The 144,179-nt window shown below is 34.8% G+C and overlaps 6 protein-coding genes and 1 non-coding gene across 7 annotated transcripts; 5 read left to right on the top strand and 2 right to left on the bottom strand.

Moving 5' to 3' along the window:
• Positions 1–773: 773 nt before the first annotated feature.
• Positions 774–3,025, top strand: LOC137404627 (caprin homolog). The gene is made up of 3 exons (XM_068090854.1): positions 774–878; positions 1,379–1,464; positions 2,357–3,025. Exons 1-3 carry the CDS (start codon positions 795–797, stop codon positions 2,814–2,816), a joined length of 630 nt encoding a protein of 209 aa, XP_067946955.1. The 5' UTR covers positions 774–794; the 3' UTR covers positions 2,817–3,025.
• Positions 3,026–8,201: 5,176 nt separating this feature from the next.
• Positions 8,202–17,559, bottom strand: LOC137404415 (ubiquinone biosynthesis protein COQ9-A, mitochondrial-like). Its single transcript, XM_068090616.1, has 5 exons — positions 17,324–17,559; positions 12,246–12,453; positions 11,460–11,643; positions 10,255–10,384; positions 8,202–8,504 (listed from the first exon to the last, which is right to left on the bottom strand). Exons 1-5 carry the CDS (start codon positions 17,505–17,507, stop codon positions 8,434–8,436), a joined length of 777 nt encoding a protein of 258 aa, XP_067946717.1. The 5' UTR covers positions 17,508–17,559; the 3' UTR covers positions 8,202–8,433.
• A 271-nt stretch (positions 17,560–17,830) lies between these two features.
• LOC137404554 (V-type proton ATPase subunit B) lies at positions 17,831–32,599 on the top strand. Its single transcript, XM_068090781.1, has 10 exons — positions 17,831–17,981; positions 18,950–19,005; positions 19,826–19,924; positions 25,571–25,742; positions 26,266–26,405; positions 27,190–27,392; positions 27,976–28,250; positions 28,832–29,019; positions 30,360–30,489; positions 32,117–32,599. Exons 1-10 carry the CDS (start codon positions 17,900–17,902, stop codon positions 32,260–32,262), a joined length of 1,491 nt encoding a protein of 496 aa, XP_067946882.1. The 5' UTR covers positions 17,831–17,899; the 3' UTR covers positions 32,263–32,599.
• A 1,877-nt stretch (positions 32,600–34,476) lies between these two features.
• LOC137404008 (uncharacterized) lies at positions 34,477–85,869 on the top strand. Its single transcript, XM_068090166.1, has 11 exons — positions 34,477–34,621; positions 37,269–37,397; positions 47,440–47,626; positions 50,714–50,904; positions 64,793–64,950; positions 67,423–67,639; positions 70,376–70,474; positions 71,290–71,377; positions 76,515–76,669; positions 77,197–77,382; positions 84,535–85,869. The coding sequence occupies exons 2-11, from the start codon at positions 37,325–37,327 to the stop codon at positions 85,464–85,466; spliced, it is 2,286 nt and encodes a 761-aa protein (XP_067946267.1). The 5' UTR covers positions 34,477–34,621; positions 37,269–37,324; the 3' UTR covers positions 85,467–85,869.
• A 3,122-nt stretch (positions 85,870–88,991) lies between these two features.
• Positions 88,992–112,947, top strand: LOC137405523 (uncharacterized). The gene is made up of 12 exons (XM_068091825.1): positions 88,992–89,397; positions 91,867–91,957; positions 94,065–94,972; positions 95,647–95,823; positions 97,751–97,935; positions 98,449–98,603; positions 101,082–101,234; positions 102,516–102,603; positions 104,805–104,856; positions 105,073–105,173; positions 109,294–109,506; positions 112,340–112,947. The coding sequence occupies exons 2-12, from the start codon at positions 91,869–91,871 to the stop codon at positions 112,544–112,546; spliced, it is 2,328 nt and encodes a 775-aa protein (XP_067947926.1). The 5' UTR covers positions 88,992–89,397; positions 91,867–91,868; the 3' UTR covers positions 112,547–112,947.
• On the top strand, positions 112,721–112,792 carry Trnat-ugu (transfer RNA threonine (anticodon UGU)). The gene has a single exon. It is a non-coding gene; the product is annotated as a tRNA-Thr (tRNA).
• An 11,306-nt stretch (positions 112,948–124,253) lies between the features above and the next one.
• On the bottom strand, positions 124,254–124,580 carry LOC137405225 (uncharacterized). The gene has a single exon (XM_068091453.1). The coding sequence runs from the start codon at positions 124,578–124,580 to the stop codon at positions 124,254–124,256; it is 327 nt and encodes a 108-aa protein (XP_067947554.1).
• Positions 124,581–144,179: the final 19,599 nt, after the last annotated feature.

Raw genomic sequence — 144,179 nt, 5'->3', positions numbered from 1 at the left:
AGAGAGATTCCAATCTATGGTGTTTTCGCGATGGCTGCGATTAACTGTTCGTTTTTGAGCTTTTAAGAGCCTGTAATCACATTTCTACATATTTGGCACCTACAACACAGCAAGAGTAAGAGGCAGTGATGAACCTTTTGATACCAAATCACTGTAATGTAAATTTCGTTGAAAGCCAACCTTTAAAGTAAATTGAAGGTTTGTTCAAAAATACCAGATAATAAATATACAATAGTAACAAAACGGTTCATTTTAACTCCGGATTTGCTGGATAATCAGCGACAACCTTTTTACAAATTTATCGAGTTCAGTGAGCGTCATATTCAGTATAAAAATTACTAGACTTCAAGGTTGACAACCAACACTAAAAGCTTGTGGATTCTGTCGGTGTACTACGCAATCGTACAAGATGGAACTATGTTTTGCAGTAAACACTCGCTCATGCTTTACAACAACAATGCTGTTATGATGAGAAGTTATATAAATATGTGAGTTTTCTATGCTGTTGACATGAGCAAACAAATCCCAATAGTTACAGCAAATATGCCAATCTCCCATATGCACTAACAGTTAGATGTCTCTATTAGTTAGCATTTAGATGGAATATTTATAATAAAGTGATTTGCTAATCAGTTGATAACTCTTGAAAGTGTACATGTATATGTGAACAGCTAGCCATGCCCGTCATGAAATAGAAAACACACAAAAAACATTGTTGGCAGCCATTGGTCAAAGTTATGTAAATTTAACCTATTCACTGTTACGCAGAGTGACAACAGTCCACAACTGGCACCATGAAGCTTTCCACTCTGTTCATGCTTGTTGTACTTGTGGTGCTCGCTCTCTACGCCTGCAGCTCTGAGGCTCAGAGACGAAACGTGAGTAGTTTCATGTTATTATCATGTATACAGTAAGCACAAGGTAACTTACAGCGGAAAAAATTTTTGTTGATTAAATACTTCTATATGACTTAAAACATTAGGTGCTTTTGTTGTGTGCAGTGGGAAGACAACTTCTTTTTGGATGAGATATACCGATTATATACTGTATACTTATTCCAATCTGAATAGACGCAAAGGAAAAAGATTATTGATGAATAGCGTACAAGTCTGTTTACTACTATAAATAGAAATGTCATTACACTAATATCTGTGAGTGTCTAGTGGTGAATCAATATTTGGTGATCAATTAAATGGCGCATAGCAAGTCCCTAGAAATAGAACTTACAATGCAGACCATCTCCTTGCTCACAACCATAAACACTTTCTATTAATTGATTCCTAGTTCTTATTCATAGTTTTACCGCAATAAAAATGTTTCTAAAATGTTTCCCCATGCAAGAGTAATCATAATACATAGTTGCTTTATGTTTCTGCAGGGTGGCAATCAGAGTGAAATAGGAAGACGCATGAGGAGGAGGAACAATGGCCGTCGAAACCGAGATGGATCTGGAAGAAGACGAAGGTAGGTGATTAATCATTTGATATTTAGATAGCAAACGGTAGGATGATTGCTTTGAAAATAAATTACCCTTCACAAATCTGTGTAACTTATGACACCCAAAAACATCAACTAACCATATCTTGAACATAATGGCAGCTAGTATCTATTGACTCTATATAGCGAGAATGAACGAACAGTTTTTTAGACCTTATAATTAAGTAAAATATATTTTAATACACAGAGACAACTACTAACAAGTTATTTTAATGAAGAGAGACAACTGCTAACAAGTTATTTTAATAGACAGAGACAACTGCTAACAAGTTATTTTGATAGACAGAGACAACTGCTAGCAAGTTATTTTAATAAACAGAGAAAACTGCTAACAAGTTATTTTAATAGACAGAGACAGCTACTAACAAGTTCTTTTAATAGACAGAGACAACTGCTAACAAGTTATTTTAATAGACAGAGACAACTACTAACAAGTTCTTTTAATAGACAGAGACAACTGCTAACAAGTTATTTTGATAGACAGAGACAACTGCTAACAAGTTATTTTAATAGACAGAGACAACTACTAACAAGTTCTTTTAATAGACAGAGACAACTGCTAACAAGTTATTTTAATGAACAGAGACAGCTGCTAACAAGTTATTTTAATAGACAGAGACAACTGCTAACAAGTTATTTTAATAGACAGAGACAGTTACTAACAAGTTATTTTAATAAACAGACAACTGCTAGCAAGTTATTTTAATAAACAAAGACAGCTACTAACAAGTTAATTTAATTACGAGCAACATCTACTAACAAATAGTTATAAGAATAATAGTGATACATACCAACTGAGTCACTGTGTTGAGTTATAGGTGTACTCATGTGACTGTATCACAAGCTTGCTTGATTGTAGGAATAATAATAGACGCAGAAACAACAGAAGGCGAATAAACAACCCAAACAGCGGTACAGGTGCTTTTGGTGGGCAAAACTCTGCAGATGAGATCTTTGGCCAAGGAAGTGGAAGCAATGTCTTTGGCCAAGGAAGTGGAAGCGATGTCTTTGGCCAACGAAGTGGAAGCGATGTCTTTGGGCAAGGAAGTGGAGGAGATGTCTTTGGCCAAGGAAGTAGCAGAAATGCCAATGGTAATCTTGGGCTAGGATTCTTAAATGAATTGGGCATAACCTTGTCGCCAGAAATTATAGAGAAGATCGAAGAGGCACGGCAGCAACAAGAAGAGGAGAAAAGAGCTGAAGAAAGGGCTGCCAAGAGAGCTGAAGCGGAAGGCAATGAGCCAGAAGAATTGAGTGAGCCTACCACAGAACCTGCTCCACTGACACCAGAAGAGGAAGAAACCTTACGGAATCTATAATTTATGCTATAGCAGCGATTGGCCAGCTTGTCAAATGGTGCTCCAATTGTAATGGGACAAATCCAACCTATTACCATTAATGACACTCTTATATCTAAATGTTTCTAGGCCCGTGTGTGAGGCTTGTATTAAAGTCACATTATAGAATTTTACCTAGTTATTATATATCCCATTTACAAATTATATATTATACATATTTATATTTATTCTCAAACATAAACAAATTGCAAAGGATTACCATTTGTTTCACATCCTATTGGCGCTCATTAGTGACCCTTATGTGACCTCCAGTGTTCTGCTTCCAACAGATATGACCAACTAGCCAACACGTGAAACGTTGTAGAATGAATACAGTGATGAATTGAAGACTAGCTATAAACTTTGAACAATAGCATAATAACAATGACTGAGTGATAAAGGCGGATCAACAAGGTCTTATCAATAAGGGCTGATCAATAAGGGCTGATCAATAAGAGTTGATCAATAAGGACTGATCAATAAGGACTAATCAATAAGAGCTGATCAATAAAGGCTGATTGATGTAGGCTGATTATTAAGAGTGATAATATCCCAAGAACTTATGAAATGTACAGCAAATTTAAAACTAGTTTATTTAAATATCTTAGAAACGTCAAAAAAGGGCCCAACATCTAACATAAAATAATTCAAACTTACAGAGAAGTGAGAGAACTTAGCCATGACAATGAATGTGATTATCTCCTACGGCCAAGTATGACTAGTGATAAGCTAAAAAGAAAAGCGCAATTTGAATAAATGCTCAGCATAAAAAGACTCCCAACGAGTGTGGATAACACAAAGCAGAATATGAGTCAGTGGAACAGAAATGGGCTTTTTCAAACATACGGAGAAAGACAAGGAAATCCAAGAATATTTTTGTAAAAATCACACATATGTGGTTAAATACGGCTTTAAATCATTTGCGAATTAAAATGGTTAAAGATGTGGTTGCGTCAAAGGTCGATTTGATGAAATTAAGACCAATAAAAGGCTAAAACAACAGCTACAATGTGATGTCATTTTTGTCTTTGTAGACTAACCCTGTCCAGAGATATTGGCGTTTGAATGAGACCATCTTATAAAAAGCTCAGATTCCAGCGGGTGCTTCATTCGTGACGAAACGGATGGTGCAAGAATGGTTTTATTAATCCTTTACCCGAATCGGTGGGTTAATTGATTTCAACGAACTTGATGTTGTTTTGCGTTCATTATTTCGCTCAACTCATAAAACCATTTGTTTTTTACTTGAATTAACTAATTGAATGGACCAGTAAAATTTTCTACAAATTGATACTAATAATGACTAGATAACGTAGACTATACATGACTTTTTGGGATGCAGTTGGTTTCGCCATATATTCGAACATATTATTTTCAAAGATGGCGGTGTGCCTATTTTATTTAGTAGCTAGTTTAAGGTGTGAGCGTAGCAACTGAGAACTTAGCTGATGCAAAGGCTGTGATGAAATAAGCTAACTTGACGACCTAATTACCGTAGACCGATAGAATTAGGTACTCAAATGTTTACACAGCATTTAGAGGAAGTTAAAATGACAAGTTTTCAACTTCTCTTATTTGAAGCGTTTGAAACATTCATAATAATGTATCTGTAGCTGGATTTAAAGTTTTATTCTAGCCAACATGAGCAAATACAAAATAGAATATATGCCAATAGAGCCACGTAGGACTAGACTTTTATCGCAGTAGCCGATGTGAATACGAGAGATAAAAACTGGTTGTATCACGCATTACATCATTTTGGGCCAGTCTGGGCATGTCTTTTTGGCCTGAGCGTTTTTACTGCGATAAGTTTTTTTCGATTTCAATCTTCAAATATCTTGACAATGAGATCGCCGAACACAACAAGCAACATATCAACTGACAAACAAAAAATGCTTTTTTAAAAATTAATTCAAATTTGATGCAACCACATCTTTAAGTGATAAAATAAAAACTAGTTCGTAGTTGTGCATACAATGTCTGTAGTGAGACAACTCCACTCAGCCATGATCCAGTGAGGAAACCTTGATAAGATGTGAAAGCGTCGTGTTCAACAGAGGTATTATGTATTATTGCTCTTAATATGAATGTAAAGGGTGCAGTCTGAATCGTCAGCACATCGGTACTTGTTAACTATGACAACTCAGAATAATGTTGAAAACCTAACAACTAGCAGCATATTAACAGGTATAGTAGACAGTTCTTTAAAATACCAAATAAGGTAGGCGGTATCTTAGTTTCTTCTAGGCGAGACCATTTCAGTGAGGTTATAAATGTGACTATGTATTACTTTGTATTGGCTTTAGTAATCATCAACAAAGTGATGTTTTCTGTTAAAAGAAAAAATGAAAAGACTTTAAAAGTTGGTAATCTAATAGTATATAAATAGATTACAGTAGTTTATCAACTTTTTTATATATATTCCTGCTATGTTCTAGGAATTTAACACATGTATGCAAAATACATATTTATATTGAGAATAGTTTTGGAAACGTCCTATAAAATGATGTACACATTAGATGTTTTAAAATATGAAGCATCCACAAGAATGATTTTTCATAAATTTTCCTAATTTCTCTTATAGATAAACATGACGCATGATATTAGTGTAACAGTTCTGATAGCATATAAACACAAAGGACTATTACTATTATAACATAAGAAAACAGTCACTTATTATTAGTTGTGACTATGTTAAGAATAAACAGAATTTTTCCTTTTTGAATAACTTGTGCATCTGAAGAGGTTTCCTTGAAGAGCTATTCCTAATTATAAAACCATAAATGCGTCAATAGATTACATACACCCGCTCTAGACTGCTCCTAAATATGGTCTGTGATTCAGTGACGAGTAACCTTATTGAAAGAGTCACAAATGCTGTATCTACTGCGAATACATTCAACACTACTCTGAGTCCTTCTAACAGAAGTTTCACCAACAAACAGAACATAACTGGTAGTGTCCATTATGCCCATCAACATATTTCCTCAATCATTGGTAAGTTGTTGTTAAGAGCTTTCTTATGCATTTAAAATGTTTAGATATCTTCATAGTTTCCGTTGTAATCATTTATCCAAACCTTGGAACGCAGCGGCTAAACAAGGTGCTATCTTCATTTTGAACAGATGATTTTGAAACATGGGCTCAATTTTTGACATGTATATAATCTATGCATATTAGCATGGGAGTTTAAAAGATAGAAATTGTAGCATGCCGCGAAAAACCATATGGCGGCTATCATTGTGTTTCCATGAAGCGGATTTGGAGTTGCACGCATGTTGTGGTTACACGTGATAAGTGTTTTAATGCACATTCGCATGTTGTGGTTACATGTGATAAGTGTTTTAATGCACATTCGCATGTTGTGGTTACATGTGATAAGTGTTTTAATGCACATTCGCATGTTGTGGTTACATGTGATAAGTGTTTTAATGCACATTCGCATGTTGTGGTTACATGTGATAAGTGTTTTAATGCACATTCGCATGTTGCGTATTAACGCCATAGGTTAAACATGTTAACGTCATAGGTTAAGCATGTTAACGTCATAGGTTAACAATTAGCGATGCAGTCATGTCTCGCTTAGCAGAATTTGGAAGATTGTGCATTCGAAACACTTAAACCGAAATAAAAACGACTTGAAAGTGAAAATGTTTAAAATGAAAGAAGGGAACTTTTTGCGCATCTCAGGTGCCGTTTCCATCATTCGCGAACATAAAACACTTAATAAAGTTTTGCGAGTAACAAAACTTACTTGACTCGTGGATTCTTGTCATTTCCATCTTGCGAATTGACACAAACCTAAACATCATGCACGCCATGGAAACATAGCGTACATGAAATTTTTGAAAAATAATTACAATCAAACATGGATAACTCGAACTTCACGGGACCGAGCGAAAGTGTTCAAGTTATCAGAGCGTTCAAGTTATCAGAGCGCTGTCACAAGTCCATGTATTTATTTATTTATTAGTAGATACATGCACATATACAAACTATAATAGAAATCAAAAGCACAAATGGCTTGTTTCAAATTAAATGCTTCTAATGTAAAGTTTAAAGCTTTCTTATCAAAAAGTATAGGAGAGTTTTCTATCACTTGAGATCGTTTTGTTGTTTGAGGTGATGTTATTGCCAGGACGTTTTTCAAATTAAAATTGGCAAAACTTGATCGTTGTTGAAATGCTCAGAAGAAAAGACATCTTTTTTTTTTGAGCGTTTTAACCGAGATCAATTTTGCGGATTTTTTTTTAAGTTTATGCGAAGGTCACCTCACTTTTCCATGCTTCCGAAAGGCGATCGCTAAGCGGATGTTTGGTAAAAATCAAAATTCACCAAACCTTTAGAAAAGTCGTTGACAAAAATATTTTGCCGACAGTGGTAATAACGACGCCTATGATTTAAGAAAAGTTGAGGTTTACCTCTATGACTTGGAATAAAGTGATTTTTTAAAGCGATAACAACTGTCTCAGTAGCTGTTGGGCAAAAAACTGTTCGAGTTAACAGAGTTGAGGTCGAGTTATCTATAGCAATTTATCATTACGTGGGAACGGACCAAAGAAACCGTTTGAGTTAACCATGTATTCGAGCTATCCGTGGGCGAGTTATCCATGTTTGACTATATATTGTGATTTGCTTCAATCAAGCGTACATTATTCCATCTTGTCTACCTCAAAACACTTGACATAGCCTTTACATTCTATAGGCATTCTGGGATACAAGAACATAGGCATATTCATACTTTCCCTCACAGGGTTCATGATGATGTCAGTAGCAGCGGTATACATCTACCGCAAACATCAACAGAGCAGGTTGGTTTCTGAGTATGTATGGTGCACGTGCAAATATGTGAAATGCTAAGTATTCCCTCTAATCACTAGTAATATCTAGTTAGACTTGCTTGTAAAGAATGTAAGACGTTTTCCAAAATCAAAACTGATGCCATCAACGGATAGTATTTGGCTGTGGTGACATTCGCAAAACACACATAGCCAATAGAGAGGCTTAAAAGCTCAAATACTATTACCAGTGGTTAACTTAGTAAAAAATCAATGATAAAAACCTCCAGACTCGCGCCTTCATCCATTTAACTAGAACAAGCCTCACTATTGTACCAACTGCTGCATCAGTAACCCAAATAAAAACTTTTTGCAATGAGAATGACTACATAGCTAATTTTTAAATGACAATTCTTCATTGTTTTTGTAATAACATAGTTTGTCCTTGATTGTAGACGAAGAGATATAACGTATACAATGAGTTCATTACAGAGAGAAGACGAATTCCTATTTTCTAATCCACTTTATGGACATTCGGGAAGAGGTGACAGATATGACAGACTACTCGATAGATAGAGACAAGAGAGCATTTATGCTGTTTCCTGTTTATTTTGCCAAATAATATACATAGAAGAGAGGGGAAAAAATAGACATATTTCACCATTCAGTGAATTGACTACCCCTAATTTTTAGGGGATGTCATAGGTTTGCCAAATGAATTATTTTAATATTTAATAATTAAAAATGCACGTTCAAGCTTGTCAAGAGTGCCACCTGTTGTAAGGCTGTCAATGTAGGGAGACACCTCCTTGCATGAGATGTCACCTCGGAAAAATCCCTGCCATGTTTTTCATCACAGTCCATAAACTCCTATATCCTCCCTGCATGAAACCTTAAATATAAATAATATAATATATTATTATATTATAATACTAGAAATTCCCCTGTCATACAGCCTATGACCAATGTGATAATGGGAAAAGAAAGGGTACTGCCGATTGAGAAATGCAATATTAGCAGTCAAATGGCACTGCAGTGCGGAAGGAGAACTGCAATGGTAGCTGCAATGGTAGCTGTAATGTACTGGGTGTTATTATGTACAACAAACAGCAATAATGAAAGGAAAAGATTATTTGTTTACATCTCTCCCCTGCAATAGGAGAAATGCAATATTAGAAGTAAAATGGCAAGCTGCTGTGTAATATACACAGGCTGGGGGGGCTGTATATCATTGGTCATAGCAACCAATACCAAAAAGTTGTGATATTTATCTAGATTTCTGTATCTATATCTAAAAAATTATGCTGAATTTAAAAATCTAAACAGATTTTAGCTGGTTGTCATAGAAATAAATGTATATCTATAAGAAAATGTAGGCCTATTACTTAATTTTGCAGATATTAAAAACTGCTTGACAGTACCGCGATATTGGGCACAGCTGCAGTATCATCAACAAATCTTTAGAAAAATAATAACAGTAACATATTGCACACCATCGGTCAATGTATACTTCGATCTTGTAAATTCGAATGATTATTCTTATAACTAAATCTCATAATAATCTTACAAAATCGGATGATTATTCTTACAATTAAATATTGTAATAATCTTATAAGAATCGTTAGAAAAACATCATCGTCATTTCCTTTACTTTCACTGCTTTGGACATCAGTTGGAATACCAAAGTACTCATTAAAAGTGTCCAAAATGTCAGAGTCCGGTAGAATCGACAAAAAAGAAACGATCACTTTTCAGTACTTCTACGTTAATTACAGAAACCTTCGGCAATTGGACAATGTTATAGACTAGTGAAATGTGCACGTTTTTCTCGTGAAATGCGCGCTACTTAATGGTTCTACTCTCTGTCGCATGGCCTTATCGGCGTTTCGTTGGCAGGTCTTTTGATTAAAAAAGGCTTGTCAAGTTTTTATTGCGATTTTAGGCCGAATTAATCTGTCTATTTATGTATAATCCGATCAGATGGGTAAGTTTTAGGATATTGCGTCAACTTTTCAAAGACATGGTAACATATTTAAATATGTTTATATGTGTTTTGTATCATTATTACACTTAAACAACTCTAAACATGAATGGTTAAATTTTTTGATGGGATTTCGGTACAAGGGTTTGGTAATGGCCGTTGACGGATAATTTTTCGGGAGTTGTGTGCGCATATGCATTTATTATGAAGCTCCCAAACAATCGCTTCGCTCGTGTTTGGTCGTGGGATAATATAAATAATATAATATTATAAAAATATATATATAAATATATATAATATAAATATTACATAAATATATATTATATAAATATACATAATATAAACAGACCTAAACAGAAAAGATCTTTCGACCCTCGAATCACCAAAATAAAACTTTCTGATATACCGACAATAAACAACTTTTAGAGCTCATCCTGCTGAGATATTTACATAGGAAATGAATATATATGAAAATAGATATATAAAGATACACGCAAAAACTAGTAAGTACATGTAGATATCAACAGATAGCCTAGAGAATCCAACACGTCCGCAAACCGGAAAACTAGTTTTCAATGTTTTTCAATAATTTTCAAAAGCAGCAGTAGCACTGCTCAATGGGCAGTGCTACTGCTGCGATGTTTACATAATAGAAACTTACCTGATGCTATGTCGCCAACCGCAGATATCGTACCACCCACCATACCCACATCTTCAAACCTTCTATCAAGGAACTTCCATGTCTCCTCAAAGTCATGTGATTTGTCTTGGAGCATGAACAGCTCTGTAGTCTGCAAATAAGAAGTATGCAACTATACATGCCCTCTGATAGTACAGGGGGAGATAATAGAGCCTGTGCTATTAATACTGATTATGGTATAGCATACGATACTACAGTTGGACCTCACAGAATGCGTTTATATCATTACCAGACCAAGCTCGTTATGTGATTTACTTGTGTTATGAAGCAATATTTTTCTTTAAAACTAATATGAAAATATGAAATCCATTCCATCCCAAAATACCTGTTTTAAATTTATTTTTATGTATTTTTAGGCACTATACTGTACAGGTCCTGTAATGCAGTACAGGCAACTTTAAGTAATTTATAAATCAGCAACATTATTAAATATTCGCTCCACAAGGCATTTTCCCATCATCCTCGAATTCTATTACTAGAACGAGCAGCTTAATGGAGACACAGGGTCTCAAATTTCAGAGAGTCAGAGACAAAAACAACTGGCTGTTCAGAATGCTCTGACAGGAACAGATAAAATGGATTTCTTGCTAAACATGCAAGTGGTTGTCTTATTGAAAACTAGTGCACAATGCACGATGGAATGACTATTACAGACACGCAGTAAGTAGCGTAATACATCTTCTGTACCTAGTTGAGCTCTGCCAGGAAGTTTATGCTTCATATGAAAATAACTTCATATTTAACAATCCACAATGTTAATCCTTATAACAGATATTGTCAAGTGATCATCTGACATTCATTTATTGTGTTAAAAGGTTATAAAGCATGTCATACCAAAATAATCGAACACAAATCTTTCAAAAAACATTAAGTGATAAAACAACAGATTCATAGGGAGTTGGCCCAGACAAAACCACCCAATAAAAAAGACAGATTTTAACACCGGCTTTCAGACTATCATGCGGCATTTAAACACCGGTCATAATATTCTAGGAAACTCTGCTAATCAAAATACTGCACAAAGAGGAAGCAATCATTTAAACAGGCTCTCACTGGATTGAACTTGACGGCGTACTGTTGCTGGCTTATTAAGACTACAAATAATTGCATATATCGCAAGCTTTTATAACTAGCAGAAAGGAAAGGAGAGTAGTTCAATAAAATACCTTGTAAATAAAAGCGAGTGAGGCTCTTTTACTATACCAGTTCATGTCATGAGATCTGTCACCGGCCTCATACCAAATGTCATCCATCAGCGTGCTGAGGAGATGAAGAGAATCAGCAGCGATGGCTGGAGAAGACAAGAGGGCCATTGCTTGAGGCCAGCTGTCTCTGTACTCACTAGTCATCCTTGAGGGTTAACAAACAAATAATGAAACACGAATCGAAAGTGCAAATCAGAATTGCAAGTCAGAATCATAGACCGATGAATCAGAATTCTTAGATAACACAATTGAGACCTAGCTAATAGAGAATCAACCAATGTATTTGTATTCCAACACAAAACTCATCTCTTACAGAAGACTTAGAAAGAAGATCCACTGAGAGCAAAATGTAGCCTTAGAATAGAGCTTTTTATGACTAACCTTCCAGCACTAACCCAAAGCATCCACAGCTGAGAAAATAATCAAATCGACTTCATCATAGAAATCATTGAGAGTAGACTACTGATAAAACAATAAAATGTAAAATACTACTGTTCACATGTTATGTAAGACTCGCCCTTACAGAGCTAATAGAAAAAAAAACAATCGTAACAGTTTCATTAAAAAACTTAAAAAGGAATTCAAATCTAAAGAAACCTGTTAAACCTAGCAACCGGTACCTATACAAATATTTTTGCATTTAATCTTGACTTGACCCAGGTCTTACACAGGTGCAGAATGTGCCACCACAAGTCCAAAAGACAAGCAAATATATTTTCATAGAGACATAACAAAACAAAAACAAACCTAATTCTAGCCTCGATTGCATCTCGCACCAGTTTTCCAGAAGATATGTGGACAGGTTCATCACCTGCATTGCTTGCCTCAGCCCGCTTTGTTTCCATAGAGTCAATAACTGCTTTATTAGATTTGTCATAGAAATGCAAAGCTAAATCTGCACCCCCTCGTGGAAAGAGACCGTGAGCGGAACTAGAATATCCATAGTCAATGGCTCCTGGAAAATAAAACAAAATGTATAAAAAGTTAAAGCTACCAACAGCTAGTTTTAGTAGCATTAAAAGAAATTGACAACAAAGATGAGTAAATGGCAACTGGTTAAAAGTGCGTAACACTATACAAACACAAGTGACAGAACGAAATTATGCTAAGTGGTGCAAGCGCATGAAGACTTGGAGGAACACGCAGGTTAAAATAAGGGAGATGATACCAATTTACTTCAATTTTAGAAAGTGAGTCGATCGTTTTAAATGCAATCAACTCAGCAAATAGAAGATGTTTAATGCCTATTATGCATATGTTTTTGTAGTCAGTGTTATTTTTACAGCACATTTGATTCCAAACTTCTTTTGCATTTAAACAATACAAAGTTTATCGCCACAGATATAATACTTGTAAAGCTAATTATTACGTCCAACAGGTGTAAATAATGTGATATCATAGAAGTGAGTTTCTAAATCTTATATAAGATTGCATTAAAGTTTAAAGAATTGCGCGAGTTTCATTGAATAATAACTAGTCAAACAGCTAAATTATCTTGGAGTAAATCTATATTCAGCTTACTGTGAAAACCAACATGTCAAAATAGGGCAATAAACACCAATGATAGGGAAAGTTTGAAAATTTACTGAAAATGGTTGGTAGAGAAATCCAGTTATCGAAAACAACTTAATTATTTTGATTATAAAGCTCAAGTAGAGCAAAAAGGAGAGCAGTTCACCAAATGTACAAAAGGATTTAACGAAAGAGTAAATGCTCAAATTAAAACATATCAACAAGAAAACTGCTCCAGCTTTTTTACAATTGAACAAACAATTTTTTTGCGAAACCTTGCCAATTGATATGTAATTTTCATTCAAAAATTATTTGGCTCTGGATTTCAATCTTTTTTTAAATGGAATCTTTTATCAGTAATTTTGACTAACCAAACATTTATTTTTCAGATATTGAACTTTCTATCCCAATCTTCCAGTTTGTGCACCAATGGCTTAAGATTTAATTTACACATAGAATAAATACCGTAAAGTTTCTATTTAAACGCCACCTTTATTTGAACGCCCCCTCTATTTGACCGTCACTATAAGAGAAAGGTTGAAAAATGGAGCGCCAACCTTTAATTGAACACCGCTTCTATTTGACTGCCACTTTGAAATTCTTTGACCTTTACGAACCCATAATATCAAGTGATCAGTAGAAGTGTCCACAAAATGGTAATAATAAGGAATCAGTTACACCAATAATAGTTAATTCTTTCGTTGTTGCTGCTCATATCGAAGTCCATTTTCTAACAACAAACCTTTAGTTTTTTCGCTAAAACTTTGAAAGTAACACCATAGAAATAATTAATAACTGTATAATGCTAATAGTAGTTCTTTGTTGAACGCGGTCTTGATAGTTCGATGTATGTAAAAACAGTTAAAGCACATTAATTACATAAGCACTGTTTCAGCTTATTCAGGTTCTTCAATATCTTGGCTTTCAAATGAGCCATTGTTTGACATGGTGAAACAGACATCGGTTGGTGTTTATAGGATTTCCCCAGAGCTTTACCGCAAAAATGTTCAATGGTATAGGCTCGAAATTTGTGACATCACAATTTTTAAATTCGGTGTTGTGTGCTCTTACCGCTTATTTTATCGCTTACCGCTTATATTTATCAACTACGATAATGACGTTAAATGCAAGCGAAGGTAGGACAACTCCAGAGATCCAATGAATATGACAAAGGAATCAGTGTCATTAGCTTTCCATGTACAGATTGTTTCTATGATAAATAACTCAGATTCCAAGCACCATACTACGTTTTCCCGATGATATTATGCACGAGCCCTCTCTTTTTATTGTGATGTTGAGGGGCACAACTGAGATTAATTAATTTCAAGCATTGCGTGATCTCGCGAAAGTGCACTTGACATATAGTCCTAGGGCCACGCAACCGCAGGTCACAATTTAATGGATGTGATTTCATTACCTTTATCAACGACAATATATTTATTGAAGCATAATTAATTAATCCAGAACATGTGTTTGCATTGGTCGGCGTTAGCACAACGCCCGATCACCAGGCATTGTTGATTATCTAGAATCCTAGTTTATTAGCGCTCTCTGGGTTTAACAACACCGACTGTCACAGAGAAGTGCAGCCTCAATGGCAGCGAAAGGGATCGACGACCTAAGGCTAAATAATAATTGTGACATCACATTGTGGGAACCGTAACCAAGTGATTTTTATTGCAGGACATACTTTTGACACCCTGTTTTTCATAGTTCTATTATTCTTTGTGTATTGAATATAGGCTCATTCGAAAGCCAAGACTCTGATGTATTGAAATATATGATAAAAAAATTATATAATTTATGTGCTTTAAGCAATTTTGATGGAATCTGTACTGCTATTTTGAGGCTAAAGCTTCTGCTTAGCGCCGATGTGCAAGCTTATCCATGGCTAAAATTTTGTCTTTATTTGTGCAAAAAGTGTATTTTAAATGGCAATGACTAAGTTTTGCCCGGCTAAAAAATTGTTTGGACGCTAATATCGACGAGTTCAGCAGTGCAGGAGAAAAGTTGAGGTCAAAAGACAATGTGGAAGGTACAGTAGACGCTCAATAACGTATACCTCCTATAATGTAAATTCCAAATAACAAAAACAATTCATGTGAACCTTTTGCTTCCTACTACGTAAAAAATCTCATCTAGCGTAAAGTGTCAAGTTGGGCGAGTTTTCGAATTCGATTTGACTGTTAATTTAAAAAAACGATGTGCGTGTAATGTTATATTTATTATATATACAACTTTCACAACAACCTAATTTGTCGTGATAGATTGTCTGATGTGTTGACGAAACAGAGGGTAGGATAGCTGCGTAAATATATATTGCAAATACAAATTTTCATTAACAAAAAGGCGATAGATTGGCGCAGGTGTTACATCGTCGGTCCACCAATCCACGAATGTCACGAGTTCGAGTATCGCCGAAATTTATTTTTTATCATAACCTTTACCCTGGATACAGATAGACAACGAGCAAATAGTACCACCTCTTGTGAATTATTTTGGTTTGCTTTTTTGTAGACGCATAAAATATTTGTTATTAGTTTTACTTTGCAGAGTGCTGTTTAGAGAAAATAAGCAAATTGTTGTGAAAGAATGTCAAAGGTGTGTGCTCTCCATCAACTTACCATATTGTAAAATTACTTCAATTATCATGGTCGATAAAACCAGTAATATTGATCATAAAAAGGAAAAATGTTTTCGATGAACTGATAATGCTGCAGTTACAGTACAGCCCCTAAATTAAAAAGTGAAGTCAAGTTTTTCCTTATTTTATGCCGAAAGAGGTAAGTTTGGAAAAACCTTGGAAAGGATTAGGTAGTTTAAATGTACATGTATTTTACTGTTTTTATAATGTAAAATCCTTATAACATATCATTCCTGAAACGAATTATTTACATTGTAGGAGCGCCTACTGTATTGAATAGCAAGAAGATGTTTATTTTATCAAAAGTAACAATCAGAACACAGCTATCTGAGCAAACGATGCAAATACTTTTGTTTTAGAAACATTAATTTGTGTTTCAGCATGTAATATATGTATGGTTCGTTTATGTCACTTGTTCATGAATATCTATTTGTAGCATTTGATAGATTATCATTACATAACTTATAAATTTGCAGATTTATAGCATATTATTTCATAGCATCATTACGACAATCTGATCATACAATGAATCGACACTCGTAACACCTCTTCTATTACACATAAAAAGCTAGTTTTGGTTGCGAACTAAAGCAAAAATATCAATGAGAGCAATGAGCGTTTATGCAACCTTGTTAAATATAGTTATAAAATCAAAATGTCTTTAAATTTGGAGAAAAATAAAAAACTGAAAGCTCTAACAAATTGCAAAGCAATGCACAGGCTGTAATATCAGTGCAAATTCATTACAAGCAATAAATTTGCATTGATATTACAGCCTGTGCCCTGTAAGCAACAAATATCTCTACCAACTAGGAGAGATATTTCTTGGTTCTCAATGCATACTTATTTAAAGATATTTGACAAGTTCGAGGTAAGTTAGCAGATTTATTGCATCCAAAAGGGTTAATGTTGCCCTGTCCAAAGGAGTGTGCAAAATATAGGCAACATTCGCTTCGCCCGTAAAAGGGTTAAATTTAGCTTCGCAAAACTCTGACGAACTTTTTGAAAAATACAACGCCACCCTTTATTTAAATGCCATCTCTAATAAAGCGCCACTATAAAGAAAGGGTTTGAAATAGAGCGACATAGTATTGAAAATAGAGGTTTTACTGTATGTGATAAAAGGTTGCAGCTTATTAGGCTTCGATCCTTGCTTATTCAACTGGAGGAAAGTCTAAAAAGCTCCGATAAAACTAGACAGTATGTGAGCTACCACTTAAGAGTTTTTGTTACATTTTCAGAATGAATCTATTTGCCATTCTGTTCAAACTACATCCAAAACCAATGCATCAGTCATGGTGTTCAACCGTGAAAGGAAGCGATAAAATTCGATTAAAAATTTTCAATTGATTTCAAGTTGCAACGCTGAGCCATCACTTGTCATTCTTTTGTTACTAATTCGACCCATGATGCTTGCAGACAAATTTTTCAAAAACTATTATCGTAAATCGCTTTTCAAATTTTATATGAATCAATTGTTCCAAAACATAATTATATGATAAATTTACAGGTATTGCATCGTTAAAATTGATAATACATAATAGTCAATCAAATTAGTGGATCAAATAGCAAACAAATTTCAGATTTTTGCCGAAGAAATCGCCTACTGTATATTTACTGTATTACAGTATGTAACTTATTCTTACGTCTACTTCTTTGAAACTTATACCTTGAATGATACACTCATGAGTCCAACCAAGCGCGGGCACATGGCTGATAGAGTGGTCTAAAATATCACGTTTGATTGTGTCTAAATCGGGACTGTGGGCTGAACTGCTACAATTTCGACACAAAAATGCGCTTTGAAAAAGACGCAAACTTCCTACTCGCCAAAACTTTTTGAGAACTGTCATTTTAGACACTAGAATACAAATTGAACAATTTTTCTGCAAAGTTTACGCAACATTACCGGAAACTACAAATTACCCTCACAACTGCATCGAGACAATACAATTGTTATTTATGACACTTATCATAATTTGTTACCTACACATTTTTTATAACAATAAATAATTACATAAATAATTAAATAACAAAACTGCTTCATCATAATTGTTTCAAAAATGCATATACCTACGCAACTAACTTACAGACCATTTTTTCACAAAATTACAACGGATATAATAATCACATGACTATATGCTGTTTCCGTTGTTCGTCAAGCGACGGTTTCCGTTCAGTCACATGACATTGCTACTTTGCCGACTAGTAGCATTTCAGGCAGTGACCGTTGGAAGCGCTAGTTATGGAGTCATATAATCCTCAAGCCGCAGGAAAAGTTCACCATGCCGCAGTTAGTCGCGATTATATTTCACAACCAAGATTAAGTACGTAAATATAACGTCTTAAAATGGTTAAAGTAGCAGTAATGTATCGTATGCGGACAAAAAAACTATCGTTGCACTACTCGCGCGAGTACATTTTTATAGCACACTCGGTTTTTTGTATATTTTGCAAGTTTTTTATATTGAGACATTTTTACAGGTTTTACTAAGACGTAGTTGAATTATGGTTGTAATTACCTGAGGCCTTGCTTTGTCTCTGTAAGGTCTTCGATGTTTCAAAACAGCTGAATCTGGGTTCACTATCTCTTATGGCGGGATTGGGTTGCGCTCTTTTCACTTCTTCTCCACAAACTGTCAGACTATGCAAATTGGATTTTAATAGTCAACTATATTTTACAATAATCCAATAGCATCAAATACAAGCTCTCTGATATTTGAAATTAAGCTATAGTATTCAAAATTAAGTGATGGATATAGCATGCTAAAGACTCTATTTCTAAGTTTTACTACACTTCTCCAAATTCTACTAACTTCAAGTCTTGTGTGGTGTGGAGTGTGAATCAATTTTTCTACAAACTGACTAACATAGGCAGATTGCATGTTTCATAGAAATAATAAGAGGGTGAATTTTGAGTTATGCTTTCGAAAGTTGCTTCTTCTGTAATACAATTGCAGTGATATTATACAATATCTATAGCTATTTCAACCAATTACATGCCAACTACACATCACTTGAATACAGTTGAACTTAATGTTATGATCATGTCAACATGCAACATAAAGCTGAAGCAAGTATTTGACTTTAAGCACCTAAACTAGTTTTTAACGTACGTGTGTAATGTTTCTTGAAGCACAGCAATTTTGTAAATCAATATACATGTGCTCAGTTCCCATGCTTATAAAGCGATCGATTATTATTAAAGGATTATTTCGTATGTTGAAGTTGACCTGTACTATCAAATATGACGTACATGTATTTGCATCCTGCATGTTGCTTGTTACTTATTTAGATTATAAGACTGTCTCTGGTGTGAATGGTCCTCTAGTCATATTGGATGATGTAAAGGTAAGTTTTATTAATGTTAAGTTTAATGAATGTACTATACCAAAGAATGTATTTTCTAAAATTTATGTACAAACATATGTAGTTGCTACTCTTTTCTTATTGCTCTGCCATTCTCTAGTTTCCTAATCAATTTTTTCATACATGCCATTGTGTAGTTTGGTAAATTCACTTTTGTTACTATGTTATGTTACTATGTAGAAAATATATAATGCAAACTGAGCTACACACTTTTTAATTTAGAATAAAATTATCGTATAATCATTAATGCGCTTGTGGAGAATAATTAACATTTTATGGTTCGTAAAACAAATTATGGTGCAAAATCTGTTTAAACAATTTTCAAATAAATAAAATATAGGTAGCTTGGTTTTATTTCTAAATAAATTATTCCAAATCAGGAATTTGATTGTCGCTATTGCTCAGAATTTTACTGTAATGTTTACCATGATAAAACAACTGTATCATTCTACAACTTTATCGTAATATACAGTGTTTGTGTTTACAGATATGCATCAAGTACATGAAATTAAATGATAGATAGCGTCTATGCCAGAATAATCGTACTATTGCTAGTCTACTGGTAGTTTTCTCTCTTGGCTTTAAGATCATGTAATTTGCGCACTTTCGATTCTCTGTGATATCACAGAATTTATAGCAAAGTGAATGACTCCCTTCCAGCTGTGGCGGAAAATAGGCTAGTCCTAGTTTAGATGCAATCCAGGTTGGTATCCTGTTATAAACAGTGTTGACAAGTTTCTAGCATGCGCAGCGCTTCACATCCTCACTTGCTATGTGTGTTTTCATTTTACTCCTATCGCAGTTTCCAAAGTATGCCGAGATTGTCACACTGACACTAGCCGATGGCAGCAAAAGAAGCGGTCAAGTTCTAGAAGTGAGTGGCAGCAAGGCTGTCGTACAGGTGAGTTGCAATGAGTCGAGGGGAGACGATACATAACTATTTTTGAAGTGTATTATAGGCCTATAAATTGGACGTAAGTAACCCCAAATAGTTGATTTACAGAAATCATTGGGTTCTGCTTAACATATGGAATACCAGAGCTTGTTGGGGTTTTTATTTATTATAAGCGTGCCTTAAACTCTGATCATACTTTGTGAATTAGTGGAGTGACATGGGTACATTGAGCTAGATAGTATTGTCACTGTGAAACAACCTAAAATTTTCGCCATGAGAAAGATAAACATGCTGCCTTGCACTTGCAAATATTCATGCTATTGCCTTTGATTGGTTAATTTGGTTGCTGTCAACTGGGTCTTTAGTTTTGTCTGTCTCTACCGTGACTCGTTTAATACATGATAACTTGTTTCAATTATCTCTGATCAGTCTTATGTTCACTAATATTGAAATAGCTTGAGAGATCAATCTACTATATTTTACTTTGTTTGATGCACTAGTCTAGGCTTCTTACCTCACACACTCAATCCTCAGCGTATGAAGTTAACCCATTCTGGTATTTGCTTTGTATGTTGAATCCATTAGATGTTTGAGCAAATATTTTGTAAAATAAAATGTAGTTTATTTCGTTCACTTCAGAGGTAAAAAATCAACTAATATATAAAACCGAAGAATACTTCAAATAATTGTGTATAGGATTAAATCAAATACCCTGCAGTAGACGCTCCTATATCGTATACATCCTATAACGTTGGTTTCATTTAACGTAAAGAAGTTGTGTACAATTTTTGTTTCGTACAACATGAAAGATTTCCTGTAAAGTGTACAGTTGGCTCAAATTCGATTTTAATAACGCCCAATTCGTTGTTCATCTTGAAAACATTGCTTTCTCTCTTGTCTCACTTGATAGAGAAAACAATGTATAGGGTTACTTCTGTATATGTACTAGTATTCTTGCAGTCTAGTTTGCCATGAGAAATCATGAGAAATAAATCGCGTGTGTCAAAAAAAGCACAGATAATAAGTACATGTAGCTGCGTATTTATTTGGTGAGTTCGAGTGTCGGTTTACCAATATGACTGTCACGAGTAAGAGTATCGTCCAAAGCTATTTCTTATCATAACCTTGAACCTTGTTTAAAGATGTACGGATAGCCACTGCTCTTATTATATAAAGTAGTTATATTTTTGTTTCGCTTTATTTTAGACACATAAAATATTTTTTGTATTCATTTTGCAAAATGCACTTTTTTTGTTTAGAATTTTAGAAATAAAAATTCCTAAAAGGTGTGCCTACTCCGAAGGTGTGCCTACTCCTTAACCCATTGTAAAATTACCGCAATCATTGACCATGAACCGAGTGAAAATACTAAGAAAAAGGAGAAAGGTTGTCGATCGGTTGATATGTTGCTTGTTGTGTTAGGCGATCTCATTGTCAAGATATTTGAAGATTAAAATCGAAAAAATTCGATCGCGGTAAAAACGCTCAGGCCAAAAAAACATGCCCAGACTTGCCCGAAATGATGTAACGCGACATACAACTTGTCTCTATCTGTCGTATTCACATCAGCTAATGCGATAAAAGTCTAGTCCTACGCGGCTCTATTGGCATGTATTTTATTTTGTATTTGCTTGTGTTGGCTAGAATAAAATTTTAAATCCAGCTACAGATACATTATTACCAATGTCTCAAACGCCTCAAACAAGGAAAATTAAAAACTTGTCATATTAGCATTTTTCTAAATGCTGTTTAAACATCTTAGTACCGACTACCAATTCTACCAGTCTACGGTAATTATGTTTGAGCAAATTATGTAGAATAAGGTCTTTGTATCGGCACAGTCTCGTCGCTACCCACACTAATGATATACAGCCACCAAAAAGTCCCGCCCACATGATGCCCGTCGTCTATCCTGGGGGGCTGTATATGATTCCCCACACCGCGAAACTAATTTTTTACTAAGTAAAATAAGCAAGCGGCGTCTTTGAAAAGAATATGTTGCGAAACCAACTACATCCCTAAAAGTCATGTACATTGTATAATCGACTGTCAACGTTATCGAGTCATTATTGGTATCAATGTGTAGAAAAAAATTCACTGGTCACATTTGATTAGTTGATTCAAGTACTAAACAAATGTTCGAACTATGCCAAAGTGCCTGTCCATGCAGCTCGGATTGCACTTCATAAATCCATCTCTCAGACAAGATTTCAGCACAGGTGTCAACGGGGCTATGATGTATTCAATGTTCTGCAAATCATGTTTTGCATTATCGTCAATAATATTATTTTATTATATAATTTTTGCAAGAAAAAATATTTTCATCTCGGCATAAAGCTTTTATCAAAAATATCCATCCAAGTCATGGCCACTCACATAGTTTCAGCTCATACAATAAGACAAATTCATCTACTGCAGCAAACTCAAACAAAACATCATGGTTTATGCAGCATACATTCAAGTCTCTCTTTCCCATTTATGGCAGTTTCCACACTGACAAAGCTGCTTCGGCTGGTCGGACCACATAAACATCCTGTAATCAATAAAACAAATGCAATAAATATATGTCATTAATAGATATGTCATTCTAACGCGTATCTTCTGAAAGCTTCCAAATTGGGAATAAGATAGATTGCGAGTGTAATTTTGAAAATGAATAAATGTTTAACAAAAACATAAGTATGCCAAGCCAACGATTCGAAGCTTTTGTTCTGGAAGTTGATGATGTGCATTGATCAATCGATTTTCTTCACTTTCTACATAAAAGTGAACATCTAAAGTCAAACCGTAAATCTAATTTGCTAGCTAAAACTGCCAAAGAAAATTGGATGCAAATATAGCTAGGTGAAACGATAAAAAATTATAAAACGATGATTGGTGATAGCAGAAAGTTATAATTCTTTTAATTAGTACGTATTAATGAGTACTAAAAATATTACCTTTAGTATATTCATCAATCTAAGCCATTGTATCACTAAATGCTATGGATTAAAAAGAAGCCGTCAAGAGCTCACCGTGCATACGTATCTCACACGCGCACACATGAAATTACATTATAACCTCAAACAGGAAAATATAATCTGAATGTAAACTCAACAGTATATCTATAAGAGACTCAAAGTAAAAGATAAATTTACCTCCATTCTCCTATCTTCCTCCGGAGCACTTTAACCACCTGATGCTCAGAAAACTCGGAGTCACCTTCGCAGTAACTTTATAGTAATTTTTACAATTCTGTTGTTCGTCAATAAAACATGTCGATCGAATAATTCATTAAAGTAACGATGTTAATTATTTTAGTAAATATCGATGTCCATGCAATTTAGTAATAGAGTAAAATCCCTAAATTTGAGATCACAGACAACGCGTTTTACGAGTGATAACATTTATTACGACCTATATAAAAATTTCGTGCTGATGATTGGCTAAGGAAGCGATCTTACATGTATATTTATCGCTCGTGGACTCTTTTCAGATGTATCACTAGTTACGTCACGAATGAGGCACCCGCTCGAATTTGGACTTTTTAAAAGATGGCCTCATTCAAACGCATATATCTCTGGACAGGGTTTGTCTACAAAGACAAAAATGACATCAAATTGTAGCTGGTGTTTTAGCCTTTTATTGGTCTTAATTTCATTAAATCGGCCTTTTTTACGCAACCACATCTTTAAACCATAACTGTCACGAACAACTTTTATCGTACTTACTAGGTAAATCAGACACGCTGATTCCGATTTTGTACTCAAAATAAAGATTAGTCCACTAACCTTCAAAGTCATTTAGGCTTTTTAAAGCGTTTCAATATCCGTTTCGAAAACAACACAATCGGCATTACAAGCTCTGCCCATAAATATGTGACGAAACCTAGCTTTTTCAGAAACGGAAGTTAGGAATGTTTAGTCCGATTTAGAATAATAGAGATCGTTGTCTTAAAACCCATTATTATCTAAATCCAGCCTGTAAAATAAGTTAAGTTTTTTATAAAAGGGATATAAACTATTTAAAATTGCTTGCAGCTTGTTGCATGACATTTAAATGGGCTGGACGCCGAGAAAAATGAACTCAAAAAGCGCGGTTTTATCACAAGCTAGCGTTGTTATCGCGCTTTTTAAATATGCAATGCTAAATAGCTTATCTACCTTTCAGAAAAGACTGATATTATTTTTAAGGCTGAATTTAGATATTAATGGATTTTAAAACACCCATATCTCTATTATTCTAAATCGGTCTAAACATCCCTACGTAACTTCTGTTCCTAAAAAGCTAGGTTACGTCACGTATTTATGGGCGGAGCTTGTTATGCCGATCGTGTTGTTTCCGAGACCGATATTAAAACGCTATAAAAATCCTTCATTACTCGGAAAGTTAGTGGCCTAATCTTTATTTTGATTACAAAATCGGAATCGGCTTGTCTGATTTACCTAGTAAATACGATAAAAGTTGTTCATGGCAGTTATGGTTTAAACGTGAATATCTTAACCAATGTAATGACCATTTGTCATTGATTAACCATAATAGTTAATCAAATCCAGTGCTGTGTGATTTTTTCATTGTTACATAATACATGTGAACATATACACATAAATGTATACAATGTATACACATAAATTTACATGTATTATACAATTATAAGTTACATACATGTAATGCGTATATATGCATATATTTCCTTATTACATATAAACATATACATATATGTAATATATTTACACCGCATATACACATAATTTATACACATATTTATGTACAGTATTACTTGTCTTATACAATTATATGGTACATAGATGAAATACATATACCCTACAGGATAAAATTATTCGCGAAGTTAAATTTCGCGAGAATTGTCTTTTCATGCATTTCCGCGGGCTAAATTATTCACGGATGAACACATTCGCGAATAAATTAATCCGTGAAAGCAAATAGCATTGGAGTAAAACCTTCACGTGCGCATACCACGTGCTTCACGTGCGCATACCACGTGTTTAGGTTTCTATTTAGCTAAGAAATTTATGTCCAACATGCTAAGCGATAAATCTTTGACTGAATCCAGAGGTTTTCATGAATATTTATCGACTTGGAGGCCTTTGGTAAACTAACAACTTGCAGTAAGCTATGAGTTTTTTCAACATAAAGAACTGCAGGAGAGATTTTTGCGATGTTGACGCTGTGCCAAATTTCGAATAACTTGTAACAGCCTTGAATAATTTTGTAAAGAAGTGTGATGCATTGGCAATGGGCTAAACTCAAAGCCTCGGCGATTACTTTAAAAGAGTTTGCAACTCAGCTACGTTTACCAACTCTGCCTAGCGACTAGTTTTTAATTTAAGATAGTAGTTATTCTCTCTTGGGTTAAAAATAAAGCCAAGTATTCGCGGATTTTAATAATCTGCAGAATTGACAGCACGCGAATTCGCAAATTATTAAATCCATTGAATAATTTCATCCTGTAGAGTATATCCTTATTATTTTATGTGTGTTTTGATATTTCTATCAGTTTGTGTCACTCTTATGTACAGAATCATAATTAATCTTGGAATTTACTTCGCATGTTGAGAAATGTTTGCTCAAACTTTATACTGTATCTTCTAAATATTTTTGTTCTAAATTGTGTGAAAACAAAGAAACTTGTACTTTATTCTGTTGTGACAGGTGTTTGAAGGCACCAGTGGTATAGATGCAAAGTACACACAATGTGAGTTTACTGGGGACATTCTGCGTACCCCGGTCAGTGAGGACATGCTGGGACGAGTTTTTAATGGTTCAGGCAAACCTATAGATAAAGGACCAAACGTACTAGCTGAAGATTTCCTTGACATTGAAGGTATGTAGTAGCCGAGAAGTTGTCTTTCCACTCAAATTGAGAATCCTTTAATTTATCCACAATATTATTTCCTCTAAAGCTGCATTATGACACTTTTAAGCAGATGTAAATTTTTAAGTGTGGTATATATAGTCACTTTCTGTTTCTAAGTGTGATATATATAGTCACTTTCTGTTTCTAAGTGTGATATATATAGTCACTTTCTGTTTCTAAGTGTGATATATATAGTCACTTTCTGTTTCTAAGTGTGATATATATAGTCACTTTCTGTTTCTAAGTGTGATATGTATAGTCACTTTTTGTTTTTATGAGGCACTGTCTTAACTCTGCAGTTTGCTGTATGTTGAAATTGTTAACTAATTTTACGTTTTTGAACAAGCAAGAAGAGGAAGATAAGTTGTAATGATAATATTAAGCATTCCTCTGTTTAGCGCAGGTACAAATGAATGGGGATGTCTTTGATTTCATATCCTGCAGTGCATGCATATCTTTGTGTGTATGGACATATCATCAACCCTTGTAGGTCAACCAATCAATCCCTGGTCTCGTATCTACCCTAAAGAGATGATCCAGACTGGAATCTCAGCTATTGATGTCATGAACTCTATTGCCAGAGGCCAAAAGATCCCAATCTTCTCCGCCAATGGTCTTCCCCATAACGACGTAAGATCCTTAAAATGCTTTGCCTTAATATGGTTCTTAGTCTATGCCGTCGCTCTGTAATGGGCGTGTCCATCACACCCGCCGTCTTTTGCTATATGCTTGCGCCTTGCTTAATGGGACAACTATGGTTTTTGTGCTTCGTAATAGTTTTGTCATCACGTTTAAAAGACCGCATCCATTTTGCCACTTTCAAAAGTGCAAAGGCTAAAGGACACCAGAGTGAGAACAGATGCTTATAATCATATCAATCTTGCAATGAACACGATCAAATATAAGCTTTATCTTTTGTTTACAACGTTCATTCACCTGTATTGTTATCATAATCTTTGTAATATATATGTATTTAATACTTTTTTATTATTTGCGGTTTATATTTTGATACCATTTTATATCCTGTGGCGTTATATGAGAGAAACTGAATTTTTCTTATTTTTAAGTTGAACAACTGTCGGGGTGTTTTCGAATTCATTTAAAAGTATACTCGCTGACGGTCAGCTAATCAACTGTGGCAAAGTGCTATAGGATATTCTCAAGCACTCCTCACAGATGTGAATACGCTGTTCTTCAGCTTTTGTGACTTTCAGCATCAATACTGACAGATTCGCCAGCGAATTGACTCAGTATTTTCCAAGTTAGCTTTCCAACTTTTGCATCCTCGCTCCTACACTTTACTACTTTGTTTGTACAGACAAGAAACTGATGGAAATTATCGCTGTCGATATTAGGGTGTGTCATATTATTACCACCTGTAATAGCCGGCACATGGCTTGTTTTCTGGTTGCAGATTGCTGCTCAGATTTGTCGACAGGCCGGTCTAGTACAACTGCCCTCTAAGTCAGTTATGGACTCGCATGAGGACAATTTTGCCATAGTCTTTGCCGCTATGGGAGTGAACATGGAGACTGCGCGATTCTTCAAGCAGGATTTTGAAGAGAATGGCTCCATGGAGAATGTCTGCCTTTTCCTCAACTTAGCCAATGATCCAACGTACGTAGCCTAATTGCGTTTCTGTATTTGTGTGCTAGTCTTCTAGTCCCCCTTTGCAAAGCTTGAGGTTTTAAAGTATTATATGTATCCTTTTCTATGCTTTAAATGAATAGCTCTAATAATGCTAATTGTCATATTCTGACCAGAAGATAGTTACATGGTTATAGGTTTACTGTAGGTTTGCTCTCATTGCATCGATGCCCTGTTCATTTCACTTGTCTGCTAACATTGATTCATTGGTTTGGATTGGGTTCATTGATTTCACTCATCCCCTCATTAGCTTTGAAGCAGCATCAAAATTGAGTAAAATTGACAAACTAAATTGATATGAAGTTATTTTTAGGAGTTGTTTCACCTCTTCTGTAATTTATAAAACTACAGATAATAATTTTCTGTATTCGCAGTTTCCTTTTATCTAAGCTGAAATATGTCAGGTTATTTTCCAACTGCGTGTGTTTTGCTACCATTTTACTTCACCACTTTTTGTTACATGGCATTTAGTATCATTGTTCGAGCACTGTTCACCATTTTATTTCTGATTTCCTAGTCATTAACTTTAAGTCTACCTATTCTTATTCTCCAGGATAGAGCGTATCATCACCCCTAGAATTGCCCTTACAACTGCTGAGTACTTAGCCTACCAATGCGAAAAGCACGTACTTGTCATCTTGACTGACATGAGCTCTTACGCTGACGCTCTGCGTGAGGTGTCGGCTGCGAGAGAAGAAGTGCCCGGAAGAAGAGGTTTCCCTGGTTACATGTACACGGATTTGGCTACAATCTATGAGAGAGCTGGGAGAGTCGAGGGAAGAAACGGCTCTATCACACAAATTCCTATTCTCACTATGCCTAACGATGGTGAGTGCGGGTTACTATCGATATAGGTGTGCTTTGTGAGGATGTTGATTTGAACAGCAAGTTTGCTCCCGAATTAGACTTGTGTACCACCAGTGCTCCCGATTTTCCTGGTGGGCACAATGCAGTGAAGTTAATGTTGTTGATGTTAACATAACACTGATACTTTCTCCTGGCTCATCTGCATGAGAAAAGTGTATTTCTGAGCGTGTATATTTTCTAAAAAGAAGTCAAGATTCAGACATCTCACCTTTACCACGCCATTGTTGGCACGCATGTAGGTGTCATCCTTGGCACTGCTCTGCTGGTATCACCTTATAATCACCTGTTGATGACTAGTTGAGATAGCTTATTGTTGACCATCAAAACAATATCTTGGTTATCTATAAACTTGAAAATAGTTGATGTGAAAATATTTATAGTTTGTATAAACATACACATCTCCTCCATTGAGAGCGAGAATGTTGATATATGTTGAGTGCCAGACTATCTATTTGTCTATATTTGTATGTCTATGAACAAGATGACTATAAACACTAGTTGCTAAAGAGAGAAGTTTCACCTCCTCTTTGCTTTCTTGTTAGATATTACCCATCCTATACCTGATCTGACTGGTTATATCACTGAGGGACAGATATATGTAGACAGACAGCTACACAATAGGCAGATTTATCCACCAATCAATGTTCTTCCCTCACTCTCTCGTCTCATGAAATCCGCTATTGGAGCTGGCATGACAAGAGAAGATCATTCTGACGTCTCTAATCAGCTGGTAAGCAGGCTAATGCTGCATTTGTGTGTGTGCGCGTGTGCTTGTATGTGCATGTCTATATGTGCGCAGGTTACAAACTCACATTGGAGTTACTGAAAAACTTTATAAAAATCAATTACGTATGTGATTCTTTTTTGAATACAAATAATAGAGAAGGGACTAGAAAATTGTGCTGCATCTGGAAATGTTTACAAATATGCGCAACCTCAACGCATGCTTCAGGAAAAGGCAAATGTGGAACAAGACAAGATTCTTGGAAATTGAAATGCAAAGAGTAAACAACTCCTCATTTGTTCGTCATTCATAACAATGATTAGTCAATGTGTTCATTTGGTAAATGATTTTTTCATTTAACTACGCAATTGTTATCAGATGATTGGGAGTCGGTTGTTAGTTGTTACTTCTTCATGATTGACTGACTTATAAACTAACCTCTTGTATGTAACAATAGTACAGATGATCATTCACAGATTATTAATTACCACGCAACTGGTAGGAGTATTATGTGAACATTCTAGAGCTCAACTAAATACTTCTCATCTTTGAAGCTGTCTGACTTGACTATTTTTGTTAATTTTATTGTCTTAGAGAGTGTATGCTAGAAATCGCATTATCAAGTACAAATCTAACAATATCTTTTTGTTATAGTACGCCTGCTATGCTATCGGTAGCAATATATTGTGTGTTGTAGTACGCCTGCTATGCTATCGGTAGTAATATATTGTGTGTTATAGTACGTCTGCTATGCTATCAGTAGCAATATATTGTGTGTTATAGTATGCCTGCTATGCTATCGTTAGTAATATATTGTGTGTTATAGTACGCCCGCTATGCTATCGTTAGTAATATATTGTGTGTTGTAGTACGCCTGCTATGCTATCGGTAGTAATATATTGTGTGTTATAGTATGTCTGCTATGCTATCGGTAGCAATATATTGTGTGTTATAGTACGCCTGCAATGCTATCAGTAGTAATATATTGTGTGTTATAGTACGCCTGCTATGCTATCGGTAGCAATATATTGTGTGTTATAGTACGCCTGCAATGCTATCAGTAGTAATATATTGTGTGTTATAATACGCCTCCTATGCTATCGTTAGTAATAAATATATTGTGTGTTATAGTATGCCTCCTATGCTATCGGTAGCAATATATTGTGTGATATAGTACGCTTGCTATGCTATCGGTAGCAATATATTGTGTGTTATAGTACGCCTCCTATGCTATCGGTAGCAATATATTGTGTGTTATAGTACGCCTCCTATGCTATCGGTAGCAATATATTGTGTGTTGTAGTACGCCTCCTATGCTATCGTTAGTAATATATTGTGTGTTATAGTACGCCTGCTATGCTATCGGTAAGGACGTGCAAGCCATGAAGGCTGTGGTCGGAGAGGAGGCTCTCACCTCAGACGATCTGCAGTATTTGGAGTTCTTAGGAAAGTTTGAGAAGAACTTCATCACACAAGGTGAGTCCTTTCTGTAAACAACTTGTTTCTTATCAGCCATCTGTCAGTAGTATTCCGCAAGTTATGGTATTTTGACAAGTTTGTCTTTCGACAGTACAAACTACTAGTACATGCATTACTGAATACCTGTGGCTATTCCTGATAATGGAGTCAGACCAGCATGCGACATATTCAACAACATTGTACTGTAATCACTAAATTTACTGTTTTTGGTTAATTATTAGCTATAGAAGTTAAAATGCAGACAATCTCATAAAATGATTGTCTGCATTTCAGATTGGTTCTTACAAATTCGTAGAGTTGTTCAAATTATGAAGCTAGAAGCTGTCACCGTAAGCACTTAGTTGAGAGGCCACCATTTTGATTGAGTAATCGTTTCCAAATTTAGCATAACGTCTTCACTATAATAAGAGCTGTGCCTCTCCGAAACCACTCTTAGGATATAGAAAAAAAGATTTCCTCACATAACAATCAAACTTGGATATTTTATATTGCAGCTAGGCACATCACCAACTGCACCCCGGGATCACTTTGCCAAATCAAATAAATATTTTACATTAATTGCGTGCATAGTTGTTACATCTGACAATTTCTCATGCCGCATACATACGGACTGTCAGCATACTAGTAATTGTTCAGTGCCATTTGTTGATAAATTACGTATAAAAGAGATATTGAAAATAATGAGCTAAAGTGTCTGTAAATATTATTACAGATAACATGACTAGAAATGTTCGACCTCACTGCTTTTCTCTATGTAACCTTGGTTGTTTTTAATCGCCTAGTGTATAACTCTGTTTGTGAGATTTGCTCAGCACTACATCCCTTTTCTAGCGTAGTAAATTTTTTCAGGTAGGGTTGTATTCTAAGTTGTCAAAAATAAATTGATTTTCTCCATTTGATCCCAAAGACTCTTGAAACATTAGACCTTGATACTATTTGATGATGATAATCATTGAAATTATTTTTAAATTACTATTCTACTAATAGTGGTCTAGACAAAATACTTCATTGTCACTTCATGCAATTGTCATTCTATAAGCTTTTCATGTTGTGGTTCTTGCAATGGCAGAGCTCTCAACTCACACATTGCTAATAGACATGTTGATGTTGGATGCGGAGAGTATTAATATTGCATAAATATTATATATTAATATTATATTAGTAATGATATTACACTTGGAATGAGGTGATACCTATTCCGATTATGCATATGACGAATCTTGCTCATCTGTGGTCCCCCACCCGCATCACACCTTTTTACTTAGTTCCTTTGCCATAGTTACCATAGAAACAACTTTTCAGCAAGCTCTTTTAACAAACATTGTAATGCAAAGGAGAGTACAACTTTTGTGAAGTGTGTCAAATATCACCTAGATTATTCCATCATAAATATTATAAATATAAATACATAAATAACGGTAAATAATAAAGAGAGTATGAGGAGAGTGCAACCATTTTTCTAGAATTCAACTTGCTGTTCCCACGGAGTTGTCCACTTCTGCAAGTGTTGCAACTCGTCTGTAGTTTCGTGCATGTCCTAGGTTCAGCTATTTAAACCGGATTTTCAGTCGGCGGACACAGAATTTAAATAAATGTCTTTATTTGTGACACATTCTCTCTGCAGGAGCCTATGAGAACAGAACAATATTCGACTCCTTGGACATTGGCTGGCAGTTGCTGCGTATATTCCCCAAGGAGATGCTGAAGCGTATTCCAAAGGAGACTCTCAACAAGTACTACCCAAGAGGCCAAGGAAGGGAGCCAAGATAAATGTGTTAATAATCGTTTTCGGCCTCTAGTTTTTGTCTTACTGAATCAAGGTATCTTTAAACGTTGTATTGTAGGGTGCAAGGCAGCCTTTCCGCTTACTCATTCCTTTCGATTGGTTTGTTTGGAAGGAACACCAAATCAGGCATGCTGTTTTGTTCTTTTTCTAATCATGATGGAAACATTTTATAATTCTGGTGGCAAATACATTGTATTGTCAGTTGATGGTTAGATTTTGAATTGTTTGTATTCAGCTGTCTAGAGAGGTGCAATAAAACTTATTTATATACAATATTATTATAATATATAACTATCAAATATATAAACTTGTTGCAATTTAGATAGCATTTACTCTTGGTAACTCTGAACAGTTTAAGTTTAGTATTTGCAATAGTTTGTAGATAAATTTCTTCACATCTAGTGGCGCTTACATATTATAGGTTTTGTATTTTATTGATCGCTGTTTGCCAATGCTATCTTCATGAAAAGCAAAAAGTTTTTAAAGTAATACTTCAATATTGATATGGTTAATATGTAGTGTCTTTCGATGATCGTTCAAACTCGACGATTTGTGAAATATCTAATCAGATCAAATTAAACAGTCTGTGAATTCAATTTTATATTGGTCAGGTCAAATTGTTCAAATTTTTTGGCTGTATGTGATTGCATGGCAATGTTCACTACACCATGTTGGCTTTAAACTTCTACCTATATTAGTTTCATTATAACTTGTAAATTCCATACTACTTGCACTAATAGAAAGTTCAAGGACTCTGGAATCGCTAGCAGCAGTGCAACAAAATTTACATTACAGTTATTTGGTATCAAAAGATTCACCATGTCTTACTCTGTTGTGCTGTAGGTGTCAAATACGTGGAAATGGAATTACCAGCTCTTAAAAGCTCAAAAACGAAAAGCCGCCGTAGATTGGAATCTGTTTATTTATCTGACGTAGTCATTCCAGTTTGGTTATCGTCTTATCACGTATGTTCTCACGTGAATTGAAAGGCCAATAAAAAGCTTAATGTAAAACTTATCGTAGCACTAGTTTATTACAAACACTTCGGGTTTTACCGAAGACCCCGTATCAAATATAGATGCTCGCTACTTTACAGTTTTCTTTCGGCATTATTCAATCATCAAGTCGTAATCTGATCACGTGACCCAATACTTCGCAAATCATTTTTGCAGCTTTTTTCGATTATCACAGGTAACCAACAGGCTCGTCATGATTATCAGACAATGATATATACTCCTTCGAACTAAGGTTAAAAAGTTTAACGATTTTTCACGGTAAGTTATAAGATATCAGTGCTAAAAGTGACAGCATTACAATGACGATAAAACCGACGCGTAAAAACAATAGACATGGTTTTATTGAATGCGTGAAGTATATTTGTGAAAATATTTCGACGAATGAGGTTGCATGAAAGTGTAAACAGAAACCATCCTGTAACAACTACGTCCCATTTGAGCCGTTTTGGAAAGCGAATCCAAACTACGGCGGTCTCGTGTGGCTGCGATTAACTGTTCGTTTTTGAGCTTTTAAGAGCTTGTAATCACATTTCCATATATTTTGCACCTACAACACAACAGAGTAAGACATGGTGAATCTTATGATACCAAATAACTGTAATGTAAATTTTGTTGCAAGTCAACCTTTAAGATTTTGATTCCCATCTAGAAAAAAATGGAGGTTTAGCTGCCGTTGTAGATTAAAGTTATCCTTGATCTTTCAGGAACACAATTTTTGCAATTAGTGGGGACTATGCAATTGTCTTTTAAATATACTTTACTTGACAAATTGAGATTATTCCGACTGCCTGAGTTACAATAGTTTACCAGTTGGGTAGCTTTGTCTAGGCTCTATGATTATATGAAGCTATGCGATACTATGACTGTTTTAAGCATTGAAACCAAAGTTCTCTTATTTTACTAGTACATGTATACAGTACTATACACACTTGATATACATACTGGTACGTGTATGTACATACATTAAACGCATATTGTTAAAGAGTTGTCTGTTCTTGGCTGTTTTGATCGCGTTACAGGTTGCATTTCGATTGGGCAAATTGCTAACTTCTCGTTCGCCTAATTGGTCACCTCACAGCGTCAGCCTAAGTTGTAACCACTGTATACAGCGACGCTACACTAAAATACCCTAACGTCTTTATTGGGTCTCTTATGTCATAGCACTAGCCAGCCATGCGACTGCTTACGCTCATTTAAACAACGCAATCGCACGCTGCAAACGAAGTAAATTGTACTAGACCTATTATAATACATCTACCGAGAGGATACGTTGAATAGCTTGTGCTGGAACTAGAATGACAGCCCAAGCCTTTATCAATACGTCTTGGTAAGATATTATTTAGCGTTATTTTAATGACTTGCACGTACTTAGCACTTAACATTCCTTGTCATTGTACATTCGAATCTAATTTAGCTGATGCAATATGACTGGATTGAGTGGAGTGTTTCAAAAGTTTATATTTCTGTTATCTGATAACACAATATAAATAATACTGATTGCCAAAGTTTTAATATTTGACCTTACAAGACTTGTTTTTTAAGATTGTTGTTCTCTAAACTTCTTTATTGCCTTGTAGAAATATCTTGAAATGGATTTTTTTGTCAGCCCGGCGTAACTAGTTTCTGAGTCGCTTTGATTTCAACGTCAGTCAATAAAACTCTTGTACTCGTTGGATGACGTTTACTATTATTTGCTCAGTAGTAAATGGTTTCAGTTTCCTTAAGTATGTTATTGATCATTGTCAAGGAACGCTTGGTCATTGAACAAACATCCGATCATCAGATGTTTTTTCAATCACCAAGCGTTACTTCATTATATACAAGATATGACTGCTTGTATGGAGTTTTCACTCAACTATCCTACTGTCAGCATGTATGTTGTCACATATGTAGGCCTATACATGTAACCAGCTAGCTCACATTTTCTGTTGAGAGCAACTTAGTTTTTTTTGCTTCACAAACATCGGTAACAATTTAGTCAAGTCATGAACCAATTCGTTCATTGGTCAAGTGCTTAACTATTTTCAATCCAGATGAACAAATCATTTATCCTACGACCAAACACAAGCGAAGCGATTGTTTGGGAGCGTTATGATAAATGCATATGTGCACACAACTCACGAAAATTATTCATCAACACCGTCGCAAACCCTTTGTACCGAAATCTCATCAACAGATTTAGCCATTTTTCAATGGAGTCGTTTAAGTATAATAACGATACAAAACACATATAAACTATTTAAATATGTTGCCAAGTCTTTAAAATTTGTAGACAATATCCTAAACCTTACCCATCTGATCGGATAATACATAACTAGACAGATTAATTTGACCTAAAATCGCTATTAAAACCTGACAAGCTTTTTTAACCAAAATTAAGACCGGCCAACGAAACGCCGATAAAGCTGTGCGACCAAGAGTAGAACCATTAAGTCGTGCGTATTTCACGAGAAAAACGTGCACATTTCACCAGTCTATAGCATTGTCCAATTGCCGAAGGTTTCTAATATCTTTCCATTTTTAATATCTTGCAAAAATATTTAATTATAAAAATATTGATTCGATTTTATAAAATTATTATATGATTTAATTATAAGAATAATCATTTGAATTTGTTTATCCGAAGGTTTCTGTAATAAACGTAGACCGTTTGAGGCGTAGACTGATTTACAGGTACGAAATTGTGGCACACAGTTTATCAGCCTATGTTTTTTTGTCCAATTTTCGAAGGTTTCATTAAATTATTTAGAACGTTAGCCAAAATTCTTTACATCTTATGTACAACCTAGGGCCAAACTACAATGCCCCTTTATATGACGAGAACATTTTTTTATTTTGCTCCAGTTGGCAGAAAACTTCCAGACACGGGAATGCTGATGCTCGCTTTCTGTTACAGATCGCTATCAAAACCATTCTACATTCAACACAACCAACTTTCAAACTGTGTATATTACACAGCAGCTTGCCATTTGACTTCTAATATTGCATTTTTCCAATTTCAGGGGAGAGATATAAACATATAATCTCTTCCTTTCATTATTGCTGTTTGTTGTACATAATACCCCCAGTACATTTTAGCTACGATTGCAGTTATCCTATTGCACTGCAGTGTCATTTGACTGCTAATATTGCATTTCTCAACCAGCAGTACCCTTTCTTTTTTCCAATATCACTTTGGTCGGGGCTGTATGACTGGGGAATTTCTAGTTACTATTATTAATTTGCGCTGACAATAAATAAAAAACCTTGTAAGCAACCTATACTTGCATTCATTTTCAGTAGTTGAATTCCGCAATGTGAAATATTTTGCACGAGGTCACAAATTGAGTATTGAAATTCTAGCATCTGGGGGTCCAATAAGTTATGATAGCGTTGCAGGCAATGGTCCAATTATTAGTCAAATGTACAACCTTATGTTTTTACAACTTTCAGTGTACCGGTTGCTTGGCTTTGTTGTCTTGGAAACTTTTCTCCTTAGTTCAGAATGCCATTGTTAACAAATACCATTGATGGACACGGTCATTGACTTCCATCCCTATCTGTCATCATTACATAACCATTTATAAATGCTCTCAGAAGATAATGCTGGTATTATAGCTGCCGTAAATGCGTGGCTTATCACAAAGAAGCTTGCGGGACTATTTCAATGGAAAATCTTTAGCAAGTCTGTTGCAAAGATGTGTAAACAGAGAGCTTCAATGAGGTGTTATACAAAAGATGTGGGTGGCTGGCGGCTAGTAACTGGGGTCTACTACTATCTTTGTGTCCCTTGAGCTGCTGTAGGAACTAATTATTTCAAGGGTATTACAACTGATATTCAATTACGTTTTGCCAAGATCTAGTATGTTCTAGCAGTCATAAGAAGGTATAATCTGTTGTCATGCGTCAGCTGTAGATGGCAGATTACAGTGACAGTCGACCAGGCAACAGCCACCTACTTGTTGTTACGGCGAAGTTATGTATTTTTATTGCAGACTGCCAGATAACTCGAGTGTAGTCGGCTGTCTCTTTTGAGTCCCGCTCTTTAGCGATGCTGCATTGTACAGGAAGTGGAGTGGCTGTGTTGCTGTCATCAATCAGTGTCCTTTTCAACTTTGCCTCTGGTAGGTTGGAGTACAGTATGAACATGTAGCAGGCAGGTTAATAAGTATACTCATAAGCTACTTGTAGTAGAAGATGCTGTGAAAGCCTCGACTTGTATCATGGTATTTCCTGTCTCGCCAGACATTCATCCGCTGTCTAAACAAAACAATAAGGAACGCAGACGAAAGACTTGCTAGAGGCAACTAGCAAGTGTTGCAGTGTCTAACGATAGGCTATGTATCTGTAGAGATCTGATTAGGCGGTCTTCGATGTTACGTATGTTTGTGGAAGGAAATCGTTGAGATTGGTCAAATGTCAAAACAGCAAGCGAAATTGAGCATCGTAAGAGCGCATCGTCTGTTGTCAATTGAGACTTTTCTTGTTTGACCAGTTGCTTACTGCTCTACCTCTTTGGACACTCCACCTTTTGGCTCTTGTTTCAAGATGCCTGTACACTGGCTTCTAATCTGACAAAATCTTGATGAGTTAAAAAACTTTTTTGTGACAAAAAATGTTTTGCAAATTCGACCTTCAGCTGCCGTTTGAACTTCTACAACTTGGAAAGGATTGATCAGTTGTGACACCCAAATTGCGGATCGATTCAGTTCAGCTCCATTCCATTTTCTCACGGTGAACAAACCAGCGTGCGCTAATAACCAATATTTGCGCTCATCATCTTAATCAGCTGTGTAGGTTTGTTGATGCTCTCATTTGTGAAACAAATGAACAGTAACAAAAATCAACTAAAAGCTTATAGCAAATTACGGCTAGCGTAGACGCTGCTTCACGCAATTCAAATTTCAATGTTCTTTGATCGTAGAAATGATCAATGAAATGTTGACGCTAATTCGAAATAGAAATTGTCTCATGCCTCATGCCTCATTACTTATTGTTGATAAAGGCTGTCATGTCTAATGCTAGACTGATCAATCGCAGACCATTTATGCAAATGGACAAGGAATTGTCCGCTGTTTGCATTCTATTTTAGGACATCTGCAGCTGAATAACATCTAAGCTATATCATATATATATATATATATATATTTTGGTATATATATAATATACACATATATAATATATATATTATATAATATTAATATTATTAATATATTATTATTAATATTATTAATAATATATATATATATTATATTGTTGTATGTAATGACTCTAAATATCAATGTGATTGCTACATTTATGAATTAGTTAAGGCATAATTTTATGTTTTTCAATTTTACGACATTACATACTGATGTGAACAAGCCATTACAGACTGATGTAAGCAAGCCATTACAGACTGATGTGAACACGCCACTACATACTGGCATGAACACAGCATTACATACTGATGTGAACACAGCATCACATACTGACAGGAACACCCATTATATACTGATGTGAACACACCATTAGGCCTACATACTGGCATGAACACGGCATTACATACTTATGTGAACACAACAGGTTACATACTGGCATGAACACAACTAGGTTACACACTGACGTGAACATGGCATTATATGCTGCCGTGAACACAGCTAGGTTACATATGTATTGACAATAAAGGGAAAAGTTAACCAGAGAGCTTAGGCTAGTAGTAAATACTATCATATTTACAGATGGTGTTTGAAGTTATGCTGATGATAAAACAGCCTTGGTTTGACAGATCATCTGTAATGATGTTTAGGTTTTAGACAAGTGAAAAGCTTTGAACTCGTGATTTGAAAATATCAAAAATAGTAAAAGATTTTTTGTACTTGAAAGTGGTAATTACTGCTATATAAATCAATATGGTAGCTATTATTGAAAATGTAGCATCATCACCCTGCTGAGCATTCCATTGGAGAAGAATAATTTCCTGGGTCACTCATAGCGTGGGTCAACCATCTGACGCTGCTATCTAAAAATTTGTGTATCACAACAGGCCTGACTAAGCTGACTAGCACTATGTTTCCATGATGCGCAGTGCTTCGGAGTTGCGCTATCTCCGAATCATGGAAACAGCGTCTTCGCACTGAAATCACTGCGCACTGATCAGTGCGAAGCCAGTGCAAATTCGCAGCAAGGAAACAGCGACTGCGCAGTGGCTGCGCATAGCTCTCATGCCGTGGAGATGGATTTTTCGATGGCCATAAACTAGTACAAAGGTTGTCCTGCTAATCTTGTTTTTTCACTATTCTTCCGATCATCTTCCACATAAATTTAATTATGGTCTGCATTCACGAGGATGATGAGGTGATTACTTTCCTGGACTTTGTTATCGATGCCAACACTTCGAAAAATAGGTGGCAAGTCCTAAATTAACGTTTAAATAATATATTACTTAAAAAATATTTATTAAAAATATATTACTATGTAAAGAGTGTGTTAAGGTTTGTAAAACCTTGTGAATGTGTATTGTAAATAAAAGTATGACGACAGAATCATAAAAAAAGACTGTTTATGACGTTCGGTATCCGTGATCGATTCTATTTCTCCATCAGGCGATTCAATTTATACAATTTCTCTTCTCTGGCTAATTTGCGGTATTTGCTGAAAACCACTGCGCAGCATGGAAACGTACAATCCCTTCGACTTCGGAGGGGCTGCTTCGCAGTACTGCGCACCATGGAAACATAGTGTAGGAGTGTCTTCTCAATGGGAAATAGATGAGAGCTTTTTCTCTTTAATTTATGACATTTTGTTGTTGTGCCATCTTTTGTTCCTTATCTAAATTGGAAGAGCCAGTCTTTTACTCATCAACCTCGTTATGAAAGAAAACAGGCTGACACTTACGATCACAGTGTTTCCATGGCGATCACTGCGTTTCCATGATGCAGTTATTTTGCAGGTTTGTTCATCCTCAAAATACAAACTGCAAAAATGCGCGAGTCAAGTGAGTTTTTTTGCTCACAATTTTTTTACCGAATGTTTCAAGCTGGTGAAAAATGTAAACGATGCTTTGAGATGATGCGCAAGTAAACGCTGCACATACTATTGCTTTTTAAACATTTCCATACTTGAGTCATTATTTCGATTTGAGCAGTTCCGGATGCACCGCTATGACCTCTCGCATAGAATTTCTTATCTTCCTTATCAAAGCGCCTGCATTACTTCGGAACATGCGTGAATATCCATTGAAACACTTATAACACTAACTCAATATGTGCATCTCCAAATCCGCACAATCCACATAATGAAAATAGTGATAAAGCATTGCTTATTGTACGGATAGCTTTGCCATTCAAATAATTTTTTCTAATTCAACTCTTCTACCATAAAAAGCTTTTATAATGGCTCACCTTAGTATCCATACAAAAACATTGATCGCAGAGTTAACGAATCCACCCAGAATTTCGCCACAATAAATCTAGGATATGGCGTTTATCATTTTGCCAAAAAATTGTATCAAATAGTTTCTTTTACTCAGAAATCGCAGAATAATATCGCGGTTAAAAAATGTTTTATTTTCGGTTTAGGATGCATGAAAAGAAAAACTGTAAATAGTGACAAAAAAGTATTTCAGGTGGTGAAATTCTTCAACTTTGGGTCTCAGACATTTCTGACGACTATATTTTTTATATCAGAGAGTGGGGTCTACGTTTTGGTCAAACTATGGAAACGATAGCATTTTTCTTTAGCGGCGTTTTCTTTTTTTCCAGTTCTGTGAAACTGAAAATAGTAAACATGGATTTAGTCTTTTAACTCTCTTAGGGATACTGTAGCTTATGCAGCATTACTAAGTGTACAAGTAATAAAAGATTTTTGGCATTAATTAATTCTATCAGAACCAATAAAAATTTGCTTAGGGAAAGCATTAACCCTTTGAACCCTGGCCGTTTTTGTCAATACGTGTCAGTAACCCTAGGCAATTTGTCCAACGACCCCAAGTTTTTAAACTTTTATTAAGTACAGTCAAACATGGATAACTCGCCCACGGATAGCTCGAACACATGGTTAATTCGAACGGTTTCTTTGGTCCGTTCCCACGTAATGATAAATTGCTATAGATAACTCGAACTCAACACTGTTAACTCGAACTGTTTTTTGCCCAACGGCTACCGAAGCGGTTGTTATCGCTTTAGAAAATCACTTTATTCCAAGCCGTAGAGGCAAACCTCAACTTTTCGTAATTCATAAGCGTCGTTATTACCACCATCGGCAAAATATTTTTGTCAACGACTTTTCTAAAGGTTTGGTGAAATTTGATTTATACCAAACATCCGCTTAGCGATCGCCCTTCGGAAGCAAGGTAAAGCGAGGTAATCTTTGCATAAACTTCAAGAAAAATCGGCAAAATTGATCGTGGGTAAAATGCTCAAAAGAAAACTATGTCTTTTCTTTTGAGCATTTCAACAACGATCAAGTTTTGTCAATGTCAATTTAAAAAACGTCCTGGCAATAACATCATCTCAAACAACAAACCAATCTCAAGTGATAGAAAAATCTATACTTTTTGATAAAAACGTTTTAAACTTTACATCAGAAGCATTTAATTTGGAACAAGTCATTTGTGCTTTTGATTTATATTATAGTTTGTATATGTACATGTATCTACTAATAAATAAGTAAATACATGGACTTGTGACAGTGCTAAGATAACTTGAACGCTCTGATAATTCGAACACTTTCGCTCGGTCCCGTGAAGTTCGAGTTATCCATGTTTGACTGTATATCTAAATGTGCTCATAATACAATGATATTTGGTAAAGCACTAGTAAAAAAGTCGGAAAACCCACAGCAAATGTAATCAAACAGAAAAAACAGTACTTCACCGTTATTCGGACTAAAACTATAGAAGTTCGTATGGTTTTAAAACTCTTGAAAGCATTTACAGTAGTATCATATTCATTGAGCACATGTTCATCACCATTTCATGACTCAAAATATACTGGAAAATTATAGTTAGTACAATAAAATTCTTTATTTTTATCACAATCATTTATGACCTACCAACGAATGAGTCATCGATTTTTTCCGTGATATCGTTCTAATAAAGTTTGTTATTATAACGAAGGAAATAGATAATGATATTTGAAAACTGCTACAAATGAAAGTGAAATTTCTGGTCTAGCATCCTGTGCAAGAATTACTTTGATTTGTTTACGCTGTTACTTAGAAACAGCTTTTGTAAACAAAGCCATGTGAATGCAGAAATTCCGGCCATTAGAATTCAAAGGGTTAAAGGTATGGCCACACATAACGATTTTTTTGTTGATTCTGAACGAAATCACGAAATGAACAAAACACAGAATTATTCAGCCGAAATTCACGGAATTGTCAGAGCTGTGCATGCACACCAAAATCGTCGACGAAACGCTTTTAATAGCTAAATAAATTATTAGGGAGCACAAATCTATCAGCTTTTGCAATTTATGTAGTAAGAAGCACATAACGCGATGTGACACACAAGAAAAATACGAACGCGATATGCCATAGTAAAAATGATGCAACTGACTTGACTGCGCTAAAGATGGCAGCTCTTTCTACAACAGAACTTTTGCTGCTAAAAAAATTTGTTAAAAATTATTTGAAAAGAAACAATTTGTAACCACTAACCATAGTGCCCGAGCGATGAAGAATCAACAATGGCGCAATCTAGGTAGTTGCATCGTATGTACTGTGTCAAATTGCGCGGGTACTTTTATTGTGTATCGTAATACATTTCTTGGACTATGTAAATTGCAAAAGCTGCTAAAGTAGTGCTCGCTAATAATTAGTTGAGCCAATTAAAAGCGTTTCGTCGTCGATTTCAGTGTGCATGCGCAGCTTTGACAATTCTGTGAATTTCGGCCGAATAATTCTGCGTTTTTCGTTTATTTCGTGATTTTCATCAGAATCAACGAAAAAATTGTTACGTGTGGCCGTACTTTAAAAGTAGCCATGTTTAGTTTGACTTTTTCGCTGCCAGGGCAGGTACCTCTTGGTTGGCCCACCTGAGAGTTCCATATAAGAACAGCATATAAACTATTTTCCTTATTGTGGCATGTACAGCACTGTTCATCAGCCTGATATTGATCACAGATGTTGCTGTTCAGATTTAACAGGAAATGCTGAAATGTTAGTTGTCGATTGTCATACGTGACAAACAAAGCTTCCCGACTATAGAACTCTGAGATGTAACGCTGTTGAAAGACGCTTGCTTTTCTATATGATTACTTATGGTATATTTCAAATGCTCGCGTCTCAAACATGTCGTCATTGTATTCTTGTTAGTCAATTAAATTAAATACTAGCAATTGACCTTGTAATCATCTAATATTGCGGTGTCTCCTGGTCTTGCATACTGTCAAATCTCCAGTCAGAGATCACTTACACACACCAACTTTTGACATATAACATAGAATTTGAGGAGATATTTGCCTCTGTGTCCAAAGAAATGTTTAACACATGATCAGCATAATTTTTCATAACATATGGTATTGTATGCAAAATTAAGTTAAAATGTGATGTGAAAATAATGAAATTATAAAACCTAAGTTAGACAATATTTAATGTTAATTTAGAGTAAGTTATACCATGTATTTCTATCACTCTCTACCATAAAACTCTCTATCATAAAAGGTAAGATAACACATAGAAACCTCTTTTTGATGAATTTTTACTTTAATTTTTACATATAAGCCTAGGTTGGTTTTTCATTTGTTTTCTCACACAATTTTATATTATACACCTGTTTTAATTGTATATACAATTAAAAATTTATCAATCCTTTCAGGCTTTAGAACAAATTAAACAAAATTCAATGCATTCATATAAAAATCTGCTTCAAAATACGACCGTTTTGAAATCGGAAACAGATATCAGAATAGATCGACTTTGTATGTCAAAGTTTGACTACACTTTAATAGTGAAATAATTACGACATGAGGCAAGGTCATGAGATTTGAGTACCATAGTTACGTGTATCCACTCAGGGGATGGGAATTCTTAGGGCGAGTAGGTGAGCCAGATTATCACTGGTCACTGAGACTGCTATAGAAAAACATTTACTAGAGTGCATCTTTAGTGAGCCAGTGTCTGGCGTGCGCCTAAGCGGAAAAGTGTCTCTTCAGTTTAATAAACACTTTTGCTGATGACCTCTCACTGTTTGTCTTCATAATCACATTCAAACGACTAAACTTTTAGTGGTAAAAAAGTCACTACTCCATTACGATCACAATCATTTCAAGGCATATCGACTCTCAACCCTAATATTCACAATCGGAATAGCCCAGCGTCGTTCACAAGGCTTGCTTAATGTTCATTAATGGCACTAGCCTTTCAAGATTCTCCTAAAGGGAAGCTACCAAGGATTTACTATTTATAACACCTGATCAAGCGTTGTAGCAGTGATGATTGTAAGAGACTGGAGCCAAGAAATCAAACACACTGCAGCGAACATCAAGGAATTCAAAGAGGGAGAGGAGGCACTATTGTTTTAATTATAGATAGTGTAAATACTCAAAAGTCATAACTCTGTTTACTCGGCTGTTCACGGAATCACAGCTGCTCGCAATCAAATTAGATCCTTTTACAAACAAGGCATTATTGTTAGGCGACTTTTTTCTTTATCAAAGCATTAGAAGACCTCAATCGATTGCATTAACTAGGCTAATTTGTTAGACTGAGTGCGAGGCAGTTGACGGATACTGGGTAGTTGTAGGCGTGACTGCAGGCTGCACTCTAGACATTATGCAGCGTCGAATATCAAGATGTCATTGCAGTTCGTTGTCATCCTCACTCAATATTTTGGCATTTAATTCTTTTCCTTTAAGGCTACACAGTTGTTGTATAGGAACAATTTTTGTTCCTATAAAAGTCACCTTGTATGACAACACAAAGCGATCGATCTTTTTTAGGATTTTCTTCGACTTCAGAAGTCCCATATTGACCAATGATGAAATTAAGCGCTTTTTTTAATAAACTTTTTTGATTTTTATAATTTGCGGTTTAATGAATTATCACATGGTGAACTTATGATTTCAATTAACTTCTTAAAACGCTAGAGACTAACAGAGTTAATCAATGATGTTTGAGCAATAGAAAATCACTCCAATCGCACATCAGTAAGGTAGAATTAGTACCTGTATCATTATCATCATAGGCTGAACATATCAGTCCCTGTTGTTGAGAACAAAACATCAGCTTGTGTAAAAAATCCATAAAAACTCAACCCATTTGTTCACTTACTGGTAAAAATTTTAGTGTCAAGCCAGTGGTAACTAAAAAAATGATAGAATTGTGTCAGACAGTTATGGTGTTGAGTGCATTTTGTAATCATATTGTGTGCTACCACTATTATCATAACTCAATAGCAAAAAATCTCAACGACGTTGCTGCGTCACTTGCTGCCCACCGTTGAAAAAAAGCTCTATTTTGCAAAAAAGATTTTTATTGTCAGTCATGAGTAGCGGTATAACTGGCTTTTATAGTTATTTAATGGTGTGTCTCGAAGTGATTAATTTCTTTATTATATATTGGTGGGCCTTCTGTTCCATTGGCGCTCGATATAGGTTAGATAGAGAAATATCTCAGCCTCTCCTTCCCTTCTTCTTCCATGGTGGACAGCTCCAATGTTGTTTACTTGACATGGTTTCATCACTCAAGTATGCGAAGTGACCTTTAATCAAATCCCTTGAAGGCAAATATTCTGGGTAGGGCCATGCTTCTTTTTATCAAACAACCTCCCGTTACAACGTTACTAAATGTGTGACATTCATTAGGTTATTAGCTTGGACTCTTATAATAAACCTAGTATGTGAGGCAGCCAGTGGCTCAACAGCTTAACGGTATGCTGTATTTTGAGTGGCTACTCCGGCTTATGTCCGGCTCATGGCTCTTTCTTTATCTGGATCCTGATTTCAGCGGACATCTTTTTGATCGACTAGATGTGTTCACATAACTTTTATCTGCTTTGTCTGATAGAAAGAATGGAGATAGAGTATTCATGTGCACTTATTACTAACTGGCAGTTTTCCATTAATTCGTTGTCATCAGAGGAACTGATTTTTAATAACCTTTGGTTCCCATCGGCAGGCATCTTGCAGCAGGTGGTATTTGGTGTCACAGTTTTATTACTTCTCACGTCATCAACTTAACGGCCTTCGTCTGTCCCTCTTATCGCTTTTGAAGTACCTCAATTGTTATATGATCATATATCAAGTGAGAGACTTCACAAGCAGTGGGAACTCAACTCCCAACTCCTGTCTTCTTACACCATTGTCTTGTTGTATAAGTATAGTACATGCTTGCCAAGTGGTACGAACCCTCTGAAGTAAGAACTCTGTTGTTTATAGCAGTACTAGTACCTTTGTTTATAACTACTAACTCAACAAGAGTAATATGCGGCGGTGAAGCAGTGTAAAAGAAAGGAACAATTCATTGTCAAAGAATAGATTAAAAAAATAGCGTTTAAAAGTCGCTTTTATAAATGGCCTTCAGAAATGGTCTTCAGAAATGGTCTTTAAAAATGGCCTTTAAATTGCCCTTGGAAGATGGACTTTAAAAATGGCTAGAAAAATTGAGAAAAAGCAGCAGATACAGCAGAAAAACACAATAATATACATAACTAAATGCAATGCGGAGTGTGTCAGAGTGTCTATTGTATGGACAACTCCTGTCATTTGTGTGGGGCAACCTCTGCATGATTTTACTGCATTAGTGAATCACCATAGATCTGGTGCTTGCGGCTCTCACAGGCGCTCTTTATAGCAACAGTAATAGTTGGGATCGATACCCTCAAGCTTTGGTAACTATGAGTGGAAAATAGCAATGTCGAAGTACCTACTGTTAAGGTAAAGTAAGTAAGTTAAGTTAATAATAGTTATAACAATAGTTGAGTTATAATAAATAATAAGTTGATAATAAAAGTTAAGTCAATTTTTTTAAGAGTCAAAGGTGTAAGTTTGGGAAGATTTTAAAACCAATTACTCAATTTTCATGTATTTTACTGTTTGTATTTGTAAAATCCTTATAATGTAAACGTTCCTGGAACGGATTATTTATGTTGTAGTAGCGTCTACTATAGTCTAACCGAGGACCGAGTAGGTCTGGTAAGCTATCTGCTGTAAGAAAGCATCTCGAACAGTTGTGATGCTGTTTTAGGAAATTGGCTGGCAAGAAACGAGGATAATACCAAATATGCATATGGCTGTCTGAATGCAGGTGTTGTAAGCATAGCCTGTAGTCCTTATGAAATTATCACCATAGTAGACGTGGCTTATGGTGGTGAGCCGGAGGAAGAAGGGTGTCCCACCAAGTTTACCCAACAGAACGATTGCCAGCAGTCGAGGTAGGGATAAGGAAGTGTTATAAGGTGTGTGAGTCCAACACTTGGTCACTGAGAGATTCTCCAGTCAAACCTCTACTTACGACTTTAGTTCTTTCCTAGATATGATGTGCATACAAATAAGTCATATGTTGGAAATAAATTTTCATAAGAATATATTGTATTCTCATGTATAAGAATTCATTTAATTCATTTCATCTCCTTCGATAGCTCTTTCATAAACATTGCTGGTAATTACTTGCACCATTTTAACAAGTGTAACACATCCAGTATGTAGAACATGACACGTAAAAACTAAAATATAAATCATTAAAAATTATTGTTACGTTGCCATGGATACACAAAAGTAAGTGTAGGTTCAGAGGATACGGGATGTAATAGAGGTTGGCTCAGTAACTTGCTATAACACAGATTAGGTAAAGTTCAAATTAACTTGGCTTTTATTCTTATAATCTTTCATATATATTTTTGTGTTTTATTTTTAATTTTATTAGTTTTTCACATTTATTTGTGAAACTGCATTGTTTTGAACGTCAATTGTTGGAAGCTAGATTTCAAGTGTTAAAGGTTGACTTTCAAGTGTTAAAGGTTGACTTGCAGCACAATTCACATTACAGTTATTTGGTATCAAAAGATTCACTATGTCTTACTCTGTTGTGTTGTAAGTGCAAAATATATGGGAATGTGATTACAAGTTCTTAAAAGATCAAAAACGAACAGTTAATCGCAGCCACACGAGACCGCTGTAGTTTGGATTCTCTTTCCAAAACGGCTCAAATGGGACGTAGTTGTTACAAGATGGTTTCTGTTTACACTTTCATGCAACCTCATTCGTCGAAATATTTTCACAAATATTCAATAAAACCATGTCTATTGTTCTTACGCATCTATTTTATCGTCATTGTATTGCTGTCACTTTTAGCACTGATATCTTATAACTTACCGTAAAAATTCGTTATATTTTTTAACCTTAGCTCGAAGGAGTACATATCATTGTCTGATAATCATGACGAGCCTGTTGGTCACTTGTGATAATCGAAAATTGCTGCAGAAATTATTTGCGAAGTATTCGGTCGCATGATCAGATTACGACTTGACGATTAGATCCAGTCGAAACAAAACTGTGTAGTAGCGAGCATCTATATTTGATACGAGGTCTTCGGTAAAACCCGAAGTGTTTGTCATAAACTAGTGCTACGATAAGTTTTATATTGAGCATTTTATTGGCCTTTCAATTCACGTGGGAACATCACGTGACAAGACAATAACCAACTGTAATGACTACGTCAGAGAAATAAAGAGATTCCAATCTACGGCGGCTTTTCGTTTTCGACCTTTTAAGAGCTTGTAATCACATTACCACATATTTGCACCTACAACACAGCAGAGTAAGACATGGTGAATCTTTTGATAGCAAATAACTGTAACTTGAATTTTGTTGCAAGTCAACCTTTAAGTAAAATCCTTGCTGTAGTTGTATTTTGAAAAGTTTGTATGTTGAGGTGATTGGAAGTAGAGGTTTTACCAGACCAGGTCATGCAATGGCGCATCCTACAAGATCAAAGTTTTAGACTATCTCACGCCAGTCAGATTCTCCTACATAAAATAATCTAATCAGATTCTTTTCTCACACAACATTTTTGCCAAAGCAATCCTAGACAGCCAAAAGTCAGAAATCCATCAGTTTAATGCGATGAATATGGGGAAATGAACATGTTGATTTGCAAAACAAGATTAACTGTATTCAGTGTTTAGTCTAACTGCCTGGAGCCTATGCCATCGGTGCTCTGTAAAAGGATACGCCAATACATCAAGAAGAACCTTTTTCCTCTTTTTCATATCATGTTACAAAATTTTATCATTCATCCATTTATGGTGTTACTTTCCCCTTTAAACAAATATTCTGAAGCACAAAGAATGTTGACACGACATGTACTGTCATTGCGTTCACTGCACCTGCCTACGTAAGCTGCTAGTTTCTCGTTCCCTTAGCAAGTAACTCTAAATACAGGGAACACTATGTTCATAAATTACATAAATTGCAAGTTACCATAGACACTGTGTTCAAAACTAACAAGTCACTATAGACTAGTGCTGGGCACGGGTAATAAAACTCGTTGAACTCGCGGGTTTATCTTCTCTTGAGTTTCTTGTAATAGAAATTTTGAATATTTCGATCTTGCAGGTTCGGGTTTTGACTTGCGAGTTCGGGTTTTGGTACACGAATCCGTTGAGTAGAGTGGACAAAAACTCGGTCTATTACGGTCTGCGCTCTAAGCGCTTTTTAACAACCCGCCTGTTAATGCTGTGAGCACAAATACCGGTCAATAGCAAATAGTAAAAAATAATTATTAAATAAACTGAATAGAATTATAATTGCTTTAGAATTTTTAGACATGAAACCCGTATCAACAAACCCGATACCCGAAAAACCCATTGGTCAAAAAGTACTGGTGCCCGGCACTACTATAGACACTATATTCATACCTGATTTTTTATTCATTTGTTATTATTGCATTTTGTCCCACATTTACTGCTAGCTTCCTCTTTCCCACTCTCGATGATCTAAATTAGACCAATCTTTTGAAAGACCAATATTTTTTCAATGGAAAATTCGGTTATTTTTTAGTTAGACTTAGGACTGACTCTTTTTTGATGACCCTCAATGACACCTTATTCTCTTTTAGTTGGTCCTATGACACCTCAATCTAAATAACCAAAATAACAGCTGTAGCTTTCGTGCCACAGCCATGCGTAGGTCACACGTGTAAATTGAAAAATTATAAAAATGTATGATTTTATTTTTCTTTAGTTCTAAGATATATATATTGCCATATTTTCTTTCAACGCTATGACTACGTTTTGAAAACATTTGGATCAAAATTTGAGTGCCGAACTTCTTCCATTAACAGTATTTTGCCATCAAAGTTGATCTCTGAAATTGTAGTACCACTATTGCATCAACCCAATTACTATGGATCAATTTTAACCAAATCCCTGTATGAATCAAGATTTTGCCAATCAAATTTGAATCATAGATGAGCATCTCTCTCATTCACTTGCTTGGTGCAACAACTGCTGCCTTCGTAGTGCAAGCCTCACGGAATCTGCTAAAAAGGATTGCAATGGCAAGCCCAAGTGTGAAGTTCCTATCCTTTCTCTCAACTCGGAGCAGTTACGAATTGATGAAGTGATTCCTCTCCAGGATAGCTGTGACGTCGATTCCAAATACTATGTAACTGTCAGTGTCAACTACATGGTAGTGAAATACAAGTGTCAAGGTACTAGTACTTCCTATTGTAATTATGCCTACACGCGCCTCTAATAACTGTTTGTATCGCGCGGATAATGCGGATTCAGAGTTGTCTGCACGTTGAGTTACCGGCTGATAAGTGCGGTAATCCACAATAAGCATTCACATATTGCGGATTAACGCGGGCACTTTGTTTAAAAGGGTAAGGTAGTCTATGCCAAAGGTCATAGCGGTGCCCTCCTGTCTCGCTCAAATCAAATTAGACACGACTGAAGTATAGAAAATGGTTAAAATTGAACAGCTCGCATGAAACATTCGACAAAACATGGCGAGTAACAAAACTCGCTTGGCTTGCGGGATTTTGTCGTTTCCATCTTGCGGATGGTGCAAGTCTGCGAATTAACAGAATTTACAGCACCAGGGAAACATAGTGAATTAACAGCACCAGAAAAACATAGTGAATTAACAGCATCAGGGAAACGTAGTGAACAGCACCGGGGAAACGTAGTGAACAGCGCCAGGGAAACGTAGTGAACAGCACCAGGGAAACATAGTAAATTAACAGCACTGGGGAAACGTAGTGAATTAACAGCACCGGGGAAACGTAGTGAATTAACAGCACCGGGGAAACGTAGTGAATTAACAGCACCGGGGAAACGTAGTGAATTAACAGCACCGGGGAAACGTAGTGAATTAACAGCACCGGGGAAACGTAGTGAATTAACAGCACCGGGGAAACGTAGTGAATTAACAGCACCGGGGAAACGTAGTGAATTAACAGCACCGGGGAAACGTAGTGAATTAACAGCACCAGGTAAACGTAGTGAATTAACAGCACCAGGGAAACGTAGTGAATTAACAGCACCAGGGAAACGTAGTGAATCAGAACATCGATTAATTTTCCAGCTGATTGGCTAAGGAAAGGGCTCTAAACACCTGAGGCCGCCTAAAACCGTGGTCACAGATGGCCGAACCGACTTAGGTTTGGTTCGGAGGTTGTTTTACTTTGGCTCGGCTAAGCCACATGTCACACGGCATCCGAAGTCACTTCGCTTCCTAGATAACATACGCATGGAGGCAGGACACTGTTTCATTGGTAGTTTTTATGTATTTGAGCTAAATATTTCTATGGTAAACAAAAAACTTTGAGGAACAATTAACCCTTTGGCAGGGGAAACGACCAGAATGTCGTTTACCGGTTGCGTGGGGAAACGACATTTATGTCTATTTCGCTAGACGTTTATAAAGCTGTCGTCTAGTAACGTTAAACAAAGGATATGAACACTAGTAAGCTTTAAATATCATCAAAAAGATATCAGTCGATGATTTAGAATATGAAATGATTATCTGAGAGGCGTTGCTTTGTGCTAAAAGCTAAACAAATCGCGATTCCTTGGAAAAGATTAAAAGTTGGAAAAACCAGTCAACATCTGCTCGATTTCAAAACGGTAAAATAAAAGATTATTTTATCCTGCGATCGTTGGGGATTTTTTGGTCTGATCAGAATAAAAATAATTCAAATGATGGGAGTGATGTAAACTTTTTAGACTTTTAATATGCTTGGAATATGCAGAGAAAACGATCGTTATGGTGGCTCGCACGGCTACGTTATAGCGTTTGACTCTACCGAAAAAGATGCTTCCAAGCATTTCATACAGAGACAATTGCACATGGTTGTAATTTTTTTTGAGTAGTAGATATGTGAATGAATGTATATGTACAAAAATTTTTGTTCATAGAATTAAATTTAAGATTTGAGCTATGCATGTTCATAAAATATCGATTTTATTGAATTTTCGAAAATAAATTACACGAGTCTCGGTTGTTTTTTGGGGGGGGGGCTTATACCTGGTCAAAGGGTTAATTAATATAATTACGCAGCAGATTTATCAGAAGATCGTTCAGCTGCTCAAGATAAATCACTCGAGACACAGATTTTGCCAACCCTTCCCATCAACATAATTATATTTTTTATTAACATATGAATGTTTTTCTATGCTGAGTACATAACAAATGAAAACAGTCTTTACCATAGTGCTGCAGTTTTACATAAATAAATCAGTCAACGATACTTCATCAGGATTAGTATTACACATTACTTATATTCTACACGAAAGAAAACCACAACCATTATCTTACATTTATGCAAAACTTAAGTGCAGTGTCTTACATTTATGCAACACAATCACAAGTCCGAGTGAGCCTTGTCGTAAATTGCTTCATGCTGTTTATTTAACAAAATAAAAAGATCGTTCCATGTCTTTTATAACTTTGCTCGCACGTAAGGAGAAATGTGATGCGTGCTCGCTAGAATTTTAACCAGCCAATAAGAACAAGGGTTTGGCCACAAAATTTCGAGCAGGACCGAAATGGTTTGTTTCGGCCCGAAATGTCTTTGGCCAAACAGTTTACAACTGATAGCGACGTCGTTTTGCGTTGTTTAGTTCGTTTCGGCTCTCGTGTGACCACCCCTTTTTTCAATAGCCTGGAATCGGCTGCAACCTTCAGCTCTGAGCTAGTACTAGGGTCAGGCCTGACTATGTTTTGAGGCACATTTCTGAATGAACTTGGTTTGTATTATTTGCCATGCTGTTTTAAGGTGCATATGCTGTTGGTTTTCTATTCTAGCATAGTTACAGGTTGATGACAAATAATCCATGGTACTAGCAGTAGTTTTCTGTTTAAATGTGATAAATCGTTCAAATTTTACGCAATTTGGAACGGCCAATTTTGCAATCATATGCTCAATAAAAGGCAAACACAATCAGATTTTTCTAGAATTGTGGCGGATACGCAATTGAAATCGAGACCCCTCATGTATACCCCAATCATGTAGCCCCTATGCGTAGAGAGTAGCGTAGCGAATAACGTAGTGAATAACGTGCAAAGAATGAAGACAGTCTCACCGCTAAACAGTAATCTCTTACTACTTCATGGTTCTCCTTTCGCGGGGTAAAAAATATTCATTAAAAAAACTAAAGAAAAATTAAAAACCTCGAATAGGTAAATACTTTGCATGTTTACAAAGATGTGACTTCCTTCTTACAATGAACTCAGTTAATCTCAAGCATGACCAGATCAAGTCCATACTAAAGCATAAGTGTATTCTCTGGCTCAAAATACTGGGACTCAAATTGAAATATAAACTGAAAGCCAATCAAAATAACTTCAATATATTTTCAACTTCAAATTATTGCTTCACACTTCACAAATTAGTTTTTATTTTACTGATTTTCAGTTTTCGCTGGGAAGGGGGCAGCTTATTTAGATGAAAGTTGTCAATTTCAAGTATCGTCTTAACACTGCACTCACATCATGTTATGGTTCCATATCGTACCATATGTGTATCATACCCACATCATATTCATAACGTACACATGTAACATACTTTATCGCACTCATAGCGTACACTATGCTCATACCATATTCATACTGTGCTCATACTTTTACTCCTATCGTACCCCTATCGTACTCATATCATACTCATACTGTAATCATACCTTGCTCAAACCTTTTGACCATTGATAATGTTGGAAAATTTATTAAATAATCTGTCATCTCATTTAACAAACTACTATATATTGTGAGTTGCCTGGTCAATGTACAACAGAATACATGTGCTTAGTTGTAGCCTCCTTCCCTTTTTCCCATCCTACCCATCAAATCCATAAGTTAGTGCGTGTAATCCAATAATTAGTGCGTGTAATCAGGCAATTAGTGCATCCAATCAAGTAATTAGCGCTCCAGTGATGCAGTTGCAACCAGAGTAGTACATATTAGCTCAATTACTCTAAAAGTTAATTCAAAGCTAGTGGCAGTCTGGGACACTGTTGTGGCTGGGTTTAAGGATGTTACAGTGAGCAATTATATGGCGGGTAATGAGGTTGTCAGCTGTGTTGTTTTTCATTTGTCCACTGTGATCAGAAACCTTCGCGAAGTTTTAGCAGCAGGTGTACTTGCTTTTGCAAAGTGTCTTGAGTATCAGTTTTTGTTTGGTAACGCAGCCAATTTTCTGGAGATTTCACATCATCATTCTCACTGCTACAACAAAGTTTCCTGTGAGAAAAACTGCTTCTGCCCTGTTTTCTCAAAATTTATCAATTCTGTAAATGATCACATAAGTATGCAGTCTTCTTCACATAATTTGACTTTACTTAACTTCAATAATATTAAACAGTGCTTCATACCTTCTACTCATGAAGACTGGTAATAGTAGTAAAAAGTTAATGCTTTTCATGAAATTAAAATAATAGTAATAAAAACAAGGAACAAACATCTTCTGTTCGATTCTTTAGAAAATCTCAGAAACCATTTAAAGATGAACTTCCACAAAATTTAATTTTATTATTATTAAGTATCGGCATTTTTTTATCATTTGCAATTATTTTTGATGTTTGGAGTGCACCAAACTTACACCAAATTTTTAGTAGATTTTATTAGAAAGTATCTGTACTTTTTATTTGAGATCGTTTTTGACGTTTGAGGTGATCTGACTGCCAGGATGTTTCAATATTGAAATCAACAAAACTTTATCGCGGTTAAAACGCTCAGATCAAGCGAAAATGTGATTATGACATCTATAGCTGCAACGAGACTGACAGAGTAGAAACAAATAACGCTGCAACTTCAACGCTATAGCTGATATCAACAATCGCAGCAAGTGGCGTCATTTCGGCACATTTTTCTTCAGGATGTTTTAACCCCGATCAAGTTTTTCGTCAATTTTAATATTGAAACATCCTGGCCGTCAGATCACCTCAAACGTCAAAAACGATCTCAAATGATAAAAAGTACAGATACTTTCTAATAAAATCTACTAAAAATTTGGTGTAAGTTCATTTTTAAAACTATTGTGAGGAAGTTAATTTCAAGTCGAAATTTGGCTTCTATCCTAAATCCTTGTGACGTAAAGATTTTGTGTTTCAAGCTAAAATCATCAAACGTTAGAGCAAATATTCCTATAAAAATATTGCATATTTTATTAATTTCATTTCAGAACACCAAACCTAACAGCCAATACTTTAGGTAGTTACTAATAGCTTTATGACATTTGAATTAAATAAAACTATATAAATTTCAGTTGTATATTTGGAGCCCTAAAAATCAAGATTGATGGCGCTTTAAATTTGAAACGTCAAACAAATTCTAGAATAAAAATTCATGTTAATATCAGACAGTCTGTCGTAGTAAATAACATGAACATTTCAGCAGAAATAGTCTAAATGGAAGAATTATGTTATATATATAATAGCATCACCAGATAACACTAGGTAGCCCTTGTCTGCGTGAGTTACTTTCAACAAAAACAACCTTTACTCTGATTAATTGATGGTTTGTTTCATCATCTTTGATGGCAGCAGGTCAAGAGGCAGGTCAATCAAGGCTACAGCTCATTTCATGATAATTACTCGACAAACAAAAAATATTGGTTCACAGTGCTTTGATAACATCAAAAACCAATCATGAGGCGAGCTTATGTTTTTCTACCTTTGTGCCGACATACTCTCACACATACCACATGTGGTGAGCTCTGAGTCAGTAGGCAGTCTTTTCTCCCATCGTTGACTTTCATCGGAAACATATTTCCGTGCTGATAACAGCTTCCTTGGCATCTTTCTTGATAGCGTGTAACTCCACCATAGAAGGGAATTTGTAAATTGTTTTTAACCGTTAGTGTCGTGCTGAGAGTCAACCTGCTAACTTGAAGCATAACCAGAGCCGTGGGATTAATATGTAATTTGTGGCGTGTATATTTATATATGAATCTCCAAGTTAGTCGTCATCTGGCTGTCTCATACTAGGGTGAATATGTTTTCAGCCATACAACATCAACAATAATTTCTCTTCGCACCAAATTAAATTTTGCCGATTGTTGCACTGATTACAATGAAATAACAAAAGTGTCGATATGCTGTTTTGCCACTCGCTATCTCATTTCAACAGATTCCGTTATGGTAAAAAACGGATTCGCAAACAGATAAATGATAAAGTTTTAGGTAAAAGTTTAAAGTTTACTAAAATACATACTAAACTTCCTTCAAGTATGTGTTTAGTAAGCTAAATTCATTTAAGTTAAATTCAGCGTTTATGTTACACATCTGTCTCGAAGGTAAGAACTCTGCACATGACGCATTGTAATATTACATTTTCTTACAGATCATAATCACAAAATGGACTAAAGTCATAATTGTATACCAAATAATATTTCATTGTAATCATAGCGGAACAGAATATATTTAGCCATTACTTGCTAATTATTTCACATTTACATTTAGTCACGTTTACAGTTTTATTTTTCTTCCTAATTTATTTCAACAAAACACTTCTTTTATGATATGAAATTTAAAAGTTACAGCTGTTTGAAAAAGTTGGAAACCTTTTCGGTTGTTTTATTTTTCCTCTTAATTCATTTGAACTGCGCAGAAACACTTTTTTCATAATATAAAGTTTAAAAGTTAGAATGGTAAATGTTGCATATGTTAAATAAAAATAAATGTTCTGTCCAAAGACTTTTTATTACTCGGGCAACGCCGGGCATTCACCTAGTTAGTATATATATACGTATATATTAGCTATTCAACTTCATATGTTCAGAGGCATTAGATAATACATGCACAGCTTTTCAGCCTTGACAATCCTTCGACAATCCTTGGACAATCCTTCGACAATCCTTCGACAATCCTTCGGCAATCCTTCGACAATCCTTCGGTGCCATTTAATGCGCTTCATCAAATGCAGCAAGAATAACTGTTAGAGTGTGTCCAGGGATATTTTTCAAATTTTTTGAAAACTAGTCAATTTTGTCTAGCCTATTTCATGACTGAAAATTTTTGTTGTCAACAGAGTTGTGCGATAATCATCATTTGTTGGAATTTACAAGAATAGATAGACATTCACATGAGATGACTCCTTAAGCTTATGTGTATAAGGCAAATGAATAAAATGACATCACCTTAGATGAAAGGCAGTTGGTTTTGAAAGAATTAACTTTTACATTACGAATGGGACATATTTTTGTTCCAACAACCTTGACATTATTGTTTCAAAAGTTATCAACTTAATTTTACGAAATCTCATCACGACCGTTGTATAATCAACATACTCTGTTGAATCTTTGGAGCAGACAGCTAACAACAAGTTCTGAACAGTATTTATGTCACTCACAATAAAAGATTGATGCGAAATGCTGCTGAATTGAGTATTAACAATTGGAGTGCATTTTCTGTCTAACTACTGTAACACATTTACTACTTGGACGCCATGGGGCTTTAGTTCTCAGTCCTTCCCTTGCAGTGGCGCTTTATTAGAGGTGGCACTCAAATCCGTGGCGTTGTATTTTTCAAATAACTTGTCAGAATTTTGAAAAAATAAATTTAACCCTTTTATGGGCGAAGCGAATGTTGCCTGTATTTTGTACCCTTCTTCCGGTAGAGTGACATTAACCCTTTTGGATACAATAAATCTGCTAACTTACCTCCAACTTGTCAAAGATCTCTAAATAAATATACATTAGAAGCCGAGAAATATCTCTACCAGTGGATATATATTGCTTTTAATTAACCTGCCATGATATTATAGCCTGCACTGCAATTTGTTGAAGCTTTCAATTTTTTATTTCTTTCTAAATTTGAAGGCATATTTTTATTTTATATCTATATTTAATAATTTGCATAAAAGTTCATTGCACTCATTGATATGTTTGCTACAGTTTTCAGTCAAAACTAGCCTTTAGTGTGCAATAGAAGGGGAGTTACGAGTGTCAATCCATTGTAAGCTGAGTTTAGATCTACTGATCACTTGACATGGGTTCGTAAAGATCAAAGACTGTCAAAGAGGCAGTCAAATAGAGGTGGCGTTCAATTAAAGGTGTAGTTCAAACAGACTTCAAATAAGTTTTAACTGTTAGGAGATTGCAAGAATTTTTCTACATTTTGATCTTGTTCATTCCCTTAATCAGGTACAATTTATAAAAGCTTATTTTGTGTTTGACCTATATCAGGTACAGTCTATAAACTAACGGACCTGTGGTTTTACAAAAGTATTCTATCCTGTGTTTGACCTGTATCAGGTACAATTCGAAAAGCTCATCCTCTGTTTGACCTATATCAGGTAAAATTCGTGAAATATCATCTTGTATTTGACCTATATCAGGTAGTCTATGAACTAATGGGCCAGCAGTTTTACAAAAGTGTTCTTGGCCCTGGTGTTAGGTTACACTTACATCGTCTGCAAGACTTCCAACAGACAGCATGAGATATCCTGGGAAATGTTTGTATTACATTGCCTCTTTGAATGCCAAATGTTTTAGGTATAAGCAATTAGTAGTCTAATTAAATGCCAGGCCCACTCCATCTCAACATGGGGCAGCGCCGCAGTCCATCAGCCCGTCCCACACTGCATTACTGTATAGTGACAGCTATGAAACTGTGCATTATCTATAGATAATCTGATATACAGCTGTACACACCTGTCTGGAGTGAACATAACTGGCTAATATGTGTAATGACTCGCTAAGCAGGCATTTTCAAAGTTTTTTAGGAGTTGTCTGTTCTCTGCAAGCTTATCGGTTCCCTGCCAATTATAACTGTACTGATATCGCTCTTCTGGCATGCTCTTATATCATTACTGTACATTCAATGTACACTAGTTTCTTTCACATGTGGCACTTGCCAGTAGATGTCATCTTCTTCGTCTATTCACCTGTCACTACTAATCAGTCTCTGTATTTAAGTGTTTCATGTTATATAACGGCTCTTCTCCATTTGTCAGATTTGATTTGTGAGAGTAGAGCTCTTGTTAATAAAGCTCCCTGTTGAAATAGCTTGATAATTGTCTCCTAATATGCATTTATAATTTAACATGTCTACTTAGAGTCTTATACGCTTTGATGCTCATCTGGATAAAAACTCTATGTTGCACCACTGGTTAGTATTGCTGTATTACCTGGTAGTTTGTTGATTTGACTCTCATAACATGTAGTAGCATTCTAATCTCAACCCCCCTGTACAGTTTTAAGAAAAACAGTAGTTTTGCTGTGGCTGGTGTGCATGATGGTAAGCCAAAATCGAATTGATTAGGGTCTCTCCACAGCGGATAAGCTAAACATATGCCTTATTATGCATCGGCAAAAGTCATAGACTGAGATCTTTATAAAGATTGTATTGTTTTAGACTACGATTGTCGAACGCTTGTCTCATAACAAATGCGTTTGGTGTATGCTAAAAGTTTTTTATTGAATTTATTCATGGATCGTCGATAAAGTAGCTGCTGCTTGACACATCGCTGAAACTGCGTGTAGAAGACAACTCTAATTTTACAGATTTGCATAAAAGCAAACAAAAGCTTATCACATTCTCCATTCCACTTTAGACTATGCATAAAGACTCCATAGGCACCTTAAAGGTCAACATCTGGCGAATAATTGCGTTGGTCCTGAGGAGATTTATATTATGTGTATTATATATTATTTAGCAAAAGTATTACAAGACACGTGTATGTCTGTCTCACTCAGCAACTATAATCTCATAACCTACTGCTTCTCATTGTCTCTTTAACCCTTTAGCGACGATCGGCTAACGGCTTGGAAAGTACCAGCGGACGGGGGCAATTACTAGGGCGATTTGACCCTTCGACATGACTGCATAAAAACTGCAGTAACTTACATCACAACTGCGGTAGTGGCATAAATCAACCTGCATGAGAAAGCTGAGAAATTATTCTACAAGCTCATTGTTTTTGCATGCAATTAGCTTGCAAATGCTTTCCAGCAAACGTGTCCATTTGTTGAAGAGATGATTTTTTTATTTTCATGTGCCAACTTCTATTGCATTTTCCAAATTGATACGAATAATCGACAATGTTGTACAAATACTACTTGCAAGGATTGATAGGTTCACAACAGTTTGCAGAAAAAATTGGTCGTCTAAGGGCTTTGAAAGTTAAGTTATGAGCTCCGATACATTACGGGAGCGCACCTCGAAATTATCAGTGCGCGACCTATAAGACAAGCAAAAATTGAAGACCTGACATGGCCGCCTAAAAATCGCAATAACTTGCATACAAATTGACATGGAGCTATAAATTAATATGCATTGGACAGCTTAGAAATTTCTCAACAGGCAGCCAATAATTTCCTGGAAATAGTCTGTGATTATTTTTGACAAATTATTAATTTGTCCAAGTTTTCACTTCTTTTTCCATAAAATATCGATAACAAATACATTTTTAAAAGCAATAACTCTGTGAAAATGATTTATAATAAGCATCTGCACAGTGTCATATGTTTGCAAGAGTTTGCAAAAAAAAAATTTGTTCAAGTGCATTAAAAGTAGAATTAGGAGCTTCGGTGCATTGCGGATAAAGGCCTTCAAAATGCTCATGACGCCATGTCGATAACCGTGCAACAGTCGCCCGACAAGGCAGCTCAAACCTTGCTATAACTCTCGTGCAATTTGGCATAAAGCTGCAAATGAATATGCATCTGAAAGCTGAGATATTTTTCTATACAGACTGAGATTGTTTCCTCCAGACAGCTTGTGAAAACTTAGCATTTTGAGATCTATATGTTTGCAGTTATGATTTTTTGCATTCAATTTATTAATATGTATTTCTTGAAGCTATATATGTATCAATTTTGCATATCAACTCATTGCACAGACTCATATGCGCTGCAGCAAAGATTAACTGTTTGTGTACAAGAAGAATGGAATGGTGGGCCTGTATTCACACATTTGGTGAAGCAGCAACAGACAAGAAGCAACATTTATTATGAACAGACACTGCAAATCATGGAGAAAGCAATCTGCTACATTGCAGAACATGTGAACTGAACTCTCTTGATTAGTTGGCTGCCCTGAAAAGGGCAATGGACAACAAATACAACATATCAAAGCAATGCAGAACAAATACAACATATCAATGCAATGCAGAACAAATACAATAGACTAGATGACATTTCAGCAAATGTATGTACAAAAGCTAAAAATACAAAGCAATGAAACAGTTGCCAAAACTAAATAAATTACAATTTGTAAAGAAATTTATCTAGCATGGTAAGGAATAAAACATGACTCGCACAAAGATACTCCACATGCTAGGCATCTAAATTTAGTTTCGCTTCGTTTACGGGTGCCGTCATCATTTTGCCTTGAGCAGCACTTACAAACTCTATATTTTGGTTTTCTATTTTTTCCTGGACTATTTGGCACTAGTCGATGAGGGGAAGAAGTTGAAGCGCAGGAACTAGTGTATTTGCGGCAAGACCCAGTGTATTCAAATATCTGTTCAATTAATTTATTTCGAAACTCTAGGTCAGTTATTTTACAGCCGCTATGTACTCTATAAACTATGACTGCATTATACACACAAATATCCAATAAGTGAAAAAATAATTTTTTGTACCATTTCATGGTTTTACGCGCAGCGTTATAATAATGCAAGTTTTGATCTGATTTGTCAACTCCCCCCATGTATTTGTTGTAATCCAAAATAGCAGCTGGTTTGCAAATTTTACCCCCTTTATAATTTACTTTGCCTGTATCTACGACTTCCAAGTTTTTATGCATAGTTGAAATTACACAAATACATTTTTTATCTCTCCAACAGCCAACCATACTATCACCATTAGAAAAACTCGTTGTTTCACCTTTTTTAATAGCTTTTCCATTACATAATTTTAAATCTTTAGGAACACCTTTTCTGTTTGGACGCAGAGTTCCGCAAACATGAGTGTTATTTTTTATAAGTTCAGCAGCTAACTCTGGCGAATTATAATAATTGTCCATATATAAGCAACGACCTGTATTCAGCAAACCATTCATTAATTTCATTACTATATTATGGGTGACTCCTCTGCCGGTACCTTCAGCTTGCTCTCGCTCATCACCTATGTACACAGACAGCTTGTGCACGTAGCCAGAGACAGCATCGCAGAGAGCAAATATCTTAATTCCAAATCTGGATCTTTTAGATGGAATATACTGTTTGAAGCTAAGCCGTCCTTTCCAAGCCAGCAAGCTTTCATCTAAAGATATAAATTTACCTGGCAGTAAAACAGAAGATAACCGCTCACATATCATGGATAACACATTGCCTAGCTTGAACAATTTATTGCCAGCAGGGTTTTCCGAGTTGTCAGTGAAATGTAAACAGTTTAAAATCGTTAAAAACCTGTCTCTTGAAATTATTTTCCCAAATATTGACGTAGATAAATGGGCACGGGTAGACCAGTAAGATTTTAGAGTAGGCTTTTTAACAATACCCATGAGCACAACTAAACCAAAAACTCGCCAAATATCTTTTTCATCGACAGGCTCCCAGGCATCGCGATGTTTTTGAAGGCCATATCTATTTGTTTCGTTAACTATTACATTCATGATGGCCGATGTGATAAAAAGTTTTAAATAATCAAGAATACTTATCTGACCAGGAATTCGACTTTTTACTCCTGCCAAGCTTTCATCAAAATGCAAATCTTTGGGTTTTAAGTCGGCTCCTCTTTGAAAGCCGTAAATACTCCCTGTTTCATCGCCGGCCGTTTCACTCTCATTTTCGCTATCAGATTCACTCTGTTGATCTTCTATTTCACATGCATCGTTTTCCCCACTTTCTTCTGACCTGATATCCTCTTCCTCACTTTCGAACCAGTTGATGTCTTCATCTAAACGTACTTTTTTGGCTGAGCTGGAACAATCGCGTCCGTCCATGTTGACTAGCTTTCCAAAAAGGAAGAGCATTTTTTTGCAACGGGTTCTTCTTGCACATGCGTATTAGGGATTATTTTTCAGTCTCAAAACATTACTACAAAACCTACTGAAATTGATGAAATAATTAATTTTATTTTTAAACGCTTTTTTCTTAAAAAATAAAATATTTTAAAAAAGGTCTATCGTAGACTGATTTCTAACGGGCTTTCACGTGATTCGGCCTCTGAGACATTGCCCGGTTGACGGGCTTTCACGTGATTCGTCCCCAAAGAGTTAATAAAAGGTTGCTCTTGTATGTGTATTTGCTTGTTAGTCAGTTTATAGTATTTATGAGCTTGTCTTTAGCTAGTGTAATTTTAGAGTTGTCTACTCGTATTGGCTCTTTGCATAGAGGAGACTAAAGGTAGGGCCACACGAGACAAAATTCTCACGAAATCAGCGAAATTTGGACGAAACGATTCGGACGAATTGACATTTGGACGAATTCGTCCATCGTTGGTTGCGCACAATGAACGAATCCTGAATTGGACAAAACGTCAGAAATTCCTACGAATCGTTGTTTGATTGGTCGGTTGAAAAGGTTAGTTGAATGTTGAAGGTCGTTTTCTTCTACGTCTGAAGCAAATGATTGAAACGGAATCGGCTTCAATTTATCACCGCGTTCTGATTGGCTAGTTGAAAGTTAGTTTCGTACGAATCCGTGGTGGGGAAACTCCGTGTGGCAGGTCAGAAATTTCGTACGAATGGAATTTCCCAGATTAGTTGAAATTACACGATACGTGTGGCTCTACCTTAACTCGGAGATCTTCAAAGTGGTTTTCATCTCCTTTTCTCTTGCATGCTTTTGCTTATAATTTTTAGACTAATATCACAAGGTCAATTAAACATTCAACCCTTTTTACGTTATGTTCATCATTGTCGAGTTATCCTTTCAATACTGAAGGACTTTAAATGTGTAATGTATTTTCTAACTTATTTTCCTTGCATGGACGGATACTGATTGATATTCTGTATAGTAGCATATGGTGAATGTATACCATTGTGTTATTTTGGTTGGTGAAATACATGCTACTAATGACATGAGCAAACAACTTCCCAGTCTTTTATTCACTAGACAGATTAGCCCTACTCCAACCATTGGCCTAGCCTGTATCTGCCCAGCCAACCGTAACAATTTGTATTATTGTTCTTATTGGCATCACGTATTGGTAGACTTCTTGTTCTGCACCAACATCGATGAGACACCAGTGGCAGGCTTGACTGTGAGGACAAAAGACTTCCCAGTGACATCCATAGCCAATCCTACATGCAATTGTCATTTTCAAGCTGAAGGTGACACTACATACCTGCAGATGCTCGCCATGTGTAACGTATGTTCGGCTGCCTTAATCAGCACTTAGCTATTCTGATTGGATATAGTGCAAAGGTGCAAAAAGAAGTAGTTGTCAGTAGTGGCTGTCAGATAAGGCTGGCAGCAATAATACCTTTTTTATTAAAACTTGGAGACCAGAGATCATAGGCTCTCTTTCATGAGGATTGCTCAAGAGGCTGCTCAGCAAATACCGTTAGTCTTTAAACGTTTTTAAAAATCTTTAACCATTGCTTCCAGGATGCTTCAATCTGCACTTACTACATCCACCATCGTATGTTTCAGTTTATGAACTTTCTTTACTACGACTACCAATTCGCTATCTCGACTCCGCAATACTATTAGATTACCAACTCTAGTTCAACTCATTCAATAGTTCTTGAATTCTGCTTTTTCATTTTTCTTTTGACATGTAACAAAAAGCATCATTTTTGTCGATGGTTTACTAAAGCCAATAAAATGATACATATTCATGGTGAAGCAGCATCTAAATAAGGTGATGATCGGAAGAGGTTTTAATTAAAGCTCAGTCAGCTGGTAGATCAGAAGTTCACAAAAAAGTTCGCGGAATTTCAACTTGAATATGTTCAATCTTCACAAAGTTTTAGTTTTAGCCCTTTAATAAATAAATTTAAATGTATACCTACTAGGCAGTTGAAAAGTCAGTCAACGATTGCAACTATGCGTTCCACAACTATGCATTGTGGAAATTATATTCTTATGTATGTTCTTATGTATTCTTAATATATCTTATATTCTTATGCTGCTTAGTTAACGATTGCTCTGTTATCAGAGTTGGGAGTTTCTCTTCAGCAATAAAAGAATACTGTATATCTTGTCCTTCTCAATGATCTAATGTTATTATTCTGTCTCCTGTCTACAAGCTCTAAAATGACTGAATTGTAATACCCATGAAGGCATTCAAGGACAAGTTGTTAATACTGAATATTTCTTAGAATCTGATCAGAGATTATCCGCTAGTGTTCTTGTAACTTACAGCTAGTATATCAGTTGGATGGAGTAGTTCTTTAGTTAGAACGCATATTTCACTATAAAAATGGTCTTTCAAAATTTCTTTGTGATTATAAAGCTTTAATCTCTATTCTAGACAGAGGTCTAGTTCAGAGACAGGAAGTAGTGTTCAGCATGACTGTGTTGTCTTAGTTGATGTCTAGATATAATTATATTCATCTGTTGCTGGTCATGGTAATTTGTTTCATAAAGGCAGCAAAAGTTGCACAGGAGGGTAGTAACATGATGCCATGTAGTATTTGGGTAGTTTTTTTAATGAAAATGATTAAATCTAAAATATGGTCAGCTCAGCTGAACAATCAATTATTAACAAGTTATTGTTAGGCTATAAGTAATCGTCCGCTCTTTCTTAAACTAATTTCTGTCTTCATAGTACGTTAAAACTCCTAAAATGGTTTGATTAACTGTTTCGTTAATCAGAAGCGGTCTTTAGTAACTTTCTCTGATGTAATCTGAGAAAGTCATTCATCACTTGGAAATATTGACCTATGTAAAGTCCTGTCTAGCATGAGGTCCAGTGTTACTACTAGCACCAGGTCTAGTATTACCACTGGCACCAGGTCCAGTGTTACCAATAGCACTTGGTCCAGTGTTACCACTAGCACCAGGTCCAGTGTTACCAATAGCACTTGGTCCAGTGTTACCACTAGCACCAGGTCCAGTGTTACCACTAGCACCAGGTCAGTGTTACCACTAGCACCAGGTCCAGTGTTACCACTAGCACCAGGTCCAGTGTTACCACTAGCACCAGGTCCAGTGTTATCACTAGCATCAGGTACAGTGTTACCACCGGCACCAGATCCAGTGTTACCACTAGCACCAGGTCCAGTGTTACCACTAGCACCAGGTCCAGTGTTACCACTAGCACAAGGTCCAGTGTTACCAATAGCACTTGGTCCAGTGTTACCACTAGCACCAAGTCCAGTGTTACCACTAGCACCAGGTCCAGTGTTACCACTAGCACAAGGTCCAGTGTTACCACTAGCACCAGGATCAGTGTTACCACTAGCACCAGGTCCAGTGTTACCACTAGCACATCTGAGCTGCTCAGTTCCTTTTGTTGCAAGATGATTAAACATATAGTATGAAGTCTTGCCAGTACTCTAGAACCTGTAGTGTTGCTGAAAATGCTAACAGTACAAAGTCCTGAAAACTGTAGTACCATATCTAGCTCTGCCATTGAGGAGCCACACAGCAATGGTTGTGTGTTTGTATAAGGTACACATGTTATTAACGACAGCCTGTTTGGTTTGCAGTAAGAACTGCTATCGATATGATTAGAGACATAGCCCTAGACTCGTTCTCTTGTAAGAATGCTGTGTATTTAAATGCAGGAAATCATTTTGAGCTGCATTTAAACAATTGAATTGTATCTAAATACCCTATCTTACTAAGATGTCTTGTATGTTAGATCTATTTAAAATATGTTTAATATTCTTAGGGTACAGTCACATTTGTCATCGATGAGATGATAGATAACCCAGATCCAGAACCACAGACTGACTATGTTACGGTGAAGAACAGATATTTTTGTCACAACCAGTTAGAGGGAAGGGTTCTTAGAATGGGCACAGACAATACAGTCGCCATGACTGTCAGCGTCGATACTGACAATAGCTCTGAGTTCAGCTCTTTTTCTTTGAATCTCCGAGTGCTAGGTTCGTATATAGTGTGTCAGCACTTGTATATTAAATTAATAGAGGTGTGATGGCAGCATTATCTATATCATTATGACAGTACCAACTAGACAGACAAGCAACAGTGGAAAAAACATAAAAATTGTGCATCAAAAATACTTATAAAAGTCACTCACTCCCCGTTCATATACTGTATATTATACTTTCATAGACTCGTAACTAGTTATGATGTCACACGGTAACTATTTATTGTCTTAGACCTTCTTAATTTAGTTTTGTGAATGCTGAAAAGATAATTATGTTGAAGCAAATAACAATATAAGTTTTACCATGATAATTAGACATAAGAAACAACTTGGAGATTTTTTAACCTTGTTTTGTAACATTATTAGTTGCTCAATTTGAAACCTTAAAGGTTGACTTGCAACAAAATTCACATTACAGTTATTTGGTATCAAAAGACTCACCATGTCTTACTCTGCTGTGATGTAGGTGCCAAATATGTGGAAATGTGATTACATGCTCTTAAAAGCTAAAAAACGAACAGTTAATCGCAGCCATCACAAAACCACCGTAGATTAGAATCTCTTTCTAAAACGGCTCAAATGGGACGTAGTTGTGAGAGATGGCTTCTGTTTACACTTTCACGCAACCTCATTCGTCGAAATATTTTCACAAATATACTTCACGCATTAAATAAAACCATGTCTATTGTTCTTACGTGTCTATTTCATTGTCACTGTGATGCTGGCACTTTCAGCACTGGTATCTTATAACCTACTGTGAAAATTCATTTAATTTTTTAACCTTAGCTCGAAGGAGTACATATCATTGTCTGATAATCATGAGGAGCTCGTTGGTCACCTGTGATAATCGAAAAATGCTGCATAAATTATTTGCGACGTATGTGGTCACATGATCAGATTACGACTAGACAATTAGACTAAACCGAAACAAAACCATTAAGTAGCGAGCATCTATATTTGATACGGGGTCTTCGGTAAAACCCGAAGTGTTTTGTCATAAATAAACCAGTGCTACAAGAGGTTTTATATTGAGCCTTTTATTTCCCTTTCAATTCACGTGAGAACATCACGTGACGAAACAATAACCAAATGTAATGACTACGTAAGAGAAATAAACTTATTCCAATCTATGGCGGCTTTTCATTTTTGAGCTTTTAAGAGCTTGTAATCACATTGCCACATATTTTGTACCTACAACACAGCAGAGTAAGACATGGTGAATCTTTTGATACCAAATAACTGTAATGTGAATTTTGCTTCAAGTCAACCTTTAATACTGTGCTAAGGTAAATGCAAAGAGCAGTACAGAATGTTTTACAATGAAGATTGTCACCTAAAACTAATCATCAAAATAATTCTGACAAACATTCCTCCAAGATACCTGTGAAAGTGCCTAAAAGGTTCGGAATAACTCTAAATCTCCTGTTGTATCTTCACTAATTCTGTCATAAAACATATGATCTAGTTCATGGTTAGTTTATTTTATGATAACTAGCCTGGTTTACTAAGCTGCAGGTAATGTAGGTTACCAGTTGAACTCGTTGATCACTATTAGTACTTGAATTTTTTAGTTCTGTTTGTGGCAGCTGTTAGCAGATTTCGTGGGTTAACTATAACAACTATAACTAGATGGTGTGTTTCAAAGTATTTTTTCATGATATTTCTCTATGGAAGCCAGAGTTAAAATGCAATCTTTAATGTGATAAAAAGCATTGAATTAAAATTATTTTTGAGTGTTAAAGCTTGTGAAAACGAAATGTGAAAACTTGTCTGTGAAAACGAAATGCGAAAAATTTAAATTATATTTGTGATACATGCTGGTGTTCTCAGAGCGATCACTTTAATAAGTTGGTTGCTTGCAGGTGACAAATTAAAACTAGGTATATGCATTATTTAGCTTAATATATAGGAAGGTGGGACTTCATTGAGTCACTGTCCGTCACTGCGTCATTTAGCTTAATATATAGCAAGGTTACTGTGGGACCTTATTGAGTCACTGTCCATCACTGCGTCATTTAGCTTAATATATAGGATGGTTACTGTCGACCTTATTGAGTCACTGTCCATCACTGCGTCATTTAGCTTAATATATAGGAAGGTTACTGTGAGACCTTATTGAGTCACTGTCCGTCACTCAAACTGATTTTTGAAAGGTTGTTACATTACTGGATCGATAAAAATATATCTATGATTGACATCACATGCGTTATTATTATCATCACAATTATTGATGAGTATTGAGTCAATAGAAACCGATTTATAAACCGTATCATGGTTGTGATACGGTTTTATAAATCGTTAAACTAAAATGAACAAAACAATACATATTTTCAGACTTTATTCATCAATGCTATTGACCTTATGACTTTGTCATATGCTCTTTAGTTAGTACTTTGAGAGTCATCAACTCATGCAATGAGATGGAGTTGGTTGAAGAAAGCCAGTCATATGAAGTGCCATTGACCAATGTAGAAACATCGACAATTTTATATTTTTATCTAAGGCATTGGCAGTAGGAAAGGTGACGTTCGAACTCTACGGAGAAATACCCAGAATGCCATTTAATATAATTGCTAAATTTTTAAACTCATGCTTTAAGTTTGCTTAACTGAAATTTATTAAAAATTAATGTTTTCTAATTATAATGGCTGTAGATAAAAGAATTGTCTAAATATCTTTCATAAACATTGGAAGCTAAAAATTATTTTCCATCCTTGACCTTTTATTGCAGTAAAGAGATACAACAACAACCAAGTCTCATTCAGGACCAAGAATAATGGCAGGACTTTAGTTTCATGCAATAAAGGTGCTCTTTGGCTCCCTAAGACAGGTGAGGCAGGCGCTATATGCTATGTTAGTCGCGAATGTTTGCTTTATTGAGTTGTGTCGATTAAGTTGGAATTTAGCTTCAGTAACCTTTTAGAGTATTTGGGAGCTCTCGCAGAGTCGCCCAATATACGAGCACCATCTGTGTGTTGTAGCACACGCTTTGACACACTCTAGACCCGTAGACAATCCATAAGAGGGTTTGTTCAGCAAAATTGACCGTTAATAGTCTCAAGGTGAACTAACAGCACACCACGTGAATAAATTGTTTCTAGCATACAACATAAAGGTATCAGTTTTTATAATGTGATTTTTTAAATTTTTACATTGAGCAAAGCGGTTTAGACAGTAGAGAAAGTTTTAAAAGAAGTGCTGAAACAATATAATTATATTAAAATTGTTTAGTTTTCATCTCAATTTTCCATGACTCCAAATTGGTTAGTTGTCAATGACATTGCAACCAGTTTTAGAGCTTTCCTATTTCCTACCTAAAACTCTCCTCTCACGAAGCCCATAGAGTTAAACTTCTAGAATTTTGTGTTTCAACTTTGGTCTACAAATATCATAATTAGTTGTAAACTCGAGAAGATGATAATGTTGAAGCGCTTTCAGTCATCCTTCAAGGTTCAGTTTCCAGCATGTTACATCCTCCCTGAAAGTAAACTGTGACTTTGTAACTGGAGTTCATACCTGCGGTATAGCTCTTTGCTCAATGTGACTAAACACTTCAGACACTCAAAAGTTTTCCATTTGATATCCTGGTCATCACTCAGTTCTTCCACATGAAGCAGTTTTACCTGTCATTTTGTTTGTTTGCAGTGAGGATCTTACTGGCTACACTGATTCCTCTCGGGGTGATACTACTGATCACCCTCATTGTTGTCTGTCGCTATGTGAAAAGGCGAAGGTGTGTTTCCTCTACATATCTCTATTGCTCACCGGCTTTGAAATGCGCTTGACTATAGCTGTGCCTACAAATTAATTTAAAACAGTCTGGATTTATGATATATTTCCCCATGTTGATGCAGCCATACAACTGTAAAGGTATTTAAATGTAAATATGAAATCATTAGCGAGTATAATAAAGCGGGCTAAATATAGCCCGTTTTGCTTCGATTCAAATAAAAAATTATTTGGTAAACAATTATATGAAATAAGTTCGTTTCAGTGTATTCAGTGTTTGAAAATATTGTATAGAGGGTATAGAAACCCATAGTAATTATCTAATGCAATCACCTCTTGGTAAAAATCGTCATTAGAAAATAGTAGCAAGACAATATGTTAACCTTAGTAACTATAGTTACCAACAAAAACTTTAGCGCATTAGTGGTTATAATCTAAGAGGAAATGTAACGTTACAATGTACTACATGCAGTATGTACTACGTGCAGAATTCTTACCTTTGAGACAGACGTGTAATATAAACACTGAATCTAACTTAAATGAATTTAGCGTACTAAACACATACTTTAAGGAAGTTTTAGTAAGTCTTTTAGTAAACTTCAATTTTTTGACTAGAATTTTATTACTTATCTGTTTGCAAATTCATTTTTACCATAATGGATAATGCTGAACTGGTGAGCAACGAATATCCCTTAATCTATATATATATTTCTCAGAGTTTGTCATCTTTTTCTGTCGTCTGTCCTTCGGTATGTCCAGTTATAGCTATTAAAATTTTGGAATTAAAATTTTACATCTTATTTGTGATCTGGATTTGAACTCACTAGGTTTGCAAACGCAGTTTAGAAATCCAGCGCTTTACCACAAGACCACAAAAGCTCTCACATTTTATCGCTCCTACTACATAGCGTATACATCCTTTTTCATTTTCACACCCAAAATGCAGGTTAATTGAAACTCTATGAACTCTTTTAGATCTATGAAACGCAATGCTTTTTCGTCCTCGCTGTACTAGGGCTAATTTATTTTGGCTAAGCGGTATCAACAATAGATTCTCGTGAAATTAAAATTTTGCGATTGTTGTACTGATTACAACGAAATAATCATTTTTATTGGGTTTTCTCAGTTTGTATTAATTGGATTATTGTAAAATCATCTGTTTCGTAATCTACATACCTACCTGCTATTTATTATATATCAACATTTATTTGCTCTCCTAATTTATTTCAGCTGCTCTGAAGACTGTTTTCCAGGCCCATTACGTTTCCTTAATTCTGATTAAGAAATACCTATAAATTAAGCGCATTAATTTATAGGTATTTCCACACTAAATGACGTGTTAAGTGAAACTCTATGAATTCTGTTAACTCTATGAAACACAATGCTTTTTCGTCTTCACCGTACTAAGGCTAATTGGTTTTCCGCACAACGATATCAAGAGTAGTCTTTCTCGAAATTAAAACTTGTCGATTGTATCTCAGTTCAGTGTCGTCCGTTATAATAAAAACCGGTTTGCAAACATATAAGTAATAAAATTTTAGTTTAAAGTTTACTAAAATTCATACGAAAACTTCTTTCAAGTATGTTTTAGCAAGCTAAATTCATAGAAGCTAGATTCAGCGTTCATGTTACACGTTTGTCTTGAAGGTAAAAACTCTGCATGTAGTACATTGTAATATTACATTTTCTTGCAGATCATACCCACAAAATGCACTAAAGTTATTGTAGGTAACTATAGTTACTAAGGTTAACATATTGTTTAATTACTATTTTTTAATGATGATGATTTTTACCAGGCAGTGATTGCATTAGATAATTGCTATGGGTTTCTATACCACTCTATATGTCTATACGATATTTACACCTTATGATGCCAACACTGAAATGAACCAAAATCATATAATCGTATACTAAGTGATTTTTCATTGTATTCGTAGGAAAACAGACTAGATTTAGCCATTACTTGCTAATGATTTCATATTTACATTTAAACACCTTTACAGTTTTATTTTTCCTCCTAATTTATGTCAACAAAACACTTCTTTTATGATGTGCAATTGAAAAGTTGTAGTTTTTGAAAAAGGTTGAAAACCTTTACAATTGTTTTCTTTTTTCTCTCGATTCATTTGAACTGCACAAAAACACTTTCGTCTTGATATGAAGTTTAAAAGTTAGAACGGTAAATGTTGTATATGTTAAATAAAATATTTTTTCTGTTCAAAGACTTTATTATCACCTAGGCAAAGCTGGGTAGTACAGCTAGTAACGTATATAATCGGTATAACATTGGCCAAATTTTAATGTTCAAAGAAACTTTTGTTGATATTGTATCTCCTGTTGCTTTATTTGGTCCTGTTCATATGAGACACTAGCTGTGCTACCCGGCATTGCCCGGGTATTAAAAGTCAGCTTATAAACAATGAGAGGCAATAAGAGTTGCTTGCCACTTGCTATTTGCCTGACACATTGCCAATGAACAAATTGAGTAAGCTTACTAATAAGAGCTACGCTATGAATTTATGTCATGACCGGAAGCGCTAGCCTATTTGCTTCCATATACTGACTTATATTGACTAGCGAATCAATCAAGATCTGTGGCTCAGTAAGGCAGTCAACCGGCGAACGGGCGGTACTGCGATCAAATCTTATGTTTTACCAAATCGCAATTGCAAGGTTTTAATAGCTATGGCTGGACACACATGTACACAAACTTTAAGAAATGTATAGATAATCATCTTACAATTGTCCCACGACCAAACACGAGCGAAGCGAGTGTTTGGGAGCTTTATGATAATTGCATATGTGCACACAACTCACGAAAATTAGTCATCAACGGCCGTCCCAAAGCCTTGTACCGAAATCCCATTCAAAAATTTAACCATTTTTGTGTGGAGTCGTTTAAGTATAATAATGATACAAAACACATATAAACCTATTTAAATATGTTACCAAGTCTTTGAAAAGTGTAGACAATATCTTAAAACTTACCCATCTGATCGGATTATACATAAATAGAAAGGTTAATTTGGCCTAAAATCCCCATTAAAACCTGACAAGCCTTTTTTAATCAAAATTAAGACTGACCAACAAAACGTCCATAAAGCCGTGCAACAGATGGTAGAACCATAAAGCTGTGCGCATTTCACGAGAAAAACGTGCACATTTCACCAGTCTATGGCATTGTCTGATTGCCGAAGGTTTCTGTAATAAACGTAGAAGTACTGAAAAGTAATCGTTTCTTTTTTGCCGATTTTAAAGATAGCTCTGACATTTTGGACACCTATAATTAGTACTTTGGTATTCCAACTGATGTCCAAAGCAGTAAAGGCGAAGGAAATGACGATGATATTTTTTTAACGATTCTTATAAGATTATTATAAGAGTAATTATTCGATGTTATAAGATTATTATAAGATTTAGTTATAAGAATAATCATTCGAATTTACAAGATCGAAGTATATAATGACCGATGGTGTGCAATATGTTACTGTTATTATTTTTCTAAAGATTTTGTTGATGATACTGCGACTGGGCCCAATATCGCAGTACTACTAAGACGTTTTTAATATCTGCAAAATTAAGTAATAGGCCTACATTTTCTTATAGATATACAGCTATTGCTATGACAACCAGCTAAAATCTGTTTAGATTTTTAAATTCAGCATAATTTTTTGGATATAAATACAGAAATCTAGATAAATATCACAACTTCTTGATATTGGTTGCTATGATGTTTTGAAATGCAAACAAAACTGCATTGGTTTTCGTTTCTCAAACTTTAAAACCAGTTTTCTCAGAACTATGTTTTCACACTAATGGTAAACATGCATTCAGTTTATTGACCATAAAATCTGCTGTAATTAAGCTGGAATTAAATTTTTTTGCAAAATAACAGAAGTTTCTCTTTCTGCTAGTGTAAATAACTCTAAATCTCACACACCCAACTTAACCATGGTTTCTGTGACATCCATTTCTTTCTTTTGCTCCAGTTTGCAAAAAAACTTCTAGACACACGTGAATGCTAATGCTTGCTTTTTGTTACAGATACTGTCAAAACCATTCTACATTCAACACAACCAACTTTCAAACTGTATATTACACAGCAGCTTGCCATTTTACTTCTAATATTGCATTTCTCCTATTGCAGGGGAGAGATAGAAACATATAATCATTTCCTTTCATTATTGCTGTTTGTTGTACATAATAACACCCAGTACATTACAGCTACCATTGCAGTTCTCCTATTGCATTGGAGTGCCATTTGACTGCTAATATTGCATTTCTTAACCAGCAGTACCCTTTCTTTTTTCCATTATCACTTTGGTCATAGGCTGTGGGACAGGGGAATTTCCAGTAGTAGTATCCTGTTCATCATAGCTGTCGGTTCTGATAACAGCATTCGCGGAGACCTCTGCTAAGGTTTTGAAATATTTAACAAAAGAGTGACTTACATACATGTACGTACTTGAGTGTGTTAAGCACATATCAGTGACTCATTCAAGTACGTACGTGTATGTACTTGAATGTGTTAAGGACATATCAGTGACTCATTAAAGTACGTAAATGTATGTACTTGAATGTGTTGAGTACATATCAGTCACTCATTCACGTACGTATATGTATGTACTTGAATGTGTTAAGTACATATCAGTGACCCATTCAAGTACATACATGTATGTGCTTGAATGTGTTAAGTACATATCAGTGACTCATGCAAGTACGTACATGTATCATGTTCCTGAATGTGTTGAGTACATATCAGTGACTCATTCAAGTATGTACATATATATACTTGAATGTGTTGAGTACATATCAGTGACTCATTCAAGTATGTACATGTATGTACTTGAATGCATCACTTTTGGATCCATTTATATTAGCTAATGTAATTTAAAACTTCAGATGATTAGCGGAGTTGTCTTCTCGTACAACATTGACAGCAACCTTCTTTATTATAAATAGCTTTCATATTATATTTAGCTCGTGTTCAAGAATTTGTATGGTTAGCTAATCGTAAAAATTTTAGAATATATCAGGAATATTTTTAGCCCTTTTGTGTGTCTTTTAGTATTCAAGCAACTCACTGAAATATTTATTATTATTTATTAATTCTAAAACTCATTATATGTCTGTTTGGATAGAAAAAGGGCTAAGGATTGGCGAAGGAAGAACGTTTCTCTGAGGGGAATAGGCTATGAACCCAACTATCCTGACGCGCCACTTCATAGTGAATCTGTATCACCTACCAACAGCAATGCATCTTCCCTGCCTTCATACACTAGGAGGAAGCCAGATGGTACACTTGTCCAGTATTATGTTATAGTGTCTCTTTCAGGGTGCTGCCAACGTTCTGCAAGGTGTTACTTAGCTTAAATTAATGTTGACTATACTGTGGTAGAAGTCCATGAGTTAAGTTAATAAGAGATGCAGGATTTAGATAAGACATATTTTGACTATTTAAACTCATCCAAGATGGATTTTGGTTTATTGGTTGGAATTAGCTACCTCCCTTGTGACTGTCAAATAGAAGATGTAGTTACGAGTTGTATGTCAACCAACTTTAACTTTATGGTTCAAAACTATAATCAGTATTAAGGCACTCTATTACCTGGCAGAACAAGGAGACTTCACACATAAACTTATAAAGAAGAGGGCAACTCTTGATTTCTTGTTCAGATGTGATTCAATGACTACTTTATACATGCATTTTTGAAAGCTTTATTTGTAGTTTGGAAGCAGTGATTGTGCAGCTTATCACATCAATAGGCTTAGAGAACCTGCTGAGGGTGCCAATTCAGATAACCTGCAGGATTTGTTATGCAGGTAAATTAGATTCAGAGAGTGATGATGAGCTAGGCCGAGTTGCTGCTAAACTGCACCGTAGAAACACGGAGAGACGCGCTGACGAGCTGAAGAAGAGAGAAGAATATTATAATAACAACAACACTCCTTCTGACTCATTTTCTCGGTTTCCTCAGCGGATGCCTGTTTCTAAATCACAAACCTATGGTAAGTGTAGCCTCTGGCCAGCTTATGTTAATAACAGAATTGTAGACCAGGATTATGGCGTATGTTAGAATCTGAGGCTTTTGATTCATTTAGTTAGCTTTTCTTTCTGATGTAAAGCAAGCTCTCAGAGAGAGAGAGAGAACAATGAATATAAATATCTATGCATACTGGCAGCGAAGTTATATTTACTTACTAGTAGGTGTTCGCTGTGTACATCATAGACGTAGGTAGAGTGCTGACACTGTGAGCTAAATATTGCTAAGTAGTTGATACTTTTTACAAACAAACAATTTGCCTAAAATAATAACATCAACATTTTGTTTAAATTTTGGTTTTTGCTACATAATTTTGTGGCAAACACTCTTATTTAATACTGTCCCTTTGTTTTATGCGCATTTGTTATTTATCTTGAGAATCGAATTTTTCTAAGACAGCCACTGCACGCACCTTCTATAATGTAGTTTGATGGTATGTAATACATTCTGATGCTTGTAGAAAATTATAGTTAGTGAGTAAGGTTTGCCTGAAAAAATGCAAACTAATTGCTAATTTGTATTAGGTTGGTCTAAAGGTGGCCTTGAAGAAGTTTAAGCCTTTTTTAACATTAGGAGTCGTTGCTTTTGATGTTACTTTGAGCATTGCTGTTAGAATGTCTTGGGAAGCAACCCAACACATAGCTCAGGTCTTTTGCCTGGTCACATGTTAGCTACATGTTACCGCTGCCTTAGTTCCTAAATATTGTTATTCCAATAACTCTTTGAGGCACCTTTTAGATGATATTGATATATGTTCAATGGATCATAGTCTTCATGAAAACATGATTCATCATTCAAGGAGGTGAGGCGACTTCACGAAAAAGCTTGCTCCTTGCAAATCTCACTAACATATTGACTACACGCTATACTTCCCTGATTGATAATTTTAAACTATGGAAATGTATAATCCATATATGGATATAATTATACTCCAGGTTCCAAATGCTACCTCCACTATTTTTTCAACCAGTTTCTAACATATCAGATGAGAATGGGTATGACTAAACCCACCCTTCCTCTCCTTTGACCTGGCCACTGTTCAAACTCCATATCCTTCTCAGCTTTCCGTTGTCACATGGCCCTTCCTTTTTAAGGTGACGACACGCTCAACAATGTCTCCCATGCATTTCCTGTTGTGGCTTCATTGGATTTTTCATTTTACCAGGTGACAGAAGTAGCTATTTCACTATCAACAACAAATAGATGACAGCTTACATTATTTTGGTCTATAATGAGAGTTGTCTTATCATATCATCAGTTTTTATTCATAGCATTATGAGCCACAATACATAATAACATTCTTCAACATATTTTGCCTTTGCTCTCTTTTATAACACTATTCTTGGTATTTCTCTAAAAAGATTGAAGTGATATACAGTAGACGCTCCTACATCGTAAATAATCTGTTCTGGGAATGTTTACATTGTAGCAATTTACGTTATGCGAATAGCAAAATATATGTAAATTGCCTAATCTGTCCTAAGATCTTCCCAAACTCTTTCCTCCAAAAGAAAAAACTAGATTTAACTTTTTTTAATTTAAAGACTGAGTAAATGTAGTATTAATGGTTTGTATCGACAAGTTTTTCACTTTTTCTTTTTAATTTCACTCGGATTATGGTTCATCTTTACGAATTATGGTTTGTGGTAATTTTACAAGAAGCTAAATGGCATCATTTCTTTTAATTTTTTCTAGACAGCAAGATCTATTCCGCAAAGGAAAAATATTGCATAATATTCCATTTATCTAAAATAAAAACAAAAATAATCATTACTATACATATTAAAGGCGGTGTTAGAGATTAGGATAATGATAGTTTCTTAGTTTTGGTCTATTCTGTGAAGAAAAATTGTTGCAAAATATTCCATTTATGTAAAATAAATTAAAACAAAAATATATCTTTACTATACACATTAATAGCGGTGTCTGTCTGACCGTCTGCCATAGTCCGAGGCTAGGATAAGAGATAGCTTTTGACAAGACTAAAACCTTAACTAATTATGGTTAGTGGTAATTTTACAACAAGCTAATTGACATCATCTTTTAAATTTTTATTCTATACAGCAAGATCTATTCCGCAAAGGAAAAATATAGCAAAATATTTATATGGCTAAAATAGAGTAAAACCAAAATATATCTTTACTACATGTAATAAGAGTGGTGTCTGTCTGACGTCCGTCTGGGCCGAGATTAGGATAATGATAGCTTTCAACGAGATTGAAACTCATGACATTCAATTTGATATATCAACACTCCTACGCCTGCACCAATAGACTGCCTTTAAAGTATCTATGAATTATTGCGTGGCTACTTAATCTCTGCGCTCTGTCATCACTCCTGACGATCTGTAAGGGCGAACTAGTTTGCCTGGATACTAGTATATATAATAGAGAGCCTAATACGCCGTTTTCTCTCACAAGTGCAACAAGAGAGAAAACGATATTTTTAAGGTAACTATAAGATTTTCGTTAATGAAATCGAATTTGAGAATTTGCATCAACTTGACACTTCACTTTATATGAAATTCTTTTTAGTTGTACGGAGCAAAAACCGTACATAAATTCAGTGGAATTTGGGTTGTAGGAGATATACGCTATAGGAGCACCTACTGTATAGCAAATAAAGTGATCTTATAGCATTATGATTGTAAAATGGATTGTGAGGATGATGAATAATTTTCCTGCCCTGTATGCGTTACTATGACAATACTCTTATAGTTAACTCTGAAGTCATCTATGGCTGTCTGGGGAATCTCAACATACAGTGTTTATTAATTCCATTATCTGCTTCTTACGTTGACATTATCACCTGTTGGAAATAAATTTCCTTAAAAATTTGTCTAGTCTGTTTCACTGCTCAAAAACCTATAATAAGTTGTCAATAAAAACTGTACATTAACAAACAAATTTATATATAAAGCTATGGGAAAGAAAAAACTAACTTTATAAAGAGATATTCAATGGAAGGTTTTTATTAATCTTAGATGAAAGTTTAAGCTTGGAGGTGTGTAGGTTCGGATGTGGGTGAGTACGTAATAGAGGTATGCCGCATAATTTACTCTAACTGTAATTAGGTGAAGCCTTTTTACTTTCGCCTTCAAAACTGCAATGTTTCAAAAAGCTTTGAGCTCGTATATTGAAATGAATTTCAAGTGTAAAACCTGATGTTTGGCCAACGTTTAGGTAGTACGTTGGGAAGTTTGTAGGTTGAGGTGGTCGTTTAATCGCGTGTAGGCGGTTTAACTGTATATGATTTAAAATACAATTAACTTAAAATACAATATAACAGAAACTGGTGAGCTGTCTCTTTAGTTGAGACCTTCATCAGTCTGAGGAGAAGAGATGTGAGCCAATACTAAATACACAAACAAGCAACCTTATAATGATAGCTCTGTGAAGTAAACTTGAGGTGTAAAATACAGGCTCAAGTTTTTGTTTTAGACATATATACATAAAAATTTCGAGCATAAAGTTTTTAATAAAGGTTTTTTAACAGTTTTCTTTTTTAAACCATTTTATTTTAAGCCTCTTAATGCAGTTTCAATATGACTTAGTTTTCATTTTAAATTGACTAATGTTTTTCAGTTGGAATTTTACCTCAAAACATAATTGCTGACAGTCAGTGACTCAATCAAGCTGCAAATATCAAGCCAAGTTTAAAGGTTGACTTGCAACAAAATTCACATTACAATTATTGGGTATCAAAGTATTCACCATGTCTTACTCTGCTGTGTTGTAGGTGCAAAATATGTGGAAATGTGATTACAAGTCTTGAAAGCTCAAAAACGAACAGTTAATCGCAGCCATCACGAAAATGCCGTAGATTGGAATATCTTTATTTCGAGGATGTACTAAATCATTGTGGTTATTTTTTGATCACGTGAAATTAAAGGCCAATAAAAGGCTCAATATAGCGTCTTGTAGCACTAGTTTTTGACGAACACTTCGGGTTTTACCAGAAAGCCCGTATCAAATGTAGATGCTCGCTACGTTACAGTTTTGTTTTGGCTTGGTCTAATCATCTAGTCGTAATCTGATCATGTGACCCATACTTCCTGCCAAATAGCACGAACAGTTTCTGCAGCGTTTTTCGGCTATCACAGGTGACACACAGGCTCGTCATGTTTATCAAAGGATGGTATGCACTCCTTCGAGCTAAGGTTAAAAGCTTAAACAAAATTTCACGGTAGGTTTTGAGATATCAGTGCTCAAAGTGACAGCATTACAATGATGATGAGATAGATGCGTAAGGGCAATAGACATGGTTTTGTTGAATGCGTGAAGTATATGTGTGAAAATATTTCGACGAATGAGGTTGCATGAAAGTGTAAACAGAAGCCATCGTGTCCCGCTACGTCCCATTTGAGCCGTTTTGGAAATGGATTCCTATCTATGACGTTTTCGTGATGGCCTCGATTAACTGTTCATTTTTGAGCTTTTAAAAGCTTGTAATCGCATTTCCACATATTTTGCACCTACAACACAGCAGAGTAAAACATGGTGAATCTTTTGATACCAAATAACTGTAATGTCAACCTTTAAAGGTCACTGCACCAAAGAAAACATGCACAAATGATTGGCTTATTTCCTCGTCAAACAAAGGATGTGCAATACGCAAGGCAAAGTATTTATGATTTCCTCGAAATAACAGGATGTCACCTGGTCATGCACGTAATAAGTTTATTCACCCATATACAGGGTCCAAATATTTTCAATATGTTTACTTTTTTTCAGTCAACAAGGCTTTTGTCCCATTAATTGTTACTCTGAATTGTTGAATTAAGTTATCCAGCCTTCGGTGTTGTCTTCAAACCTCAATCACAATGAATGTTTCTAGAACTCCATTTAAACTATATTGTTGGCTTTGTCTTTAAAAACTTAGGTACTTGAATAAGCAGATAAGGTGTTTTACAACTATTTAGCCTTAGTGCTGATCAGTAGTTCAGTGAGCAATATAGTGGCGAAAGTCGTCACAGTGACTCACTTTTCAGTATTAATAATGTCATTCGCAGGAAGAATTTATATTTATTTACTGTAGATGGCGTGTTCTGCCTTTATGACAGAAATGTAGATGGTGTGTTCTGCCTTTGTGACAGAAGTGTAGATGGTGGGTTCTGCCTTTGTGACAGAAGTGTAGATGGTGGGTTCTGCCTTTGTGACGGAAGTGTAGGTGGTGGGTTCTGCCTTTGTGACGGAAGTGTAGGTGGTGACTGCTGCTTTATGGCAAAAGTGTAGATGTTGGGCTCTGCCTTTATGATAGAAGTGTAGATGGTGGGAGCTGCCTTTGTGGTAGAAGTGTAGATGGTGGATGCTGCTTTTATGATAGATGTGTAGATGTTGGAGTCCGCCTTTTTGACAGAAGTGTAAATGGTGGGTGCCTCTTTGTGGCAAGTGTAGGTGGTGGGTGCTGATTTATGGTAGATGGTGGATTCTGACATTATGATGGATTCTGACTTTATGATGGATGTGTAGATGGTGAGTGCCTCCTTTGTGATAGAATAGACATCTGGTGAACGTTATTATTCAATACAACCGATTGTGACACCACATACTTGTTTGTTTGTTTATTTCAAGACTAGATTTTGGAGCAAAAAATTTATTATATGTATAAATTATAGAAAAAGCATTCATCTCGTGAAACTCATGAAACCTGGTGATAATTATGCAATCCGATCATTTTTATTACATCCGTCTGAGAAACTGCATCTCATCCAATTTGAGTGCATCCTACAGATTATCTTTTGAGTCGTGATAAGATTTTGATTTTACTGGTATATAATTCATGTTTGTTTACTATTAACAACAAGTTGTAAGTCAGTTTGAAAAATTTGTTCAATGATCAAAAGATGTCCACTTTATTTTGCACCCCACTGTATTTGTGACATTTGTTTTAATGGTGATTAGTAATGAATGATATGAAATACACACTTGTATGGGTTATTCTCTGTCTTTAAAAATGTTTACATAATCAGCTGAAATTGGTAAACTAAATTCATAACTAGAATTAGGAACAATCGAGATGTTAAAATTTATTTTAAATTTCTAAAAATACCCAAAAAGTTCGAATAAGTCTAGTTTTTCTCTTTCCATCATATGACAAATATCACAGCAAGTTTCCTATCCGTTTAGTATTCATATGTCACAGCAAATGTCAGTTTCCTATTTGTTCAGTATTCATATGTCACAGCAAGTGTCAGTTTCCTATCCGTTTAGTATTCATATGTCACAGCAAGTGTCAGTTTCCTATTCGTTCAGTTTTCATATGTCACAGCAAGTGTCAGTTTCCTATCTGTTCAGCATTTATATGTGACAGCAAGTGTCAGTTTCCTATTCGTTCAGTATTCATATGTGACCGCAAGTGTCAGTTTCCTATTCGTTTAGTATTCATATGTGACAGCAAGTGCCAGTTTCCTATTCGTTTAGTATTCATATGTCACAGCAAGTGTCAGTTTCCTATTCGTTCAGTATTCATATGTCACAGCAAGTGTCAGTTTCCTATTCGTTCAGTATTCATATGTGACAGCAAGTGTCAGTTTCCTATTTGTTTAGTATTCATATGTCACAGCAAGTGTCAGTTTCCTATCCGTTCAGTGTTCATATGTCACAGCAAGTGTCAGTTTCCTATTCGTTCAGTTTTTATATGTCACAACAAGTGTCAGTTTCCTATCCGTTTAGTATTCATATGTCACAGCAAGTGTCAGTTTCCTATTTGTTCAGTTTTCATGTCACAGCAACTGTCAGTTTCCTATTCGTTCAGTATTCATATGTCACAGCAAGTGTCAGTTTCCTATTCGTTCAGTATTCATATGTGACAGCAAGTGTCAGTTTCCTATTCGTTTAGTATTCATATGTCACAGCAAGTGTCAATTTCCTATTCGTTCAGTATTCATATGTAACAGCAAGTGTCAGTTTCCTATTCGTTCAGTATTCATATGTGACAGCAAGTGTCAGTTTCCTATTCGTTCAGTATTCATATGTCATGTCATTCAGTGCGAAGCAGGCTTTACATCACTTATTTGTCCTCTATGTGAAGTTTTAATCTACATGTATCTACAGATGCTTTATATGGCCTGGATGAGCTCAGCCAAGCTTGACAGCATTCTCATTTGTCTCTTTAGATCTAGATCACTACCCAACCAGGAACAAAGAAGAGGTTTGCCAAAGAGGCGATCAAAGATGCATGAGCATTCCAAATTTACAGCCAGCAGGGGACGACGACGCTAGTAGTGATAGTTCACGGCCTTATCGGATAAACAGATCCAGGTCAGTTTCCCAGCCTCGGCAGCGACCTCGCGTCAATAGAACACCTGACTCCCCTATCTTTGCCAGTGGCAATCGCAGGCACAATCCTAGAAATTTAGGAGATCTTGATCCTGACTTGACGTTTGATGACCCTCGATATACTAACGGGTCACGAGCCTGTACTCCTGTAAGAAGTCTACAGAGACCATTATACGCGGAGCAACTCTCACACAGCTTTGCGAGCCTTGATACCCCCGCACGAGGACAGCGTGCCAGGTCTCGGCCCCTTCATGGGACTAAGTCTGCTTCTCAGTCGCGCACAAGCCTCAGGTCCATGAAGAGGAAAGCCCCACTTCCGCCAGGATATTCTCCTGCCTCCCAAAGGAATAATTCGTCAAGCGCGAACAATCAGCGAGCTGCCCCAGGCACCCCTCAGCAAAATCGTGCCAGTCCATTCAAAAAGCAATACCAAAGATATAATCAATCAAATCCTCCCAATGGTTCGGTCAATTACACCCAAAACAATCGAAAAAATAATGCGAGCTCTGGAAAATCCAAGTTTGTTAATCCTTACCCAGTACGATACCCTCCACGGAAAACTAAGCCTAAGAGTCACCACTCACCAGACGATAGCAACGATGGTCCTAGCAGTGCCCTAGTCATGGGAGCTGAGTTGCCCAAGCCGGAGAGCAGGCGTTACTCGGATGGAGGAAGCCAGGATGAGTCAGAGCACGGGATAGATGAAACTCCTGTCGAACTCTTTGGCATGGATGACAACGATGAGATGTATGATGATGGTGGCTGGTAGATTGAACGTCATAGTTGTATATAATCAGTGTAAATAATTACACACAAGTTTCTTGTTGTGTGCAATAGATAATATTTAATATTGTAGAAGTAGAGATCAAAATGTTTTTATGTAGGCTAGCAACCTCATCGATAATGGCAAAACATGATTGTCTGATGTGTTGGTAATACCAGCGATTGATAAATTCGTGTATTCTGTTTCTACATGACCGCATGTACACTCTCATCTGAATATATCTTGAGGGTTTATATTAGTCTGTGTTTAAATCTGCCATATACCCAGTTACTTTTTAGTAAGATTTTGTATTCCTGCAGATGTAAAACAATTTTATTGTAAAACAAAGTAAGTGGATAAAGATGAATTCATGCTGTACCCATATATTTTGTAATATACATATTGTATTAATTCATAATCTTGCAATTATTTTTATGCCAAACAGTACAGGTTTCCATCGGCTTACGGCAGGTGCGACTCACGTCTGAAACTACCACTAGAATTTATAATATTTTTATAGTATTTAACAATTAGTAGAGTAGTGAGTAGTTAAGTCATGCCTGGCAGTGCAGTACAATCATGTTGCATTAAGTATAATAGTTTGGTACAGTGCCAGCATCCACCAATTCTCACAGTAGCGGTGTTAGTTTGTTCACTCATCCTGATAAGTGTTTTTTTAAATGGAATATCTTTTGAACCCCATCAAGATGTCTAAAAATGTTTAAAAAATAAAACACAAAAATGATAGTTTATTCAGCAGATGCAAGGACCATATGCTAAATGATGGTAAGCATAGAGTATGTTTCTTAAAGAAAATCTCATAAAATTAGAAGGAAAAGATTAAAAGATAGACATATGTTATAAGATTTGATTCAGTGTCATAAACAACATGCACTATATTTAATAGGCTACAGTACAAAATGAAGCGCAAAGAGTGGTGGTATATAACTATATATACAACTAAGTGTTGGTTTGTTAGTCTGTCATGTCTAGCTATAGTGATAAAATACACACTGAAGAAGTTAGGAACACTTGAAAATGAAACTGAAATTCAATTCAGAGACACCAGTTTTGCAAACAGCCGCGCTAACCACCACACCACCACCTTACCATACTATGGAGTAATTGTGGACATACATATTACACCTGCTAATCTTCAATGTTGGTTCACACCATCTCGGCGTTGATTCTACAATACTTTAATGATCGCAGGTGATAGCAAAATGTTCACACTATCCCAAACCTACTCGCAGTTGCAACAGCAAACACTGGCGTAGTATGCTCATTTTTCTTTTTAAAATTCGCAAAGAAACCTCTTTGTTTTCGCATGGCTGAAATCAAATACTAGTCCCGCAGCAACGATTATAAACGGAAATAAACCACGTTATCCCCGACTGCAAATCACATCGCCAAAATGGTTCACATTATAAAGGCGGTTATCGATGCTCGGCGATATATCGGGAAAGTTTGACAGCTGCAAACTTTCCCGACGTGTCCGCGTTGCTTCGTCGATGCCATCGGTTTACATAATTGGTTAACATAATCGACTGACATACGGTGATATAGTGTGAACCAGCCTTTAATAGCGCGCTGGACTATCAATGTACTAGAAGAAAAATACATGCCGAGACATCCCCAAAATACCATACATAAATGTATATATAGCATAAACTAGATTAAACTTACAGCACACACATGAATAACCAAACACCTTTATTTAAAAGTTAAATTAATAAATGTTGATTGAAAATAAATTTCCTGTACAAAAACTTTTTTATTACCAGTGCAACCCTGGGCATTTAGTAGTCTACTATAATGAAAACCATGGGTTGAGGTCGTCCAAATAGAGTTCAAGTGCATGATTTGAACTTCCAGCATTCGGCTTGGTAGTTCGACACAGGGACATTTCCACTAGTCAGCTACATCAGACAATGCTGAATAATTGTGTACATACTTATTCTCTTTGCTTTAGCGGCACATCTGATGATCAGGTAAAGTACAGTATATGAGACTGCCCGAGTCTAGTGTTTCTCAGTCTGCTTTTTCACTCATTTCTCACTCTTGCAATGTAGGTCACAAAGGCAGTATGTAATCTGTCCTCAAACTCTCATTTTAATACCCATATTTGGCGGTCATGTGACCAAATATGCATTATACTGCCTCATTTGAGACACTCCAAGCCGACAGCACAAGTTGTAAACTAGTAATCAGTAAACTTTAGCAGCCAGTGGTTGTCTGAGGAAGGAAATGGTAATTTTACTTTTTCATTATTCAATTTTTATTATATGCATATGTATCGTTGTGCTATTGTTCGCATTTTAAATGGCTTGTCATAATTCATTACCTGCTGAATATGCAAAGTTTATCTTGCATATCAATTTATTATCACTTATATTTTATTTCATAGCTGTTTTTACTACAGGTTTCACCGTGTTCCACTACTCTATTCCACTAATAAATACATATTCAAATAAAGATGCATCAGAACATAGTCAAAACCAACTCAAAACATTTCATTAGACAACCCGCATGTTCATGCGTCTAGAGGAGTAAAAACTCTATACTGAGTATTAGTCGTTTACAATGAATGCACTTTATAAACTACTAGCTGTGCTACCCGGTGTTGCCCGGGTATTAAAAATCAGCTTTTAAACAATGAGAGGTAATGAGAGTTGCCTGCCTTGTGCTATTAGCCTGGCACATTGCCAATGGATAGTTTGAGTAAGCTTACTGATAAGAGCCATCACTTCTCATGTCGTTATGCCATCACAGTACGCCGTGACGGAAAGCGGTAGCGTATTTGCTCCCATATAGCGACATATATCACCTAATGAACACGTCAGGCTCGGGTAACTGAATTGGTAAGGCGTCAAACTGGCGAACCGAAGGGTTCGCAATCAAATCTTCTGCCATACAGATTCCTTATTCAAAAATTTTGATAGCTATAGCTAGATAATCACACATACACTCTACCAACTTTAATAAATATATATATATATATAGGTTATCTGAAACTGAAAACTTACTTGAGGTAAGTATATATTGCAAATGGTTCATCAAGATAATCTTTCCTATAATAAGAACCATGGTTGTCTGTCTAAAGACACATTTAGAGGGCAAGGAAAAAATTGCATAAAATAGGATTTGAACTCATAACTTTCAGAATGGAACTCTGATGCTGTAACTTCTGCGCCCATCAACTGCTTGAACGCACTTCAGAACAATCGTCATTTTCTGTGCTTTATCAGCACACTGATTTCTCACAACTCACTGAACTGCCAGAGTACTAAAGTCCTACTAAGATATAAATTTTGCGAGACTAGATATTTGTCTGAGGGAAAAAATTCAAATATATCGACAATCCACCTCTTTTGAGTCTTTCTTAACACAAATCTGTTTTTCCCATTGTAGAGGTGGTGGTTATTCCGTAAAAAATTGTTTACATGTTTTTATGTCAGGTACATACATGTATATATGCAAATTTATTGCCATGTTGCACTCTGGCAAGTAATTGTTGTTATGGATTTCAGCTGAAAAAGCAAACACATTCATCAATGTCAGCTTAAGAGGAAATGCTATGAGGAAATGGCAAGAATTTAGGCTATTCATTTATGAGGATGCGCTAAAGGGCACTTTGCAATGTTACTGAGGAATTGAGGCTATGTCTTTGCCTCCAGCTTTGTAGTTAACAATGAAATAGCATATCATAAGACTCATTCACTTCCTTCTCATGTGATGGTCTGATGACATGAACATGATATATAAGTACTTTGCCTGGCAAATATCCATTTAAAAATCCTATTAGCGAGTAGCAGAGCAGGCTGGAGATCAAGGGACCAAACACTCCCTACACACTTCAAACAGATATTTGACATCGAGTCGTGTTAACCACAGATCCAAAAGTTCTCTGCTATTAGACGTTATTGCAGTCTATTAGGTAAGTTATGTTTTACGTTACGTCGTCAAGGTAAGTCATAGAAGGGAAATAAAAACACCTATTCATTCAATCTGCATGCTCAAATCGAACTGCAGTAAACTAAAAGACATTGTTAATATTCATGTAATAGTAAAATTATAATAATATAAATACTGTAGAGAAAATTATAGCTGGGTTTAGTCAGATCAGTTCCTTAGTTCGTAGGGTGTTTTGAGGACAATTTAATTTTCTAGTAACAGTAAGCCTAGCAATGCTCAGGTTTCTTCCTTTTCATTCAGATAGCCTGAGAGGCTTGTTATTATTCTCCTTAATTGCACACGAAGCATCTCTTCTTTGCTGTTCCTGACAGCCTCAGTCATGTGAAATTCCAGCATGAAATTTTTGCAAGAATTTGAACTAATTTGCTCAATTACGCTTAGAGTAAAATTACTTTGATGCAACTAATTTTGATGCCAATTATTCTGTTAGTTCACATGAAATAAAAAACATTACTAGATTTACATGAGAACTTTTTTGATAAATATTATCATACTAGTGGGCTGGCAATGCAGAGTTTCTTTCAGTTTTAATCAGATAGACTGGAGGGTGGGGTTTAAGAGGCTGGTTTTTAGGAGCCAGATGGAATTTTAAGGCCAAATATTTTTACCAACCCGGAGGAAGGCATAAAGCCTATGCATATGAAGTTTGGACAAAATTAGGTGAAAACAGTGGAAATGCAGGTTACTGCAGACTAACAGACAGACACACAGACAGACACACAGGCAGACACACGGACAGATACCCACACAGACACACGGACACACACAGACACACGGACAGACACACACACGGACACACACACACAGACATGCACAATGACAAAGTGAGATTTATTAATCTAGATTTTGGTATTGCCAGATTGATTGGCTCTAATGATATCACAGAGTTATATTGTTATATCTTGTTAAAAAAGTGATGTTTTCTGTGCAATAGTGTCCATGAGCAATTTATTTATCTGTACTGCCAACAATAATTATTAACAGTTCAAAATTATTTTGCTCAAGAAATCACCAGGTTAAAAGAACTCAAGCTGTATAAACTCATTTATTGAAAAACCTCTGAGGAAATCAATATTTGTACAAACTTTTTTGAAATGTTGATAAATCTGTCGTTAAAAGATATCAAGTAGCCCAAAAAATGGTGATAAACAACTGTCTCTGCCAATTTCTGCAGGTCAAAATAATTTGAACATGTGTGTCAAAGACACATCTTCACCTCCGCCCCAATTACTTTGTGTGAGTGTGAAATTCGTAAATTTTGCAGTGTGAATGTTTTTTAATTATTAATAAAAGTTTCTGTCTGAAAGCTTCTTTTGTAAAACCGTTTCCTGGTGTTATGGAAATGTATCTGAGTTCATTAACTAGTCATGGAGGTGTCATCATAAGAGAATCCTTAATCTACATAAAAGTAGTATGGGAGGGCAGTGAATAATTATTTAGTTCGGAAAAATTTGGAAACTAGGCTATATAATTCTAAATCTCACACTTTGTTTGGAGCTTCACATATCATGTGATATTTGTGAAACCTTCAAGGGCAACACTAATAAATATGTGTACGATGATTTATCTGGTTTTGTCTTGATTCACCGAGTTATCCAGAAAATAATAGTTTTTTTAAACACTATCAAACTCAACCCTATGACTATATCCAAATAATGATATCTGGATAACACCACTCCTACGGAAATATTTAAAATTTTCACCTTGCACAGATTATGGGTCAGGCGCCATCCATGTCTGCTAGCTATTTCTATGTTTGTTATATCTTTTGATAAGCACAATCTGAATGATTGTGACTGTCCAGTAAGAATTCAGCAGACCTGAGTGAGCATAATTCCGCTGACCTGAGGCAGTATTTTAATTACAGGAATGCCACAATCACTTGTGGTGCCATAACAACGAACAGCAGTGAAAGGTTTACTGTAAACATCACTACATACAAACTACTTTTAGCTGAACTTTAGCCAAAACAATTGAGGGGGAAATGACCTATCACCTCTATATTACTTTCAAAACTTCCAAACTAGTCAGTTAGACACTGCCATCAAGCACTTGCCAAGCACTTGTCAAGCGCAGTCAAGCACTTGTGTCTGATGTGCTTGAGCTTTTGATTAACATTAGCTGTTTCTTATTCATTTTTCTGTTATGCTGACATCAGGGTTCAAAAATAAAATTGCTTGATGGGATTTGATGGCACCTGCTCAGAGGTATCAGATGAGGCTGCCATCTGCTTGCCAATTCACTTGCTGCTCCAACTTTTACTCAGCAATATAATTATGTTATTTTAGTTGGACAACTGCAAACTACTCACTTTCGTAACGATAACTATATTATGTCACACGATGCTAGCAACTTCTTCATATATTCCATTGTTCCTTCTGTACGGACAGAGGTTATGATTGTCTTGTACACTCTGTTTGTTGTACTTTAGATATGCCCAAGATGCTTGCTGCTGACTTGTCTCTTTGCGCATTCCTGATAATTTGTCTAGCGTCTGGAGTGGGCCGATGTGCTGGCAGTGGGTGGGTACAAATTCTTATACTATCCACCAATGAACACGTGTCGTCAATTCATGTATATGTAACTGCTTGAGTTGTTGGTATTTTTCAAAATATACAAGTAACAAATTTAAAATTCAGTACAAATGCTTTAAGTTATGTACTGTATATACAGTCATACCTCAAAATACAAGTGCCCCAACATATGAGAAAATCGAGATACGAGCCAAATTTTGAGCAAGATTTTGCCTTGAAATACGAGGCCACTAAATGACCAAATATGCGAGAGGCTTCTTTCGAGAACACCATCACTCGGTTTTCCTTGTCAGATCAGTTGGAAAAATTTTTTAAAAAGGTCGGCTAAAAGTTATAGCGAACACGAGGCAAAAAGGCCAAGCCGGAAACAGATATAGAGAAATTAAGACGAATACAAAATTAAAGTCAAGTTTAATAAAAGATTAAAACTTAGCTTTAAGTGTATGTTTAGTAAGCTAAGTTCATTTATGTTAAATTCAAAGTTTATGTTATATTACGTAACGTCACAAAAGTCTAGTGTACCTAATGTATTGCTGTCAAGTCTCTTTCACACCAATGTTAGCCACTACATCTGTCTCAAAAGCAAGAACTCCATTATAGTACTGTTATAAGTAATAGTCCTGTGCATAGTAATGTTATAATTATTTTATAGCAAATCATAAGCACTAAATAGGTATTTGTTACTTTGTGACTGTAGGTACGGAATTACAACAACTGAAAACACGTTTTTTCATCGAAATATACTAGATTTAGGTGGTTTTTTCATGGTCTGGAAACAGATAAATTTGTATTAATATATTTTATTTCGGAATTATTGCTTTGAGATACGAAAAACTTGACATACGAGTTCAGTCCCAGAAGGCATTAAGCTCGTATGTCGAGGTGTGACTGTATATAATTTTATCAGGCAGTCTATAATGAGTTTTTTAGAAAAAATGTTTTACCCAAAGTGCCATCAAAAAAGGAAAAAAAGCTAAAAAGGTGTTGCCATGTGGTGCAATAAACACAAAAACAAAAATGAATACAATGAATGCTTGAAAATACTAAGTTTGGGCACACATCTGGCCTCTTTTGAAAAAGATCAAAATAATCTTTTGGAGGGTACAAAATACAATCATCATATCCGAGATATCTGGTACTTGAGAATTGAAACATATCAGTGATGTATGAAGGAGTTAAACCATTCAGTATTTAGAATCTAACAACTTTTTGTGAAACAGGTTACCATATCTGGCAGCGGAAGTTACAGTAAGTATATGCCGTAATCTAGTTAGTGTGTGTATATTTGAGCCCTAAATTACTTTTCAGCATTTAAGAACCTTCATCGGTGCATACTAAGTTCACACACAAGTCGATCTGTATTTTTACAGCATTTCAATAGAGTTGAGTCATTATACCTATCATCTTAACATACAAGATTTTCAAACTATAATGAAAACTCGAGCAAGCATTTGAATTCAAACTCAAAGCATTTTCCAGCATACAATTTTTGAAGTTTATTGAAACTTTGTAGATTCCTAATATACATGTGAAAAGACTTATAAAAATAAGGCATGAAAAACATGAAAGTGGAAAAATTTATAAACAAAATATACATAAAACAAAATTTTTTTTAAAATTTTGCTTAGAATTCATTTAGTCAGAATCAAAGTAAATTACACCTTTTGTTTTCATCATTACTTCTACGCCTAAACCTCCTCATCTCCAAGCTTACACCATTTAGTTTTACATCACTATGGTAACTCAGCAATAAATACTTCTTGTTAAGTCTTATTACTTATTACATATAATTTATTAATTTAGTATTTTACATATAAAGATTTTTCACATAATATTTTAGCATAATATTTTTATGCTGTATAATTACCTGAAGTATTTTTTGGTTTTCAAGTTATGAAAGGAACTAAGCAGATTACATCACAATATTACGGGAATATTTGCTTTCAGCATAAATGGATTTCTATCTATAAAACAAATTTAGGGACAGATTACCTTAGTATGTAGATGTTTGACTGTAGTCAGTAAATTTGCCGGTGTAGTGCTAGTCACCAATGCTTGTTTCTAGAGATTAAACATTTGTTTCTTTTTTTATCAGGAACGTGACAGAAGAAAGCTCTGAGGCTAACAAGCTCTGTCCAGAATGTCCCGTTTTTGTTTCTTTTGGAAACCTCACAGTTGTGCCAGAACACACTTCAAGACCAATAAACTCGATAGCTGAAGACATGTATAATCCGGGTACATTCTTTTATGCCTCTGGATTTGCAGTCACGAAAGTCTCTGCAGACGGTTCGTCTTCTGTTATCTTAGGGAGTCAAAATCGGAGTGAGATGGGCTATGTCTCGGGCAATTCTGACACTGCTAGATTTACACTGATAAGCCAGATAAAACAATACAATGAGACGATTCTGCTTTTGGCTGACTATATCAATAACTGTGTACGAGAATACAACTCTGAAACTGACCTCGTTAGACAAATGGTTGGTAACTGCCTTGGAAGTAATTCTGGCCTTTACTCATTATCACCGGGAGATGTCAAACCAGCAGATACACATTATATGGTTGGAGCCTTCGATATTGAGTTTCTCCGAAAGAATAAAAGTCTTCTCACGTTAGACTTCGGGTACCAACAGATCTGTAGGTATGACTACACTACCGACACTGTTCAGCTACTTCATCCTAGCCTTAAACAGCAAATTCCTCGCCCGTATGATTTACTTGTCAACTCTGATGAAACTATGATGTATGTCATTCACTCTTACGCTATATCGTCTGTCGATTTACAAACATTCGAAGTTCGGCTGCTTGTCGGTACCGTGGCAGACGTTGATAGCGCGACAGACGTTCCATTCTCCGCTGGACCTTTTAGCACAGCGACGATTGGTCTTTTGGACAGTTTAAAATGGCTCGTACCTGATCAGCTGCTCGTCTCTGTCATATCTAGATCGACTCAAGCGTTAGTCTTCCTTGACCTCAAAGGAGAACAGGTTTATTCAGCTTGTGTAGGTAAGTGCAATACTCAGTCTATGCTGTGAGTTTCTGGTTTCTCTGCTTCTAATCTTACGTGTCCTTAGAAACTTGTGTAGAATTGTTGTAGCTCAGTTAGCAGTGATTGTAGCAACTGGAGCCTACAAAGCTGTACAGAACTCTTCAAAGCTGTATTGTAGTTTGTAAAAGTTGAAGAGAGTACAATAGCTAGTTAAACAGATCATAAACTGCTCATGAATAGCAGTAGTTTTGTTTTGCCTTGGCACTGTCATAATCAATGTCTTCTCCAGAATTTATTATAACAATAACAATGATAACAGAAAACAGTTCAGAATAACAATTCAAAAAACAGCGCTTCTAGGAACTGCCCCGATTTTAAAGAAGATTTTTCAGTAGAACGAATCATTTAAGTAATAACCCTTTCGCTTTAAGCTAAGCCTTGGGCCACTTACTACCAACCACTTGGTTGTGAGACTGCTTCAATAATCATAATGATTCATAAGTACTCTTATTGCTCCAGCGCTTGCTGCTCGCAATGATGGTATTTGTAGCCATTATTATTCAACTAGAACTTAATGGCTTCTAGATGATTTCCTTTTACCTCCAAGTCACCAATTTTTATAATAAACTTAAAAATTTTAGGTTTTCAATCACAATTCTTTTTTTCGGAGTTGCGTTGTTGTACTTCACAGGTGGGTTAAATGATACGAACACTGTAACTGGCAACATAGAAATATGCGAGCTGAATGCCCCAACAGCCATTGAAGTATTCCAGGATCACTCAATATTCATTGCAACTTTATCAGACGTAGAACCAGAGAGTTACAATTGGCAATCCAACTCATCATTTTACCAACTGCAAACTACAGGTTTAAATTTCTTTACTTTGGAAGCATTTGGTGAAAGTGTAAAGTTATGTTTACTTGCTTGATGACCACATGGTTAACAGTGTTAACCGAGACCTACGAGAAGAGCATCATGAAGTTTTTACTTACCTTAAATATTTTTACCGTAATCATTCTTGTTGTATATTACTATTGTTGCTATTGCTATATATTACTATTGTATTGTATATTACTACTAGTTGTGCCACCCGGCGTTGCCCGTGTAATAGAAGAGTATTTGGACAAAAAATTGGTTTGTATTTAATATATAACAACATTTGCCATTCTAACTTTCAAACTACATATCACGAGAAAAGTTTTTTGTCTTATAAACAATGAGAAGTAGTGAGAGTTTTGCTATTAGCCAGTTTAATAATGTGAGCAAACAGCTTCTCGTGACGTTATGCTATGACCCGGTCATCCGTAAAGCAGTTAGGTAATGCTCCCATATAATGACTTATATCGATAGGCTAGCAATTCGACTTCGATAGTCTAGTGGGCTAGGCGGAAGACTAGTGAACGGCTTCGTCCGAGATCGAATCTTCTTTGGTACGGAATATTTATTCCAAGATTTTAAGATCTATAGCCGGATTTCCGCCGACAACACACGAACTTTGAGAAATATGTAGATTGATGCTATTGCTATATATTACTATTGTTGCTATTGCTATATATTACTATTGATATTGTATATTAGTATTGTTGATATTCTATACTACTATTGTTGCTATCATATATTACAATTGTTGCTATCATATATTACTATTGTTGATATCATGTATTACTATCGTTGCTATCATATATTACCGTCGTTGCTATCATATATTACTATCGTTACTAGCATATATTACTATCGTTGCTATCATATATTACTATCGTTGCTATTATATATTACTATCATTGCTATCATATATTACTATCATTGCTATCATATATTACCGTCGTTGCTATCATATATTACTATCGTTACTAGCATATATTACTATCGTTGCTATCATATATTACTATCGTTGTTATCATATATTACTATCGTTGCTATCATGTATTACTATCGTTGCTATCATATATTACTATCGTTGCTATCATATATTACTATCATTGCTATCATATATTACTATCGTTGTTATCATGTATTACTATCGTTGCTATCATGTATTACTATCGTTGCTATCATATATTACTATCGTTGCTATCATATATTACTATCATTGCTATCATATATTACTATCGTTGCTATCATATATTACTATCGTTGCTATCATATATTACTATCATTGCTATCATATATTACTATCGTTGTTATCATGTATTACTATCGTTGCTATCATGTATTACTATCATTGCTATCATATATTACTATTGTTGCTATCATATATTACTATCGCTGCTATCAAATACTACTATTTTTGTTCTTATTATATATTACTATTGTTGTTCTTATTATATATTACTACTATTGTTGTTATTGTACCAGAATTTCTGAGCTTCGACATTTTGTCTTTGAAAATTAGTGACATTAACACATTTTAATAAGCTTTCAACATAGAATGACTGCAAACACGAACAACACTAGATACGAGAACTTAATCCCTTCATATTGCCTTTATCAAAGTCAATATATGGTATTGATTGTTAGCTTCTAAAATGCTTTCATGCAGTCTCTAAAAGTATCTTATATGTTAAAATTACTAAGCACTAGGTAGACCCTTGAATCACTGATAAATGTATAGCAGTAACTCAATAACAATAATAATAATAATAACAATAATAATAATAACCAGTATACAAACCTTTCACCAGTTTTACACTCTTAACAACAAAACTTTGTATGCTCAATTTTTGTTTGGTTTTATGTGAATGTGTAAAATTGAAAGCCATTCGCAGATCTCAAAAAAATTTTTTACGCTTTTAGTGAGTGTTTGTGACTTTCAACCACCAACTGGAAAGGAGAGAGCAACTCCAGGACTGTCACGGTTTTACCAGTTTGCCTCAGTGACTGTGTCGTGTCCACGTGGAATGGCAGTGGCTAGTCATACAAAGAGAAGAACCTGTGGAGCGAACTTTGGCTGGGACCAACCTATCCCCGAGTGTGTCGAGGTGCATAGAAACAATCAACTCACAAAATAAAATGAATAACTTTATTTTGGTCTAAAATAATGTTTTAGTGAGCAGATCAGGTTACCTACAACCCAATTTATAAACAAATTATTATGGTAAATTAGTCACATTGTGAGTTTGTAACTATATAGCTATAATCAAGAGAGACTGGTAATGGATTCTACCTTCCAGTCAGGTGAAAAGCCATATGATCCACAAATTACAATTCACTTTTCTTCGTTTATAATGTTATCTATGATGCTTGGTTCAAATGTTCGTTGTCTAAAAAGAACTGAGTTCATGTCATTGACACAACAGCAGCTAGCATCAGAGACATTTCAAATAGGTAGCTTGATTGGTCAGCATTATCTTCTGACCTTTCTCAACTAGCTTCTCCACTATTTGTAGATTTTAGCGAAGGATGAGGACATGTTTGATTCAGAAGGTTATACAGTATTTTGTTATAATATTTAGGAAACTAGTAGAACATAAGAAGCAAGTATTTTTTGTCAGGTTATGCCACATTTTATCAAAAATGTCTCACCAACCGCTGGGCAAGTCTCTGGAGGTACAGTGGTAACAGCGAGTGGTTACATACCAGATGTTGGACTTCAGCTCTATCTGAAGGAGAGTTCTGGTTCAGTACTGCTTCTTCAGTACCAACAAGTGTAAGTTGATGCTGTTTGTTGATCAATTTAAAAAGATAAGAAACAAATCAAGTAAACATAATTATTTTAGCACAGAGCATGCATATACATGTACATGCATTCTGTCCATTTTTTAAAAATAATTTGATTTCCTACCAAAATCACAAAAACTGAGTTGCAAAAATGTTAGTTATATCAACAATTTTGAAGTTAGTTATGCGATCAACATTTTTTTGTAATAGAATATTTCATTAGCTGTTATATGATTAATTTTTAATAATTATTTTTGTTTACATCAGAAATGTTTTCTATAATGTTTGTCAAGAAAGATCTTTAAAACAAAGTGAATTAATTAAAAAACTTCTTTGTGTTACAAATAATGCGCAATGGCTTGTGAGGCAGAATATTAATAATGTTAATTATCATAATTTTATAACAACATTACCCAATAGTGCGCAATGTTTAGTAGACTCACTACTGCAAAAATATTGTTTTCAAATGTCATGTGAAAGATTATCCAACTAAATAAAAGCTAAAAATGCATATTTTACTTGTCTTTGCTTTTGCTTTTGCCTTTGCACATTGAAGCTAATTTGATGGTCTAAAGCAGTGGCTCGTAACCTTTTTCAGTGTATTTTCCACATTGACAAACCACACTTCGCGATTTCCCCCTCTCTAGCAGTCGGAAATTGGGGGTATTTTTGCTTCTCTCATATTGCAGGAGGAAGGTTTTCAGGATAGCATTTTGCCATACAGTCAAAATGAATCAATTATTAATTGAACTGTGATGAAAATCATAGTTTATGGATAGTTTGTCATGAGATACTTGTTATTTATGGAAAAATAAAGTTCAAGATAAACACAACAATAGAGTAATTTAATTATAATAAAAACAGCACAGTACAAAGTTAGCAGTCATGATCGCTTAGTGGGCCCTCTGCTGCTGTTTATTTTTTACTAGCTTTGGTATGTTTGGTGTATGCTTGTGGGATGCCTCAGTAGTATGGTAGTGATTCATACCTGATGCAATGTAGACTAATTATCCAATAAGCTGCTTGATACATCACGGGGCTTGGTTTCCGTATTAATACAGTTGTACCCCCAATAAAAGCATGTATCTGCCCCATGTATGTGGTAAAAATACAGTACAACAGCTATACCCTTGCAATGGGCATTATAAATATTCTCAATCTGAAGCCTGGGAATTTCCCACCTCAATTCCTCAAATTTCCCACTGGTGGGAAATTTCCCACTGGTTAAGAACCCCTGGTCTAAAGTATATCGAATAGCTCTTCCATCATTTGCTTTAATCTCAAAAAAACATCAGCAAATGGCCAACCTTCAAGTACACTGTACAGTTTCCCTTTACGAGTCGCAAACAAAATGTTTGTACTTTTTTCATCATGTCTTCTTAACATACAAAAACGTACTTTACTTGTAAATGTCTGTATGAGAAACACGTTGCTCAGAGGTTCTCACTCAGACCTGCTAAATTAGGTTGGGTTAGAAACCCAAATTAACTTAGTCTAAGTCAGAGTAAGTCACACGGCGAATGTTTTTATTGTTGCCTCTAATGTTACTTTTAGCCCAAACCTTCTCATCTGCAAGTTTCACCAATTACTTTTACTCACCTTGCTTAGCAACTAATACTTATCAATATACATGTGAGCAATCTTTATTGTGGTAAGCAATAATCGTATTTTATAATATGTTTTCCACCAAAGTGCCACAGCAAATAAACTAATTCACAGAATACCGAGCAGCCATGATTCAGTGGTTAGTATGTTGGCATATAATCGGTATGTCAGTGGTTTGAGTCACAGAAGAACCATTGGTGGTGTTAGGAAGGGCATCCAACCATAATTACTCCTGTGTCAAATCCCATGCACAGATGGTCACAGTATGTTTAGTTCCAGGATAAATCTGGTTGGGAATATAGTGTCATACATGCAGCGAGAGGGAGTAAATCTTGATATTTATAGGTTGAAGAATCTCTAACAGAACAGTAAGTTAGTAAGTAGTAAACACGGAGCTACCGTGGTACAGCCGTGGAAATAAAGTGCTGTAGGCCGACATGCAGCAGAGAAGGAAGAAATCTCGATAGTTAAATTAAAAAAAAATTAAAATTAAATTATACAAGTTACACAAATAAACAAAACAAAGAACTTCTTGTTAAGTTTTATTACTTCATTAATTTAGTGTTTTACATACAATTTAATTTTAGCTTTTGGGGTGTCACTAAATTTTATTTTAATTTCATATTTATATTTAATTTTATATCGCATAATATTTTATATCTCATAATATTTTATATCACATAATATTTTATATCACATAATATTTTATATCACATTTTATATTTGTAACTTGGTTATATTTTAAACTTTGTGTGCTCAATGAAGACTTAACTGTACTCTGAACTATTCTCCCACTTTTATCTCAGTCTCACTTGCTAAAGGCTCCTCCACCTTTTACTCATATAAATATTGGTTGTTTCAGAGACCAAAGTATAAAATTTACCATGCCGAGACGACACACAACTGGATCTGTTAGTCTAGTGATTGTATTAACTGAAGGCGTAGAGGCAACCATCGACTATGAGTACAGAGAGGACCCTGTGGCACAGGTCGAGAGGAGTGCAACTCTTAGCAGGTTAGTTTTCATCATATGCATGATTATCACTTTAAATTATACTCTACATCAAAGTTATCCTGCAGCCATATGTAGTTATACAACAGCTACATATAGTTACGCTATAGCTACACACAGTTGTGCTATAGCTAAATGGTGCCATGCTATAATTATAAACAGCCATGCTATAGCTATATACAGCTATGCCATAGCTATATTCAGTCATGCTATAGCTATATATAGCTAGCTATGCCTTAACTATATACAGTTATAGCTACATACATGCTATAGCTATACACAGCTATGGTTTAGTTAGATACAGTCATGTTATAGCTATATACAGGTATGCTGTACACACATAGAAGTTAAACTATACCTTATGGAGTTAACACCTTCAGGTAAAAATAATTTTATCTGATAGCTAATGTGTGGTATTCAGGAGTCCTTCTGAGTTATACATGCACTGAAGACAGTTATATTGAACATATAAGTTCAGTATAACTGTTATATATATTTATGTTATATATATTTAAAATTTATATATATTATATATTTTATATATATAAATATATATAAATATAAATAAATATATGTATAAATATATATATAAATATATATATATATATCAGTATCTATTGTATAGTATGCATAGCAATGCGTTTTACCAGTATATATATACTGATAAAACGTATATATATACATTATATATAAAATATATATATAATATATATATTTATATATATGTATATATGTTTAATATATAAAATCAATAAAATTTTATTGATTTGCTCTGATTTTATCATTGAGCAATCTGCTCAAATCTTACGCTTTTACTCATGTATGTTTAATATATATATGTATATATATTTTATATACATAAATAAAACATATATAAGTATACATGCATACGTTTAATATATATACATGCACATATAAATATATACATATATACATGTATATACAATGTATATAAATATATATATACACGTTTATTATATATTCTGCATGTATCGGAAAAATACTTAATAAAAAGTCAGTAAAATCTTAACTTCGAGTCTCTTGTTACATCTAGTACTATTTAGTTTAAACTATCTAATTCTGTTAGAGTGTGTACCTCGATATCTAGCAACCTTAAATTGTTTAGTTAAAAAGGGCATATTAAATAAAGAGCCCTTACAATATGTATATAACAAAAATGTGCACCATATTTGATGTTTGGTTTTTTATGTAAACTATTTGTGCACCCATTTGTTCTACAAAATTTTTGTATACACACTAACCGTGGATTTATTTCTATTGAAGTGAAGGAGTTGATCTGCTCTACACAGTGATAAATGGTAATCCATCTGAAAGATACGAACTTCAAGTCATGGAAACAGGTGTAAACCATGTAAGAACTTAGACTATTTTGGGTCAGGATATAGGGGCTGTAGGTTGAACTATGGCTATGTTGAGTCAGGAAAATGGAGGGCTGTAGGTTGAACATCATTTACATTAGACAAGAAATAATTTATTGCTCTTAAGAACTATGGCTATTTTGAGTTGGAAAAATGGAGGGCTGTAGGTTGAACAACAATTACATTAGACAAGAAATACTTTACGGGTTTCCCCGAGCATTCTATGCAAGATACAACTCATGTTATTCTGGTAGTCTGATCTCAATCCACCATTTCCATTATCAAATTTATGTATAGAGGGCACATGTCTGTAAAGCTAAACAGGATACAGCTATCTTAAATTGTTCATATATATTATAGCTATGTAATAAATGTCAACATATATTATATATTACTAATACCCAATCAGTCTGGTGTGCTGTGAGAGAGTGTCACTTTGCAAGCACTTTAATCTTGGTTATTCTAACCAGTGGAATTAGTATGTAGTGAACCCAATTCATTGCCTCTATCGTGGGTCATCATGATTCACCTTATATAAATGAAGCCATTTCCTGTTGCACTGACCACAGTAGTGTAGCAGCATATCTATTATAGGGCCTATAGCGTAGTGCAATTAGCCAGTAAACAAGGAAAAACACTTTGTGAAACTTTGCAGCATTGGTTCATTATGTGTATTTATCTTTACATAGTACCTTTTTATAGATCTCAGGTGTAAACCAGAGATTCATAATTCTTGTAACAACATTTCAACATAAAAACATGTTTTTGTTAATTTTGTATAAAATCAAGCGTAAAAACCAGCAAATTCATTTAATGTCCAGTAACTCTGTCAGACACCTTACCGAATCATGTAGTCGATTTTGACTACACTATTGACTATTTGCGTATATTTTGACTTCAGTTATTTACTCAGACGCAAAACATCATCTTATTACAATATATAATCTTTTGCAATCCTATCAGGATTACTGACTCGATTAAAAATAGGCCAAAGAGTTTTCACTGTACTGGCTCATAGAGAGTTTAAGATGGAGTCCAACTGATTGTTTGGTTCAATGGTTTATGGTTTATGATTCAATAAACTATTATTAACCAAACAATTAGTTGGACTCCATCCTAAACTCCCTATGAGCTAGTACATAGTATGTGCACAATTATTCACTAGCTTGGCCAGTTGGATGTGTAGTCTAATGGATAATACGCTTGTTTGCAGAACTGGAGGGTCTGAGTTCAATTCTAGTGAGAAACAGATTTTCATTCTTAAAAATTTATAAGCTATAGTCGAGCATACGAACAATAAATGACAAACGACGGATAGACAAACAACAAAGGAGAGAAGATAGTTAAATTATAGTAAAGATTGCTTATATTAGGTTCTCATGGTTTGTACATCTGTAGTGAGCTCTATTACATTATTAACTGTAGTGAGCTCTATTACATTATTAACTGTAGTGAGCTCTATTAGATTATTAACTGTAGTGAGCTCTATTAGATTATTAACTGTAGTGAGCTCTATTAGATTATTAACTGTAGTGAGCTCTATTAAATTATTAACTGTAGTGAGCTTTATTAGATTATTAACTGTAGTGAGCTCTATTAAATTATTAACTGTAGTGAGTTCTATTAGATTATTAACTGTAGTGAACTATATTAGACTATTAACTGTAGTAAACTCTATTAGATTATTAACTGTAGTGAGCTCTATTAAATTATTAACTGTAGTAGTGAGCTCTATTAGATTATTAACTGTAGTGAGCTCTATTAGATTATTAACTGTAGTGAGCTCTATTAGATTATTAACTGTAGTGAGCTCTATTAGATTATTAACTGCAGTGAGCTCTATTAGATTGTTAAAACATTTCTATTTACAAGCAGTTACTTTTCGACTGCCTCTACACATGTATCTGCATGCTTAGTGTAGTTATGTAATTGAGTAAGTACACGATAAGCTGAAGGACATTATGTGGGCATTCATCATGTGTAATTTGCCTGTGCGTGTGCTTTTCTAAAATATAAAAATAGTTATTCTATTATACAGCTAGGATTGCAATTTAACAAACAGGTTGCACATTATTCAAGTACAAGTATATAATTGTTAACTAAATTTTCTGAATTTACAACCATATATTCTTAAAAACCTCCGGTTCGTCAAATTCAGTGTAATTAACACACAAACTGCCTTGCTGTTGTGCAGGTCTGCTTTAAAGAAGATGACACGCTGAACTGTGGGCTTGGATTCTTCCCAAGTATGTATTACCAATTTTTTGTCATTTCTCCCTTCAGATTATCTGTAGGTTTCATTGTTTGCTGACTGTTTGTTACTTGTTCGCTGACTGGTGTATATTATAAGGCTGAGTAGCTTCTGTTTAAGTTGACATCAAAACTTTCAAAGATACTCTGCCTCTTTAGCAAATCTCTTTACTCAGTGGTGCTGAGAAAATTTTGTGCTTTTTGTTGTCAAGATGTCACAAAAGAGCCATCACAAATAGATGTAGAACTTCTCAGTTATGGTGTTAGAATAGCAACTACAGAAGTCACTGTGTATCCAGATCCTCAGTTGCAGGTACGCTTCCTGACAGGTCTAGTTAACAGAAACAGTTTACTGTGTAATCAACAGTACAAGTTAGCAATATTATATAACTATTATATTTTGTTGTATTATTATACTATATAATATCATAATGTACATATACTATTTATATGAATAATGAAGGAACTCACCCTTTTACATACATATATAATATAAAATCAAATAATTTAATACTCGTCTAGCCAAAGTCTCATGCACTTCGCCTTGTGGTCGCTATGGATGTCAAGCATTTTGTGACTCTTGCTTGTTTAGATTTGCTATTTATTGCTTGCTATAGCATTTGGAGACAGTCTGGCTAGTAAGTAACCATATCTATTATAGCCAAGCATGCCAGGAATATTCTACATCTCATATGACAGGGAGTTATTTATTACTCTGCTACTGTTTTAACCCTGACCAGAAGTATAGCCGAGAGCGTCTCATAAATAGTCACACTTGTCTCTGAACATGTCTCTAGTAATTCAAAGGTGTAGTTAATCCTTGAGAGTAAAATTTCACGAAAAGATTTATTCTATCAAGCAACACTAGCCTAGATTGATAGATATGAACTTTATCATTGGTCAATAAGCAACACTAGCCTAGATCGATAGGTATGAACTTTATCATTGGTCAATAAGCAACACTAGCCTAGATCGATAGGTATGAACTTTATCATTGGTCAATAAGCAACACTAGCCTAGATCGATAGATATGGACTTTATCATTGGTCAACAAGCAACACTAGCCTAGATCGATAGGTATGAACTTTATCATTGGTCAACAAGCAACACTAGCCTAGATCGATAGGTATGAACTTTATCATTGGTCAATAAGCAACACTAGCCTAGATCGATAGATATGAACTTTATCATTGGTCAATAAGCGACACTAGCCTAGATCGATAGGTATGAACTTTATCATTGGTCAATAAGCAACACTAGCCTAGATCGATAGATATGAACTTTATCATTGGTCAATAAGCGACACTAGCCTAGATCGATAGATATGAACTTTATCATTGGTCAATAAGCAACACTAGCCTAGATCGATAGGTATGAACTTTATCATTGGTCAATAAGCAACACTAGCCTAGATCGATAGGTATGAACTTTATCATTGGTCAACAAGCAACACTAGCCTAGATCGATAGATATGAACTTTATCATTGATCAATAAGCGACACTAGCCTAGATCGATAGGTATGAACCTTATCATTGGTCAATAAGCAACACTAGCCTAGATCGATAGATATGAACTTTATCATTGGTCAATAAGCAACACTAGCCTAGATTGATAGATATGAACTTTATCATTGGTCAATAAGCGACACTAGCCTAGATCGATAGGTATGAACTTTATCATTGGTCAATAAGCAACACTAGCCTAGATCGATAGATATGAACTTTATCATTGGTCAATAAGCGACACTAGCCTAGATCGATAGGTATGAACCTTATCATTGGTCAATAAGCAACACTAGCCTAGATCGATAGATATGAACTTTATCATTGGTCAATAAGCAACACTAGCCTAGATTGATAGATATGAACTTTATCATTGGTCAATAAGCGACACTAGCCTAGATCGATAGATATGAACTTTATCATTGGTCAATAAGCAACACTAGCCTAGATCGATAGATATGGACTTTATCATTAGTCAATAAGCAACACTAGCCTAGATCGATAGGTATGAACTTTATCATTGGTCAATAAGCAACACTAGCCTAGATCGATAGGTATGAACTTTATCATTGGTCAACAAGCAACACTAGCCTAGATCAATAGGTATGAACTTTATCATTGGTCAATAAGCAACACTAGCCTAGATCGATAGATATGAACTTTATCATTGGTCAATAAGCGACACTAGCCTAGATCGATAGGTATGAACCTTATCATTGGTCAATAAGCAACACTAGCCTAGATCGATAGATATGGACTTTATCATTGGTCAATAAGCAACACTAGCCTAGATCGATAGATATGAACTTTATCATTGGTCAATAAGCGACACTAGCCTAGATCGATAGGTATGAACTTTATCATTGGTCAACAAGCAACACTAGCCTAGATCGATAGATATGAACTTTATCATTGGTCAATAAGCAACACTAGCCTAGATCGATAGATATGAACTTTATCATTGGTCAATAAGCAACACTAGCCTAGATCGATAGGTATGAACCTTATCATTGGTCAATAAGCAACACTAGCCTAGATCGATAGATATGAACTTTATCATTGGTCAATAAGCAACACTAGCCTAGATTGATAGATATGAACTTTATCATTGGTCAATAAGCGACACTAGCCTAGATCGATAGATATGAACTTTATCATTGGTCAATAAGCGACACTAGCCTAGATCGATAGATATGAACTTTATCATTGGTCAATAAGCAACACTAGCCTAGATCGATAGATATGGACTTTATCATTAGTCAATAAGCAACACTAGCCTAGATCGATAGGTATGAACTTTATCATTGGTCAATAAGCAACACTAGCCTAGATCGATAGGTATGAACTTTATCATTGGTCAACAAGCAACACTAGCCTAGATCAATAGGTATGAACTTTATCATTGGTCAATAAGCAACACTAGCCTAGATCGATAGATATGAACTTTATCATTGGTCAATAAGCGACACTAGCCTAGATCGATAGGTATGAACTTTATCATTGGTCAATAAGCAACACTAGCCTAGATCGATAGATATGAACTTTATCATTGGTCAATAAGCGACACTAGCCTAGATCGATAGGTATGAACCTTATCATTGGTCAATAAGCAACACTAGCCTAGATCGATAGATATGAACTTTATCATTGGTCAATAAGCGACACTAGCCTAGATCGATAGGTATGAACTTTATCATTGGTCAATAAGCAACACTAGCCTAGATCGATAGGTATGAACTTTATCATTGGTCAATAAGCAACACTAGCCTAGATTGATAGATATGAACTTTATCATTGGTCAATAAGCGACACTAGCCTAGATCGATAGGTATGAACCTTATCATTGGTCAATAAGCAACACTAGCCTAGATCGATAGATATGAACTTTATCATTGGTCAATAAGCAACACTAGCCTAGATCGATAGGTATGAACTTTATCATTGGTCAATAAGCAACACTAGCCTAGATCGATAGGTATGAACTTTATCATTGGTCAATAAGCAACACTAGCCTAGATCGATAGGTATGAACTTTATCATTGGTCAATAAGCAACACTAGCCTAGATTGATAGATATGAACTTTATCATTGGTCAATAAGCGACACTAGCCTAGATCGATAGGTATGAACTTTATTATTGGTCAATAAGCAACACTAGCCTAGATCGATAGGTATGAACTTTATCATTGGTCAATAAGCAACACTAGCCTAGATTGATAGATATGAACTTTATCATTGGTCAATAAGCGACACTAGCCTAGATCGATAGGTATGAACTTTATCATTGGTCAATAAGCAACACTAGCCTAGATCGATAGGTATGAACTTTATCATTGGTCAATAAGCAACACTAGCCTAGATCGATAGGTATGAACTTTATCATTGGTCAACAAGCAACACTAGCCTAGATCAATAGGTATGAACTTTATCATTGGTCAATAAGCAACACTAGCCTAGATCGATAGATATGAACTTTATCATTGGTCAATAAGCGACACTAGCCTAGATCGATAGATATGAACTTTATCATTGGTCAATAAGCAACACTAGCCTAGATTGATAGGTATGAACTTTATCATTGGTCAACAAGCAACACTAGCCTAGATCGATAGGTATGAACTTTATCATTGGTCAATAAGCAACACTAGCCTAGATCGATAGGTATGAACTTTATTATTGGTCAACAAGCAACACTAGCCTAGATCGATAGGTATGAACTTTATCATTGGTCAATAAGCAACACTAGCCTAGATCGATAGGTATGAACTTTATCATTGGTCAATAAGCAACACTAGCCTAGATCGATAGATATGGACTTTATCATTGGTCAATGGTGTTCAAAGCCCTATAGACTATAGACTATAAGATTAAAAATAATATAAAAAAATAGACACATTACATATTTTGTACTGTTAAATTTCTCTTCACAGATTCAATACGAGTCAGTGCATAGAGGTGACCCTTTGAACTTAAATGGTTCATTTCTGAATATAATGGAGCTCAACGAATATTACGAAGTGAATATACAGCTCTCGGAGGATATCACTGTGCCTTGCGTATTGCTGGATGTAAAGGATGACCTGATTAGTTGTCTGCCCGAGTTGGGAAACCATGAGCCTGGCTATGATCACAAGCCAATCACAGTGAGCTCGCTTATATTCTCTTAACGTGCTGTGATTATTATACTGATATCATGTAAACAAAAGGGTAAATGGTTGCATATGTTTTGATATGATATATCATAATATTTTAATTACTATCATGTATACTCATCGGCATAGTAACTAACCCCCACCCTTGAAAAGCTGCCAAAAATTAGAATATTTGTGACAACTAATACATAAACCGATATAGAAACAGCACGGACTAACAACAACAACAACAACAACAACAACAACAACAACAACAACAACAACAACAACAACAACAACAGCATATTATTATGTAATGTACTGATAAAAATTAGCTGTCAGAGCAAGATTAAATTTTTACTGAATTTTACAACTACTAACGTAGACTAAAACCTTTACCTAATTCATAAATGATCACTCTATGATAAAGTAAATGATAACATATTCGTAAATGATCACTCTATGATAAAGTAATTAAAAAAAGATGCTGCTTAAATTAGCAGGCATACAGTTGGCTGCTCTTAAAATTGCAGTTAAAATCTATATTAATAAATCCTACTTTGTGTCTTTGTGTGTCTGTCTGTGTGTCTCTTTGTGTGTCTGTCTGTGTGTCTCTCTGTGTGTCTGGTAGTTAACGCTGTGTTGGTTCCACATTTTTTTGACTGATTTTGTCGAGACTTGCATATGATTCGTGCCTTTCACCAAGTAGCTAAAATATTTGATTTCAAAACTCTGTCTGGTTCCTGTGAACCAGCCTCTTAAAACATGTAGATTTGAACTATCTGACTAAAAATGAAAGAATTCTGAGCTTACTGCTGGTTATTATTAAATTGGAGGTTCAGTTTGTCAGAATAAACTTTAATCAGTGAGACTCAATATTTATGTTTGAACACGTGACTGAATGGAGGATGTGTGTTATCTTGTGATCTGAGAAGTTGTGTTACCTTATTCTATTTATATGACGGAGTTCTGCCATTGGAGTTCTGGGACATAAACTGATCTGCCTTAATTTGATAATTCATTCTAGCTTTAAAAACAGCTAATATCTAAGTATGTATTAGAGGTAGTTTACATGTATCTAACATCATCTGAAAAATAAGGTCGACAAAAGGAGAATTTGATGAGAAATGTCAGGCAGTCAAGTTGGCACCCTTCATAGGAAAAACATTATTTGCAGAGCAAATACTTCAACGAAGAAATAAGTAGAATTTTGATAGCGACAAGAAGTTACTCACATTCAAAAGTCGCTGTAAAGCATGACATAATGATTTATCTGCTATTTTTTAATGTTATTTAGATTGAAAAAGAAGTTATTTTTAATTATTTAATTTTGAGCTTATTTAATTTTGAGTCGGTTGATATACATGTATTTTTAATTGATTCAATGAGCTACCATCTAAACTTGCCAAAAAACCTTTGGCACGAGTTCTGTCAGCATGTCAAGAGGTCTTTTTGTGAGATTGAACTTGAGTGGTCTGCAAAGATATTGGAAAATTAATCACAACATCTGCAACACCGGAATAAGGCAGTTTGTACCATGTCTACCTTCAGGTGAAGATCTCCATGTCACTATATAGCGTTAAGAGTTTGGCATCATTTGTAATTCTAGTTTATTTTCAACAAACTAGACAAGTAGGTTTTTCTTTATAAATTCAGTCAAATTCATAAACTACATTTCATCATCCCCTGCAATGCTAAAGCGTTGCTATGGCAGTGGAAAATTTCTTGGGTGTCGAGATTTGTCTTCACTTGACAATACAGCATTGTGTCCTTATTATGAGCACTTTTTGTGGCATTTGTACGAGCATTATCTGAAACAGTCCTGAGTAAAATATTGTGAAAGTTTTAAGCACCTTTCAGGCTGTCTCCAAGTATCTATTAATTCTGAGGCTTTCACAACTTCACAATTCGCTTTAAAGTGGATGGGCCATCCAAACCTACTCGAGTTGCAGAAAGTTTTGAATTTTTGTTTGTATTGAAACTGTTATAGACAGATTGAGAGATTAACGATTGAGAGGTTGACTATTGAGAGGTTAAACTATTGAGAGGTTAACTATTGAGAAGTTAACTATTGAGAGGTTAACTACGAAGAGACTAACTATTGAGAGGTAAACTGTTGAGAGATTAACTGTTGAGAGGTTAACTATTGAAAGGTTAACTATTGAGAGATCAACTATTGAAAGGTTAACTATTGAGAGGTTAACTATTGAGAGATTAACTATTGAGAGATTAACTATTGAGAGGTTAACTATTGAGAGGTTGACTATTGAGAGGTTAACTATTGAGAGGTTAACTATTGAGAGGTTAATTATTGAGAGGTTAACTATTGAGAGGTTAACTATTGAGAGATCAACTATTGAGAGATTAACTATTGAGAGGCTAACTATTGAGAGATTAACTATTGAGAGGTTAACTATTGAGAGGTTAACTATTGAGAGGTTAACTATTGAGAGGTTAACTATTGAGAGGTTAACTATTGAGAGGTTAACTATTGAGAGATCAACTATTGAGAGATTAACTATTGAGAGGTTAACTATTGAGAGGTTAACTATTGAGAGATCAACTATTGAGAGATTAACTATTGAGAGGTTAACTATTGAGAGATTAATTATTGAGAGATTGTGTTTGTATTAAAAGGCAATAACTAATAACTAATAATAATAATAATAATAATAATAATAAGGCAATAAGAGGTTAAATAACTCACAAATAATTGATCTGCTTTCAGCTTAGGCAACCAGGAATGCTCATGCATTTTGTAAGATAAACATGGATAACTAGACTTTTATATTGCTCTACCTTCTTGAGTTTATGTTGTTTTAACTCAAACATTAATATTTTTCAGGTCAAGGTTGGAAACTTAGAACTTGGCCAAGGACTAGTAGTATTTCTAAACAAAGAATCGCCCAGAGACCCAGAAGTTAATTCTTCATTCACTTCGATTGCAGTTACAATTGCAGCACTCGCCACTCTTGTAATTATTGCTGTTGTTTTAACTGTCTACTGCTTTAAAAGGTTACACCCTAACAATAATACCGAAACTAAAGCGTAATAATTTTTTATATTTATAATATTATGTGCTAATTTTCGATTGCATGTTTTTTTCATCATTCTAATGTTAATTTCATACGAAGTTTGAACTTATTGAGCTGTATTTGCTATTAGTAATGGCTTTTATATTGATAAGCTACCAAGTGGATAAGCTGGTGGTGGTTGTGGTGCATGAGCCTCTATAGCTCAGTGGTAGAGCACTGGTCTTGTAAACCAGGGGTCCTGGGTTCAAACCCCAGTGGAGGCTGTTTTGTTTTAGTACATGTTTGCCTAAAAATGCTTCTTAAAATATCAACATGTAGTGAAACTATTATTTGTTATTTTAATACTGCCTACATCGTACGCAGCTAAATATAAATAATATATTCATACTCCCAAAACTTTCTTTCAAACGCACAATTGCCACTAATTCTAAACATTTGACAACAAACAACAACTGTAATAATTAATGAGTAGAAAGGATTTTTCATTTACAGTGGAACCTCGGTTCTCGAACACAATCCGTTCCAGACGGTTGGTCGAAAACCGAGTTGTTTGAGATCCGAAACAGGTTTTCACATTAGAATTAATATATATTAGTTTTAATCCGTTCCAACACCCTGAATGTTTACCTTTTTAGTATTTTATACATTATTTTATGCATGAAATTGCACATTAAAATGCTGACCAACACATAAAAAGCAATTTATATCTCAAAAAATGTTAAGCAAAATGGCAAAGACACAAATAACATAAATGTAACCCAGGCTAATCGTACGTTCGCGTTGTCGTAATCTTCCATACGAAAGATTACGCTAACATGAACGTGTAAAAATTAAAAAAAAGGATAAAGAGAAGAATTATGAATAGGATTTTTTACTCGGCTACAGGATGTTCTTTTCTCTTAAAATATCTATCCAATGACACTTGCTTCTGCCTTCTTTTTAGCACTTTACGGAAGTGGTTCATGATAGTGTCGTTAAAGTCATTGATGACTCTGGTGGCTGCAGCTCTATCAGGGTGGAGGAGTTTGACGAAACTCTGTAACTCGGCCCATTTGCTACACATTTGTTTAATCTCGGACAATGCGACAACAGTTGGTCACGGAGAGAGCGATCTACACCCGTATGCCGCTCAGCATCCCATCCTCACGTACGCACTCACGCGTCGTACCGGCGTTTGAACTCCGATTCTTGCTCGAACTACGAAGCATAAATTTCTCGAATTTTTTGTTCGGACTCCGATTTGTTCCAACTGCGAGTCGTTCGAAAACCGAGGTTCCACTGTATATAAAAGACAGTTAACTAACAATTTTAAAGATTCACTAGATATCTAAGTACATATAGCAAGAACGTTACTGAGTCATCAACGGACCAGAAATTCTATTTATATATTCAAACAGAATGATTAATTTCATATTTCTAGATTTATAATTTATTTGCATTTGTTAAACATAATTTTGCACTAAAGTCAAGTTTTCAAATGGTATCGTTTTAATATCTGTCAATTTTTTGGATGGTTGAAGTCTGCCTATGACTATATTTGATTTGCTAATGTATCAACCTATTGTTGATAAAATTTGTGACAGAAACAGTTACTCATTGAGTATGTGAATATGACTGCAAGCATTCATAAACACAAGGCTAAGATATCATGTTTTATGTATGTTGAGGATGCTGAACAGTTGAGCTGTTGAAGCCAGTGAGTGTTGTGATACTTGAAAGCAAAGAAATCAGTTATCTTATTATTGAAAAGCTGAAGGCTATATTTTAACATCCATTAAAGCTTTTTGATACTTTGGCTTTTTCTAGCTATAAAACTAACAAACTGCTATATAAATGAAATCATATTCTGTACTCATCAATCTAATCTCAAGTTACGAATAAACTGCTACTATTATTCCAACACTGGAAGGACTCAGTATTTCAAACTTTTGGAATAACCACATTATAAACTTCAAGTTATCTAGAAACATAACAGTGAGGATTTGGGTGTGTTGAGCCAACATGTTGTACATATCACACCCAGCCCCAGTGCTTACATTTGACAGCCTCGGAAAGTTGGAAACTCAACTAATAACACTTTTTAGCAGTTGCCAAGAATGGAATCACTTTGCTGGCTGTTTATTAAATTGGCAAGGCCTTATAGGAATGTTGACCTTTGTGACTTGTCAAAAGCAGATCTAAGTACTGACACCAACAATGATCATCGTTATCTTTTGCCTGATAAAATGTAGTACCAGGCAATATTTCAGAATAGCGTTATGCCTGACTCTGTGACTCATTCGTACAAGAATGACTACTGCTGGCTGTTGCGCTGAGCCTGTATGGTGTGTTCACAACAAAACAAACAGAAGAAATTGGTGTATTTGTTCACCGAATATTCAATAATATAGCGTGGGTTCATGGGAGAGACTAACTATTGTAAGTAAGATATTATTCTACTAATGACACCTTCAGTAGTTTGTAAGTCTCTAAGGCTAAATGTAATGATCTTTAAATTTCTCTTTGATTATTATTGAATCTCACTTTGTTTATGATGAAATGAAGGAATAAAATAATTACTTCATAAATTAAATATTTAATAAGGTTATTTCTTCATAAGAGAACTAATTCTAATAAATGATTTGTTGTTAGCAAAAGCTTCAGAGTTCACATTGTGTGGCCAATCGTTACAGGAAGTGATCAACAGTGATAAATTTTACCTTTCTGTGAAGCTAACTTCAGTCATAGCCTTAGTGACTTACTGAAATGATATAAAAAGTTTGAAAAAACAATTGATGTTAAAAATGGATAAGAATCAGTTTTAGGCAATAGAGGTAAATTATGTCCATAATATTTGTATTTATTCTCCCACACATAAGACAACATCATTTACTACTCCGTAACACCAAAATACTACATCCACCATCGTATATTTCAGTTTATGAACTTTTTGTTACTACAACCTACAATTCACTATTCTGTCTGACTCCTCCACAATACTAATAGATTACCAACTTCTAAACTTTTAAAACTAACTCACTCAATAATTCCTGATTTCTTTTTTCACTTTTTTTCTCTTTTGGCTTGTAATGAAAAACGCCACTTTGTGGATGATCACTAATGCCAATATAAAGTTATACATTTATACCGGTAGCAGCACTTGCTGATCTTCTACACTTCTTACAAGTGATATACTTGTACATAAACACTAGTAGTAGAAGGTAGTAAACCTACAGTTATTTCACCAGTGACTAGCTCTAGTTGAGTCATTCCTCTTGACTAAGAACTATCTCTGATTGGTTATAGCAAAACTATAATACTAGTAATACTATTTACTCACTTTTAATGTTTCTTCGCTGGCATTTTATTTATTAAAGAGGAAGTGCAGAAGCCAGTTCATAAATGGCAATGCTCTGGTTTGCTTGTCTGTAAATAACTATTTAGATTTTCTGCTGTTTCTCTTATGTTATTAGATAACATTTACATGTCATTATTAGTGTAACGTACATATTAGAAGTTATTCATTGCTTGTTTATACACTGGTAACTGATGGTTACACCTGGCACTAAAACTTCTGGTGGAGTTGTCCTCTTTATTCATACAGCTATCAGTATGGAAACACTGATGGTGGCATTAAAATGGCATGATTCTTAGCAAACCACTAGTCTAAATTTGATGCCCAAGTGCATTTACACCAAAGCAAGGTGTTGGAGCGGTGTTCAAGCTGAGAGAGTTGGAGTTGGGAACGGTTTCCGTCTGTTTACGGTTTGGTACACATTGTTGCCAAGACTACACCATACCAACTCAAGCTCCAACTACGCAAAATGGGTCACCTTTTTTAGCCAATGAAATGCAAGATCAATAATCATTCCAATTTCACCGCTTATCACCATAAACAAGTTTTACGAACTTGTATTATTCGGTTAGTTAGCTAGGTCAATATACTGCCCTTGGGCGTGTGAAAAGTGGTTTGTATGTCTGTGGTTCCAGCTAAAAGATGATGGCTGCAATCCATGAATTAATTGCTCAGTTTCTATTGACTTTAGAGCTATTCTTAACTGATTCTTTGGCAGCATCTGTAGGTGTTGACCCGACAACTCTTAGAATCCTACCTTTTTCTCCAGTGTGTCTATTAACTCAGCACCGCAGCCTAATAATTGTGTAAACGGTGTGTGCATCTGTATCCGAAATATTATATATTTAACATACAAATAATATAGACTAAATACACTTGAGGACATGTGTAGGCAATATGGGTTATAACAAAAAATGCAAAACTTTGATCAGCAAATCAGAGTTTTAGGCAACTATTGAGCTGCCCTAGCTATGGTTTTGAGGAGTCTGATAGCCTATTACAAATTAAATAGATATTTCAAATCAAAAGCTGTCAACTCCATTAAAACAGTGTGATATCATCAAGCCACTTACAAAGTGAGCTCAGGGTCTGACTTAATCAGATCTGTCTCCTTTCTATTTTCTAGAGACAACGAAACTAAAAAATATCTTTTTTATAGTTTCATGGAACTTTTTTGGGATGTTCATACATTAAAAGCTGTTCCTCAGCCTATTTTGTGATGTCGCTCATTTTTCATACGCCATTTTTTGAGTACTAACAAAAAATCTTTACTGATCAAAATGCAAAATCTCTCAGTTATTTACTTTTCACACTTTTACCACTAGCGCTTGTCACAGCATCGTATCTGCCCACTCCCTTCTCGTACCAGTCACTGATCTCTATCACTATTCACTAGCGCTTGTCTAAAAATCATATCAGCCCACTCCCTTCCCGTACCAGTCAGTGATCTCTCTCTCACTAGCACTTGTCTAAACATCATATCTGACCACTCCCTTCCCGTACCAGCACTGATCTCTCTCAGTAGCTCTTGTCTAAGCATTATATATGCCCACTCCCTTCCCATACCAGTCCGGTCCCATTCCCATATCTCTTATTTAGTAATCCTATTTTTACTGTCTCATTCTCCTCTTTTAAAAAGAGCATATTGTCATTTGTAACTTTTCTGACCAACAGCAACAGAGTCATCCCAAGACTTGCCCCATCTTGTATGCAAATTCTTTCGCAGCTATACTCGTATAAATTTAACAAGGTTTTTATGTCCGATATCCTTCTGCTGCAACGTTTTAGTTGCCTTTTAGAATACGCAAAAGATACAGTAGGTGTATTATAAAGCCTTATCTACATATCTACAGCACTGGAATATATAGATAATGAAAGTCTACTGTTTAGAGGCAACCCTTTAGAAAAAATGTCAAACAAAATCTTTATCACTTACTCAGCTTCCAAACTTACCCATTGCTGAGCCTACTTCCATTCTATTTTAGTTAGAATAACAAGTCAAGCCTACTTGTATTGATCATAGCTTTTATATATTAATATTTTGTTCCTCATTTAGATTTTTATAGTTAGTTTTTTTCATTGTTTTATATAATACATTAGTTTTAAAGCTACTCGTAATTACTTGTAGTATCTATAAAAAGATTCTTTTGCCACAGTCATGAACTTACTTCTCACACAGTGTCATAAGCATCCACTTGTCACAAACTGTCATAAACTTTCACTTGTCACAGGCTGCCATAAGCTTTCACTTGTCACAGGCTGCCATAAACTTTCACTTATTAAAAACCCTCATAAACTTTCGCTTGTAAAAGACTCATAAACTTTCACTTGTCAAAGACTGTCATAAACTTTCACTTGTAAAAGACTGTCATAAACTTTCACTTGTCACAGGCTGCCATAAACTTTCACTCATTAAAAATGGTCATAAACTTTCACTCATCAAAAACTGTCATAAACATTCACTTGTAAAAGACTGTCATAAACTTTCACTTGTCAAAGACTGTCATAAACTTTCACATATTAAAAACTGTCATAAACTTTCACTTATTAAAAACTGTCATAAACTTTCACTTGTTAAAGACTGTCATAAACTTTCGCTTGTCAAAGACTGTCAAAGACTGTCAAAGATTTCTGCTTGCCGCAGACTCCCATAAACATTTAGCGGCTAATAGAATACAATAGGCCATTGAGATATTTGCTGGTTGTAAACAACCAGATGTCTTGTCACGCTATTAATATATGCGTGATACTTTGCATAGTTCTCAGGCTTAATGGACCATTTCCTATTGCACCATTCAGCTGTCACTGGTGCTTTAAATCTACCGGTTTACACCGGTTCACCGGCAAAAAGAAGTCTCAAGCTTTATGCAGATTTACTAAACCAGTAAAACTCAGCAAGTGTTTCCTTATGGGTGGCATGCAGAACATGTCTAACAAACGTATCGCCCGTCTGATTGTGGACTTGAAGCAGCAGTTCTTTGTTGCAGTGCTAAAAGTATTAGCAGATCATTTATACATGTATGTGAAAAATAAGCTACAATATAATTTTTTTTCTTTTTGTCTCACTCAGGTCTAAGAATAGCATGTGTTCTAAGCTGATAAATGGGGGAGCATTAGTAAGTGCCCGTACTGGATTACTGTAGCACATCAGAAGATCTGTAGTTTAGAACTCTTCATATATAGCAATAATGTTTTCAAGTTTTCAGCTGTTCACAATGCTGAAATTCCGAAAAGTAAAACACTCGTTCATTTCTATACATACATGACAAGTATATACCAGTACCCTGTCAGTTTCAGCACTGTGAGAAATCATCAGTTATGCCAACAAATCACTGAGAATAACTACCTGTATATGTACAGTAATTCTAAAATCCCAGAAGTTACCGATGGTAATAGGGTGCTGACTGGTTCGAATCTCGTATGATGCAAGCTGTTTAATCAGCCTCCAATCGTCACTTCAAACAGATGGACAGACAGACAGACAGAGGGACACAGTGCTTATCATAGTAAAGATTATAGTAAGGTTAACTGGTTAGCATAATAGTGAATCTTAGTTCATATAATAAAAAAGATCATAAATCTATGTTATTTTTTAAATTGTCTCACAATTAGAAAATTTTTGGAAAAGGTGAAAATTACATTTCATAGTTTGTTTTTCCCTCAATTCTTTTACTATTATGTTATGACGAGGTAAGTGCCCGGCATTGCTCAAAAAATAAAAAAGTCTTTGCACAGAAAATTTATTTTTTTCTAACATATGCAGCATTTACCAATCTAATTTTTAAATTTCTTATCATGAGAAAAGCGTTTTGTACAATTCAAATAAACTAAAAGAAAAACTAAAACAACTGTAAAATTGTTTAAATGTGACATAATTAGCAGGTAATGGATAGATAAAGTATTTTTTGTCACAATGGTTACAATAAAAAATGAATTGATTACAATTAAAACAAACTTTAAAAAAAATCATCAATATGTTGAATTAATATATTGAATTAATAATAACAAAGAATACATGAAAGTGTGTCTATAAAAAAGGTTACTGTTGCTGCAGAAGCTATCCATGAAAATTTTGAGTACGACTATACTGGTACCTCTCGATAGTTGATACTGGTACAACCATACAAATGAGATTTCGAAATTAAATAAATCATTGAGGCGCATGAGGGCACTAAACTGAAAGAGAACTAAGCTGAAAGAGAACTAAACTGAAAGAGAACAAAACTGAAAGAAAACTAAACTGAAAGAGAACTAAACTGAAAGAGAACTAAACTGAAAGAGAACTAAACTGAAAGAGAACTAAGCTGGGAGAGAACTAAACTGAAAGAGAACTAAACTGAAAGAGAACTAAACTGAAAGAGAACTAAACTGAAAGAGAACTAAACTGAAAGAGAACTAAACTGAAAGAGAACTAAACTGAAAGAGAACTAAACTGAAAAAGAACTAAACTGAAAGAGAACTAAACTGAAAGAAAACTAAACTGAAAGAGAACTAAACTGAAAGAGAACTAAGCTGGGAGAGAACTAAACTGAAAGAGAACTAAACTGAAAGAGAACTAAACTGAAAGAGAACTAAGCTGGGAGAGAACTAAACTGAAAGAGAACTAAACTGGGAGAGAACTAAACTGAAAGAGAACTAAACTGAAAGAGAACTAAGCTGGGAGAGAACTAAACTGAAAGAGAACTAAACTGAAAGAGAACTAAACTGAAAGAGAACTAAATTGAAAGAGAACTAAACTGAAAGAGAACTAAACTGAAAGAGAACTAAACTGAAAGAAAACTAAACTGAAAGAGAACTAAACTGAAAGAGAACTAAGCTGGGAGAGAACTAAACTGAAAGAGAACTAAACTGGGAGAGAACTAAACTGAAAGAGAACTAAACTGAAAGAGAACTAAACTGAAAGAGAACTAAACTGAAAGAGAACTAAACTGAAAGAGAACTAAGCTGGGAGAGAACTAAACTGAAAGAGAACTAAACTGGGAGAGAACTAAACTGAAAGAGAACTAAACTGAAAGAGAACTAAGCTGGGAGAGAACTAAACTGAAAGAGAACTAAACTGAAAGAGAACTAAGCTGGGAGAGAACTAAACTGAAAGAGAACTAAACTGAAAGAGAACTAAACTGAAAAAGAACTAAACTGAAAGAGAACTAAACTGAAAGAAAACTAAACTGAAAGAGAACTAAACTGAAAGAGAACTAAGCTGGGAGAGAACTAAACTGAAAGAGAACTAAACTGAAAGAGAACTAAACTGAAAGAGAACTAAACTGAAAGAGAACTAAACTGAAAGAAAACTAAACTGAAAAAGAACTAAACCGAAAGAGAACTAAACTGAAAGAAAACTAAACTGAAAGAGAACTAAACTGAAAGAGAACTAAACTGAAAGAGAACTAAACTGAAAGAGAACTAAACTGAAAGAGAACTAAGCTGGGAGAGAACTAAACTGAAAGAGAACTAAACTGGGAGAGAACTAAACTGAAAGAGAACTAAACTGAAAGAGAACTAAGCTGGGAGAGAACTAAACTGAAAGAGAACTAAACTGAAAGAGAACTAAACTGAAAGAGAACTAAATTGAAAGAGAACTAAACTGAAAGAGAACTAAACTGAAAGAGAACTAAACTGAAAGAAAACTAAACTGAAAGAGAACTAAACTGAAAGAGAACTAAGCTGGGAGAGAACTAAACTGAAAGAGAACTAAACTGGGAGAGAACTAAACTGAAAGAGAACTAAACTGAAAGAGAACTAAACTGAAAGAGAATGTAGAAACGATTCCTACTCAAAAATGTCTATGTGAACATTTTTCAATTTTGCAAGTTTTAGTGATTGCTTTTTGCAAGAACCGAAAATTGAAGATTGAAATTGTGCCTATACAGTTGCGCTACAACAGAACATTTGAAATTGAAATGGCACAATTAAAAACTACAAAAAAATGAAAAATGGATTTTGAAATGACTTTTAAAACAAAGTTCAATTTCAAATGAAAAACAAACGCAACAAGTAATATTAGTTCACTAGAAATTCCTCTGTTGTACAGCCCACGACCTAATAACGGAATAAGTGATAATGGAAAAAAAGAAAGGGTAGTGCTGGTTGTTGAAAAAGTGGTTGTCAGCAGGAATTGACAGAGTATAGTGTAAATGAGAGTTGTTCGAGATGATATAAAATAAATTTGTGGGAGCACGACTTCAAAAAGGAAATTCTAGTAATCTAGGAATTTGAAAGGGGAACTTGTTGGCGCGTATGACATAGTTGTATTTGAGCATTGTATGTAATGAAATGTTTTTCATTACATCCAGTACACGTGAGCTGTGATATGTTGTTGTCAAGTCTGCCTATAGGAAGTTTTTACGCAGTTTTTGAAAATCAAGACAATCTAAAGATTGAAAATGAGGAATGTGATGAAGGGGGGCAGCATTTGGAGGAGCAATATTGTTTTGTGCAATATTTTCATGGTCAATGATGTCCATAAAATCATGATCATCATCTGGAAACAGAAGGGCTGCCAAGTCCATGTCATTCACATCGCCTACAACATCTACTAAAGAATTTTCTGAATCAGTTGAGTTGTTATTAATTTGAGTAGCATGTTGTTGAACATTAGCATTTGATGTTGATGGTTGCTGTGAGGACCTATTTATCCTCCTATTGAGCTGTAATAATTGAGAGACACGTGGACGGCCGCTGCGTCGGCCATGACGTGGTGTTCTGGAAAGTTGTATGTACATGGTAGTTGTCAAGCTGTTTTGAAATTAAATTCAAAAAGTCAATTATGCAAAACAAAAGGTTGTAAAAAATTCACACCTAATCTCCTACTATCTCAAACCTATGCTTTACAACAATAAAATGAATAATGATTAAAGCTGTAGGCCTAACCTACTGTAATGTATGTAATTTAACAACAGCAATAAGGAAATATGTTTATTATATCTCTGAAATGCAATAATAGAAGTAAAATGGCAAGCTGCTGCGTAATATACACAGTTTGAAAGTTGGTTGTGTTGAATGTAGAATGGTTTTGATAGCGATCTAGCAGAAAGCAAGTATGAGCATTCACACGCCTAAAAGTTTTCTGCAAACTGGAGCAAAATAAAAAAATGTTTTCATCATAAAGGGGCGTTGTAGTTTGGCCCTAGCCAAACTACAACGCCCAATTTTTCACTGCAAAATTTTAATCGCTATAGCTAGACACATTGATGACAAAAAACAAAAGATCAACAAAAAACAAAACACAAAGTTTGAAACTGCTGCCACAACATAAAAAACCCAATTTTGCACATTTTAAAGCAACTGCAGCCAGTTACATGTGAATCGTAAAACTATTTAAATACTTTTGCGTACCTATATGTCGTCCTAGAACAGTTCTATCCAAGATAATGATCTTATAATTTGTTAAAAGTACTAACATTGCTGTTTTTAGACACCTCAAAATCGTGTTCTTAGAAGTTAACAAATCTGCTGCACAAGCGCGTGTAGTTGCCCACCTCAGCACACCTTGCTAATTAGTACTACTTGAATGCTGGCTGTCACATTTCTAATACTCTGTAATGTTCACTTAATCATAAGTTTCCATATAGTGATAGCGTAGGGACACACCTCAATATGGCGCTGCAATACTGTCATAGAAACAGCCGGGTCGCTCTCATTCTGTCATGAATACGGACACGAAAATGGAAATGGCCTTAACGAACTTGTGTGTGCAAATAGTAAGTGCAGAAGGTTATGCTCTTAAAGGTACAACCTTATCATAGATGGGGCACAACTATCCCTATAGCACCTATAGAAACATGATCTACTTGTCAGCCTAGTGTAGCGCTTCAGCACTGGCACATCCAAGTTTTGCTACACTATTACTTTATGGAAACTTGAGAACTATCTTGAAGAAACTTATAATTAGTTTATTTGTCATAAATGTGGCCAATGGCATCGACTAGGACAGGGGTCTGCAACTTTTTTTACTCAAAAGCCATTTGAACCCGTTTTCTGCAGGAAAGAACGCAGTGGGAGCCACAAACCCCTTTAATATTTTAAATTAAAAAAACATACCACATGTAACGGTTTTGTTTAGCTTTTAATGCTTTTATCCCATGTTTACACCATAAAAAAACGGTGTGGCATGTATAATGATTTAGCTGCTGAAAAAAATAAAATTAAACTTTTGCAAAGGACAATAAAATAGCTAATAATAACTTGAACATAACATGAAAATATTACACTGTTTTTAAGACTACTTTCAAGAAAAACTGCAACTTCAAGTTTCTTTCAGTCCTTTTAACAAAACGCCGAGCTTAAATTTTAACTGCAGCCGACTGAGAATATATAAAAGAATCATTCTTAACGAATGATTCTTTTATATATTCTCCATCAGTGAGCGGCTTTCCTTGCCTGACTATTTCTTAAGCGGCCACAAAACTAGCATATGGAGTTAAATTTGCGGACATCACCCACTTCTTGAAATGGTTTTTACTCAGATTAGCCTTACGCATCAGTTCCAAAATGGCCTTTTTTCTCTCATCTCCCTCTAGATATTTTTGAGCGAAGGCTGCGTGATCATTCTGAAAGTGTCTTGCGACATTTGACTTTTTGTTGTTTGCAAATTTCTCATTACATATTAGGCAAACTGGTGAACCAGTCTCATCAGCAGTGAAAGCAAATGAATCAGTCCGCGCAGGATTAAATGTTTTATTCTCCTCTGTCACTTTTCTTTTCTTAGTATTCGCCATAGTTTGCCTACCTGAGATAAAAAAATCAAGAAGTTATGTTCCGGCTGGTGTAAATTTGGCGGTTTTATTGGCGCAGAAATAATGACGGATAACAAGCGACGAAGCTTGATTTATTACCATAATTACAATTTTTTAAATTATATTACAAAATTTAGTAATAAAACTTCTATATTTTTATGAATTACTTGGCATATGGTAAAAAAATAAAAAAAAAGTAAAAAAAATCCAAAGTCAGGAGCCGCAGCGAGGGGATGAAAGAGCCGCATGGGGCTGGGAGTCGCAGGTTGCTGACTCCTGGACTAGGAGAAGCTGAAAATACATAAGGTATAGTGCAGTTTAAATGCAAAAAAATAGGTCAAAGAGACCTATTTGTTTTTAGGTGCAATTACTTATTATTATTTATTACTATTCTTATATACCTTGAAACCTTTACATAGTTTTTTAAATTTAGTTTTTACAGTGCAAAGTTCACAGTTGGCATAAATTTTCAACTGTTTGCTCATCATACAACCTGAAAACTATAAACAGGGTAATAAGATTGCACAAAATTTAATGAATATTTCATACAGCGTAAGTACAGCCTTGCAGAATGATTTCCATTTTGTATGATACATACGAGACCCTCGTGCCATACGCTGGAATCTCAGCAATTCCTTTTTCTTACTCATTGATACGGCCATCGTATGTCATTTACGAGTGTAAAGGGAATAGTAGTGGTGAAGGTCTTCAGTTCAATTCCCAGACATCACAAAATATTTTCACTAGGAAGAATTGCAAAAGAGAAATGTACTTATATAATCCTAATCAACTCTGGCTATGGGTATATGGCAATTACTAGTCACTATATGACCAGACCGTATTACAATATTATCTCTCCAGTGTCAAACCATTAGGATTACATAGAGGGTCTGCATAATTAGTTCCTGATGATACGTCATAACATAGGCTTCTCCGCCAATTAGAAATTATATGAGGGAAAACTAATAAGTATTTATTTAAAAAAAGTATTGGAAAAAGGAAAGCTATGTTTTAGTAATTGATGAGTTTGGCTTCCAGAGTTGAAGAGATTAGTTACGTGAACATTAATCCAACTGTTCCGATCTTCTTAAGCTATTCAAAGTGGTGGATTAGCATCTTCACTTAACTAATGTCATGATAAGCTAGCCACTTGAGATTATCGTCTGCTTGTGAAGTAATCACGTTCTTTTAAAATGGACTTCCTTTTGTTTATTTCAGAAATAATCAGCGATAATTTTATGCGTAAACATAACTCTAAGACATTGCTTTATTTGTATATACCGTCTGAGTCAAGTTCTTTTTATTATATATTAATATATTTTCTAAGTTTTACATTTCTGAATGGTTTTTCACAATTTAATAGATAAAATTTGTGACTATTTAGTTGTTTTAAAATGCTTTAAAAGTTCTTCAAAGTCTTAAGCAACTTTAGTTTGTCTGAATAGCCATTTCAGCAGAAATTTAGTTGACATGTCAGGCACTAACAAGTGACATGTCAGATGATAGCTAGTGACATGTCAGGTACTAGCTAGTGACATGGCAAGTGCTAGCTAGTGACATGTCAGGTGCCAGCAAGTGACATGTCAGGTGCCAAATAGTGACAACCAGCCCATGGTGTCAGCTTGTAAATTAATTACCGGTAGTATTTTCTAATAAACAGCACAGAATCAGACTGATCAATAACAGCTATATCTAAGCGAATGACAAAGGTAGTTAACTAGGTATACAATATACTTAGGCCTCTGCTTGGGAAAGCCTGTTGATCATGTGAGTTTTTTAAACAATAGCAATACCCGAACTACTAAATTAATTAATTTGAAGCGATTAGGTAAAAAAATATGAAACATCCCAATATAATATTACATAACATATTAAAATATAATCTATATATGGGGTAGAAAACACAGTTTGTCTGTCTGTTTGCTTATAGAAATTAAGCTGCAGATATTTAGGTAAAAGAATACAAATGAATCTTATACAACTCTTTTTAGGGAAGCTAATTATGCTATTTCAACTTTGATCAAGGTCCTATTTTGTGCATTTTGTGGGCCCTTATTCACTGTAACCATATAACTATAACCTATAAACAAAAGTATAAGGAACTGAGAGATATTTGATTTTAGGCATTACTTGCGTGTGAGTGAAGTTTGGTTCCATGTTTCAGAAGACTTTTACACCGCTTTTTTCCCACATCAACTCAATGAAAGTAAGCATGGTAACACAAGGCAGAGTTTTCTCTGCAATAGTTTAAAAAACAATTTATAATTTTGATAAATTAGTCATCTGAATGGAATAAGTATATTTATTCATTGTTGTCTTATCTAAAGAAAGAAACTTCTATTTGGGAACATTCTTATCCATTAGTGTGTATATTTTATATATAGGCCTATTACTGGGTGGAATGACCGAGTTGTGTGAGCCTAAGAGTTTATTTATAAACAGAAAGAAAGAAAAGGATGTATATTAATATATATCCTTTTCCTTTCTACTGAATTTCTTTTGCTTGCTTAAAGTAAGTAAAAAAGTCTTGCAACGAAGCTGTTGTAATTACTTTATGGAAAGGGGAGATAACTCTCAGTTCTCTTATTCAGGGTTCACAAAATTGGCCACTAGTTACTAGATTCTACAAAGAGGACCCAAATCCAAATCCAAATAGAGTAATTAGCTTCCCCAAAAGAGATTGTATAAGGTCTATATGTTTTGCTTCTATCTACATGCTTGCAGTTTAATTATTACAGACAAACAGACAGACAGACAGATGAAATTTGTGTATAAATACATGTATATAGAAGATAAATAAGTTGAAGATAAATAGAGCTATTTTAATATATGGTTGTAACTACCTCCATCACCTGGACAGTTTTGAGTGCCAATGCTAGTATAATATATATAATAACTATAATATAAAATTTGTATTTTAATATGCATAATATAATACTCGTACAATATAATGTATGGCCTATATATAATATAGTACGAAATAATATGGAAACTAATGATTAAATGCTGTACGGGAGATACTTTTGAGTATATATATGTATATCAACATACTGTATATAGATATCAGGGATCGCTAAACATATTATGGAAATGTTTATTTTTCCATATCCATTTCCATAAACATAAATATTTCCATAATTTTATGGAAATGGATATGGAAATTTTATTTTAAAAATATGGAAATGTTATGGAAATGGAAATAATATGGAAATGAATTATGGAAATGTTATGGAAATGGAAAAAACTATGGAAATGAATTATGGAAATGTTATGGAAATGGAAATAATATGGAACTGAATTATGGAAATATTATGGAAATGGAAATAATATGGAAATAAATTATGGAAATGTTATGGAAATGGAAATAATATGGAAGTGAATTATGGAAATGGAAAAAACTATGGATATGTTATGGAAATGGAAATAATATGGAAATGAATTATGGAAATGGAAATAATATAGAAATGAATTATGGAAATTGTAACATACACGTAATCCAAGATATAAACAGAGGGAAGTTATATTGTATAGACTAGGCTACATGAATAGACAATGGTAATACACAAACAGCTAAGATCAGTGGTATTACAGAAACTATTAAAGAGATCTGGAAGAAATTAACTCAAATTGTCTCTGGACTTGGCTACATGTACAGACAATGGTAACACACAAACCCAGCTAACATCAGTGATATTACAGAAACTATTAAGGGAGTCTGAATGAAACTATCTCAAATCGTCTCTGGCTTAGTTATAGGCAATGGTAGCATACAGCTTTGATCTTGCCTGGACCCTAAATAAAGTATATTAGCAAGCAAATATCATATTCATATTATGTATAAATTAATCACATGTTCGGGAAGAGTTGACGATTGCACACACACACGCTCATTTGACACGCAAGCGCGCAGACATACGTACACAGTGATACATCTATTGTACACTCCCTTTGCCTAGTGATACATCTATTAAACACTCCCCCAGCATAATGATACATCTATTGTACATTTCTTAGCCTAGTGATACATATATTATACATTCCCCTATAGTCCTATACAATGCTGTGAGATGTTTGAGTTCAGCATTTTACTGGCTGAAAGCAACAACTGAATAAAATATATATTATTATTTGTAATTAGGTAATTACTTAGTTATGTATTTATCTTAAAAAATTATTCCTGAATGACATTTATCCCAATAAAGTTACTATAAATACGTGCTGAAATACTGTCGAGAATTTCTCTGTTCTAAATAAAAGATACTAAGCGCTCCTTGTATACACCAAGACTCTGTGAAATATTCATTTAGGGTTGCGTCTGAATACCTCTGAAGGTTTGATGTTCATAAAATTTGACTTATTTAATAAATAAAATTATTGAGAAATCTTTGGTAGGCATAAGCATAAATGAACAAATATATAGATAAATAATTGCACCTTAATGAAAAGTATAAAGATTTTATTAGAAACAATGGTCACTTAAAAGAGTGGCTAATGCAATAAGCTTTCATGCTTACTATAATATCGACAACTACTTTAGACCAGACATGATGGTATCAATGTGTGAGTCACAGGGATCGCTAAACATATTATGGAAATTGTCTGTTTACTTTTCCATATCCATTTCCATAAACATAAATATTTCCATAATTTTATGGAAATGGATATGGAAATTTTATTTTAGAAATATGGAAATGTTATGGAAATGGAAATAATATGGAAATGAATTATGGAAATGTTATGGAAATGGAAAAAATATGGAAATGAATTATGGAAATGTTATGGAAATGGAAATAATATGGAAATAAATTATGGAAATGTTATGGAAATGGAAAAAAACTATGGAAATAAATTATGGAAATGTTATGAAAATGGAAATAATATGGAAATAAATTATGGAAATGTTATGGAAATGGAAAAAAATATGGAAATGAATTATGGAAATGGAAATAATATGGAAATGAATTATGGAAATATTATGGAAATGGAAATAATATGGAAATAAATTATGAAAAGGGTATGGAAATGGAAATAATATGGAATTGAATTATGGAAATTGTAACATACACGTAATCCAAGATATAAACAGAGGGGAGTTATATTGTATAGACTAGGCTACATGAATAGACAATGGTAATACACAAACAGCTAACATCAGTGGTATTACAGAAACTATTAAAGGGGTCTGGAAGAAACTAACTCAAATTGTCTCTTGCTCGGCTACATGTATAGACAATGGTAACACACAAACCCAGCTAACATCCGTGGTATTACAGAAACTATTAAAGTGGTCTGGAAGAAATTAACTCAAATTGTCTCTGGACTTGGCTACATGTACGGACAATGGTAACACACAAACCCAGCTAACATCAGTGGTATTACATAAACTATTAAGGGAGTCTGAAAGAAACTCTCAAAACATCTCAAATCGTCTCTGGCTTAGTTATAGGCAATGGTAGCATACAGTTTTGATGTTGCCTGGACCCTAAATAAAGTATATTAGCAAGAAAATATCATATTCATATTATGTATAAATTAATCACATATTCGAGAAGAGTTGACGATTGCACACACACACACACACACACACACACACACACACACACACACACACACACACACACACACACACACACACACACACACACACACACACACACACACACACACACACACACACACACACACACACACACACACACACACACACACACACACACACACACACACACACACACACACACACGCACACACACACACACACAGTCTTGTAAACGCATGCAATTGGGGACGCGATATTTTTACCATCACTTTGAGGACAATTTTCATCTATCATTGAGAGCTTTAAAAAACAACATATTAAAACATTTTTTGTTGGGTTTACAAATGCACTGATTTTTGGAGCTGTCATCTTATCCGTTTTTCAGTTATAGCCCGTGAGAATTTAACACTAACTTTGGGGACTTCACCTCACACACATGTATGAATTTTTTATCTAATAAACGGGGACTTTTGCATAGAGAAGATAACTCTGGCTTATTTTTGTTTTTTTCAACCATTTTGGAGTTGTCGGTATGTGATATTCTTCCCACACTTTCGTAAATGTGCTTGTAAAAGTTATCCATCACTTAATTTTGTCCTCAAATATCAACTTAGAAGTTTAATAGTTCTTTATTAAACCTATTTAAAGTACTAATTCTACACATGTATGGTGCGCAAAGGTTGAATCGACCTGAGACTTTTATGTTTATTAATAAATTCAAAGTAATCAATTGCTTCACAGAATTTATGGTGATCCGTTCAAGTTAAGGTTTTGAATTGCAAACAGCCAGGCCAAGGTTGCAGGCTGATGTCTATCTAGATTTACGACTTTTCAACATTTAACGCGAGTATGTTCAAGGTAAACATTTTAACATAGTTTTCATAGAACTCTTAAGCCCTGAGATCTGGGCAACAAATTTAATTACTATAATCGATAAAGTATTTTGCTACATCTCATTTTTATCGCTACCAAGAGCAGCCATCAGAAAATTTACATTGCGCGATCATGAGTTAACTTTTTTAAACAAAAGTGAAAATAACCTGGCCAGCAAATGTGAGTAATTTTTTTAAAATCAGGAAGCCAAATAAATTTGGATATAGTTAATTTTAGTCGTACTTTTCTGTTTGGTTGCACATGATGATTATCACTTTTAATTTAAATTTTTGCGCAATTCCTTTGTTTGTAAGCCATGCATAAAAAGCCAAGCATAGGAGGAGACATATTAGAATCAAGCTTTGGAAATGAAGCATTGGTATCTCCAATATGCCTAATGTAAGCCCAAAAACCTTTACCTTATAAAAATATCTTTATGTTTAATAAATCGTGTTATCCGTACCAAAAATTTGCCTTCTATTACATTTTCCTAAAAATATATTGAGTTGCCCATCTTTGCAAAAGCCATACATTTAACTGTAATCTATTCAAATGTTTAATAACAAGATTGACTCAATTTTTAGTGCAGATATGATCAAAAGTTTGCAAAATATTTTAACCATTAGCTTGGGAGTGTTAAATAAATACTATCACTGCACACACTGATTTGAGCTATCTCGGTACTATTGAAATAAACTTTGTTCAATTTGAAGGCGTGTACGTCATCCACATTACGTATGATACTACAGTCAATGTTTTTTGAAGTAATTGGCCAGTTATTGGAACTGCAAACCATCAAAAATAGTCTCAAATATGTTGTCATACAATTTTTCTGATGTATGATGTAAACATAAAACAAAAGTGTCTTTGTATTAGTATACAAGTATATTCATTATTTAGGTACAATTGACCAACTATTATAAGTGCACACGATATCATAAATTCTCTCAATGCTAGTCTAATAGGGAATCTGTACTTTTCACCCTCAACTATTTAGAAGGCAATTTGAGCACAAGGGAATGTTTGGTACTTTAATCAGCAAGTTTGTAACCATTAGTTTAACAAATTAGTAGAAATATTATTGAGAAAAGATATCCCTATATTGGTTGTAGAAAAATTATCGCAGGTGTGTATGATATTTTTACCATTGATTTGGGGACACTGACTGATTATTTTATTTCATATCACAGTCATCATCATTCCTAATACCATTGCTGCAAGATGTTCCAAATTTAATGCCAGAGTATAAACCCCAATGAATATACTTCTTAAGCAGTTTCCTGAGCACATTGACCAATTAGAACAAAAGAGCACAGTCATTCATAGAATATGTCAACACCATTGCAACAATATGTCCCCAATTTGATGGTAAAATTATTCTCACAGGTGTGTATGATATTTTAACCATTGATTTGGGGACATTGACTGACTATCTTATTCTATATCACAGTTAAGATCATTCCTAATACCATTGCTGCAAGATGTTCCAAATTTAATGCCAAAATATCAACCTCGATGAATATGCTTCTAAAGCAGTTTCCTGAACACATTGAACAATTATAACAAAATAACTCAGTCAGTCATAGAATATGTCAACTCCATTGCAGCGATATGTCCCCAATTTGATGGTAAAATTATTCTCACACGTGTGTATGATATTTTAACCATTGATTTGGGGACATTGACTGATTATTTTATTTGAAATCACAGTCATCATCATTCATAATACCATTGCTGCAAGATGTTCCAATTTTAATGCCAAAATATCAACCCCAGTAAATATGCTTCTAAAGCAGTTTCCCGAGTACATTGACCAATTATAATAAAACAACACAGTCAGTCATAGAATATGTCAACACCATTGCAATGATATGTCCCCAATTTGATGGTAAAATTATTCTCACACGTGTGTATGATATTTTAACCATTGATTTGGGGACATTGACTGATTATTTTATTTGAAATCACAGTCATCATCATTCATAATACCATTGCTGCAAGATGTTCCAATTTTAATGCCAAAATATCAACCCCAGTAAATATGCTTCTAAAGCAGTTTCCCGAGTACATTGACCAATTATAATAAAACAACACAGTCAGTCATAGAATATGTCAACACCATTGCAATGATATGTCCCCAATTTGATGGTAAAATTATTCTCACACGTGTGTATGATATTTTAACCATTGATTTGGGGACATTGACTGATTATTTTATTTGAAATCACAGTCATCATCATTCATAATACCATTGCTGCAAGATGTTCCAATTTTAATGCCAAAATATCAACCCCAGTAAATATGCTTCTAAAGCAGTTTCCCGAGTACATTGACCAATTATAATAAAACAACACAGTCAGTCATAGAATATGTCAACACCATTGCAACGATATGTCCCCAATTTGATGGTAAAATTATTCTCACACGTGTGTATGATATTTTAACCATTGATTTGGGGACATTGACTGATTATTTTATTTGAAATCACAGTCATCATCATTCATAATACCATTGCTGCAAGATGTTCCAATTTTAATGCCAAAATATCAACCCCAATAAATATGCTTTTTAAACAGTTTTCTGAGCACATGGACCAATTATAACAAAACAACACAGTCAGTCATAGAATATGTCAACACCATTGCAACGATATGCCCCCAATTTGATGGTAAAATTATTCTCACACGTGTGTATGATATTTTAACCATTGATTTGGGGACATTGACTGATTATTTTATTTGAAATCACAGTCATCATCATTCATAATACCATTGCTGCAAGATGTTCCAATTTTAATGCCAAAATATCAACCCCAGTAAATATGCTTCTAAAGCAGTTTCCCGAGTACATTGACCAATTATAATAAAACAACACAGTCAGTCATAGAATATGTCAACACCATTGCAACGAAATGTCCCCAATTTGATGGTAAAATTATTCTCACACGTGTGTATGATATTTTAACCATTGATTTGGGGACATTGACTGATTATTTTATTTGAAATCACAGTCATCATCATTCATAATACCATTGCTGCAAGATGTTCCAATTTTAATGCCAAAATATCAACCCCAATAAATATGCTTTTTAAACAGTTTTCTGAGCACATGGACCAATTATAACAAAACAACACAGTCAGTCATAGAATATGTCAACACCATTGCAACGATATGTCCCCAATTTGATGGTAAAATTATTCTCACACGTGTGTATGATATTTTAACCATTGATTTGGGGACATTGACTGGTTATCTTATTTGATATCACAGTCATCATCATTCATAATACCATTGCTGCTAGATGTTCCAATTTTAATGCCAAAATATCAACCCCAGTAAATATGCTTCTAAAGCAGTTTCCCGAGTACATTGACCAATTATAATAAAACAACACAGTCAGTCATAGAATATGTCAACACCATTGCAACGAAATGTCCCCAATTTGATGGTAAAATTATTCTCACACGTGTGTATGATATTTTAACCATTGATTTGGGGACATTGACTGATTATTTTATTTGAAATCACAGTCATCATCATTCATAATACCATTGCTGCAAGATGTTCCAATTTTAATGCCAAAATATCAACCCCAATAAATATGCTTTTTAAACAGTTTTCTGAGCACATGGACCAATTATAACAAAACAACACAGTCAGTCATAGAATATGTCAACACCATTGCAACGATATGTCCCCAATTTGATGGTAAAATTATTCTCACACGTGTGTATGATATTTTAACCATTGATTTGGGGACATTGACTGGTTATCTTATTTGATATCACAGTCATCATCATTCATAATACCATTGCTGCTAGATGTTCCAATTTTAATGCCAAAATATCAACCCCAGTAAATATGCTTCTAAAGCAGTTTCCCGAGTACATTGACCAATTATAATAAAACAACACAGTCAGTCATAGAATATGTCAACACCATTGCAACGAAATGTCCCCAATTTGATGGTAAAATTATTCTCACACGTGTGCATGATATTTTAACCATTGATTTGGGGACATTGACTGATTATTTTATTTGAAATCACAGTCATCATCATTCATAATACCATTGCTGCAAGATGTTCCAATTTTAATGCCAAAATATCAACCCTAATAAATATGCTTTTTAAACAGTTTTCTGAGCACATGGACCAATTATAACAAAACAACACGGTCAGTCATAGAATATGTCAACACCATTGCAACGATATGTCCCCAATTTGATGGTAAAATTATTCTCACATGTGTGTATGATATTTTAACCATTGATTTGGGGACATTGACTGGTTATCTTATTTGATATCACAGTCATGAATATTCCTAATACCAAAATGCTGCTAGATGTTCCAAATCTAATGCCAAAATACCAACCCCAAAAATATGCTTCTTAAGCAGTTTCCCGAGCACATTGACCAATTATAACAAAACAACACAGTCAGTCATAGAATATGTCAACACCATTGCAATGATATGTCCCCAATTTGATGGTAAAATTATTCTCACATGTGTGTATGATATTTTAACCATTGATTTGGGGACATTGACTAATTATTTTATTTGAAATCACAGTCATCATCATTATTAATACCATTGCTGCTAGATGTTCCAATTTTAATGCCAAAATATCAACCCCAATAAATATGCTTTTTAAACAGTTTTCTGAGCACATTGACCAATCATAACAAAACAACACAGTCAGTCATAGAATATGTCAACACCATTGCAACGATATTTCCCAAATTCTATGGTAAAATTATTCTCACACGTGTGTATGATATTTTAACCATTGATTTGGGGACATTGACTGGTTATCTTATTTGATATCACAGTCATGAATATTCCTAATACCATAATGCTGCTAGATGTTCCAAATCTAATGCCAAAATACCAACCCCAAAAGTATGCTTCTTAAGCAGTTTCCCGAGCACATTGACCAATTATAACAAAACAACACAGTCAGTCATAGAATATGTCAACACCCTTGCAACGATATGTCCCCAATTTGATGGTAAAATTATTCTCACATGTGTGTATGATATTTTAACCATTGATTTGGGGACGTTGACTGATTATTTTATTTGAAATCACAGTCATCATCATTATTAATACCATTGCTGCTAGATGTTCCAATTTTAATGCCAAAATATCAACCCTAATAAATATGCTTTTTTAAACAGTTTTCTGAGCACATTGACCAATTAGAACAAAAGAACACAGTCAGTCATAGACAATGTCAACACCATTGCAACAATACGTCCCCAATTTGATGGTAAAATTATTCTCACAGGTGTGTATGATATTTTAATCATTAATTTGGGGACATGGAACAATTATTATATGTGAACTCACAATCATGAACAATCTAAAAACCGTTGCTGTAAGATGGCCGTTATTTGACAGCCAAATATCTCAGACATGTTTACGCTATTTTAAACATTTGTATGGTCGCATTAACCAATTCTGATAAAAGAATGTAAGTTTTAAGCCATGTAAATTCATCATGCCAAGATGTCTCAATTTGATGACAACTATTATCACATGTGCATATGACTTTACAATTTTTTGTAAGTTCACTTACAGTCACTAATCATTTCAAAGCATTTGGGCTGTGGTAAAATCTCTCTAATTTAATGGCACAAATATCACAGCAAGTTTTTGTATATTTGAAACATTAGCTTGAAAAAATTGATCTATAATGGTAAGTGCACACTTATTCGTTAACCATCTTAAAGCGAATGTGTGAGAAGATTTCACCAATTTTGTGGCAAAACTATTATTGCAACTGTGAATGATATTGCTTCCATTAGTTTGAAACATTGACCAATTATTACCAATCTACACGCAGTGATCAAGCATCTCATAGCTATTGTGACAAGATGTCCTTAAATAGATGCTAAGATACCATCACCAGTGTTTATAATTATGTAACTATTCTGGGAAGTTGGCCAATTGATGCAACTCCGCTAACAGTCATACAAATATGTATAAACAAATATGTAGAAGTCATATGTAATAAAATGTCCCTAATGCCTGCTCCATTATCTCCACAAAGCGTGTATGATTTTTTAACCATTTGCTCGGGGATATTGAGCAATTATTACAAAAGCAGTTTGAGTGATATAGCATATCAACGCCATTGTGATATGTTGTTGCTAATTTGAGGGTTCCAATATAACCACGAGTTTGCATAACCTTTTAACCATTGGTTTGAAATAAATGTCAAAATTTACTGGTGCATGCATAGTATTAATTCATATCAAGGATGTTATAAAAAGTTTCCTTCAGTTTGTTGTTACATTTGATGACAAAGAATAAAATATTTCTAATTTGGAAAGACGAATACCCCAACAAATACTTATTATATTACAACCATTAGTTTCGAACATTACACAATGATTATAAGAGCAGAATTAGTCGCCACCAATCTCAAAACATTTGTAATAAGATTTTCCCAAATCGATGGTAAAAATATCAGTGCATGAACATTTGCTTGTATGGCCATTGGTTTGAAAACATAAAGCAAATATCATAACTGTACATACAGTCATAAAATTTCTCAATGCTATTTCAATAACTACGAATATTATCAAAACCATTCATTAAAATACAACCATTACTTTTAGAATATTGATGAATTAATTAATTATACTTTCATCCGTAAAAAATTCACTGAACACGTATCCTCATTTCGGTTTCGGAATTATTATCATGGGTGTGTATGCCATATAACCTATTAGTTTGGGATTTTCACTAAATCTTGTACGAAAATTATTGGGTGTAATAAAATATATTTATTTGTTTCAAATATTAGCATGATAGAAACTATTGAGCCTATAATTGGCACACGTAAACAAGACAACAACACTAATGCAATACAAATATAATATAATTTGTGTACAGCTAAAAGACAATATTGCAACTAAAGGTGAATTGCTGTCTACTAAGTAGATATTTGCCAGATTATTTTCAGAACCTGTGAAACAGAATACAACCTTTCAAACACATTTCACTTGCTATGCCTGTTTGGCTTTTAATTCATATTGAAGTTTTTAAAAATAAAAATAGACAGTAACTATCAAATTCTTTAAGTATTTAATAAAATTTTAAGTATAACATTTCAGTGTGAAACCTTCGGCCATGTTTTACTAAGTCAGTATTGTTTATGATGATAATCATCTATGTGAGCAACAACTAATAATATGAAATATTTTGAAAAGGTGATTCGTCGTTACCGTTAACTGTTGTTCACTTTATTTTGTCGATTCAAGACGCGTGGCATAACTCTTTGGCAATTGTGCAGTAAGTTGATGGATCGTGAAAGCTGTTTAGATTGGCAAATATGTACGCATGTCTTTAAAAAATGGGCATAGTGGAAACTATGTGATATAAAATAGAAGTGAGCATGACTATCTGATGTTGCAAATAAAGTTTAAAATCTTGCGCCTAGGTAGAATCTTGACAAATTATTTGCAGTGTATGTGAGATTTACAAGCAACCATTTTATTAACAACATGTCTTACTCACTGAATCTGCTTTGTTTCTAGCTAACCATAAATCCTTGCACAGAATAGGATATTATAGAATGGAATAGACAGAAAATATTAAATTCATTGAATATTTGAAAAGTGTATACGCTATTGAGCACAAACTTTATGAGAGTTTAGGATCTTATTTGTCTTTGATGTAGTGTACAAGCATAAAATGTTATAATCTTGTTATTGTGCATGAGCAGTACTGAATTTTACTGATTGCAGTATTGAATAAGTTTCTTTGTTCTCTAAGTTTAATTGGTGCTACTTCAATATTACATAATCATAAGCAGAACACGACATGTTCAATGTATGACAGGCAAAGTTTCAACAGTGATAAACATGTTGGCTCAGAAAAATCTCAAACAGCGCAGAAAGTTTATCAATGCTGCGAGACTTTTTCAAAGCAATTATTAATTAAAAGGGGTGGCTATATACATGTATAAGCTACGCAAAGTAAAGTGAGATGAGTTTTCCAATCTTTAAAACTATATGTAAGCTTTCCAACAAAAGTAGTCAACGGCCAGCTATAGAATATTTCTAAAAAAAAAGGTTAGTTCAAATTAGCGATCCCAATAGAACAATAAGTAGGTTATTGCACTATTGCTATTGCTATCTAAAATTATTTTGTTACAATGCAATTTCTAAAAAGACTTGTGTAGTTTTTTAAACAAAATTACAAATTGACAAAACAGGAATTTTGGCTCGTGAGCTTCCTTGAGTAAAAGACCAAAAGTAATAACTTTGTCAGCAGTAATAAAAACAGTTGACAAGGATCTTCAGGCAATTTTGCAAGTGTGCTTTTGCGAATTTTCAACAAGGGATCTACCAATTGGTAATTATTGGTGCTCAACACAAGTTTTTGTTTAATTTTGTATCTAAATTTTCAGAAATATTTTTGCATATTGGTATCATTCCTGCAGACCTTTTATTATTGTGAATTTTATAAGCAATTATCAGCCTCTCTTGCTTCATATAAAATTAGCATTGTAATTAAAACTGTTAAATATTTTTCAGTGTAGTATGTTATGGAGAGCATATCTTAAGAGAACAAATTTCTTCTCTGGATGAGAGACTGTGTAAAAGTCGCAAACCATATAATCTTATTATTGCCTGCGAGTAACCGTATTGCATAACTTGCTTTGTTCTATTAATAGATCTTGTTGCTGTTTGATGTTGCATCATGATTACCCGGGCCCTTGCTGCTTAATGTTTAGCAGAAAATAAGTGGAAAGTAATAATATTTACTTGGTTCAGGAGATTCTCTAACAACACTGAAAGTATACCAAAACGACGGATATTAAACAAAAATTATTAGAAAAACAACGGCACTAGAAAACAACTTAGCAATAATCGCTCACTATTAGAGTTCTTGCTATGCAAGCCGTTACATCAACAGAACTATCTAATGTGATGCAAAAGAAAAAAACTTTGTGAGTGTGATATTCCAACAATCAACCTTGAGAATCATGCATTTTGAGTTTAAAAGATTTTTCCAATTGCGATTTAAATTAAAAACTAAAGCAAATCAGTAAATACATGACTTCAAGCCTTCCATAGTTGGGGGTGATATAATTCTATTGTCTATCATAATTTTCTTCTGGTATAAGTTGCTCATGGTTAAATTGCATATAAATTGTCAAAATAATAAATTTCTCTTGAGAAATTGAAAAAGGTTTCATAAGAAAGATCCTTCATATTTGTTTTAAAATATAACTGTTCAACTCTTTTTAAATTCGATAGTCTGATTAAAGAATTAATTTGTGTTCCATATTACAGGTTGTTTTTCATAATGTTATCAAATAAATCATTTGACAATATTGCCCTATGTCAGTATAGCGTATGATAATAGTAGTCTATGGGAACAACATCAATTTAGATGAAACATTTTAAAAATATGATTTGTGTTGATTGTTAGCTTTTGTTCATTTTTTTTTTCTATTTAAGACGCATGTGATAACTCTTTGGAAACTATGCAGTGATTTGATGCACTGCGAAAGCTGTTTAGATAGGCAAATATGTACGCATTTCCTTAAAAAATGGGCTTAGTGAAAATCATGTGATCTGAAATGAACGTGAGCATGACTATCATTAATCCAAAACAAATGTAATATTTCCTGTTTGAGGCTAGCTAGGTGATGTTGCAAATAAAGTTTAAAACCTGGCACCTGGGTAGATTTTTAAAAACTATTTGCAGTGTCTGGAGATTTTGAAGCCACCATAGCATTTACAACATGTCTCACTTGCTGAGTCTGCTTGCATTTTAGCTAACCATAAAGCTTTGCGCAGAATAAAATACTGTAGAGCAAAGTAGACAGAAAATACTAAATTCATCGAATATTTGTAAATTGTATATGCTAGCAAGAGCAAACTTTATGAGAGTAAACATTTGATTTGTCTTTGATTTGGTGTATAAAGCATCGAATGTTATAATCTTGTTATTGTATATGACCAGCAGTACTGAATAAGTTTCTTTGTTCTCCAAATTTAACTCCTGCGTCTTTGATATTACATAATCATAAGCAAGACACTACAGGCTCAAGGTATGACAGGCAAAGATTGAGAAGCGATAACATGTTGGGTCAGACAAATCGCAAACAGCATCAAAATTTCACTAATGCCGTGAGACATTTTCAGAGTAATTATGGAAAAAAGAGCAACTATCAGTAACACAAAGTACAATTAGATGGGTTTTCCAAACATTGAAACTGTAGATAAAATTTACAACCCAAGTTGTCAATGACCAGTTATAAAATAATTCTCATAAAACTGATTAGTTCAAATTAGCAATCACAATAACAATAGAACAATAAGTAAATTATTGCACTATTGATATCTAAAATTAGTTTGCTACACTGCAATCTATAAAAAATTCTTGCGAATGTCAAATAAGATGTTTCCATGTGAAATATTTGACAACATTGATCTATGTCTGTATAGTTTATGATAACAGTGAGCTTTGTGTGCAACATCAATTCAGATGTAATATTTTGCAAATATGATCCGGCTTGATTATTACAGGTGGTTCACTTTATTTTCTCTATTTAAAACATATAACATTACTCTTTGGCGCCTGAGCAGTAATTTGATGCATTTTGAAAGCTATTTATATTGGCAAATAAGTACGCATTTTCTTAAAAATATTGGCATAGTAAAAACCATGTGATTTAAAGTGAACGTGAACATGAGTATCAATAATACAAAACAAATACAATTTGTTCTGTTTGAGGCTAACTGGGTGATATTGCAAATGAAGTTCAAAATCTCGCGCCTAGGTAAATTATTGACAAATTATTTGCAGTGTCTGTGAAATTTACAAGCTACTATTTTATTAAAAACATGTCTCACTCACTGCATCTGCTTGGTTTTTAATTAACAATAAAGCCTTGTGCCAATAGAATATTATAGAATGGAGTAAATGGAAAATAATAAACTCATTGAATATTTGTAAATTGTATATGCTATTGAGCACAAATTTTATGGAAGTAAACATCTTATTTGTCTTTGATTTGGTGTGTAAAGCATCCAATGTTATAATCTTGTTAATACAGATGACCAGCAGTACTGAATAAGTTTCTTTGTTCTCTATATTTAACTTGTGGTTCTGCGATGTTACATAATCATAAGCGAGACACTACAGGGTAAATGTATGACAGGCAAAGGTTGAGAAGCGATAACACGTTGGCTCAAATAAATCTCAGATAGCACGAAAATTTTACCAATGCTGTGAGAGTTTTTTAAAGTAACTATTAAAAAAACAATCAACTATGACCAACAAAAAGTTAAAAAGTCGGTTTTTCAAACATTAAAATGTAGGTAAGCTTTCTAACAGAAGTAGTCAATGGCCAGCTATAGATTAATTCTCATAATACTGTTTACTTCAAATTAGGAATCACAATAACAATAGCACCATAATTAAATTATTGCCCTATCGCTATTGATATTTAAAATTAGTTTGTTACAATGCAATCTATAAAAAATAATCGCAAAGTTTTAGGAACAAAATTAAAAATAGCATCTACTATAGATTTACAAATACTACAAATAGATCTACTATTTGGTATTTTCTGGTGATCAACAGAATTTTTGGTTTCATTTTGTGTTTTAATTATAAAAAATGTTTTTCTTTATATTGGTCTAACTTCTTTAGATTTTTTATTGTTGTGAATTTTTACAAATAGGTAGCAGCCTCTCTTGCTTTATATAAAACAAGCAGATTGCCCGATTTTGCATGGGTAATAAAAATGACGGTTTTAAATAAAGCTTTGTTTTATTTCTGCGTACTGCATTTATTTCTGTGTACTGTTTATATATTTGTGTAATTCATACTGTGCCTGTTTCAGTCCTACTACAGCTCTCTACTGATTGCAATATTCTTGCTTAGCATATCAATCAAGCTTATGCGAGAGTCATGTAAGTTATGCATTGTTATGTTAAAACAATGCATACTTGTTGTAAATAAACATACAATAAAAGACAAAAAGACGCTGATATTTATATATAGATTTTCAGTATGCATTGCTTATTTGCTGAGACGTTAGCTAAGCGCATTTGGCTTTGTATCGTATAACAAACAAAGTTTCATGCATTCACTGAACCGTATTAGGCTCTTACATATATACATTACTGAAATCCAGCTAAAATTATATATGATGAATACTACAATAAAATTAAAAATTTTTTTATCTTTTGCATTCCCATGAACGAAGTAGTAATAAACATTAAAAAAATCATTCATGTCGACGATTATTTGCGTTCAGTATTTCATACCCATTTAACACCCCAAAAAATCTTTTTATTGTTTGCGAGTATACAAAAAAACTTTGTATACTTAACTTTTTGCCAATTTCATGTGCTCGGTGGACAATTTCATGTGCAATCTCATGTGCACACTTTCATAATTATGCTATTAAAAGTTATGCATGACTTCATTTCTACTTCAAACTCAGTTCAAAAGTTCTATAGTTGTCTATGAAATCTTTGTTGAGTAATAAATATACATATTATGACACTTTTTTAATTTACTTTTAGGAACTATTAATTCTACACATGTATGATGTACAAAGGATAACTCAGCATTAGGCCATTAGCGATTGGCATAAACAGACAACAAATTTAATTACGTTACTGAATTAATTTTGTTGCCGTATCTCGTTTTATACTGCTAGCAATGCCAGTCATCAACATATTTACATTGCGTCAGCATGAGTTAACTATTATAAACAAAAGTAAAAAGAACAAGTGAGGTGATGACAAGCACTTTTTCAAAAATCCAAAAGCCAAAAATAATTAAATATATTCATTAAATGTTGACACTGCTGCTTAGTTTTACACATTGATAACCGCAATTGATTAAACTTGAAACTTGTATAATTCCATTGTTTTCAAGCCATACATAAAAAGCAAGCATAGGGACATAGGAGTTAAATTACAATCAAGCTTTAGATAAAAAGATTGGTATTGTCAACATACTCAATATAAACTTGATGAAATATATATATTTTCTAAAACAACTATAAGTATTTTCAATGAGGAGCGATAAATGTATGGCAGAATTTTCCATCTAGCTATTTCATTCTCAAAAGATATACTACCTTGTCAATCTTTGTAATTGACTCTGATCTTTTAGTAGCAACGA

The sequence above is a fragment of the Watersipora subatra genome, chromosome 9 (genome assembly GCF_963576615.1).
Source record: "Watersipora subatra chromosome 9, tzWatSuba1.1, whole genome shotgun sequence".
Classification (NCBI taxonomy): domain Eukaryota; kingdom Metazoa; phylum Bryozoa; class Gymnolaemata; order Cheilostomatida; family Watersiporidae; genus Watersipora; species Watersipora subatra.
Note: the sequence above shows the minus strand (reverse complement) of the source record. Positions and strands in the feature narration are given on the sequence as shown.

Bases quoted from the DNA above. Each gene is read 5' to 3' on its own strand.
- LOC137405225 (XM_068091453.1), bottom strand. From the start codon at position 124,580: ATGGCGAATACTAAGAAAAGAAAAGTGACAGAGGAGAATAAAACATTT.
- LOC137404554 (XM_068090781.1), top strand. From the start codon at position 17,900: ATGGAGTCATATAATCCTCAAGCCGCAGGAAAAGTTCACCATGCCGCA. The intron at 17,982-18,949 runs GTACGTAAATAT...TTACTTATTTAG, and splicing joins TATTTCACAACCAAGATTAA to ATTATAAGACTGTCTCTGGT. The intron at 26,406-27,189 runs GTAAGATCCTTA...TTCTGGTTGCAG, and splicing joins ATGGTCTTCCCCATAACGAC to ATTGCTGCTCAGATTTGTCG.
- LOC137405523 (XM_068091825.1), top strand. From the start codon at position 91,869: ATGCCCAAGATGCTTGCTGCTGACTTGTCTCTTTGCGCATTCCTGATA. The intron at 101,235-102,515 runs GTTAGTTTTCAT...TTTCTATTGAAG, and splicing joins AGGAGTGCAACTCTTAGCAG to TGAAGGAGTTGATCTGCTCT. The intron at 102,604-104,804 runs GTAAGAACTTAG...GCTGTTGTGCAG, and splicing joins TGGAAACAGGTGTAAACCAT to GTCTGCTTTAAAGAAGATGA.
- LOC137404627 (XM_068090854.1), top strand. From the start codon at position 795: ATGAAGCTTTCCACTCTGTTCATGCTTGTTGTACTTGTGGTGCTCGCT. The intron at 879-1,378 runs GTGAGTAGTTTC...ATGTTTCTGCAG, and splicing joins CTGAGGCTCAGAGACGAAAC to GGTGGCAATCAGAGTGAAAT. The intron at 1,465-2,356 runs GTAGGTGATTAA...GCTTGATTGTAG, and splicing joins GGATCTGGAAGAAGACGAAG to GAATAATAATAGACGCAGAA.
- LOC137404008 (XM_068090166.1), top strand. From the start codon at position 37,325: ATGCTGCATTGTACAGGAAGTGGAGTGGCTGTGTTGCTGTCATCAATC. The intron at 67,640-70,375 runs GTTCGTATATAG...CTTTTATTGCAG, and splicing joins TTTGAATCTCCGAGTGCTAG to TAAAGAGATACAACAACAAC. The intron at 77,383-84,534 runs GTAAGTGTAGCC...TTGTCTCTTTAG, and splicing joins TTCTAAATCACAAACCTATG to ATCTAGATCACTACCCAACC.
- LOC137404415 (XM_068090616.1), bottom strand. From the start codon at position 17,507: ATGACAGTTCTCAAAAAGTTTTGGCGAGTAGGAAGTTTGCGTCTTTTT. The intron at 12,454-17,323 runs GTATAAGTTTCA...TTTATTTTCCAG, and splicing joins TCATGAGTGTATCATTCAAG to GAGCCATTGACTATGGATAT. The intron at 11,644-12,245 runs GTTTGTTTTTGT...TTAACCCTCAAG, and splicing joins GCAATCGAGGCTAGAATTAG to GATGACTAGTGAGTACAGAG.